Source organism: Labrus mixtus, chromosome 16, assembly GCF_963584025.1.
Source record: "Labrus mixtus chromosome 16, fLabMix1.1, whole genome shotgun sequence".
Lineage (NCBI taxonomy): Eukaryota > Metazoa > Chordata > Actinopteri > Labriformes > Labridae > Labrus > Labrus mixtus.
Genome location: NC_083627.1, coordinates 13,551,256 through 13,654,901, shown reverse-complemented (window position 1 = coordinate 13,654,901; position 103,646 = coordinate 13,551,256). Strand labels below are relative to the sequence as shown.

At 44.9% G+C, this 103,646-nt stretch overlaps 5 protein-coding genes and 1 non-coding gene across 9 annotated transcripts; all 6 read right to left on the bottom strand.

Annotated features, from left to right (window-relative positions):
* Positions 1–5,535: 5,535 nt before the first annotated feature.
* On the bottom strand, positions 5,536–7,429 carry LOC132991399 (uncharacterized). Its single transcript, XM_061060173.1, has 7 exons — positions 7,295–7,429; positions 7,163–7,206; positions 6,601–7,067; positions 6,439–6,555; positions 6,268–6,306; positions 5,622–5,892; positions 5,536–5,556 (listed from the first exon to the last, which is right to left on the bottom strand). Exons 1-6 carry the CDS (start codon positions 7,315–7,317, stop codon positions 5,632–5,634), a joined length of 951 nt encoding a protein of 316 aa, XP_060916156.1. The 5' UTR covers positions 7,318–7,429; the 3' UTR covers positions 5,536–5,556; positions 5,622–5,631.
* A 2,152-nt stretch (positions 7,430–9,581) lies between these two features.
* LOC132991403 (secretagogin-like) lies at positions 9,582–23,020 on the bottom strand. Its single transcript, XM_061060176.1, has 12 exons — positions 23,009–23,020; positions 13,406–15,320; positions 13,114–13,184; positions 12,731–12,826; positions 12,373–12,462; positions 12,142–12,198; positions 11,454–11,531; positions 11,307–11,362; positions 11,160–11,205; positions 10,965–11,024; positions 10,361–10,429; positions 9,582–10,092 (listed from the first exon to the last, which is right to left on the bottom strand). Exons 2-12 carry the CDS (start codon positions 13,473–13,475, stop codon positions 9,967–9,969), a joined length of 819 nt encoding a protein of 272 aa, XP_060916159.1. The 5' UTR covers positions 13,476–15,320; positions 23,009–23,020; the 3' UTR covers positions 9,582–9,966.
* LOC132991389 (F-actin-uncapping protein LRRC16A) lies at positions 15,327–41,477 on the bottom strand. Of its 3 annotated transcripts, XM_061060157.1 has the most exons (39): positions 41,046–41,477; positions 36,662–36,759; positions 31,576–31,626; positions 28,451–28,510; positions 28,061–28,182; positions 26,642–26,736; positions 26,368–26,438; positions 25,683–25,756; positions 25,474–25,549; positions 25,290–25,378; positions 24,981–25,075; positions 24,216–24,302; positions 24,019–24,122; positions 23,812–23,889; positions 23,560–23,636; positions 23,359–23,463; positions 23,118–23,187; positions 22,918–22,999; positions 22,739–22,838; positions 22,589–22,643; positions 22,304–22,476; positions 22,125–22,193; positions 21,944–22,037; positions 21,559–21,657; positions 21,292–21,420; positions 20,922–21,044; positions 20,663–20,838; positions 20,197–20,284; positions 19,942–20,109; positions 19,323–19,389; positions 18,944–19,185; positions 18,570–18,688; positions 18,218–18,349; positions 17,749–18,124; positions 17,186–17,228; positions 16,846–17,043; positions 16,581–16,718; positions 16,096–16,251; positions 15,327–15,660 (listed from the first exon to the last, which is right to left on the bottom strand). In XM_061060157.1, the coding sequence occupies exons 1-39, from the start codon at positions 41,083–41,085 to the stop codon at positions 15,536–15,538; spliced, it is 4,344 nt and encodes a 1,447-aa protein (XP_060916140.1). In that variant the 5' UTR covers positions 41,086–41,477; the 3' UTR covers positions 15,327–15,535. The 3 variants fall into 3 exon arrangements, with proteins under 3 accessions (XP_060916140.1, XP_060916138.1, XP_060916139.1); XM_061060155.1 differs by having other exon boundaries at positions 17,749–18,349; XM_061060156.1 differs by having other exon boundaries at positions 17,749–18,349; positions 18,944–19,182; positions 41,046–41,476.
* A 21,359-nt stretch (positions 41,478–62,836) lies between these two features.
* Positions 62,837–63,033, bottom strand: LOC132991743 (U2 spliceosomal RNA). The gene has a single exon (XR_009676256.1). It is a non-coding gene; the product is annotated as a U2 spliceosomal RNA (small nuclear RNA).
* A 2,258-nt stretch (positions 63,034–65,291) lies between these two features.
* LOC132991398 (tumor necrosis factor receptor superfamily member 6B-like) lies at positions 65,292–69,222 on the bottom strand. 2 transcript variants are annotated; one of them, XM_061060172.1, is made up of 4 exons: positions 69,139–69,222; positions 68,229–68,628; positions 66,168–66,350; positions 65,292–65,847 (listed from the first exon to the last, which is right to left on the bottom strand). In XM_061060172.1, the coding sequence occupies exons 2-4, from the start codon at positions 68,626–68,628 to the stop codon at positions 65,507–65,509; spliced, it is 924 nt and encodes a 307-aa protein (XP_060916155.1). In that variant the 5' UTR covers positions 69,139–69,222; the 3' UTR covers positions 65,292–65,506. The 2 variants fall into 2 exon arrangements, with proteins under 2 accessions (XP_060916155.1, XP_060916154.1); XM_061060171.1 differs by lacking the exon at positions 69,139–69,222 and adding an exon at positions 68,797–69,132.
* An 8,722-nt stretch (positions 69,223–77,944) lies between these two features.
* Positions 77,945–101,657, bottom strand: LOC132991392 (ectonucleotide pyrophosphatase/phosphodiesterase family member 3). Its single transcript, XM_061060161.1, has 25 exons — positions 101,388–101,657; positions 99,978–100,065; positions 97,490–97,624; positions 96,914–97,039; positions 96,490–96,550; positions 96,004–96,101; positions 95,330–95,409; positions 94,200–94,319; positions 93,940–94,049; positions 93,585–93,650; positions 93,420–93,492; positions 87,211–87,319; positions 86,256–86,378; positions 84,991–85,022; positions 84,681–84,808; positions 83,878–83,947; positions 83,644–83,731; positions 82,705–82,877; positions 82,555–82,600; positions 82,222–82,376; positions 81,255–81,387; positions 80,305–80,382; positions 80,098–80,230; positions 79,689–79,845; positions 77,945–78,483 (listed from the first exon to the last, which is right to left on the bottom strand). The coding sequence occupies exons 1-25, from the start codon at positions 101,421–101,423 to the stop codon at positions 78,310–78,312; spliced, it is 2,592 nt and encodes an 863-aa protein (XP_060916144.1). The 5' UTR covers positions 101,424–101,657; the 3' UTR covers positions 77,945–78,309.
* Positions 101,658–103,646: the final 1,989 nt, after the last annotated feature.

The following is a 103,646-nucleotide window of genomic DNA, read 5'->3' as shown; positions in this document are numbered from 1 at the left end:
CCGGTAGCTTGGCTGCAGGGTTTGGTAGCTTGGCTGCTGGGGCTGCTAGCTGGGCTGGTAGGGCCGGTAGCTTGGCTGCAGGGTTTGGTAGCTTGGCTGCTGGGGCTTGGAAGGGTAGCTGATTGCACGACCTGCCTCAGGTTGGCTACCCAAATTCCTCGACTTAAAGCGACAGCCTTCACAACAACATTCTCATTTTGTTGCAAAGCAATATCCCACCTGTTGTCTTTGGACTGGTCAACACCTTGTGTTGGCTGCTGTGGGTTTTGTCGTATTATTGGAGGAGGCTTGGAAGTAGAAACACTTCCCTCTGGACTGTATCCATCTACTCCATTGTAAGGTGTAGCAGCAGACTTCGTGTTCTCAGATGATCCACTGTCAATGTAACTTTGTACATAACTGCTCAGAGAACTTCCTTGTTGTGCAGAGGGCTCACTGCTTCTCGGAAAACTCCCCGCCTGTTGTAAGTATGGCGTGATGGATCTGGAGCCCACAGTGCTGTAGCTGAGCTCTGGTCAAATCAAACATATTTAAAGTTCAGTGAGAAGAAGTTTGTTAAGAAGAAACACCAGAGAAATCTGCAGATTGTGTGTTCTGTATCCTTACCGTTAGCATGCTGCCCAACAGCTAACAGAGAGAGCAAAAGCACCCTGAAAACAGAGAAAACATAAAAAACATTAGCTAAACAAGCAGGTCATAAAAATCACTGAAGTGCCAGATGGTAAAATTCAGCTTACCTCAGACCAAATCCAGAAGCCATTGTGTCTCTAAAGAAATGAAACCAAAGAGCCTGCAGAACTTGTACTGCAGGCAAACTACAATGGTAGAACTGTTGCAGCTTCGTGAGTGCTTCACACACACTGGTCCTTTTTAAATGTTGGTGCCCGAGTCTCACTGATTAGGTTATTGGAAACAGGTTGGAGGTTTCAGCAGAGTCCCATCCCGCCCCTCGGTTTGCCAGAAATGAGACCACTGATCAGCTCAAACCAACAGGTGTTGCAGCAATGGAAATGAGCAAGAGAACTGGTTCAGGTAGAAGTGATTGTACCCGACCTAAAAAGCCTCTGAATGTTTCTAATAATAATAGTGTCACAATAAGATGGTGTATTTTACACATGTGACCTTTAATTATTAACAGTGAGTGTATTTGTGTTGTAGTTGTTGAAAAAAGCAGCTAATGAGATGTTAAATTAAACTTCTTTTGCTTCTTAGGGCTGCTCTGGCTCAGTTGGTAGAGTCGTCACCTTTCAACCAGAAGGTCAAGGGTTCAATTCCCAACTGGGCGTCATGTCCAATGTGGCACGACACTTAACCTGAATTGCTCCCACTGCTGGCACCTCTCCAGCACCCAGACCAACTGCCGTATTTTGGTCAGCCCCGGTATTTGAACTGGTGACGTTCAAGGTTCACAACCCATGTTCATTGGGGTGCTGGTGGCACAGTGGTTAGTGCACACGCCCCATGCATGGAGGCTGCAGTCTTCCAAGCAGGCAGCCCAGGTTCAAATCCAACCTGTGGTTCCTTTTCCGCATGTCATTCCCTATTCTCTCTCCCTGGTTTCCGACTCTATCCAATCTCTCAATTAAAGGCCCCAAAAGCCCAGAAATAAAGCTTAAACAAAAAGAACAAGTTTGTACAGACTGAGCTACTGCCACCCCTATGATTGGCTATTTACCTTGTCAGAGGCGGAACTTAAGTTAAAACCAACCAACCAACCAACTAATCTGGAGGAAGGAGGGGAGGGAGGGAGCGGAGGAAGCGAGTGGCTTACAGGGAGGTCAGTGTGTTCATGTTCATTACTCCGTTGGAAGAGCCTCATTTGTCAACACAGCTGTCAATCATCAGGGTTACATCTCATTTTGAAGCATAAAATAACTCAAACACACAGAAAACTTGAGCTTGGAGGAGGACATCCCCCAGAGAATGAGAAACTTACACAAAGAGCACACAGCCATGGAAACTTGATTAAGGATGCATATGCTCGTCACAACGTCAGCATCTGTATTTTCGAACTGTGAATCATGCAAGGTGGTCTGGGACAGTGTATGTAAACCTAAAGGTATTTTTGGTGGTCACCTTAATATTAGAAGCTTACTGCCCAAAACAGACCAAATACAGAACCTGCTTGTGGACTCAACTTGGACTTTTTATGTCTCACTGAGAGCTGGCTTCGAAGTGACATACCATCCAACCTCGTAAACAACCAGGATACACTTGCTTTAGGAAAGACAGACTATCGGGGAGAGGGGGGGGGGGGGGGGGGTTTCTGATATACATTCGAGATCATTTTAGATGTACAGAAATACAGCTGGACTGTAATCTTGAATGCCTGGGGGTGAATATAATTCTCTCACCAAAAATGAATTTTAATGTAATTGTTTTGTATAACCCACCTTCACATGATGTAAGTTTTTATGGTGAACTGAAAAAACTGCTCATAATATCGAATTGCTCGTCTGAATCAATTCTGCTTGGGGACTACAATATAAACTGGATGGATAAAGTTGCTAAACGAAAACTGAAAGCACTGGCTACAAAATTTAATTATAACCAAATAATTGATAAACCTACTAGAATAACGAAGACAAGTAAACTCTAATTGACCTTGTTTTCACAAACAGGACAGAAAGAATAACTAGAATTTACAATCTGATCACAGGCCTATCAGATCATAATATGACACTAGTGGTTAGGAAGCTGACTAAGAAAAGAATGGTTCATCATACAAAAAAGGACACTAAATCCATTAAATCAGGCATTCCAAAACAGAAAAGGGCAGAATTTGAAAGGGACTTGATGCAAATGGACTGGTCCACAGTAACAGAAACACATAACGTGGACAAATGCTGTGATAATTTTACAACAGGTATCACTGGATTAATTGACAAACACACTAAAACATGGAAGAGCAGACCAAGAAGCAACTCGCTCCCATGGTTTAGTCAAGACCTTTGGCAATTAATGAAAAGATGTGACTTTGCCCTTAAAAAAATTCTTATCTCTAAAACTAACACTGATCATTTAATTTATACTGGCTTAAGAAACAAAGTTGTAGCTGAACTACGGCAGGGCTAAAATGAATTATTTTTCAAAGCTTATTGAAGAGTCCAAAGGCAATAGCTCTGCACTGTGGAAGCACATTAACACGTTAACCAACTCCAATGCCTCAAAACAGAGTTTAATGCTTTCTTTATAGAATCAGTTCAGGAACTATCCAAAAACTTCAAACCTGTCGAGTTAAGACCAGACACACTCAGTCAGAAAACTCAAAATGGATTTTACATCAAAGAAGTAACTTTGGAAAAAGTCAGTAAGATCATGAATAACCTGAACAACTCAAAGACTAGGGATATTCATGATTTGGACAGTGAACTGATAAAATATCATAGAACTCAATTACTTAAGCCAATAACACATCTGGTGAATATGTCAATTCAAACAAAAACTTTCCGAGAGCTGGAAAAAAGCCATTATCAGTCCAATTTACAAAAGTGGTGAGCCAGACTTGACATGTAATTATAGACCCATTGCCATTCTCCCAGTTGTGTCCAAGATATTAGAAAAAGTTGTTGCAGAGCAACTCATACTACATCTTGAGACAAACCACTTGCTGCATCAACAACAATTCGGGTTTAGACCCAAACATTCTACTGAGACTGCAAACTTTTATCTTATTGAGAAAATAAAATGCTTTCTGGATAAGAGACATGTTGTGGGAGCAGTTTTCCTAGACTTGAAAAAAGCCTTTGACACTGTTAACCACAATGTGTTGCTATCCAAACTTTCTAAATTTCAATTCTCTGATCAGGCTGGTGGTTTGACTCATACCTAAGTGGAAGAGTGCAATGTGTCAGAGTCAACAGGCAAAAGTCCATCTTCCGTAACAACAGCATGGGGATACCCCAGGGGTCAATTCTAGGTCCGCTGCTATTCAGCATGTACATCAATGACCTACCTGAGATCTGTCCTGCAGTTGGCTGGGTGCGAAGGCTTTGTGTACGGATTTCACACCTTCAATTTACTAAATATAGTTATGAATTATTAATAATATTAGTAATGAAATAACTAATTTGAGACTGATTTGAGTGATATTTTGGTTATTTTCCCTGAGTACAGGGTGGTGCCCCAAAATGAGATTAAACATAGTTTAATGATATTTTATTTATATTATTAATAATTAAATATAATTATTAAAGAATATAACGAAAGTTGACTTGATACAACCCCAACAGTACTTAGGGATCATTCTAGACTCACACCTACGATTTGAAAAACACAGATTACACCTGCAAAAAAAGCTAGATCTAATCTAAACTGCTTCAGAATCATTAAAAAATACCTCTCACTTAGTACAGCTCAGCTATATATGCATGGTATGATATTATCACATCTAGCATACTGCATCAGTTCTTGGTCTCAAGCCTCAAACAACTTTAAAGCCAATCATGTCTCTATATAACCAATCATTAAAAATCATGGACAAAAGAAACTATAAGATGGCACCATTGTCGCGTATTAGCGGTACACAATATGTTTAGCTTTGAAAGCTTCATTAGCTACTGCAACCTCAAATTAATGTTTAAATGTCTGCATGGTCTGGCACCTTCTGTTTGATGAATTTGTAACGAGTCAGGATTCAAGTCGAATCAACACGCGCTTCAGTAAACGGCAACTGTTGCATTCCATTGCAAAAAACCTCATTTGGACAATCCGCCTTCTCTGTTATTGGAGCTAATCTGTGGAATTGTCTACCCACTGAACTGAAAATGCTACACAGTTTAAGTGTTTTTAACAAAAGTATTAAATCATGGCTGAAGGAGAAACAACATTGTTCTCACACCTAAACGCACATGAGCATGTATATTTTTCTCTCTGTAACTGTATTGTATCCCTGTTGCATTCATATCTGAATTGTTTTCTTACCCTTTTTTTCCTCTGTTTCTAAAAGCCTCCCGTGGACAGGTGTTGCAAATTAGCATTTTGCTATAAACACTAAGAGCAGTGCATCTGAAACTTGTGCATGGTTAAATGTTACTGTATGTCCATGTTAAATAAACAATGGACACCCATGCCAATTAAATATAACAACCAGCAGCTGTTTGAATGTGGCAGACATTAAGCACACTCTTTGAGGTTGGTGGTCTCTAATTTTAGGGTTAGATATTGACCATCTGCTTGGTGAACGGCATCCAGTTGGTTTTAGACAGTTTAACTTTTTCTGCAGCCGGCTAGAAGTTTAGTATTTTCTTCCAGGGTGACAATGTGACTTTTTGGAACATTAATAAAAACACAGCACAGAAACAAGATCATGACAGGATGCCAAACTTATTCTTTGGGTTAGTTGATTTACCACCGAGATAAAGTAACAACTCAGTATGAACAGAAAAGCCATTATAGATACTCTTCCAGAATGTCATTATGTTGGTCCAGAGAGAGTGTGAAATAAATCAGTTAAAGTTATTTAAAAATGATCTCCAGAGACAGATTACATTTCCAGGTACTTTATTCATTCTGAAATAATCCCAAGATCTGATCTTTCTAAGAGACGACAGCAACATTTAGAAAGTTGTTAACTTTAGTTGCAACAAGTTTGATTAAATTTCAAATTATGAACGTTTTACCGGAGTGTTTCTAGAGCCGGTGGTTTCTGTTGAACACAGGAACCAGCGGCTGTTTCCACCCGGGATAGTCCCTGGATGCGATTGGAATGGGTCTCGAACGCCTAGGAGAGCCACTTTCTGGGTAAAAATCCAAGTCCCACATTACATCTTTGCTCTGTTGAACACCCTGCTGGGGCTTGGGCTGTCGAGGCTGGAACTGAGGCTCCTGTGGCTTGGACTGGTAGCTTAGCTGCTGGGGCTTGAGGTAGCTCGGCTGCTGGGGCTTGGAAGGGTAGCTCGGCTGCTGGGGCTGCAGGGGCTTGGACTGGTAGCCCGGCTGCTGGGGCCGCAGGGGCTTGGACTGGTAGCCCGGCTGCTGGGGCCGCAGGGGCTTGGACTGGTAGCCCGGCTGCTGGGGCCGCAGGGGCTTGGACTGGTAGCCCGGCTGCTGGGGCCGCAGGGGCTTGGACTGGTAGCCCGGCTGCTGGGGCCGCAGGGGCTTGGACTGGTAGACCGGCTGCTGGGGCTGCAGGGGCTTGGACTGGTAGCTCGGCTGCTGGGGCTGCAGGGGCTTGGACTGGTAGCTCGGCTGCTGGGGCTGCAGGGGCTTGGACTGGTAGCTCGGCTGCAGGGGCTTGGACTGGTAGCTCGGCTGCTGGGGCTGCAGGGGCTTGGACTGGTAGCTCGGCTGCTGGGGCTTGGACTGGTAGCCCGGCTGCTGGGGCTGCAGGGGCTTGGACTGGTAGCTCGGCTGCTGGGGCTGCAGGGGCTTGGACTGGTAGCTCGGCTGCTGGGGCTGCAGGGGCTTGGACTGGTAGCCTGGCTGCTGGGGCTGCAGGGGCTTGGACTGGTAGCCCGGCTGCTGGGGCTTGGACTGGTAGCCCGGCTGCTGGGGCTTGGACTGGTAGCCCGGCTGCTGCGGCTGCTGGGGCTTGGACTGGTAGCCCGGCTGCTGCGGCTGCTGGGGCTTGGACTGGTAGCCCGGCTGCTGCGGCTGCTGGGGCTTGGACTGGTAGCCCGGCTGCTGGGGCTTGGAAGGGTAGCCGTTTGCACGACCTGCCTCAGGTTGGCTACCCAAATATATCTCAATTCCTCGACTTGAAGCAACAGCCGTCTCAACAACATTCTCATTTTGTTGCAAAGCAATATCCCACATGTTGTCTTTGGACTGGTAAACACCTTGTGTTGGCTGCTGTGGGTTTTGTCGTATTATTGGAGGCTTGTGAGTAGAAACACTTCGCTCTGGACTGTATCCATCTACTCCACTGCCATATGAACCACTGTAAGGTGCAGCAGCAGGCTTCCTGTTCCCAGATGATCCACTGTCAGTGTAACTTTGTCCATAACTGCTCAGAGAACTTCCTTGTTGTGCAGAGGGCTCATAAGGTTTAGGTCTTCTCTGGAAACTCTCCGCCTGTTCAAAGTATGGTGTGACGGTTTTGGAGCCCCCACTCCTGTAGCTGAGCTCTGGTCAAATCAAACATATTTGAAGTTCAGTGAGAAGAAGTTCATTAAGAAGAAACACCAGAGAAATCTGCAGATTGTGTGTTCTGTATCCTTACCGTTAGCATGCTGCCCAACAGCTAACAGAGAGAGCAAAAGCACCCTGAAAACAGAGAAATCATAAAAAAACATTAGCTAAACAAGCAGGTCATAAAAATTACTGAAGTGCCAGATGGTAAAATTCAGCTTACCTCAGACCAAATCCAGAAGCCATTGTGTCGCTAAAGAAATTAAACCAAACAACCTGCAGAACTTGTGCTGCAGGCAAACTACAATGGTAGAACTGTTGCAGCTTCGTGAGTGCTTCACACACACTGGTCCTTTTTAAATGTTGGTGCCCAAGTCTCACTGATTAGGTTATTGGAAACAGGTTGGAGGTTTCAGCAGCGTCCCCTCCTGCAGCCAGAGCAGGTGTCAGCACTTCAGCTAATAGGCCACACCTCAGGTCTGTCCGCTGCGACACCAGTTTGTTCTGCTGCTATTTCAACTATGAAAAATTTGATTTTCTTACCTGCCTCATGTGTGAGGCCATCTTTTGGACCATTTATATTTCAAACATATATGGTCACACACAAATCAAACCGATCTTTTCTGATGGATTTTCCCTCATTAAAGGTATCAGTAAGATGTGTAGTGACAGAAATGATAAAGGCATGCACACAAACAGGACCTGTTGTCGTGGAGAGATGTCAGAGTGGGGCTGCTACACAGAGAGTGCACCAGAGCTGTCAGCGGTCTGGTGCCTTTCTCAAGGGTACCTCGGCAGTACTCAGGAAGTGACCTGGCATCTTTCCAGCTACCAGACTGACTTCTGTATTTTGGTCCGCACTGGGATTTGAACTGGCGACGTTCAGTTTCTGAACCTAAGGCCCTTTTTCAAACCAACCCCTACACCGTCCCCCTCCGTGACAGAGTGCACTCCGTTAGAAGTCACACTCGCAGCTGAATGAGGCCCCCTTATCAAGGTGTAGGGTAGAAATACTTAGAAATAAGTCAAAACTAACTAGTCTAGCTGCTTAGTTCTCTGAGTTGTAAATGAAAACTGAGCACATCTAATGAGACAGGTTCTCAGGAAATGAGTCCATAAAGGTTTGCAAGCGAACTCTTGCCGGTGTCTCACTTGAAAAACATCTAAGAGCAATGTTTGCCAACAAATGTATTTCTGAAAAAGTAGACAGTGTGCAAGAGTTTGCCTTCAATTTCCTCAGTCTTTAAAGTTGGGACTTTGTTCTTCTTTTTGAGTCATTGAAGGATTAAGTTAAGAAGATTTAGATGTTGCAAAATTGTTTTACTTACAAGTACAGATCATTAACGGTTAAAGAAAGGGTTAATGAGTGCACAAACTTCAGGCCACCCCTACATAAGTCAGAGCCCAGGGCCGTATCCGAATTGCCAAGTACATACTCAATCTTTCAGTAGGCAGTAGACAGTATCTACTATCCGTGCTGCATACTGTTAGTATCTACTATTCAGTATGCACACACAGTAGACAGATATTTGTGCCTACTTCGTCTGATTCATTCAGTATGGAAGTGACGTCATTTACGTTTCCCGAACCGGCCGCATCCACCCGTTTTTTTTTTGTTTAGCTTTATTCAAGAGTAATGCGCATATACAGTCAGGTAAACACAAAACAATATTACAATGTAAATAAAGTAAAAGGCAGATTAAATAACTAAATCACATACAGTACATAAAGGAAAGTACAAACGAAAGACAGTAATATACGGAATATAAATAGGATAGGATAGGATAGGATAGGATAATACTTTATTGATCCCCAGAGGGGAAATTCGGGCGTTACAGCAGCACAGACAAGAAGCTCGAAAATACAAAATACACATTAAGCAGAATAAATAAAAATAAAATAAAATAAAAATAAAAATAAGAATAAAATATTTTAAAAAAAAAAAAGAAAAAAAAAAAAAAAGTAAAAAAAACAAATAAAGACACATTTAAATAGTGAAATCATTATTTAAATAGAGGGGGAAATGTTTTATAATAATGCAGATATTTGTTATATTTTCTGTTGTTAATTAAAAGTAGTGATTTCAGTCGGGACTTTAACTCTAGATTAAAAATTGATTAAATGAATCCACGCTCGTTTGTTTTGATTTGGAGGCACACGTGACGTGCCGATTTACGTTTAATTTCGCACAGCATTGTGGGTGGTAAAATACAATTCATTTCCTGAAAGCACGCATCTGATCCATACTGCATGAAACCCGTCAACCATACTGAAATGTTCAGTATACTGCGCGGACCCAAAAAATGCATACTGAATGACCACGAAAGTTCAGTATACTGAAACTCCCTACTGAATAGTATGTACTGCATACTGAACTGTGACAATTCGGAAAGGGCCCGGGTGGGCCACCCCAGTCAGAGAGGTCTTGACACGGCCTTTATCCCAAACAACCAATCACGCTGTTTTGTGATTCATTCTTAGATCGTCTGAGAAAAGAACAACACAGCTGACAAAGATGAAATAACTTTTATTAAACATCATTTATCATTTTGACATTCATGTTTTCATGCAAACATTTTCATATCATCACAGGATAAAGAAGAAGCACGGCATACATTAATAAAACCCCAACTATAACCTGTGGATTCATCATGGCTGCATTTAAATCCACATTTATCGGATGTCTGACGGACATTTACTGTGCTCATAATAAAAATAATATCATGTAATTTAATGTGGTATCCATCCAACACCAAACTGAGGGGCAGAAAGATGAAGATGGGGAAGAGACAGACGGGTGGGCAGAATAAATATTGTGTGTTAAAAGGTAAAGAAGTGGAGGTTAAAGGGGAACACTGATGGAGAATGAAACTGTTAGCTGTGTTTGAGACTCTATTAGCTGTGTTTGAGGCCCAGACACAGAGCCAGCTCGTTCTTCTGGATCTTTCCGTCTCCATTGATGTCGCAGTGATGCATCAGAGCTTTCCTGAACCGGTCCAGGTCAGTGCTGCTGATGCTGGGCTGCAGGAGGGATGAGGGGACGGAGGAGGAGGAGGGAGGGGAGGGGGGTAGGGTTGAGGGGTTTACAGAAGTCAGTGTGTGTGTGTTCATTATTCCACTGAAAGAGCCTTATGCAACAAACAGAGCTGTCAATCATCAGTATTACACCTCATTTTGAAGCATCAAATAACTCACACACACACAGACAACAGAGAGTTTTGTTTGGTGTTAAAGGTGCTACAATCTTAATGTCAGGTAAAGTTTAAAACAACAACAGAACAAGTTTTACCTTCACCAGCTCCATCATGTCCTTCACGAAGCCATCAACCTCAGGACCCTCCAACTCACCTGTCTTACTCTACACACACACACACACACACACACACACACACACACACACACACACACACACACACACACACACACACACACACACACACACACACACACACACACACACACACACACACACACACACACACACACACACACACACACACACACACACACACACACACACACACACACACACACACACACACACACACACACACACACACATTGGAGGAAACACACCAGCTCCGCCCAGAAATGTCCCGACTCAACCAGAACAAACCAAAACAGTAAAATCCAGTCAGAGGACAGAGTCTCTGTCACAGTCACCACCACACATGTACGGAGGCCCAGAAGGGACAATGGCGCAGCTTTACTTTAGGAGAAGTCTGTATTTTATTTGAAGGAGTAAACTGCTGACTCTGTCTTTAATGGCCAGTCACAATCAGCCTGCACAGGTGGAACAACTCATCTTTTTATGTGTTATTTTATAGATTTCATGTTTTATGAGGAGGAGCTTCTTGGTTAATTGACAAACAAAATTCTACAATCAAACTCACAACATCATAGTGAGCGAATATCTTCTCGAAGTCTCTCTTCCGGTCCTCTTGACTGCAAGCCTGAAAACAAAAACAGCAGGTTACCAATTCATGTAAGGCATCATGTTCATAAATGAGGAGAGTTGTTAAATGTGTTTTTGTAACACAGAAATTAATTAAAACACTGAACATGAACTCAAATAATCTTCTGCTTACGTCCATCTTGAACTTGAGTAAGAAGTTCTCCTTCAGGGATAAAATCCTTCAAAACCAGGAGACACATAAAGCTTAAGGTAAGAGTTACAGTCAGAGGCACAGAGGACTCAGTTTAAATGATATCAGAACACAAACAGGTATAAACACCTGGCCAGGTCGTTCAGGTCCAGTCGGCCATCTTTGTTTTTGTCAAACATCTTCATCTTCACGAGAGAAAAAAGAAAAAGACTTTAGAGTGAACGAGGAGAGAAAGGTGTTTAGAGGTGTAACGTCTGAGCCGTCTCTGCCTGTTACCATGGTGACGGTGTACTCCTCCAGTTTGTCGGGTGTGATGGACCGCCGATGTTCGAGGAAAAGGTCCTGAAGGAAGCCCTGAAGGGACAAAAAGACCGAACATCAATCCATCCATCCATCTATTCGTTCGTCAAATTATCTATCCATTTGTCTGTCAATCCATTCATCCATCCAATTATCCATCCATCCGTCTGTCTGTCTGTATGTCCGTCCATCCATCCATCTTTCATCCATCCATCCAATTATACATCCATCTGTCCGTCAGTCTGTCTATCCGTCTCTCCATCCGTCCATCCATCCAATTATCCATCCATCTATCATCCCACTATCCATCCGTCCTTTCATTCATCCGTCCATCCATCCATCCATCCGTATATCCAATTATCCATCTATTTGTCTGTATGTCCATCCATCCATCCATCCATCGTCCAACCATCCCACTATCCAACCAGACATCCGTCTGTCCGAAGCATGTTGACCTCTCTCCTCAGTGTCCAGAAGAATACATTTCTAATAAATGGTCGTTGATGTCACTTTTTTCTTAAATCTTAAACGATGCAGGTCAGTTGAAGCCCCAGGTCCTGAAAACACCTCAGTTCTGATTTTTTACGTTTCTGACTCGATGACCTCAGAAAGAAAGAACCTGTTCTCTGCTCTGCTGCGGTAAGACTTGACCCTCAGCCATTACCTTGAGCTGATTGGCTGAGATGAAGCCGCTGCTGTCTGTGTCGTAGTTTCTCCAAATCTACAGGAAGCAGAGAAAAACACTGATGATACGATAAGTTTTACTCTGATTAAATACAAAAATGAATCCATCTTTAATATACAGAATGGATCAGGAATAAAAGGATTCTCTTAAAAGTGCAATGTTTGTCCTTCATCATCATTATGAAGTCCAAAGTTTGGAATAAATCCTCACCCTCATGAACTCCACACTGTTGTCGAGCGTCGTCTCACGGCGAAAAAGGAGCAGGAAGTTCTCCTCCTCTGGAAGAATCATGGCGGCCAGCTGGGAAAACAATAATAAGGCCAAACCAGCATACATCATCTCCCTCCACTGGCTCCCAGTTACTGCTCACATCAAATTTAAAACTCTCCTTACCTAAACTCTCTCATCCAGGTTTACACTCCAGCCCGCCCGCCCACTACGCTCTGCCAATGAATCCCTTCACAACAGGACTCTGAGTCTTAACTAGACTCTTAGGTTCCAACAGTTCCTAGAACTATGAAAAAGTTCCTGTGGTCTGAAAATGCCTTTTACCTCCATGAGTTTGTACCTCGTGTATGTGCAGACCTCTGTTGTCTGTGTCGCCCGGTGAAGACAGGTGACTCTCCCTCAGTCGTCGGATTCTGTCCGCGGTCATCTCCTCCATCTGAAAACAACACAAACATCAGCAGGAGATTCAATGTGACAATCACTGTTTAAATACAAACAACTACAGTACACAAAGTTATCTTTTTAAAGACCCTGTCTGTGTTCTGCTGCCCCCTGGTGGCAGTATAAGACAAAGACACTCGACAAACAGAAAGCCTTTAGAATAATTTTCTTTGAGGTCAAAAAATGACCCTAACCCCCAAAGCGCAGAAAAAAATATTTTTACATTTTGGAATACAAAAAAAAACAGACGTCAAACTCAACTTCATTATTTTATCTCTTTACCTTCATCTCAGATTTTCCCAGAATGCTTTGGAAGAAGGCGTCCAGCTGCTTCTCTTCTATGAACCCGTTATCTAAAAACACAAACAGGACAGTATTTAGTAAAAGTGCAGCTCAACTGGACTATCTGTGCAACGCTCCAGAAACACAAGTTGGGAATTTATATTTCAGATTTGTTTCTTATTTCTTGACATTTACCGTGTTGTGTCTTCTGTAAGAGGATCTCCATAAATATATGAGGTGACCTCTCGTTATTGTCTTCAAATGAAACAGTAATTATGTATTCTTCTCTCACCCTTGATGTCAAACTGTTGCCAGGTCTGTAAGAATCCTGCAGCGTCCAGCCTCTCCGCGGTGCTGTCCATGGTGCTGAAGACGAGTCCAGAGGAGGAGATGGGGACGACCAAACAGGAAGGAAAATAAAAACAAAGGGGAAAAATGTTCTGTGTGAGGTACGGTGAGGTCTCAGATATCCCCGGAATCAAACCGGATTCCGCAGCTCGAATATAAAGGAGGGAGGCGAGAGAGAGGCAAAGAGTGGGGGGATAGAGAGTGTGTGTGTAAAGGAAATAGAGAGAGAGAGAGAGAGAGAGTGTGTGTGGGGTAGAGAGAGAAAGGGGGTGGGATGTGTGTGTGCGTGTGTGTGTGTGCGCGTGTGTGTGTGCGTTAGAGAGTGTACAGTGTAAACAGTGAAATAGGATTTATTGATATAAACAAACAAATACAGAAATATCAACAATAAAATGTATTATTCATTCATTAAAAAGTCCAATTTTCCCATCAACATAAAAAACCCCACATGTTTAAAATCATAATCCAATATTACACTTATATGATAATAATTATAAACCAATAAGAACAGTCTATGATAAAACCTCTTTAAGACACGATATTTATTTACATATGTACAGATGATCCACCAGTGACAGAAGAACAGGAAGTTAAAGCTGAGTGACATGTCCAACAGGAAGTTAAAGCTGAGTGACATGTCCAACAGGAAGTTAAAGCTGAGTGACATGTCCAACAGGAAGTTAAAGCTGAGTGACATGTCCAACGGGAAGTTAAAGCTGAGTGACATGTCCAACGGGAAGTTAAAGCTGAGTGACATGTCCAACGGGAGGTTAAAGCTGAGTGACATGTCCAACGGGAGGTTAAAGCTGAGTGACATGTCCAACGGGAAGTTAAAGCTGAGTGACATGTCCAACGGGAGGTTAAAGCTGAGTGACATGTCCAACGGGAGGTTAAAGCTGAGTGACATGTCCAACGGGAAGTTAAAGCTGAGTGACATGTCCAACAGGAAGTTAAAGCTGAGTGACATGTCCAACGGGAAGTTAAAGCTGAGGACAGAGCTCGCTGCAAGCACGGGTCAAGCTGGACAGAGCAGACAGAAAGTCAGACGAGTAAACGCACAGAGCGTCCGGTCGACTTCTAAATAAAACACAACATGCAGACTGCTGAACGTATATTCTATCACTTCCTCAACATTATGCCAAAACAGGCGCTGAACACGCCTATCTGCTCATGGCTACGCTCCACTGCACTAACCCTCCACAAACGGGAGAGCCCATCCGGGAGAGCGCTTGCCGCCGGACAGAGAGAAACCACGGTGGAGACGGAGCAATGCACACACGGGTCCTGTGGAAAACTGCCAGTTAGAGAAGTCTGCAGAACTGAACCTACGTCGTGATGTTCAGCATGAAAACTGATTCTTAAATGTGGGAATAAAAGTTTAAAGTCAACGTGACGTGCAGAACTTTTGGACCAAATGTTCACCTGCAGAGGAAGTGTGATCAGGTGTGATCAGGTGTGTGGTCACATTAGGAGCGCTGAGACAAGTCAGCGTGCAGGAAAAGACGAGGACATCTCCGTCTATGAAATAAAGGACATCAACACACTTATGGCTTCCTATAATACACAGAATATTTCTGATTGTACAAAAGGCCTCTTAATGAATGCTGAAGGTCAACGTGTGCATGAGGATATTTAATTAGAGTTCAAAGTTCAGCAGTCAGAATCAGAAGGCAGGTTTGGTAAATATAGATCTATATTGTTTTTACTGCGGAAGTCTGAACTCTCTTTGGTTTAGTGAAACCAAAGTGTGGACAGTTATTCTGAGCAGTCAGATCTCCACACGGGTCTGATGTAGGCGCTTCAGTTAACCTGCAGAACAGAGATACCGTCACAGTCTGAGACGTGACCCTGCAGATGCTCTCTCGCTCTCTGGACAGTCCTGAGCTGCTTCAGCGTCCATCCACGGTCAGGAAACATCCACTACAGCACGACGAAGGTCACAGAGTCTCCGCTGCTCACATGTTCCTCATCAGGAGTGTAGAAATAAAAAAATAATTCAAAGTCTGTCGGTGCTTCTTTGACCTCCTGAACGTTCCTCTGGGGTAGAAGGTGAAGCAGCATCATGTCGTTGGTTTCACTCTGAGGGAGTGTCATCGGACTCGTCCTCGGACTTGTGGTCAGACTTGAGGTCGTTGGCTGAAGACGTCACCTCCTCCTCAGCTGGACTGACGTCTGTGTCTGTCAGAGAAGGAGGACTCGCTGAGAGATGGAGAGAGAGAACACAGGTAAGAACGAGAACGAGAGGTGGGACTATCAAACATGTCTGTATTTTTTTATTTTAATTTTTTTAAGGAGGGTAGAAACAGTTTGAAATGGTTTCAGATGGACATTTCCACCACATTCACTGCGCTCGCTGCCACCGTGACACGACCTCGGACACGCTGAAGAAAATGGATGACTGTAGATCGGGGAATTGAACCCTTTAAAAACATGGGATACTCTGAATGTTGTCAGACATTTATCAGCTTATATGTGGTCTGTCTGGAGTATCATCAGACACATGAAGTCTTATTCAACACGGAGCGACTGTCTCTCTAGAAATGACCCTCTGCCTTCAAACATGGCGTCCAGTCAGGAAATGGAAAGACAGAGATGAAGGGACGTAAACAGAGCAGATGTTCTGATTGGACGCACCGTAGGCGGGGAGGGACTTTGCTCGCTCATGGTTGTCCTCGCTCTCAGCAGGAGGACTAGCTGAAGTCTTCAGAGACGACCACTGTCTGCCTCCGACTCCGGATTCAACCGCAGCATCGGGGGCCTCGAACGCATCGCCGTCTACGGGAGACTCAACTGAAGACAGAGAAATTTGAAAATTCAAACGTCTGCATATGTGTGTGTGTGTGTGTGTGTTTGTGTGGTGTATTTGTTTGTGTGGTGTGTGTGCGCTTGTCAGTGTGCGTTTGTGTGTGTGTGTGTGTGTGTGTGTGTGTGTGTGTGTGTGTGTGTGTGTGGTGGATGTGTGTGTGTGTGTGTGTTTTTGTATGTGTACAGAGGCGTCAAACATGTCTCTGAAGGCGTTATTAACCACCATGTCACCTCTTTAATTGAGCGTTTTATTTTCAGCATTTGTCCCGGCCACTCTGAGTCATCATCGCTCATCATGAAAAAGAAGAACTCACCCTCCAGCGGAGACAGAGTTCCTGCAGGCTCGCTGCTCGTGCTCTCTCTCTCCTGCTCTGACGGCACCCTCTTCAGGCGAGGAGCAGGAAGTGGTCCTTTGGGAGACGAGCAGCCTGCTGGATCCTCAGAGGACTCATCTGGTGACCAGAGATCAGTCAAACTGTGAGATAACTCACAGACAACAAACATGTTCTGTATATAATGAGAAGATGATATTTAAAACAATCAAAGATTCAGTTACAACAAAGGTCTGAGAGATCCTACCCATGACGATGCTGCTCGGTCCAGGAATGGTGGGACTGGTGGGACTGGTTGGCCCAGATATCCGGGGCCCTAGTGGGGGTTTGATGGCCTGAGGTGGGTGAGGTTTGGGGGTGACGCTGGGAGGTTTTGAACGGGGAGCCGGCTCTGGTTTGGACTCCTCTGAGTCGGCTGTAACAACAGGTTGGACGTCTGACTTGTCTGAAGGAAAATGACGGAGTTCATTTAAGTTCAGAAGTTCAGTTTACCTTGTGACGGCCACTGCATGGCGCTCTTAACGTTGAACACAGATGGTGAAGCTGCGTAAGTCTGCAGATTGTTATAAAGTTTTGAAGAAACTCACCCGTGTCACCGTCGACTTTGTCCATCAGACACAGAGACTCCGACTGAAAACAGACACACAGAGCCTTTAATACAAGAACATCTTAAACAAAGAGACTTTATTCATTCCAAAGTCCAGACAGAAACCTCTTTGGGACAAACGGCAGCATAAAGTGCGTTTCTCGTGCTCGTGTCTGACTACATTTTGCTAATCACGCCACTCAATATCTGAGTGCTAAGTGAGGTGCAGGGCACCAAGAGGTTGGATTAAGGTGCCTGATTATACATCGGCCTGACCACAACTCGTTTAAGACTAAAACTTCCCTGGGACTAACTTGGGCACTTGTAAATTTGATATTTACACAATGTGAGTGCTGAGAGTAAAGACCACAGCTGCGTTGGCTGGAAAACAGGAATGGCACCTGTACTGCACACCAAGACACTTTATACGATAGAGCCCTTTGTTTTGAAACTCTTATTCGTTTGTTAGCAACAGAAGAAAATAAATGTATACTTAGATGACAGACACAGTCGCTCAAATGATTATTAAAAAGGATCTAAAAGTCGAGCCATGGCTCCACCCACCTTCTTTGCAGCCATCCTCTCCTGCCTCGCCTTCATCTCAGCCATCAGGTCCATCCCCATCATAGGAACACCGACATGTCGGGGGATGTGTGGGTTCTCTTTCTTCTGCATGTTCTCCTCCTCACTGTTCTCCTTCTCCAGTTTATTGCCCTCAACGCTCTCCTCCTTCTCCTCCTCAGCAGCGTCAGAATCATTCTTAGGAGCCTCCATTTCAGAGTCCGGGTGGTCCGAGGATTGAGCCCTGAGGAGCTCCTGACGAGGCTCCACCACAGGGCCAGCAGGGGGCGACATAGGTGGAGTCTCCTCACTCACTGGGCTGATGGAGGAGGTGTGTGGGGAAGATGAAGGGGAGGTGAGGTGATGGGGAGTGATGGAGGTAGCTCCGTGGCTTTTTTCCTCACTCACTGGGCTGATGGAGGAGGTGTGTGGGGAAGAAGAAGGGGAGGTGAGGTGATGGGGAGTGAGGGAGGTAGCTCCGTGGCTTTTTTCAGAGCGTGATGTCCGGTTTTTTAGGAGGTTAAAGAAACCTGATTTTCTGGATTCACGTTTCTTGTCTGCTAGGTCCTGAGCGCCGGAGGACAGACCCCTCATACTGGAGAGTCTGCAGAAGATAAAGTAAGAACATAATATGCTCTCATTCAGACTTAGCAGCTAATTCAGTATCAGAGGTTTGCCAATGTTTAAAAAGTACTGGATGACTCTTCATGCCGACGATACACCGATCTATTTACCAGATTTAAAAATAAGCGCCATGAAAAGGATGAAAACTGACACAACTTTTCTTATTTTCTTCACCTAAACATCTTACACATGGCTCTTACTTTAAGCTCAGTTTGGTGACTTTCTTGGAGAAGAAGTCATCCAGGCCCTCGTCCAGCTTTCCCATGATGCTGTTCTGCTCGGCCTCATGTGGTGTTGTGCTGCCGGTGGCGGCCTTCCGCTAGAAGAGAGGCGGCAGGAATGAAAGAGAAATGAAAGGCAAACTAAGAGAGAAAAAAGTCAGTTCCATTTAAGTATTTGGTTGTTACAAACTCAACAGCAGGATCAGCTGCAGCGTCTTTAATATTTGTATAAAGAGGCAAAAGGCCTTGATTGTTTTTAACAGGTTTATGTGGTAAATCAATGATGAATCTTTGTGGTTACAAAGGGTGAGTATAAGTGATGCTTTGAGGATTTCTCTCAGATGAAGACATACGTGGGGTCGGCTGGGTCTCGTCCTCTTCTTGGGTTTTGGTCGCAGTTTGGTGTGATGCTCGAGCATCTTGTGCTCGACGGGCAGCAGCTCGCCCAAACAGACAGCTGATGAACCCACGGGAGTGGGAGGAGGGGGGAAGTCTGTTGGCTTTGAAGAAGCAGGAGGGGGAGGAGGAGGAGTGGGGTCCTCCACGTGGATAGGAACCTCTTCCAGAGCCTTGTCCAGGTCGAACTCCATCTCTGCTGGGCGAGACATGAAGCAACAGAGTCACACCACATCTGGACTAAAAAAAAAACTCTGAAGAAGACTTTTAGCCAGGAACAAACCGAAACAACAGTCATCTAAATTAAAGCTGAGCCAAAGGAACTGTTTGACTCACCAAACGCCACGGATACGGGCCGCAGCATCCGGACCAGAATGCTCTTCCTCTTGGATTTCGGAGTCATCTAAAAAAGAGACAAACAGAGTTCTGTCACAAGTTGAGTCCTTCAGGAGGTGGTGTGTGCGTTTACAGCTGTTTACTCATACAACATCCACACGTGCTTTACACTGCAAAACTGCGAACAAATGTTTGTCTGAACTTTTCTTGAGGAGATGCACCGATTGTGAAAATCAGTGCCGATACCAGTGCCAATGTTTAAAATGAAAGATTTAGCCGGTTGGCCGATACTGCTGTTTGTGTCAGGACTTCTTTGCTGACATTTTCTTTCATGTCTGAACATGAACAGATCGGAGTTCCTCCAACAGGTGACTTCCTTTGCTGAGTGAAAAACATCTTCTCTGAATCTGTGATGTCAGAGATATCGGTAGCGGTGTTAAACGGACACATCAGTGCATCCCTTACTATTTCAGTTTCAAAAACCTCCAGCACACTGTCTCATTAACTTTCATCACAACTTTCATCAAGATAAACGGTTTTAAGCATCTCTGTATGTCTAAAGAAAAGATGTCTCAGGTACATGCACAGATCTAAATCAGCTTGTGATGTGTTTTCATACCGTGCACGTGTCCATGTCCTCCAGCCTGTGCTTCTTGTGCCGGTCCTGACTCCGTCTCTGCTCCTGGTCATGGTCCACCGGCTGCAGAACCTCCTCGTCCAGAACTTCTGTCTCCAGCCGAGGGTCCTGATGCAGCAGAGGCTGAGCCTTCCTGACCAGGTGATCCGTCTGAGGAGGAGAGAAAGAAGTGAGAGACGGACAAAGGGACAGAAACAGAGACGTGAAGACAGACAGACAGACGGAGAAGTCACTGACCAGAGTGTGCTGAGATCTGGACAGAGACTCCAGGATCTCGTCCACGATGTGATCAGACAGAAAGGACGCTATGCTCAGCTTCACCTCGCTGTGTCACACGGGAGAGACAGAGAACACAAAAGTGAAACACAGGAGAGGAAATCCCTTTTGGTGTTCAAAATCCTCGTCTGACCCAGAAAACATGTTACAAAAGGACTCTCTGTCAACTGCAGATTTATCAGTGTTAAAAACAGACTTAAGAAGGATCCCTGCAGACCCTGAGCTGGACTTAACACGTTTCAGATCCAGTTGAAACCTGGCTCACACACAAACAGGAAACTACAGCAGAGACTTACAGGAGCAGGAAAAAAAACAAGGGTAAGCGCTGCTGTTTATAAAATAAAAAAACTGCAGTTCCTCAAGTGTCCACTAGAGGAGCCCATTAACACCCGTCTAACACCCCCCTCCCACAGACACACACACAGACCTGATCTTATTGATGATGTCGACCCCGCTCTGCTCCAGCAGCGTGGTGGTGATGAAGCTGCGGGGGACGCTCATCCTCCCCGCTCCGGCGTTCAGCAGCTCCTGACGAAGGCCGCTCCTCTTCATCACGTGAGGACACAGACTGTCGGCCGCGTCCACCATCGACGCCAGCATCGTCTGAGGAGGACCAGGTTCAAGTTGGTACACAATCACATCACAGTAGACTCAACATGTTCTCGAAGAAATCTGCAGCGCTATACCTGCAGCTGCTCGTCCATCACACTTGCCACCTCTCCAGCCATCGACTCCAGTTTGTTCTGGATGGCCCCCATGCATGCCCCGCTCGAGCCGCCGCTCTTCAGGTGGTACAGGTTCGGAAGCAGCTGGAGGTAAACAAGACGACGGGGAAAGGTTGTTATTGTTCACGTGTTCACAGAACTCGATTCTCCAGTGAACACATTCGTCAACACGTTGGACTCTAAATCTTCTTTGAGGTGGAACGATTCCCTTTAACTCTAAATGTGTGATGTCTGGAGACGGCTGCACACAGAGCGGCAGGACACGTTGAAATGTCCCGTTCCTGCTCAGTGTGTGAGATCTCTGAAGGTTTGAAAAGAGGCGTATTCTTACCGTCTTGGAGTTTCGGGCGTCTTTCATCAGGTTCTCGGCTGCCTTCATGTCGTCCTGCACGGAGCCGGTCTCTGTGAACCTCAGAGAGTTCAGGTGGTCCTGAACCTTCACGCACATTGTGTCCATCATCTGTGACACACACACAGACACACACACACACACAAATACACACACAGAGTAGAGAGGAGAGGAGCGAGCAGTCACACAACAACCATCAGGTAGATCAGTTATGACAGTAATATCGTCATCAGGTTTTCGTCCTCCTGCCTGCTGTGTGGTCGTCGTGACGATCCCCTGATGCAGCCTGTATGCCTGCCCCTGCAGGTACTTCCTGGTCTCGTGGTTCCTCAGCAGGTACTGCTCCATCTGCAGGAACACAACACACAGAATACTCAGGTGTGTGCAGAACTCAGCTGCCAGGGCTCCTGCATCATGAACAAAACCCTCCTCCTCACCTACAAACCCACCCCCACCCCAGTACATTCCTGACCTCCTCCACCCCTACACTCTGACCCAGAACCTCAGACACTGATTTGCTCTCCATGTTCATGCACCAACCTGCGGACTTTGGGGGCAGAGCCTTGAACAGAATCCAGTGGACTTGATGTTTTTACAGAACTGTAATATTAAATAAACTTTAAAGGGAACTAACCTTCAGCAAGGCGTCCTCCGTCTTCTCCGGACTCGCCTTCAGAGCCTGAGCAGCGTCCATGATGGGGATGGGCATGAAACGGATGGTGTAGTTCCTGAGAGCGGAGAAGAGGTCATGAGGACAATTTAAATCTTAAATAAATACACCTCAACATCTTCTCACAGAGAGGCGACTAACGTACTTCTCCAGAGCAGCAGCCACGTCCTGCAGACCCTGAGGGCTCACGTTGTTTCTGTCCCACACTATCGTCCTGCAGAGAGAAACAGAGAAACAAGAACAGTTGCAGATTAATTGAAATCGTCCAAACATCGTGACAGTGAATCTATGGTCAACGGTGGTATGGTATGGTTCTCTGCTCACCTGAGCTTGGTGTTGATCTGCAGAGCTTTAGCCAGCATCTTGGCACCCATGTCCCCCATGGAGTTCCCGCTGATGTCCAGTGTAGTCAGAGAAGCGTTGCTGCCCAGAGCGTTGAGGATGATGGAGAGGTCTGCCTTCAGCTTGGCGTCGGCCAGAGACAGAGAGGTCAGCGGCTGAAACAACAGAAGGTATCACAGGCGAGGTGTTTAAAGAAGTGTTCAGAGCTTCAGGGTCAAACAATGAAGAACCCTAACCCTAACCCTCTGAATTTAAAGTTTGACTCACTGAATCCTCCTCTTGGATCATATGAACCAGGTTGTCCAGGACCGGAGCCACGTTTCTGCAGAGAGATGATAACACCATTAAGACTTGTTAAACAGACATAATACAGACTTAAGTGTTTATGACAGAGTTGGCTGTGACTGTGGGACCCACTTGGACTTGATGTTGTTGAAGTTCTTGCCCAGTGAGAGGTGTCGGATCGAACGGTTCTTCGCCAGCCAGACCAGCAGGGTGGTCAGATCCATGTCCAGACCTGAAAACGACAACACGACAGCATGAACATCCAAGTGACATCAACAATGTCTCCAATCTAAAAAAAAAAAAGTCCTCACTGTTGTCAGAAAGGTCCAGACTGGTGATGTTGGGAATCTCAGCGATGCAGCCCTCCAGGATCTGAGAGCCCGCCGACCGCAGCTGAGAGACAAACACGGTCAGATCCAAACATCTTCACATTCATTGACGGCTGTTTTATTTGACATCTTTGTAAGAATTTAAACAGTGCAGCAGTGTGTTTGAATCAAGAGGCTTTTACCTCACAGCAGCTGAGATCCAGAGACACATCGCTCAGGTTGGGGTTACAGCCGAGACCCAACAACAATCCTCTGTGGAGAGAAAGTGAATCATCAACCTGATCGTTGTTCAATAACAGCAGAAAAGACTAATTCTGATCCTGTTTAAACGTCCAGATTTCTTATGTCACTCGCTCTTCAAGACTTGGCATGTATAAACTCACTGTTTCTCTAAAATCCAAAGTTGGGGGTTTGTGTTCTTACTTAAGAGCCTCCAGAGGCAGCCTGGTCCCCGACAGACTGACGGAGCTCAGAGCCTGAGCGCTGCTGAAGAACTGCTTAAAGGACGGAGGGATCTCTTTGCACTTCCTGTGTGAACCAGAAACGTGTGAAAATACAGAAACAGAATCATTCAGACTCACACTGTTTTGTGACGGAGGTGTGTGTGTGGGTCAAGTCTCTGACCTGTGGGAGAAGACACTCTTTGACATGTTGAGGACGGAAAGATGCTTCAAAGATCCTCGCAGCAGAGAGGCACACACCTGAAAAAAAACCACACCAAACAAAAAAAAAAGTTAAAAAAAGACACTCAAAGTCACATACAGGGCTTAAGCACAAAACCCCTGCAGTGTGTGTGTATATGTGTGTGTGTGTGTGTGTGTGTGTGTGTGTGTGTGTGTGTGTGTGTGTGTGTGTGTGTGTGTGTGTGTGTGTTACCTGCTCCAGAGAGCAGTCACTGTTGGACAGATCCAGAGTCTGCAGGACGTTTGAGTGACTCAGGAAGTTACTCAGGTTCTGTTCAAAACAACAAATCAGTGCCTTCATTCAAACACATTAGAGGTCTATAAACTCTCTAAGAACTTAAAAACAGCCTCGACTTCGACTTCATCTCCGTTCATCTGTCTCATGATCGGCCTTGCATACCTGCAGGTCGTCTCCTCTGAGCGAGTTTCCCGACAGGTCCAGGTGAGTGAGGGCGGAGGACACGGCCGGGTTGTTACAGAGAGCCTGACAGAGACTGTTCACACCTGAAACACATGAAAACCTCAGTGTTCAAACAGATAAGATCAGGACGATGTCGAAGCTTTAAGACATCTGAGTTTGTTTTTCTGCACCGTCACCTTTGTGAGACATGGAGGTCCGGGACAGGTGCAGCTGTTTCAGACCCAGGGGCAGTTTGGAGAGCTGAGCGCTCAGAGCAGAAACACCTGCAGAGACGAACACACGATGTCATTACAGGCGTCAGTCTCACACACGGCCACCAGAGGGCGCACGACTTCAGCTGCAGTATTTAATCAAGGCTTATTTTGTCTCTCTCTTTTTGTCTCTAGTTGACAAATGTGTTAAAGAGTTGGTTTAGACACTGACACGGTCTGACTCCGGTGTTTGTAAATATTTGAGTAACACAAACAAACAAACAAAGAGATTAAGGCAGCAATAAACAACCAGCTGTTTGTGGTTCAACAGAAGATCTCAGTCTCTGACTTAAAGGTCTTAAAACACAAGAGTCTGTTAGTCGCTGTAGTTTGATCAGCTGCCTTCACTTTGAAACATCATGTTAGTGTTCAGTTAGCAGCCACAGCTGAAGGGATCAAAAGGAGTGAAGCATTTAAGAGCCCAACGTGTCTAATAGGAAAAACATTCACAGCTGCATATTACGGAAAATCTTTAAATATGGAGTCAGTAGAAATGTTTGTAAACATTCAAACTGGGCACCTCCTCCTGGGCTCATCGCCCCCTGAAGCCCCGCCCCCTGCAGGATGTAGTGTGTACGTTTACTGCTTGTAGCTACACTGCAAGCTAACGCACGCTAGCACAAGCTAACCGCCGGTGTTTGTCACCTGCCTGTCCAACAGGAAGCAGACCAACTGTGTGTGTGTGTTTACCTTTGTCCTCCAGGGAGTTGTTGCTCAGATCGATCGTGTGTAGCGTGGACGCCGGGTTGTGTGACAGAGCGCTCGCCAGTTTCTGAGCAAAATCGCTGAAAACAGAAACAAACCATCATATTCAGTTATCGATGGAGACATGTTCATGATGTCATTAAAGTCATAACCTCAAGTCGTTGGGTACAATCAGCCGGCTCACAAACAAATAAACTAAATGTTCTTTTGAGTTTATTCTCATGACACTTGGAACCAGGGTCATATTCATTTCTGGACAGTTTGTCTTTACACGACTGACATTTGACCTCTGACCTTTTCAGTCCAGCGTTGTCGAGCAGCAGCTCCTCCAACCGACTGGATCGAGCCACGACTCGGAGGATCTGATCGCACACATCTGTGGACTACACACACACACACACACACACACACAGTAACCTGGTTATATCTGATGTTCGTCTTGTAAGTTGAAAGTGTAACTGGGAGGTTTCAGAGTTACCAGTTTGTAATCTTTGGTGGAGACTTTAGTGAACCACTGGTTGAACTCCAGAGCTGCGATGATCGCCACCAGATCTCTGCAGGAAACACACAGACACGCACAGACACACACACGGCTCTGATCTGTGTTGGATCTGATCTAATCTGTCGGTGCATCAAAACAACACAAACCCCTGAGTCAGCAGACCAGCAGGAGTCAGCAGCCCGTACCTGTTCTCCAGGTGAACAAAGTCCTGCAGGTTGAGCTCTCTGGTGTCCTGGGTCAGATAGATGGTGTCCACATCCTGGAGGGGTGGGGGGGGGTGGGGGGGTGAGAGTGGGGGGGGGGGATGAAAACAGGTGAGACAACAGAGAGGAGAACATCCGCTCCATGGCGGTGTATTCAGGTGCAAAACGACTACTCAGTCACACATCTGAAAGCTACCCTGCTGCAGTGGTTTACGGTCTTGTTCCCCTTTAAAGCTCATAACGAGGCACCAACATTCATTCATCTAGAGACTCCTAACATCTCATGTTGTCTGTCAGTTGACCGGGCCAGGTGTCTGCATCATTTAGTGCTGCAGGTAAACACACTCTGCCCAGTGGGAAATATAAAGAGATACAGTATGGCTAATTTATTACAATAATAATGGAATATATATCATACAGGTTAAGAAACAAAAAAACAAAACACAGCAGTGAAGGAAATCTGACACCAAAATCTGAGAACTACAGGAGACAGGAAGAGTCAAAAATGAAAAAAAAAAACAAACAAGAAAATTAATCGAATAAGGAAGAAACCGAAGAAACATGGATTGAAACATTAAGCCGGTAGACAAAGAGAGAAGCCCTGAAATGTATAAACAATCAAAGATGTTTGAGGAGGAAGTAGAAGAGGATTGGCGTGGACACTGACCCATTGGACCTCCTCTCTGAACGGCAGACCCAGATAATCACACACACACCTGTACTGATGAGAAAATCCACCTGAAACAGAGCCAGGAGGTTTCGGATGTCACTTCACTCTGAACATATCAACATCAACAAAACATATTCAATATTCATCTTTAGATGTATTTAGATGCTTAGTGAGGGAGTGTGATCACGGTGTTCTTTGTTGTACTGCACATCAGCAGAATAAAAGTTTAGCTTTAATTTGTTTTATGTTCAGATTTCAGAGTCTGGTGTACCGCAGGGTCCCAGATCAGCCGCGCTGTGCTCGTCCCAGACGGCCTGCAGGGCTGTCGTCCTCTCTGCGGGCTTCAGACTCAACTTCATCACCTTTCTTCCTTACAGACAGGAGGAGGAGGAGGGGGAGGAGATAATGACAGGTGAGGGGGGAAACAAAAACATTCACTCTTTTCCGCGACAACAGAAAAATAAAGGCTGAAGCTCTGCCTGCTGTAAAACTGAACTAGTCTCTAAATAAACCACTAACTCTCCTCTCTGAGTGTCCCTGAATGCTCCTCCCTGAATGCTCTCCCTGATTGCTCCTCCCTTATTCCTCCTCCCTGTATCCTCCCTGAATGCTCTCCCTGAATGCTCCTCCCTGATTGCTCCTCCCTGGTCCCTCCTCCATGAATGCTCCTCCCTGATTGCTCCTCCCTGAATGCTCCTCCCTGATTGCTACTCCCTTATTCCTCCTCCCTGTATCCTCCCTGAATGCTCTCCCTGAATGCTCCTCCCTGATTGCTCCTCCCTGGTCCCTCCTCCATGAATGCTCCTCCCTGATTGCTACTCCCTGGTCCCTCCTCCCTGAATGCTCCTCCCTGATTGCTCTTCCCTGATTGCTACTCCCTGATTGCTCTTCCCTGATCCCTCCTCCCTGAATGCTCCTCCCTGTATCCTCTTCCCTGAATGCTCCCTCCTGATTGCTCCTCCCTGAATGCTCCTCCCTGATTGCTCCTCCCTGATTGCTCCTCCCTGATTGCTCTTCCCTGATTGCTCCTCCCTGATCCCTCCTCCCTGAATGCTCCTCCCTGTATCCTCTTCCCTGAATGCTCCTCCCTGAATGCTCTCCCTGATTGCTCCTCCCTTATTCCTCCTCCCTGTATCCTCCCTGAATGCTCTCCCTGAATGCTCCTCCCTGATTGCTCCTCCCTGGTCCCTCCTCCATGAATGCTCCTCCCTGATTGCTCCTCCCTGAATGCTCCTCCCTGATTGCTACTCCCTTATTCCTCCTCCCTGTATCCTCCCTGAATGCTCTCCCTGAATGCTCCTCCCTGATTGCTCCTCCCTGGTCCCTCCTCCATGAATGCTCCTCCCTGATTGCTACTCCCTGGTCCCTCCTCCCTGAATGCTCCTCCCTGATTGCTCTTCCCTGATTGCTACTCCCTGATTGCTCTTCCCTGATCCCTCCTCCCTGAATGCTCCTCCCTGTATCCTCTTCCCTGAATGCTCCCTCCTGATTGCTCCTCCCTGAATGCTCCTCCCTGATTGCTCCTCCCTGATTGCTCCTCCCTGATTGCTCTTCCCTGATTGCTCCTCCCTGATCCCTCCTCCCTGAATGCTCCTCCCTGTATCCTCTTCCCTGAATGCTCCCTCCTGATTGCTCCTCCCTGAACGCCCCCTGTGTCCCTCCTCCCTTCTGAGCTCTGGTTGGTACATACACAGGTGATGCTGCGGGACAGATCTGTTGCAGACAGCTGCCGATGTGAGCGATCACCTCGTCCACCTCCTCCATAGAGCCCAGCCACAGGCTCCATGGACCGCGCTCGGACTCCAACACCAACTACAGGGGGCGACACACACACGGTGACATGAGGAGGCGTTAAAAAGCATCCATGCTGACTTCATTAATCTGAGCAGCTGAGCGGAGAAGTTTGGCTGTTTTTAAGGAACAACATGAAGCTAACAGAGTCCAGAGTTTCCAACTGACACCGAACTGTGTGTGAGAGTGTGTGTGTGTGTGTGTGTGTGTGTGTGTGTGTGTGAGTGAGTGAGTGTGTGTGTATGTGCGTGTGTGTGTACATGTGTGTGCATGCGCAGTATGTGTTTACCTGAGTGGGCTTGTTGCTGCTGATTCCCTGGATATCCAGGTAGCTGAAGGAGTGTTCGACCTTTAAGCAGAGACAGAAGACAGATTGTTAAATTTCCCAAATCATAAAGAGTTCTCTGACCACGCCCCCACTGTGGAAGGGCTTGGGTGTCTCTGGCTTTCTCGCTCCATGTCCTATTGTTTACAGTGAGAAGACAGACTCAGAGGGCAGAACAAACACCTAGCTGTGGGAGTGTCACCCACCTGGGGGAGGGGTTACTGCCCTTTGTGATGTCATGAAAGGAAAATCTCCAAACGGCCTGTTTGAGCACACATTTTCTAAAAAGTGGAGCAGGCAAAAGACGGAGAGGATGGACTTTTCTCATCATTGGGGGGATTGTAGACAGACTAGAGACACATATTAGTGTTAGAGAAACATGGTGAAGTGGATTTTAGAGAATATGTAACCTTTAAGAAGAACTCAAACAAAGTTTGGCGATAGGAAATAAATCAGAGACACACAAGGAACATAATGTGATCAGTGGAGCACAGACACAAACACACACATTTCCCTCATAGTCCAGAGGGAGGAGGAATATACCGAAAATAAAAACGGACTGTGACACAGCTTCCAAGATGGAAAGAGAGAGAATAAAGAGAGAGAGGGAGAGAGAGAGGGAGGGAGAGAGAGGGAGGGAGAGATAGAGAGAGGGGGAGGGAATCAGGAGTGACTAAAAAAGAAAGTGAAAATAAAAGAAGGGGACTTTAACCTTCTGCATCGTCAACACAGAGAGAGGAAGATAATAAAAAGAAGAGAAATAAGAAATAAATCATAAAGGTAGAGACAGGCGAAAGAGAGAGAGAGAGGACGAGGGGCGTACGAGTGCCCCCTCCCGTCTTTGTCCTCGCCAGCTGTCTTTGTCTTTTTTTTTCTGCCTCTCTCTGCCGGGACAGTACACACCAAGAACAAACCACCCTCTGTTCGTTCTCTCTCTCTCTCTCTCTCTCTCTGGATAAACAGATCAGAGGTCAGCTGGCAGAGTGGATTCTTGGTTTTGTCTGAGTTACATTTCTGAGTGTTTTTGTTTTTTAAGCTGACTCGTGACGTGACAGAATGGTCTCAGATTTAACTTTCCTTTTCACTCCCAGCCATAAATTGTAAATAGCAATGTTTAAAGCACCACCCGTCTGTTCCTGCAGGGGGCTGTTGAGTCCCATCAATGGCGGTCTCCATGCTGGAAATGCTGTCTCAGTCTAACTTTCAGTCACCCTAACGACAGGCTGAGAGCTGGAGCTGAGGCGGGTTTTAAGCCTCCTGACAAACCGTTACACCGGTCAGCTACACGCCTTATTGTGAATAACTCTTATCCTTCATCAAATCAAAATGGATGAGTCATCAAAACATTCACCCCCCGTACAGTGTACGCCGATCGAGACATGAGCTAATCAGACCTATTTGTGTTTTTTTTTTCAGGCTGTAAACATGTTACTCTCTGCTGTAAAAACAGGCTTTTTAGAATGGGTGTGTATGTGACTTCCTGTGCTTCTGCAGCCAGCCTCTAGTGGACACTCCAGGAACTGCAGGTTTTTAACTTCAGCATCAAGACTGGAGGTTGCTGCTTGCTCCCAACCCAACCTTGGTGTGCAGAGCGTGTGTGATAACTGACACATCCGGCAGGATTCAGAGATCTGGTGTAAGCTGTAAATATTTTAAATATTGTAAATATAAATCTGCTGTCCTCATAGGGGAGAGTCGTTAAAAGAGTTTGAGGAACGAGCAGTTTTCGATCCGTGTTTAAGCGTTTAAACTCTGATGACACGTAGAAGCAGGAAGTTCACGTGTTCAGACTGAATGTGAAACACAGTTGATGAGTTATAATCAGATTTATCTTTATTAGATTTATCTCAAGCTTCCTTTCTCTGAGTCCATCATCTTCAGAGTCTCGTCTGGTTCTTATCGTCAGGACTCTAAAAGTTTGAGCTCTTCTGAAAGTTTAGAAGTAAAATCAGGTTTACAAGTTTTCGATGAGCTCAGTGGAAAATATCCAGCCTCTCTCTCTCTCTTTTTAAACTTTCAGTTTGTTTATGTCTCCGTCTGTCGCTCGCCCTCCAGGTTAAACTTTTCTTCCTCTCTCTGTTTTCCTTTCCCACAGGCTGTGTTTTTTCTCACAGATGCATTGTGGGTAAAAGTATTGGATGTCAGCATACGGAGAGGAGAGAGAGAGAGAGAGAGAGAGAGAGTGATAGAGCGAGGCCTAAAAGAAGAAGAAGTGCAAGTTCACACAGACACTGCTCCCTCAGGGTTCAGAACAGAGACTTCTGACCTCTGTGACTCCTGATCCGTTGTTTCTGCGATCTTTAAATCCATTTGCTGAAACTGAATCAGAGTGAGACCTGTCACTCCTCACCGCCGTGAAGTGAAGCTGGCATAAAGTTTTACGAGCACTGAGATAAACGAACGACGGCTCTCTGATGTCTGAACACAGCTCAGATTAAGATGATTATTTGTTACAAACTTCATGTCGCGTCATGTCAACACAAGAAAAAGAAGAAGTCATCAGATCTGTGAAACCAGCAGGATTCATCTTCAGGGAACAAATCTTAGAGCCGAAGTGTAGGACACAAACCCCTCACCTGATTCTACCTGTGTGTGTGTGTGTGTGTGTGTGTGTGTGTGTGTGTTTTCAGGGATGTGCAGGGACTTGTTGTGTCTTCTGTCAGAGCAGAATCCAAAACAAGAGAAAAAGAGTAAAGTTCACATCGGAGGAACAAGCAGCAGCACGTCTGAGATGACCAAAAACTAAACATTCCCGAAGGGGAGGCGAAGGAGGGGGAGGAGGAAGAAGAGGGGGAGGAAGCGGGAAGGAGGAAAAGGAGGAAGAAGAGGGGGAGGAAGCGAGGAGGATGAAAGGGAGGAGGAGTGATAAGGAAGAAGGAGAGAAAGGTAAACTGAAGACTAGAGAAACAGGATGATGAATCGAACCAGATAAACTTTTCTCCTGGTTCAGTCGGGGGAGGAGGAGGAGCAGATGAAGAGAGGGAAGAGACTGAAGAGGAAATATTTGTGAGGGATGTAAACACAGCGCAGGACAGAAATAAGAGCGAGATTGAGAAGAAGAAGAAAACTTATAACAGAGACTGACTCACCTTTGAAGGGACCCGAGCTGTCAGCAGGTAGGCTCGATGTGACGCCAAAGCCTGAGGACACACACACAGAGACATTTGAAGTTGCAGAGCGGAGAGTGTTTCAGAGTGTCGCGTCCACGACTTCAAAGGCACAATCACGTTTGGATTTTCATTCTGACCCGAGGGACAAGAAGAAGTAAAGTCTGCTCAGAAACCAGAGCGATCTGCTGGTGATGTCGGACGGAGCGGGTCGGACATAGACTCAGGTGCCTGATCAATAAGATGGTCACTTCCTGTCAGCACCTCTGGTCACTTCTCGTTAGCAGCTGTGCTCTGCCTCTGGTCACTTCCTGTCAGTACCTGTGCTCTGCCTCTGGTCACTTCATGTCAGCACCTGTACTCTGCTTCTAGTCACTTCCTGTCAGCACCTGTGCTCTGCCTCTGGTCACTTCCTGTCAGCACCTGTGTGTCCAATCAGACTTAAAGCTGATTGTTTACACTTCCTGATGTTGTTTCCTGCTCTGGAGATCCTCGCTTGTGTTGTTCTTACTCTCTGATATTCGTCACTTTGGATAAAAGCTGCTGATAAATGAATTGTAGAAAATAAAGAGAAGATAAAGAAGGCCCAGGACGCATCCTTGAGGCACACCACAGAACATTCAGACATGTAAGGGCCAAATGACGCAGAGAAACAGTCTCAGATAACACAAACCACTGTGGTCGTTATGTCTCCTCTAAAATATTTGGCAGTTTTTAAATCAGTCATGTATAAAAGTATTCCTGCGAGCGGCCATTAAAGACACAAACTGTCCCAAAACCACAAAAATGTCTACTCATCAGTGTCGACAACACAGGCAGAGCACCACCTGAATAATTTTTAATCACATTTTTATGTTGAGTGCTGTCAGAGAATCTCACATGCAATCTTCCCTGTCACATTTCGGCCTTTTAAGAGACTTGCTGACTTGTATGACACTATGTCTTATTTTTTGTCCATGTGTTGAACTCCTGACACTGAGAGCACCTTGTGAAGCTTTCTCAGAAGACGCAAAAGAAAATCATTAATCTCCCAAACGTGAAAGCTTCTGCTGAGTTATGGTTTGAAAAGTTGCATGCTTAAAGTTCAAGTTCCTTGTCAGCGGATTTAACTGTAAAGAGATTTTAAAAAGAGGAAGAGAGAGAGAGAGCAAGAGAGAGAGGGTGGTCTGTCGGTAACCCTAAAAAAACAAACAGAGGTCACTTCAGGTCACATTTTCCAGCTGTCAGTGACTCGAAGCTCTCTCTGCCTGACCCTGCGAGAGAGAGAGAGAGAGAGAGAGATATGGAGGGAGAGAGAGAGTATATTAAAGATCTGACAGACTGAGCAGCCATGGGTTTGGAAACATCTGGATCAGGTGTTTCACAGATGTGTCTGATTCGCATGAGCGCGCAGATGAAGTGATGAAATCCACATGTGCAAACTTCAAAGATAGAGCACAGATGAAAATCTGTGAGGAACGTGGACAAGGACGCGCGGCTTGCTCTGATACTCCGCACACAGTTAAAGAGAGCTGGTCAGACTGGAGGCTGCTCGATTGACGCCTGCACGACAACTAAAGTATACAACCTGAGATAACCACATGAAATATAACGACTGTCACGACCTCCTTAAAATGACAATAAATGAAACCCAGAGGCTCAGGAGAACGGAGACCAGAACATTTAAGATTTTACACCTCTGGGCTTTATTTGACGTGAAAATCAAACGTGGAGGCAGTTAAACTCAGCCTGGGTTACTCCTCCTCACCCAGCCCCCCATTGGGCTCACACCAGGTCACTCTCCGCTCACTCCTCCACCTTCTCTGCCCTCTTCAGACAAACTGAGATGCTGTTATGGCGTGATAGAGTCAAAAGCTCCAGCTGAGTTCTGCAGAATCAGCCTGTCTCTGTGTTGTCATGAAGAGAGAGAGCTGCATCGTATCCGAGGATGTTTCACAGATGGTAAACGGACCTGAATGTGAAGAGTTAACTTCTAGTCTTCTGACCCCTCAAAGCACTTTCACACCGCAGATCACATATACACATTCACACTCTGATGGTAGAGGCTGATGAGTAAAGAGTCCATCAGTATTAACTCATCCATTTATACACATTCACACACTGATGGTAGAGGCTGCCACCGCCAAAAAAGCAGAGGGAGCAACTTGGGGATAAGTGTCTTGCCGAAGGACACATCGGACATTTGTCTGCAGGAGCTGGGGATCCAACCCCGGACCTTCTGGTTGAGAGACGACCGACTCTACCACTGAACCACAACCGCCCAAAGATCAACATCATCAGTGCTGATCTCCGACATAGATCGTCAGATGAAGCTGATGAAGTGTCAGCTGAGTTTGAGCTCGTGTTCAGAGAAGAGAGAAACTTTCCCCTTCAGACGCACTCGCTGGTTTGCTTTTTCTTCTGACGACTTTCCTGAAACAATCTGACTAACACGCGTGATACGACGCCAAGAGTGTGTTTGTGCCGCATTTCACAAAATTACAACACGAGTCTTTAATCTGCCGGTCTACAGCTGTGGAATGTGGTGTGTCTCTCTGTATGTGTGTGTGTGTGTGTGTGTGTGTGTATGTGTGTATGTGTGTGTGTGTGTGTGTGTGTGTGTGTGTGTGTGTGTGTTGCTTGGTCATGTCCTGACAGGAGCTGCAGTCTCAGATGTGGTATGTGGTCAGAAGGAGGCGATGAGAATGCGAAGCATTTCTTGCGTCGATGTCGACACGGCGCTCGGAGCTTCGTGTTCAGACTGTGATTGGATATGTTTGACTCACAGGTAACGCACACATCTGCAGAAACATCTAGATGTGTCTCCACCGTGTGTCTGTAATAAGAGTCTGACAGCAACTTTTACAACCTTTGAGCCCTCTCATCGAACAGCAACGTTTGATTGGACCGACCTCTGCACTTGTGTGTTTGGCTAAAAACGAGGATAAAAGAGTTTTAGATCAGGGTCGACGATTCCTTAATGAGCGACAGCATGTCTTAGAGATCAAATAAATAAGCTTAAATAAAGACTGAAATGTTCCAGACAACGCTGTTCTTTCCTCTTTCCTGTTCAAACATGACGGTGTCCTCGTGCGAGCAGCCTGATCCATGAAGGGGATTTTCCCAGCGTGGCATGGAAGATTTAACAGGTCTGCTCCACAGACTGTATATAAAGATGGACGCCGCGTCTCCACCTCCTCCTGTTGGACCTTCCTCTAACCAAAACACCCATTTAACCTCCTGATAAAAAGGTCAAAGGTCGCTCAGGTGGGTCCAGTCACATCAGGACAGATTCTGGTGTCGGCTTGAAGCAAAAGCTCACGGTGATGGAAAGTTTAACGACTCCTCTGTTCGTTGCGTTTCCTCTCCTACTCTGATTATCCGCTACACGCAGCAACGCAGGAGCCTCATTGGTCAACACAGCTGTCAATCATTCAATAACTAACTAAAGATAATCTTCTCAGAGGCATGAACACTAAGTCATGAATCAGTGTGATAAGAACTAACTATGAAGACGTGTATTTACATTTAATAGTTTGTCCCATCTGTAAACATGGAGGAGGTGGAGCTTATCAGAAATGCTGCAGCCAGTCAGCAGGGGGAGCTCTAAAACATTTGGCTTCACTTTTGGAGAGCTGTCATGTTGTCCATCTTTTTATACAGTTTATAGTCTGCACACAGAGTCCTGATATGAACTCATCTGGGAAGAACCTTAGAATACTGACACCGAATTCACCAAACGAGCAGAATTTACCGTGCACTTTGAAACATGAGATCACCCGCGTTACTTTTCAGCCTTCAGTTTGTATCTGCTGAGAGAATAAGGAAGCTTGGGTCTGACATGCAGACAGACTTTGACCATCATGACTCACAGACGCCGCTCCTCTCAGACTGAGCTGCTGCAGCCGCAGTCATCCCAAACATTTCACAACCACATGTAGGTTGACTAAATCCTCCATGCTCAGCTCGAGCTGATTCTGTTAACACACTAAATCAAGATTTAAAAACAAATGTCTGCTGCGAATAATAAAAGAACTACACTCTTCTCTTTCATGTCGTACCTTCTGATCAACCTTCACTTCCTGGTTCAGGTCTTACCTGCTCGTGTGTCTGCACCAAAGCAACCTCGTGGATTTAAAAAAAACAACAGCACACCATCTTTAAAAGCTGTGCAGCCTGCGTTTGTTCCTTAGTGAGCTCTTTAAACACGAGTGTCAGCCTGAACGAGAGGTTTAACTTCAATCTGTGCTGATTAACACAACTACTAAATCCAAGTAAAGACCTCATTCAGACATTTAAAGGTGGAGTCAGTAGAAATGTTTGTAAACGTTCAAACTGAGCCCGTCCTCCTGGGTTCATCGTCCCCAGAAGCCCCGCCCCCTGCAGGACGTATTGTGTACGTTTACTGCTTGTAGCTACACTGCAAGCTAACGCACGCTAGCACAAGCTAACCGGCGGTGTTTGTCACCTGCCTGTCCAACAGGAAGCAGACCAACTCCACGTCCACGGGTGAAAACACAAGGTTCACCCTCGTTTTAGAACGAACTTTATCCGCTTGGTGTTTCTCCTCACTGTGATCATATTTTCTCTTCTTTGCTGCTATGTCCACGTCCTTCATATTCTCCGGTTTGAATGGCGTCCAATCACTGAGTTGTATCCACTCCTAAACTCACCTGCTGCGCTGTCATTGGCTGGAGGAAACACACCAGCTCTGCCCAGAAACGTCCCGAGTCAACCAGAACAAACCAGAACAGTGAAATCCAGTCAGAGGACAGAGTCAGACACAGTCACCCACCACACATGTACGGAGGCCCAGAAGGGACGATGGAGCAGCTTTAATTTAGGAGAAGTCTGTATTTTATTTTGAAGAAACATGAGACTGACTCTATGTTTAAAGTCTGGAGCTAATTCCTGCACACGTTCTGACTTAAAAACACATTTTATTGGCGATGTATCGGTCCCACAATGTTTCCTCTAAATATGTTTTTGAAGTCAGTGCCCGTGGTGACAGATTCATGAGATAAAAGTGCAAAATAACAAAACCACACAGGTTTATTTAGAAATCTGAGACTGAGCATCGGCCACTTACCAGCACTCTGTTCTCCACTTTGTCAGCTTTGACCTCCAGCTGGACTTTCCGCCTCAGGGTCAGCTTCACCCTCCGACCCACCGCCTCCCGCACACTCTCTGAAACAGAGCCGGGAACACAACACCTGACGGTTAGCAGCACCACAGCTGGATCACATTACACACAAATACACACAAATACACACAATGACTACAGGAGTTTAAAGGAGAGGTTACATCGCCTGAAGCAGCACTTTAGTTTGTCTGAAGAACTCAGAGAGCTGGACCTGAAGGGGACCAGGTCACTCAGACAGCTGGATCTGAAGGGGACCAGGTCTCTTAGAAAGCTGGACCTGAAGGGGACCAGTTTACTCAGAGAGCTGGATCTGAAGGGGACCAGGTCTCTCAGAAATCTGGACCTGAAGAGGACCAGTTCACTCAGAGAGCTGGATCTGAAGGGGACCAGATCTCTCAGAAATCTGGACCTGAAGGGGACCAGTTTACTCAGAGAGCTGGATCTGAAGGGGACCAGGTCTCTCAGAAAGCTGGACCTGAAGGGGACCAGTTCACTCAGAGAGCTGGATCTGAAGGGGACCAGGTCTCTCAGAAAGCTGGACCTGAAGGGGACCAGTTTACTCAGAGAGCTGGATCTGAAGGGGACCAGGTCTCTCAGAAATCTGGATCTGAAGGGGACCAGTTCACTCAGAAAGCTGGACCTGACTGGGACCAGATCAGCAGAACTCAGAAAGTTGGACCTGAATATCAAAACAAAGCGTAACATTTCATGTCTGTTTGAATCGACCTGCTCTATTGGTCTCTGTCTCGTACTGAGCTAATGGTCCGGGGGAGGGTTGCTGAACCTATTTTCTTTTAAGCAGTGGAGGGAAAATCCAGAGAGTGACGGAGGGAGAGGAGGAGGAGGAGGGCGAAGACTTCATGAGGATTAAATAACAGACGAGAGAACGAGAGGGTGAGGAGGTAGAAGAAGAGACGTGTGAGGATAAAGGAGGTGGTGAAGCGGAGGGGAGAGTGTGAGATCATGACATCATGGCGTCCACTGTGTGCCTGGACACACGATGAGGTCATGAGGACGTTGAAAACATTAGCACATGCAGCAGCAGCAGCAGCGTGCAGTGCTGATCAGAAACACATGGCCCTCTCCTCCTCCATCAGACCGGCTCACAGACAAACAAGTCGTTTCTGCACAGGTTTGAAATATGAGACAGCACCATTTCTCTTCTACCGCCGTCTGCGCCAACACCTTCACGCTACAGCTGAGAGAAATATTCAGAGTCCATACACGTTTTTACAGCAAAAAGCAAATCAAACTGCTGCTCATATCCTAAATGTATTTCCATGATGAACTTTCAAATTCTGAACGTTTGTCGCTAAAATGCTAAACGTGCTTTTTATATTCATTTAACCAAAGATGTAACGACACCTCACAAATCAATCGAAGTACAAAACAAAGATGGACGATTTCAATCATCCTTACCACTGCAACCGCATTTAAATCAATCTGACCTAAATATCAATTGCAATGCTCTTTAAAACCAGCAGAGGAGAGTTAAAGATGCTCGTTTTAAGCCATATCTGCTGGTGACAGAGAACTGCTAGTGTAATCCAACGATACTGAAAGGCTTTTTGACTGGTGAATAATGTGCCGATACAGATAGTCACTTGATATGCTGATATCGGCCGGCTGATTAATCGGTCGATCTTTAAATCTTTTTTAAGCTCCCGTCAGGACCTTTCAGTTGGTGTTGATTTTGCCGCCCCCTGTGGACAAAGAGCTCCTCTTATAAAATCTCTGCTCGTCTTTGTCTTTGGTTTCAGTTCCTGAACCTGAAGTCAAACGAAATAAGAGTTTTTTTTTTGTTTTTTTTGTTTTTTTTTTAAATTGAGAGATAGGACAGTGGATAGAGTCGCAAATCAGGGAGAGAGAGTGGGGAATGACACAGCCACAGGCCGGATTCGAACCCGGGCGCCCGCCCGGAAGACCACAGCCCCCACACATGGGGCGCGCGAAATAAGAGTTTATATTTGAGCGTAGACCTTCATGTTCGTCACTTTGTGATGTTTCACAATGATTCATGCATAATAACTATCAGTTGGTCTGTTGACTGAAGGTCGTTTGGATTTAACTTCTTTCTCTGCAAGGACTCATCTTTCACTGTTGAGGCTTCACTTGTCTTCATGTTGCTGAACTTGGTTACCCCCCCTCTCTTAACCTGACGTCACCACGCCGGCTCTCAAGCTCCGTGCACGCAGAGAACAGTCGTGATCATCTCTACGTTTAGTCTCTGGATGATGAGCAGCGTCAGTTTGTCCCGCTAAAACCAACAGCAGCAGCTGGAAACAAAAAGCTCCATTCATCCCTGAGAGTAGCGGTACGCGACGAGAGCGAGGGAGAGAGAGAGAGCGCGGGCTGCAGACGGCGTGTTAACAGAGAGCATGGGTTGTGAGGCAGACTGACCCCCCTCCCCCCTCAGGAGTGAACCACAGACTGTAAATATTAATTATTGAAGCCTGAGTGCCATCACCTGTCTGTTCCTGCAGGGGGCGCTGGAGACCCATCGATGGAGGTCTCCATGCTGGAAATGCTGTCTCAGCCTAACTTTCAGTCAACCTAACAACAGGCTGAGAGCTGGAGCTGAGGCGGGTTTTAAGCCTCCTGACAAACCGTTAAACCGTGCCCGCCTGTCAGTCAGGTCAGCTACACGCCTTATTGTGAATAACTCTTATCCTTCATCAAATCAAAACTGATGAGTCATCAAAACATTCACCTCCCGTACAGTGTGTGCTGATCGAGACATGAGCTAATCAGACCTATTTGTTTTTTTGAACCAGGCTGTAAACATGTTAATCTCTGTTGTAAAAACAGGCTTTTTAGAATAGGTGTGTATGTGACTTCCTGTGCTTCTGCAGCCAGCCTCTAGTGGACACTCGAAGAACTGCAGGACGGAGAGAGCAGCTTAAACATCGTTACAGTAAACATACAAACAGATAATCACAACTAACAAAGGAGAAGGAAACTCTCGCGCTTCAGCCGCTCCACAAACGAAGGTCAGTGCTCTCAAACCACGGTCCTGCTGCATCGCTCCGGATTTGGGGCACAGAGAACCTCTCCCTCCCAAAGAGGGGGGGACCTTGTTTACAACCTGCTGAGAAGAGAGGCCTTTTGGACCCTCGACACAGCTGAACCTGATGGACTAAATGAAGAAATAAGCCTCTCCTGTTTTCTGTTATGTTGTTGATATCGTCTTTGTGTCTAGAGAGAGTCGGTTGCATATTATAAATATGATATAATATAAATATGATCACTCTTGGGATGGGTTGTTCTATGATTGGGCTACACATGAGTGCTGTCACAGTTCTGGGTCACTTCCTGCTTTCCTCCCACGTTTATTAACCAATGAGGGATGACTTGCTGTGAGGAGAAGTGTATTTAGATTTTTTTCTGTTAAACATATTTCTATGTTTGTCTTTGCTTTAATAACTCTGAGGATACGAGATGAAGAAGTCGAGATCAGCCGGGGGAAACAGAGTAAATACAATGTTTGTATGTTTGTCCACTTAGGGCTTCCGTAGGTGTTAGTACCAGTTAAAAAAACATCACTTTTCATTGCTGGTAAAAGTCCTGAGTCGTCATTATTTCACCGAAAGTCAACAGCAGAATTTTCTCTCTCAAAGAGGACTGCAGTGATTTATAGGTTTTTACTCTCTCTGACACTCAGTCATCCAATCAGGGTGTGTTGATCATATCTCAGGATCCAAAGGAATTTCACAGGACACGCCCCTCTCCCAGAGTTCCCCCCCCCCCCTCTCCACACTTCAGATAAGGAAGTGACAGAGAAAACCTCTCAGGTAGCCAACCAACCGAGCCCTGCAGGCATGAAAACAACTTTTCCCACTTTGATGGTAAAAGATGGTAAAAACAGTGAAAGTTCAGAGAAGTTTGTCTCTGCTGCTTTAAAGTCACAAACATGGTCGTCACATTGAATCCACTTTAAGGTACATTCCCCCCTCTATGTTAGCTCTCTTCTATGTTCAGTGATCTCTGATGACTTTTATGTCAGTCTGTTTGTTTCCAACTTTTCAGCCTCTCTGTGTCCGTGGATCTAAACTTTAACAGATTCCTTTTCTTCCTCAGGTGGATTCTAGAGTTAAAAGTCAGATTTTAAAAACTTTACGAGACTTTAAATGTTCGTGAATAGGTCTGCTGAGTGTCTACATGTATCGAGAATGTGACTCGTGTTGACTTTTTATCGAGTTTTCAGGGATTTGAACGTAAAGTAGAAGTAGTCAACTTCACCTGAGATTTAAAAAAGAAGTCTAAAAACGTAAACTTGTGAACATAACATGAGTCGGTTTCCCGTTACTCAGAGTCTCTGACGGTTTCTTACCGGACAGCTCATTGGGAATGTCCGTTTTTCCTTCCGACATTTCTTCCACCGAGGAAGAGTCCGGCGGTGGAGGCAGCAGAAGCGGGTAAAACTCGAGAGGAAAGGCTGCTGGAGGGGCGGGGAGGTTTCAACAGGAGGAACCGAACCAAACCCGGACCGAGAACCGTTACGGTGTACGCACGTAGTCCCGTCTCTTTCCGTTAGCGTCAGTCACCTGTCCACACCCAGTTTACCTAACTGTTACTCTCCGCATCCATTCCTCACGACATGTCTGTACACACACACGCGCGCGCACACACGCACACACACGCCGTCTTTGCTTTACTTTGCTTAGAAATGTCTTTAAGGACTTAAACTTCGATTTAAAGTTGTTTCAAAGTTACACACGAACAGTGCAGAGTCCGTGTGTGTGTGTGTGTGTGTGTGTGTGTGTGTGTGTGTGTGTGTGTGTGTGTGTGTGCGTGTGTGTGTGTGTGTGTGTGCGTGCTTGCGTGCGTGACAACAAATCTCACAGACATTTCTCCACTCACACTCCTCAGTGGTCCCTCCTCTGATTTGTACGCTGGGAAAATAAACGTTTGTTCATTCTGCTCAAAGTGGACCAACGGGGACCCCTGGTGGTCAGTTGTAGACCATGCAGCGGTGTAGCGGAGCCTGAAGAAGTGGATTTCATTTAATTTCATTTCACTAAGCCCTCAGGCCCTGGCAGCTTTGAAGAGGTGTGCTTTGGCAAGGTACAGTTCATGCACGAGCACGAGCACAAGCAGGGGTACACAACATGGACAGCCTTCATTCATGTTATTGGCTGGGAGCATTTACTAAAAACAACGTCATTGTGAGAAAGCTGTAGCTTTCCTGCTTATGCTGGATCTTATTGTGTAGAACTCGCTGCAGGTGATCGGTAAGAACCACACGTATTTAATTTCCACTTTGTTTATTCGTTTCCACCACCACCACAGCCGCATAAATCCTGTTCTCTGATGAATCAGTGGTTCTGCATAAAGTATACACAAAACAGGTAAGTATAAACAGACTTATTCACTAACAGATACAGTTCACAGCAAAGACATTGTATGACAGGCTTCTGAGCATATCAAAATAGCTTATTCATTTACATCAGTAAGGCAGCACTGCCCTCTACTGGACACAATTCACAGTGACTACCTATCTTAATGCCATGAGCATGTCCTGCTAATAAACGAACAGATATGGCTACAATGCCGCCATTCAGCATATCTCCTTATCAAAAACGTCACCTAATAATCAGTACAGTTAGCTGCTAATATATAACCAGTGAGCCAAAACAAACCTGTGCTCCATTAGCTTAACAGGCAAAATATATATAAAGTATTGACAAATACTCTAGCAAAAGATAAAACATATATTCTCAACCCTTTAACTCACTTGCGCTAGACGCACTTCAGATGACAATTGGGAAGGATTAACCTCCAAGAGAACATGTTGAGACGTCTTGAGTGTCTGGCCAGGGTCCAAGCAAAAGTGAAAGTGAAAGCTAAAGAGGCAAAACACTGGCAAAGACGTCCACCAGAGCGCGCCTTTTTCACAGCCGCCCCCTGATTTCAAGGGGAAATCAGAACTATATAAAAGAAAAGGCCCTATGGTTTCTTAGGAACTAAACTACTGAAGTCGATGGCAGCTAACAGACCAAAGGCAACCATAAATCCAGGATTCTGACGATTAATCCAGCAGGGCAGGGAGCTGAATAATCCGAGCCACTGGGCGCGTGTAGATTCTGTTGCCCACTGTCACGTCAGCAGACCTCACTCGACCATCAAGTCGGGGAAGATGTTGGTGATCTTTCCTACTGGCCACAGTGAGCGAGGGGAATGTGGATCCATGATCATCACAGCCTTGCCAATATGTAGGTTTGGTGCATCTGCATGCCATTTTTGTCGTGCCTGGAGATTAGGAAGGTAGAATTTAATGAAATTCCTCCAAAAATGGTCAGCGAGAACCTGACTATGACGCCAGCGTCTCCTGCCCAGAAGCTCCGATTCAGGATATATAACCTGTGGGAGAGATGGATCTGCTGGGGTGTGAGCTGATCTTGAATGTCTGGTTGAAGGGCTGCAAACGCTTCCCGCAGTTCCCGATCACCTCCTTTAAAATTGGTACCCTGATCTGAGAGCAAATCGAATGGCTTTCCCCTCCTGGCTATGAATCGCCGTAAAGCCATGAGAAAAGCGTCGGTATCAAGACTTGAGAGGATATCAAGATGTACGTCTCGAGTGGTCATGCATTTGAATATTATCCCCCAACGCTTTTCACTTCTTCGCCCTATCTTGATGGAGTAGGGACCAAAGCAGTCGACACCTGTGGAGAAGAAGACTGGCTTATAAAGGCGTAACCTCGCAGGAGGCAGATCAGCCTCTTAGGGATGTTAGGTTTGCTGCGCCATCTCTGACACTCAGTACAGCTTCGCTGATGACGACGAACGGCCTCTCACCCACGCAGAATCCAGTATTTGCGTCGAATCTCAGCAAAGACTCTTTCAGGACCTGGGTGATGTAGCTTCTCATCAAAGTCTTTAATAATCAGCTGTGTGACTGGGTGTTTGGCGTCAAGCACGACTGGATGGATTGTTTCTGGATCAAGCTGGCTGCTGTGGCGTAGGCGGCCGCCTACTCGGATGAGCTCATCTTGTCCATCAAATTCTGGAGCTAGAGTGAGGAGGTGGCTGCTCCTAAGCACAGGCTTGCTTGACTTCAACTGGGCAAAGTCTGTGGGGAAGCAGTCTAATTGCACTCGTTGAAGGAGAGCAGTTTGGGCCTTGCGATAATCTTCAGCTGTGAGTTCATCTTTGGCCGCCCCATGTAGGGAGTGTGCTGTAGCAGTTATGAGGTCACTGAAGGTAATGAACTGCATGGCATCAGGTATCGGGGATGCAGGTGGTGTAGAGGTGAGTCCACAGAAGATGGGCTTTTTCAGATCCTCAGCGGGAACTGAAGAGGTTTGAAGCTGTGGGGTCTCTGGCCACTGATCTGGGCTGTAGAGTAGGAACAGTGGTCCACGGCTCCAGCGGGTGTCGGTTGTTAGATCAGAGAGTGGCTTCCCTCTTGTGATGTCATCTGCAGGGTTAGTGGCAGAATCTACATAACGCCAGGTGTCACCAGCAGTAAGGTCCTGGATCTCTGACACTTGGGTGCCCACAATAACTTTAAATCGGCATGAGTCCGATGTCAGCCAGGTGAGTACGGTTGTAGAGTCAGTCCACAATACAACCTGCTGAATAGGGAGTGTTAGCTCAGTCCTAAGCAGCTTTGCTACCTGAGTTCCTGTCAAGGCACCGCATAGCTCCAGACGTGGAATGGATTGCTTCTTTTTAGGAGCCACTCTTGACCTTGCAGTGAGTCAAGCTCAGGGGTGGTATAGCATCTCGGCAGGGTTATGCTTGGAAGATAAGACAGCTCATCCTCCCACTCCTTCAAGGGCTCCGGTAAGGCTGGGTCATCCCAATCTCGTTTCGTATCCCACAGGTGTTGGACAACAATTTTGGCTCTTGTGGTGTACGGTACGAGAAACCCGAGAGGGTTGTACTGACTGGCGAGCACCTTATAGATTGATCGCATCGTGGTCTTATCTCCTCCAACAGTTCTGGACTTGTAAGACAGGGTGTCCATTTGGCAATGCCACTGGAGGCCTAGGGCTGATTCCTGCTAGTCAGGTTGGCCCTGAGAAATCCATTTATCAGCACTTTCTGATCGTATTTCTGCAGGGAGGTGGCAGATTGTGTCCGTTCGGTTGCTGGCCCACTGCCGCAGCTCAAAGCCTCCTTGGGCTAAGAGTGACTGTAACCGGTCCACCAGGGCTGTGGAATCCTTTTCGGAAGAAACACTCTGTAGACAGTTATCTACGTAGAAGTACTTTAAGACTGATTCCCTGACAGCATCACCAGGCTGAGTGTGGTCCAAAACATGCTTTTGGAGTGCATATGTTGCACTGCAGGTGGTGCCGAAGGGGAGCACTCTCCATTCGTAGACTGTGGGCTATTTTTCATGCTTGAGGTCTCGCCAAAGGAAGCGGAGGAGTGCTTGATTGTCTGGGAGGAGCCTGACCTGGTGGAACATACCACGTATATCGCTGGTCACAGCAACCGCATGTTCCCTGAAGCGCAAGAGGACAGTGAGCAGAGAGGGTCCCAGCGTTGGCCCAGGGAGCAAGAGCTTATTCAGGTTGACACCTTTGAACGGAAAGGAGCAATTGAAAACTACACGGTGCTTACCATTGTGTACCACCATGTGATGGGGAATGTACCAACTGGTAGGCGAGTCTTCTGCTGCAGGATCCATTTTAACGATGTAGCCAGCTTGTTCTAGCCTCGTCATCTCCTTGACATAGGCTGTGGCGGCCTCTGGGTTTTTAGAAAGCCTCCTCTCTGTGCTTCTGAGCTGCGGGAGCACAGCCTCCTTGGGTGCACATAGTTGGGGGAAGTTCTGTACCCGGAGAAGAGGAGTGGCATAGCGGAAGGTCCCTTCTACTGCCACACGCTGGGTCTTTGGATCCAAGCAGTTAATGGCTTCTTGATCCTGGCGTGACCTTGTACTAGCCTTTTCCCTCCGCCAGGGAAGTATGTCCATCTGCCACAACTTTTCCACTTGTTGATAAAGATCTGCAGTTGGGGACCCATAGGATGTAAATAGGCATTGTTGCTCTGTGAGGTATTGTTTGAGCCCATGGGTTGGGCCCTGAAGGGTCCATCCAAGGCAGGTTCTGACTGCCACTGGTGCCCCAGGTGGCCCACCACGCACTGGCTCCACAGGTGTTAGTAGGTGGGGATTGTCCGAACCTATGAGCCAGAGAGGATGAATGCTCTCAAACTGTTGAATAGGCAGGTCCCTCAGGTGCCTAAATTTCCTCCGAAGTGTTTTAACCAGGTAGGTGTGCTCTCCTAAACCAAGTTTTGGTGCAGTGAAGGCTCCCGTTATGTTGAAAACATGTTTAGGGGAACTCGATGGTGAGATGGTGAAGGAGACAGCCGCCCCATGAAGAGTCTGAAGCTCCTGTCTCACTGTCCGAAGAGGCAGATTCTCAGGTTGACCATGAAGACCCAGCTGCTTAGCTGCCAAGTGTAGCAGCAGGGTGCGCTCTGAACCATCATCCAGTATGGCGTATGTCTCTAGAGTTTGGTCTCCATTCCTGAGCTCCACTTTACTAACCTTGAGGAGGACGCGGAGTCCCTGAGGAGGTTTACCAATGTACAAGACCTCCTCTACTTCGCTTGGGGAAGTGGGCTTGACTGGGCCTGATATAGCTGTATAGCAGAGATTTGTTGCTGCTATCAGCTTTCCTAGGGTTCTTCACACTGATCTCGTGCAGAGCGAGAAGGTGTCGATTGTTACAGGTTTTGCAACACATCTTTAAGTCACACTCAGCTGCGCGATGGTTTCTACCACAACGCCAACAGCAGTTATTGGTTTGGACCCACGTACGTTTCTGGGTGCTGTTGAGCAGTTTGAAATTGGCACAGTTATTCAGTGAGTGCTTGTCGTTATCACAGAAAGGGCAAAACTTCTTGGTGACTTGACTGGTAACTGCTACTTTGGTTGGTTCTCCAAAGGATTTGGTTTCTCTTTCAAAGGTATTTTTATTGAAAGATAATAACAGAAAATAGCTTTTATTGTACAGGGAAATATTTTTATTTTCTTCCCCCCACCCACCCTTAACAAAAACACTCATACATGTCGCAAAACATCCAAACATGAGACAAGCCTAATCCAGACGACAAACAACCACAGCTGTACCTAGAAGTCACATTCTGAATAATAAAAGGTCAAGGTCAACAATAAACACATCTGTACAGATAAGGGCAGTCCTTCCTGCGAACTCTAAAGGAAGCCGAGTTGCATTTAAGAGTTATGTTGGTATATAGGATGCAGTAACACACCCCAAACTAGCCCTAAATTACGCTACACCTTTATTGTGCCAAATCTTGAATACACCATCAGAAGTCGAAGGGACAAAGAGGTGATTAGCTGCAATCAGGCTTTGCAATGAAAAGGTCTGCAGTCCGAAATGTTTTCGAAATTGGGTCCAGATGTGCAGAGACTGTTTTACTAAGGGATTACTTTTAGGAAAATCAGAGGCTAGTGGAAGTGCAGCACCCAAAAGGGCGGGCAAGGATATTGGAGCAGTAGCATAGACTTCCATCATTACCCAGACAGGACATGACGGTTCCAGATGAAAGTGCACCCAATACATCATACAGCGAATATTAGCTGCCCAGTAATAATACTGGAAATTAGGCAGAGCCATTCCACCAGTCTGCTTTGGTTGTTAAAGAAAAACTTTACGTAATCGAGGGCGCGTGCCATTCCAGATGTAGGACGTGATTAAAGAATCAAGAGATTTGAAAAAAGTCTTTGGGACAAGAATCAGGAGGCATTGGAAAAGATACAAAAAGTTTGGAAGAAGCGTCATTTTAATTGAATTTATTCTACGAATGAGAGACAGGGATAAAGGGGACCATTTGGACAAAATCTGTTTAGCTTGGTCAAATAAACATTTATTGTGAAATTATGTTTAAACAATTGTCTCAATTGTCTTGTGACACAAATTCCAAGATAGTTGAAATTATCTGTCACCACCTTAAGAGAGATGCAGGCCTGGTTAAATGAAGGAGGGAGTTCGCCTGAGTCAAGTGAGTCAGAAAACACTAAACACAAAAAAGGAGTAAGCTCAGCAGAAAACTTCTTGAAAAAATCTGATGGGAGACTGTCAGGGCCAGGATATTTGCCCGATTGCATGGATAATATTGCAGCAGTGATTTCGCCTTGGGTGATAGGTGCTTCTAGATTGTTCCTCACTTCTTGAGAAATGGATGGTGCATCCAAATTACTAAAGAAGTTATCCATAATATCTTTATCTGCTGTACAATCTGAATTATATAAACTGGAGTAAAAAACTTGAAACATTTCATTGATTGCTTTCTGATCAGATGTTACACACCCATTGTCTGTCCGTACCCCGGCAATAAGCTGCTTCGCCCTCAGACCCCGCAGTTGATTGGCTAACAATTTGCCTGATTTCTCACCATGCTCATAAAAGTTGCTTCTAGTAATTAAAAGTAATTGGCTCTCAACCAGATGAGATGTAAGAACATTAACACTTTCTTTTATATGCTGCAAATGATATAATCACGCCTCTCAGATACGCTTTCATGGCCTCCCAAATTGTTTTATTGGACATTCCCGGTGTTTTATTGGTGCTTAGAAATGTTTTGATGTGGTTGGATATGTGTGTCAAAAAACTCTCATCCGTAAGCAGCAGCGGGTCCAGCCTCCAGTGCTTCCTTGCTATATCAAAGTCTTGGAAGGCCAGGGTAAGAACAATGGGTGCATGATCAGAAATAATAATGCTCTCATAGCTACAGGATTTGAGATTTGAAATTAAAGAATTATCTAGGAAAAAATAATCAATCCGGGTGTAAGTATGGTGACCGTGGGAAAAGAAAGAATATTCTCTTCCAGTGGGGTACAAAAACTGCCAGGGGTCAGAAAAGCTAAAGTCAGAAAGAAAAGATTTAATACAACTGGCAGATTTGCTAAGCGCAGTAAGCTTTGGAGAGGAACAGTCTAGCACTGCATCCAGGAAACAATTAAAATCCCCTCCAAGGATTAACGAATGAGTATTTAGATCAGGGAGTTGGGAAAAACGTGCATCATCAATATTTGGAGCATACACATTAGCCAGTGCCACTGACTTATTACAGAGTTTGCCTGAGACAATAATGAAGCGTCCGTTTTGTCTGATATAATATTTGTGGGCTCAAAAGGAATATTTTTATCAATAAGGATAGCCGCGCCCCTTGCCTTCCCCTTAAAGTTTGAATGGAAAAACTGCCCCGTCCAGCCCCTCCCTAAATGCCACTGGTCAGAATCATGTAAGTGAGTTTCTTGGAGAAACACTACCCCAGCTCTGAGCTGTTTTAGGTGAGTAAAGACTTTGGACCTCTTCACTGGACGGTTTAACCCCTTAACGTTCCAGCTAATGAAATTGAGATTACCCTTCATTTAGGGCCAATTTAGAATGAGTGACTGAGATGAGTAGCTTAGAAAGAAAACGAAAATAAATGCAAAAGTAAAAAATATCTGAGAAGCAGAGACGAGAAAACGAAAATAAAACAAACAAAAAATGACCTACCACAAACCCCTTTCCCACACCTTTTCCCCACATATAGCTCTGAACACCGAATGTCAGAGACCTCACCAGGTCCTAAAACAACCATACCAAAAAAGTACTTCCTAACTTAACTATTTCCCACTAATACATTAGACAGTTAACCCTATAACATCAGAATACCATTGGATAAACGCCTGAATAAGCTAAGTAAGCAACATCAATAAAGCACAGGTTAACCTAAATTTGAACCAGAACATTACCTGTTTACTTCGATTATAACACCAGAAAAGCGTAGTTCAGGACTGGTCATCTGTATTAATTAGCTACCCATGCACTTTACTTTGACAAGTGTTGATCAAGATAAAATGTGTGGCAGGAAACCGAACGTGCAGCCAGCTATATTGATTGCCGTATAAACCAGAGTAGATCGCGGAAAAAGAGAAAAGGACAGCTCAAATGTCCAATTATGTACTAACAGATGTCCGTTTATTTCTCTAGTCTCTTACATGTTAATCATGGCGGAGTAGAGGAGCTCTGTTCCAAATTCTGTATGTAGCGGGCGGCTTCAGACACAGACGATAACCACTTTTTCTCACCATTCGGAGAGTAATGCGCAGCTTCGCTGGGAAGAGCAGAGATGGTCGGAGTCCTCTTTTAAAAAGTTCGGCCATAACATCCTTATATTCAGCCCGTTGCTTCAAAACATCTGCCGTGTAGTCCTCGTAAAAGCGGACTTTGTGGCCATCATACTCCAGGTCACCTCGTTTGCGTGCCTCCCTCATTACCAAGTCTTTCACCTGAAAGCGATGGAAGCGAATGATGACGGGACGGGGTCTCTCCTGAGGTCCAGGTTTAGGTGCGAGGCTGCGGTGGGCTCTGTCGAGCTCCGGGGCAGAAGTGAGCACCTTGTTGCCAAAAAAAAAAAGTTTCGTGTCCAAGTTAGCAAACAATGTTTTGAAGTCCAAGGCTAGCGCTGCTCGGTGCTGCTCGAGTAGGTCTGCTATATGAGCTGCTGTTAAGCTAGCGTCACCATTAGCACTAGCCACGGAGCTCTCTGCAGCTGGGTCTTTCCTTGTTTGTTTCCCGGACCTAGACATATTTGTGCCGTATTTTTCCGTTGCTTTAAGTTATATTTCGGATACAAGATGTTTCAGTACGAGAAATAAGGTTTATGGTAAGAAATGAAAGGTTAAAAGTGGGAGCTAGAAAACCACGCGCCTACTCCATCCTCCGCAAAACTGGAAGTCAAGATTTGGTTTCTGTACCAAGCAGGAGAACTGAAGCCTTTGCAGATCTGGCCTCCCGCTTCATATCCTTGCGTTTTGGATTGGTATCCTTCCTTGAGCTGCTGCTGTACTGTGACATATCTTCCTGTACCTGGAGTTCGTATTCTAACCAGTCCGCTAAATCCAGGAGAGTGGGGATTGGTATCCTAAGCGGGTGGATGAATCATCGAAAACTTGATCTAAAGTCATGTGGTAGCTTCCCTAGTAGGCGAGAAACATGCGACCCGCAGTCCAGTTCCACTCTTCCTTTCCTACCCAGCTGTTCTAACATGCTTACCAGAGATCTGATGCGCAGTGCAAACATCCTGAATGACTGGATGTCACCACTTGTGATGTTAGAGCCATCCATGAGCTCGGCAATGCGCTGAAGAGCCAGTTGATGGGGTTGCCCATATTGCTGGTTCAAGGCTGCCATGGTGTCTGTGAAGGGGTAATGAGAATTGCTATAGGAGTCAGCAATGAGCAGTGCTTCTTCCAGTTTCAGATGATCCACTAGTATCTGGAATTTGAAGCATTCTGTCGCGTCTCGAGGCAGGATGTTATCTAGAGCAAGTCGCAGTCTGGCAAACAGTCTTGGGTTAGGGTGGATGAAGTCCAGGATTGTAGGCGTGGGACCCCGATACGTCCGTTCCTGACCCCCAGGTGGACTCAATGCTCTGTGTCTGGAGTGATGATGCTCAGGTGAGTACCTATACCTCTCAGGAGAATAATAAGAATCCCTTTCGTTAGGATAATCTAGATGACGTGAAACGTGTCTGCTCTTGTGAGGGGGTTGAGGCCATTCTGAAGAATAGCGCTCTCTGGAACTGACATGGCGCCTTGGAGAATGACGACGCTCTGTCCGATTCCTGCTTGGCTCTGGACTGCTTGGTCGTCTCCAAATGAATGGTGGCGATGTCTATCTGGAGGCTGTTCACGTTCCAGGTCGTAGTCAGGATGCCTGGCCAATGGACTGGAATGACGTGTCTCTCTTTCCTGATGGAAGGTAGGTCGTTGGAGTGGTGGCTTGGGGCCACCTAAGTGCTGGACCTCTATTTGAGGTTGCACTGCTTCAGCAGTGTTCCATTGCTGGCGCTGCTCCAACCTGGAATCACTGTGCCCACTCTGGGCTCTGAGCTGCTCATTCTGTAGTCTGAGCTGCTGCATGAATACTTGAAGACTCTCTTGTTCCCTTTGAAGCCTCTGACACTCTTTCTCCCACGTTGCACCTGAAGAATCCCATTTCTCAGTTATCGTCCACAGCGGGGGGCTGTGGCGCTCCTTACTGACTGGAGATGCAGAGCGTGAGACAGCTATACTGTCTAGCTCCTCTTCCTCTAGTACTGGTGCAGATGAAACAAGTGGTATTGTGGGTGGTAACAATGATCTGCATGGAACATCAGATAGGATGTAATCATTGAGATACACGGGGAGGGAAGTCTGCCTCCTGACACGTGTGTCATGTTCCTTATCTGCATGGGGAGACATTTTTCTGCAGTGGGCTCCAGGCTCCGGCTCGAAGGACCACTTGTGAGAAAGCTGTAGCTTTCCTGCTTAACTATGCTGGATCTTATTGTGTAGAACTCGCTGCAGGTGATCAGTAAGAATCACGCGGCTTTAATTCCACTTTGTTTATTCGTTACCACCACCACCACAGCCGCATAAATCCTGTTCTTTGATGAATCAGTGGCTCTGCATAAAGTATACACAAAACAGGTAAGTATAAACAGACTTCTTCACTAACAGATACAGTTCACAGCAAAGACATTGTATGACAGGCTTCTGAGCATATCAAAATAGCTTATTCATTTACATCAGTAAGGCAGCACTGCCCTCTACTGGACATAATTCACAGTGACTACCTATCTTAATGCCATGTGCATGTCCTGCTAATAAACGAACAGATATGGCTACAATGCCGCCATTCAGCATATCTCCTTATCAAAAACGTCACCTAATAATCAATAACTGAACTACAGTATATTGCCACAGTCACACAGATCACATGTATTCTTATCTTTGACGAAGATTATACAGTTAGCTGCTAATATAAACTCCTCAAAAAAAGTTTGGAAACGTTATTTCGGTCACTTATTTCGCCCCTTTAATAATACTAATTGGTGTTGTATTTTATATCGTTGGAAAGCCTGATTAGTCACCTTTACAACGAGGTATAACTTGTAAGGATCGTGCATTCGTGGAATGTGCAACACAGCTAAACGTGTGGGTAGCGCCCTAAATTTTTTTTGCCAAAATCCCCTGCTGGATCCCCTCATAGTGTCCGTTTACAAAACCTTGTTCAGCTCCTAGGCCCAGGTCTACAGTAGTGCAGAGCAATGTGTGTGTGTGTGTGAGTGAATGAGTGAGTGTGTGTGTGTGTCTGTGTGTGTGTGAGTGAGTGAGTGAGTGAGTGAGTGAGTGTGTGTGTGTGTGTGTGTGTGTGTGTGTGTGTGTGTGTGTGTGTGTGTGTGTGTGTGTGAGTGAGTGAGTGAGTGAGTGTGTGTGTGTGTGCGGACAGGATCAGTGTGTGTGTGTGTGTGTGTGTGTGTGTGTGTGTGTGTGTGTGAGAGTGAGTGAGTAAGTGTGTGTGTGTGTGTGTGTGTGTGTGTGTGTGTGTGTGTGTGTGTGTGTGTGTGTGAGTGAGTGAGTGAGTGAGTGTGTGTGTGTGTGCGGACAGGATCAGTGTGTGTGTTTGTGTCAGCATGTTTCCCTCCAAATTTCTTCTCTCTCTCTCTCTTTCTCTCTCTGTGTTTGTGCTCTAGGAACTACGCGGTGCCAGAGCGGAAAACTCTCGAAAAATTAAGCCAATGCCGAAATACAAGAAACTGCAATTCGTCGAGTGTCCACTAGAGGCTGGCTGTAGAAGCACAGAGCCAAAAAAGCAATTTTTACAACAGGAATTAACATGTTTACAGCCTGGTTCAAAGAGACAAACAGATCTGATTAGTTAATGGCCTCATGGGCACACACTGTACAGGGGTGACTTTTTTTTATAACTCATCTGATTTTATTTTATCTAGGAAAACGGTTATGCCCATATAACGGTTGTTGCAGATTTGATTGACAGCTGTGCACGCTGCATCTGTGTGTCAGGTCAGGAGCTCTGTATTTACAGTCTACACTAGCTTAATTCGGTTTCATATTTTCAGTCTATGGTTTTTTCCCTAACTAATTCGACTACCTAATTTGGGCACATTGGAGCCCACCAGCCGAGGGATCATCACCCAAACTGCCAGTAAAACAAACTGCAGATTTATTGTTGAAGAAAAAGTGGATAACGGTTAGCATCGAGAAGAAGGCGCTATGTTTTCCATTTCTGCTATTCTGCTAAGATGGTACCTGGTCGAGGACAGGTTTCAAAAATCTTAAACCTCTTTCTGAGAGGATCACAAAACCCGAGAGCAGAGGGATTCCTCTGGACAGCGCGGTGAAACTGAGCTAACTTGGAAAAGTAAATGTAGCTGCGCAAACTGACAGCGCTTACAGGCGATTGTTTGAGCAGCATAACAGACAGGTGGAGGAAAACCAGTACGTGCTCAATCGGATCATAATGTGAATTGAACTGTGTGGAAAATGTGAAACGGCACTATGGGGGCCACGACGAGTCGGAGGACTCTCTTAACCCTGGAATATTCAGGTGCATTTTTTAATAGATAGGAACTTTTCCATCCTGAAGAGGATAAAAATGTTCACCCGCAACACCATGGGACAGCCACGGCTCAACGCTTTGGCCATGCTCTCTATAGACAGCCAGCTGATTCAGCAGCTACAGGATTTCATCCCTAATGTCAGCGACAAGTTCACACAGAGGAAGAACTGCCGTGCAGCTTTTCTCTTCTAGTGAGCCCGCAGCTTTGATAAGTAAGAAGATATTTTATCATACTGCCTTTTAGAGCTTGTATGTGAATTGTTCATTTTTGATGGACTGATTGATGTAGAGAGGGTGACGTGTCTGGGCTTATTTTAGGATTGTTGTCATAGAAAGGATCTGTATCCCTAAAAAAATGTCTGCATGCTCCCTTGTGGCCTTTGGTGGTTTTGCACTCTGTTGCTGTTGGCTTTTATGGTCCTATTAGTTTATTTGTCCTCAGCTCAGTTGTATTGGTTTATGAGGATGGGATATTTCATGTTTAATTTAGGCTTGTGACAGTAGGAGGAACACTAACTCTCTCTCTCTCTCTCTCTCTCTGTGTGTGTGTGTGTGTGTGTGTGTGTGTGTGTGTGTGCGCGTGTGTGTGCATGTGTGATTGTGCGTTTAAGAAGCCACTCTGCATAGTATTTTGTTAAACCAAGAATGACCCCTTGACATGTAAAAAAAAAAAATAAATCACATCAGTAGCTAGAGTACTGTAGTTTTCCTCATATAGCATATCATAAAGAGGTTGTGCTCCACCAATTTGTCACACCTAGAAACGCCACTGTTTAGGACATGAGCTGAACCAGAATAAATCATGATTCTAGAGAGAGGAGGAAACTATGGCTGTGTCCGAAATCGCTCACTCATTCCCTACTCCCTATTCACTATATAGTGCACTATATAGTGGATAGGGAGTGATTTCGGACACAGCCTATATCTGTCTTTAAAAGATGCAATGTACAATATGTCCACAAGATGGCGATAGAGTGTATAAGATCCTGGGACATGAGGCTGTGGTGAATCCTCTTTGACAGCTTCTTCTCTGCATGTCGGGTTCAAGCAGGAAATTCGTTTTTTTATTATTTGGCCTTTATTTCTTTATTTAACCAGGAAAGAAAACTAATTGAGATTAAAAATCTGATTTTCAAGAGCCCTGGCCGAGACAGGCAGCAGCACGATTAACAGAGTTTCACACAAACAACACGTTTGACACGTGGATCACATCTTCTGTGTTGACGAGGATCGAAGAGTCCAGCTTTATCTCCGGGTCTGGATTTACATCCTGACAGAGGGATGTTTGGAGTTTTGAATCCTTCAGGTGCTTAACGCTGACGCACAGAGTGAGGTGCGGACTAAAAGGAGTGGTAATCATTTAATTTATGACACGTGGCAACAGCTCTGTGTTGTTTAATGTGCAGAGCAAACAGGAGTTTCAGTGTGTGCTCATACTGAAGAGGTTTAAAGCACCACTATCTGCCTGACAGATACCTGGGTGTTAGCCTATCATGCTGCTGCTGTCTTCTTTTAAAATGTCTCTCTTCCACTCGTTCATTCATGACATCGAGACGTGTGACCCTCCACCTCCCCGTCACCGCCAAGCCTTCACAGTTTCACCACATTCTTCACCCCATCAGCCTCAGACTAGAATAACCTGAAGAGACAAACTAGGAGAGAAAGCGGCCTTTGGGTCTGGTTGATCGTCATCAAGTGACCTAAATAAAGAAGTCGACATTGACTGTTAGTTCCTTAGGAGAGTTGAACTCTTCTCTCTCTAACGACGGTCCCAGAAGTGTTTAAACGATCATCACAAAAACACGACTTTCTGCTGGCTGTGGAAACATCAGCTGACATCAGGGTGATGCTGCAGCTGCTCAAGAGGAAGCTGGACTGAGAGCAGACTCTGTGATCAGACAGGAGAGCTTTCAGACACTGATTAGACGGTTTTCTTCCATGAGGTCACACATCTTATACTTTTACTAAAGCCCCGAGGTCCACAGAAATTGCAGATGTGGATCCAACTGTTGGAAAATGTTCATGTGCGCAGATACAGAGAAATGATCTCATCGCATCTCCAGCTAATCAGACCTGTTTGTTTTTTTGACCCATTAAACATGTTAATCTCTGCTGTAAAAACAGGCTTTTTAGAATGGGTGTGACTTCCTGTGCTTCTGCAGCCGGCCTCTAGTGGACACTCGAGGAACACTCAAACTGTCCTTGGTCGTGTCTCATGACGAGACGCAGAGTAAGGGGGCTGCCCCTGAAAGCGGTTCGGAGGGGTTTGGTGCTCCGCTGCAGGGCTCAGGAAGAGGCCTCGATGACATGAAAACACGGACTGAAAACGGAATCGTTTTTCGTGCTGCCGTACACACAGATCTGCCAAAATGGCAAAAAACTTTCAGCGTGTTTCAGTCGTTGTATTTGTTTTGAACTTTTTCATGAGTTTTTTGGGATTTGTGTCGTTTCTGAATTCGCTGCCCGTTTTCCCTGATGTAAGTCGTTTCTGTCGTTGCAGGTCGGTTACTTCTGGCTCCTATAAACCAACATGGCGGCGCCTTTAAACTCAACTTCATTCATGTAGTCATGAAAACAACGGGTGACGTCCTGGTGGTTACATCGATTTCTTACCAATAACAAAGAATGAATCTATTTAGTGCATCGCTCATTAAAGAGACGGTTAAAGACCATCTGGGACACGTACAGACAACCGACTCACGGCAGTAAACAGGTGTGTCTTTGGACACCTCTCAGGTCTTTCTCATGTTGGAGCGTGAAATCAAACGGCTCGCTCACCAACCATCTTCTTTTTGACCTTTGGGACACTCAGAAGACTGGTCCCCTGGGTTTGGTTAGCATGCACACGCGGGGTCACCAGGTCAGTCATTGATAGTCGGGACAGAGCAAATCAAGCCCTCACCTGGACCTCGACTTTACCTGTAGAGCGAGTGTGAGGGCTGCGTTCTTCTTCTCTTTTCGTTTTGATTTTGTGAAATGTGACATAACTCACCGGGAGTCTCAGCGGTTGGGTAAACAAACACCTGCTGTGTGAGTCACTGAACAGAAAGAAATGTGAAAGGGAAACTCTACGATACTTTCCCCTCTCCTCAGAGAAGAAGCTTAACTTCCATTTTCATTCTGAACGTCAACGAATATTTTCGTCATTTATTTCGTTGACGAGATTAACACTGCCTTTGTGGCTGACATAATAAAAGCTTTACAGCATGTTTTCCAGTCCCTCATTTTCCAGGAAATGCTCCCTCACCTGAACACTATCTATAACATCTATTTCTGCTGTAGGAAGTTTGCATGAAGCTGAAAGAAGGAATCTTTATTTGAATCTAACTTTGTTTAAACTAACCCGGCGAGCAAACCTCTCTGTTCGCTGTGCTTCTATTCGCATCTTGATTTGTTTGTATTTGCAACTCGGCATGCTTTGGAAATGAAGGTTCGCACAGTCGTCTTTTATTGCTGACCTTTTAACAAACATCATTTTGAGTTTCATCATAGTGACCGCCTGCAGGATTCAAACACGTTGATGGAGGTGTACAGAGCCAGGTGTTCAACGTGCAGCTTATGAAACACTAATCCTCTGATACTTCAGCTGAGTCTACAATCACAGATTTCAACTTTTTAAGCCAAACTCTGAAAGTTCTTCCTCCTTTTTGAGGAACTTTTTCAGCGTGCATGTCTGTCTTGTTTGGTCCCTTTATTCAAATGAAAGCAACCTACTTCCCCCTGTGGATTATGGGGGGTAATTTATCGATCCTTCTAGAAATGTTTTCCATGTTTGATTCAGTTTGTTTTCCTGCAGGATTTAAGGTTTTGTAAAACTCCAGACCCCTCTCGTGTATTATCTTGTAAACTGACTCAATCAAAAGTTTCATGTTCCTCCTTCCTTACCCAGTTTTTACGAGTTAATGAAATCCAAACAATGTGGCAGAATGACTGATGGTCATTTCTTTTTTGAGCCTTGTCATGCACACTAATGAGAACGCTCAGGGTCAGCTGCTGAACAACTCCTCATTCATGTGACTTTTAGTCAAGAAAGAGAAACTTAACACTCACTGAGAATGAGACATGACCAGCCTGTAGGTTTGACTCCTAATCTGACTGTTCACACATGCACCTCACAGCAGGAGACTATCCAGGGTCTCCTGAGGTAAGATGTGGAAGTGTCGGATGAAGCAACACAGTCCTCTATACGACGCTATCGCTACGGTCTTCACTGGGCCGAATCTCTGCAGGTTTGTGGCTGTTAATGGATTTGAGCAGGTTCTGCAGGTTCAGCAGCCCTCCCACGTTCCCACACCTGAAATGCCCGTCTTCCTGTAAGTGTCACTAAGGCATCAACAAGAAGTAATTCCTGCAGCAGCGCGGGAGCGATAAATCGACATTGAGTGGACAACACCCAGTGCATGAAGGAAAGAGGAGTAGCTCCCGTGTTACAAAGTGTATTCACAAGTTAAAAAAAGTTATTTATTAGGTGTTTCCAGACCGCAGGGACTATGAACTGTTTTAGTTCCTAGAACCTCTTTTAGAGGAACCTTTGCGGCTCCTGCTTCAGAGTACTCTCTCCCAGCATCGGGGCGGTGTGGATGCAGACAGAGAAAAGTCCCCGTGGTGTGACACTCTCAGGGAGCGGATGGTTTGGTCAGGAAACACCCATTATGCTCTAGGATTGTCCAAATAAACTAACAAACACAACTGCCAAGTGTCGCCTCATTGGAGTGTAAGAAAAGAAAAGGTTTTCAGCATTTCACAGCAAAGTGACTCCTGGAAGTGTTGCTGTGTGACACAGAGACCTGAGTCAGCACTTTACAACAGCTCCTTTAAACGCCAGCTCAAAGTTGGACTGAGTTTAGCCATGTGTTCTGTTCACAGATGTCTGAACACAGAGATCACTCATCGTGGTAAATCAAATCATCATGTCTGGGTATTCAGACGCCGCTGGGTGGTTCCTGAACTGACTGAAGTCACTCCGAGTGACTTCAGTCAGTGAGTTCGGTCATGAGACAGGTCCGTCGTTTATAACGAGACAGACAGAGAGACGACAAAACGCATTAGAAAAACTTTTGGGGCTTTTTTATTGTAGAGAGAGGACGGTGGAGAGAGTCAGAAATCAGAGAGAGAGGGAGAGAGAGAGAGAGAGAGAGTGAGAGAGACAGAGAGAGAGAGAGAGGTGATTTTGTGAGCAAACTTTGCTTGACCGAAAAGGACATTCAGCAGCCAACCTTTTTTCTTCTTTTTTTTACTGTAAGAGAAACCAAAAATTAACATGAGGTCAGTAAAATGTTCTCCATAAGACATAACGAGAGTATTCAGTATCCCAAAAAGAGACCTCAATCTAGAACACTGTAAAAAACAATGAAGAATTGTCTCTCGTTCAGCGCAAAAGGGGCAATTATCTGAGACAGCAGGATTCAACAAAGCATTAACAGCCACAATTCCAAGTAAAATACACCATTGTGAATCACCAGTACGTTTTGTTAACGGTGGTTTGTAAAGCATGCTCCATGCAGGATTGACCTCAGATTTTACTTTGAAATACTTTCTCCATGGTGTGTCTGCTCTATCTTTAAGTTTCTCTTTATTTAACCCCCTGACACATCCCTGATAAAGAGTTTTCCCATTCACAGAGTCCAAAGGCATCCAAACCTTACTGCTCTCTTCCACAGGGCCCAGTCCTTCAGACTTCCTGGGACACACATCCTGGGAAAACAGTCACAATCCTCAGGTTTTAGTTGTCCGTTAAACCATTTCTGTAGGAGAACTCTGTCCTCTTTTGACAGCGCCTTTCTGAATTTCTCCAGCATCAGCCCAACCACTCGAATCGATCTGACCTCCAGTCTCCTCGCCACGGTTACAGCATTATCCAAATTAGCTCCAGCCAGTTCTAACAGATGTTGGACTGTAGTTATTCCTTTATTTGTCAGAGTTCCAGATGTCATCAGCACCTCTTCCAATGAAGTGCCGAGAACCGAGAGCCCTTCAGTATAGGTTCCTTCAACAGCCAATGCAAGGATGTGTTTGAGCCCAGCCGGCCAGTTTCCAACAGCCCCAACATTTTAATGACACTCACATAAAATGATGGCAAACAACTCAGATTCAACTCTGCACAGTTCATAAGAAACATGTTTCTTCCAAATCCTAAATTACCAACAAGACCAAAGATAAACTCAGCCACATGTCTCCAGGGTAAATTTAGAGGTCCATAAAGAAAGCTTTGTAGGACCTGCAGTCTAAAAACTGCATTCCTACTTGCCAGATGAACCAATCCCTGTCCTCCTTCCTCTTTAGGCAAAAATAAAACACTCTGTGGTAACCAGTGTAATCTATCCCAAAAGAAGTTTACAATGATACTCTGGAGTTTCATTACCAGGTTTGCTGGAGATTCTAACACTGACAGGCGGTGCCACAGGGTGGAGGCCACTAGATTGTTAATAATAAGTGTGTGCCCCCTATAGGACATTTGTGGTAAAAGCCACTGCCATTTCTTTAGTTTGCCCTCCATTTTCTCAATTACACCCTCCCAGTTTTTCTGAACCTCAGACTGACATCCTAAAAAAACACCTAGATACTTGATGCCATGCATCACCCATTTAAAACCATCAGGTAACCTTGGTTCATTCCCTCGCCATTTTCCTACTAACAAGGCTGTACTTTTACCCCAGTTTACCTTCGAGGAGGAAATTTCCCCAAAGCACTCTGTGATGTGAATAAGCTTTTTGACATCACTATTATCTGTTACAGCAACCATGATGTCATCTGCATATGCTGACAGATGCATGGGTATAAGATTCTACTTTAATTTAAACCCTGTTAACTGTTTTCTTATCTGACACAACACGAGTTCAATGGCTATAGAATAAAGCATGCCAGACATTGCACAGCCCTGCCAAATCCCTCTATTGATATTAAAAGGAGCGCTTAAACCACCATTAACCTTCAATACACTTTCAATGTCACAATACAGAGTTTTCATCAAGGCAATGAAACTGGAGGAGAAACCAAAAGCCTCAAAGGTGTTCCACAGATACTTATGCTGCACCCGATCAAATGCATTCTCTTGGTCAAGAGAAATCAGACCAAACTTTACATCTAATGAGCTAGAGACTTCCAAATAATCTCTAATGAGGGATATATTGTCCCTAATTGATCTGCCAGGGATGCAGTATGACTGATCAACATGTATTACTTGCTCCATCACTTTTCCTAATCTACTGAGTCATGATGTCTGCAGCAGGAAGTCAGGATTAATTTCTCTTCGGTCTGCATCTTTCTTGAAGGTTAGCTAGAAGAATAAAACAGTTCGATGACTCGCCTGAGAAAACAGTTAAACATGCGCTGTCACTGTGAAATGCAAATAAAGCACCAGCAGCATCATCTCTCCTTGTTGTTTCTTGACTGCACAGTTTATAATTCAGTAACTAATTAATCATCCACGACGAGGAAACAGGACGTGTGCATGTTGTCAGGATAGAAACTTCACACTGGATTTTGGTTCAGGAACCTTGTGTTTAATTTTTCGGTGGAAATTCTCAGAGGAGTCGGTTCATTCCTGTTTCATGTTTCATGGTGTCAACAAAAAAATCAAGACCGTTTCACATCAGTCAGGCTCTTCATCCCACACAGTGTGGGGGTAAAACACCTCACAGTTAGAAATAGATTTGCAAAGTCAAGTTGACGATGTCAGCGTGTAACTGTCAACTCAAATATCGATATCCTTAATTTAAACGTTCCAGTCCCAAACCTGACGACTTAAAACAGAAGCCAAAGAAAAATGAAGGTAACAAACAATCAGGAGAGTTCAAATCTGCACACCGGAGCTCTGAGGGTCTGTAAATATGAATCTTAAGGCCGGATTAGACAGAAAGTGGAGGACTGTTCCAGAGCCAAGGAGCCGTCACAGAGAAAGCTAGATCGCCCTTTGACCTCCGGCACTGTGAGCAGGCCTGAGTCAGCTGATCTCAGAGGTCTCCTTAGGCAGGAAGGGGTTATAAGCTCACTTTGTGTTCAGGTGCAAAGACCATGTAGGTCTCCGCCTGATGAGTATCAGTAACCACTGATACTGCGGTTTCTTTTTTTCCACACTTCTCTGTGGCTTCTCTGTCACTTCACCGGTGACTCCTACAACACTCTCTCTGCAGTCATTGTGGCTCTCCGCTCTGACCCATTCATTTAAAGACTAGTGTTAAAGTCACGGCCGCAGCGGCGTGTTCTCAGTGTTGCTGAACACAGATAGAGGCTCAGATGTAGCAGAGCCATCCTGTGTGCACACTCACAGATGATTACTTCTGGTCCCCGAGGAGGAGAAGGACATCTGGGCTCACTTTAGAAAATTGCAACTTGTGTAACCAGGCTGGTGACAGGAGTCCTATCTGTTTGAGACGAAGGAGGAAGTTCACTTCTTACCCAAACAAAGTACCCACACACAACAGTCTGTCGTCTGACCGCAGGTTATACACGATTCTAGGAAGGTCAACAACGCCAAATACTCTCCTTAGTCATGGACACAATCCTGGGTCTTATACAGTATGTTGTGTTTAACTGTGTTTATCTGTTTCAAGGTACCCCTAGTGGCTATCTCAAGGAATAATCAGTGTGTGTTTCAACAGCAGAATAAGCTGTTTGGCATTGGCAGAGAAGATTTGGCAAGTTTTTCATGGGCGCAACCCACATACTCAGCTATGCTGCTTATCCCACAAATGCATGTTCCTTACAAATGTGGCACCATTTAAAAGGGTTTCAACAGTATAAGATTTATTGCCAAGAAGCATTGTTACAACAAAGAAATAATCTACCAAACACAAATTTCCTTACTTTTTGTGCCATGCTTAGTTTGTCTCCCAAGTCCATTGAATACTTGGTCCCCATACATGGGACGAATCAGATATCATACTGATAACAACAGAAGCTTCACTCCATCTTAGCCCGGAGGCAGAGGAGTGATACCCCAGATGGTATGCTGCTTGATGCCATCTTCTGCAAATGTTCTCTCACCTTGTTGTTCAGTGTTTCTAATTGGGCATCGCAGCGTCATTGCAAAACTAGCCAATCGCTCCTGGTTGGGGTTATTGTTTCCAAACTCATCCATAGATCTTTTTCAGAGATGCTTGAGTACGCTGCAAGTCTACGTTTATTAGCATGTTGGCTGTTTGATGTCCGGGACATTCTTTAAACTACCGTATTTGTGCAGATGTTTAAATGATGCTATGCCTCTCTGCTCAGTCATGGTATATTTTTTCTGCACCATTAATCGATCTTCTTCCATAATAATAACTCTACAAGGAAGTCCACTGACTTCTGCCATTTGAGCCAGAGAAAACAGGAAGTGACATTTAAGCTGGGGGTCATTAAATGTCACTTTAAATGTCACACCACACTGTCTGTTGACAGTATGATCACATGCTGCGTAACAAACTCACATGATGACACATGCCATACACCGCAGTGATCACAGACCTCTCCATCAAAACATCATTCAGAGCCAACAAAGCTCACTCACACACACACACACACACACACACACACACACACACACACACACACACACACACACACACACACACACACTCACACACACACACACACAGGTAAACTGTCTCTCCTCACAGCCTTCTCAGAAGTGACGCACATCAACCAGTCTGCTGATCTCACACACGTTAAATACATCTGTAAGCTGTCCTTTTTGGCCAATCAGAGAGGAGCTATGTAATCAGTGCCAGATGGACCAGGTGTGAGCTACCTCACCTCCCCTGGACTGAACGAGAGGATGAGGTAAGAGGGTCAGAGTTCCCCGTTGTAGACTGAACAGGTTTAAAAATCCATTGCTCCGTGTTTCTATAAAACGTTTAAATCAATCCTGATGTTATTTATAGACTTGTTTATGGCTTTATGTTTGATGTGAATGATGATTGTTGTCTTTTTTATGGCTGCGGCAAGGGTGAAGAGCCCAAGACAATTTTCTGACTTTGTGAGACAACAAAGTTCATGTAGCGCTCTTCACAACAACAGACACAGGGTGGTTCTTTGAAACGAACGCTTATTGCTGGAGCAATCTTGTGACGCATCTTCGTCTTTGTATCACATACCGACCACACCGACCACGGCATGAGAACTCGTTGCACCGTTGTCTTTCACAGTCTGCTTAAACTTCAGACATCAGTGGTAACAGTCTTCATGCATGTTTACATAAATTCGCGGGAGGTAACGTGTGCTCTACTGATGTGTAGTTCGTGAACGATTCGTTCAAAACGAACTGAACTGAATCACTTACTGAAAAGAGTCGTTAATTTCTCAACTTCAGTTGCGCTCTCCTCTCTCCCGTCTTTCACTCTCTGTGTGTGTGTGTGTGTGTGTGTGTGTGTGTGTGTGTGTGTGTGTGTGCTCTCATTCTCGTGTGTGAGCTCCGACGTTCGTTCAGTGAATCACGTTCTGAGAGGAAGGGCGGATCTCTCGTTCAGTGAACGAACTGAACGTACTGGACAGAACGGTCGGGGAAAATAAATGTGATTGTTTTAGCAGCTTTCAGTTTGCAAACTGTAACTTTATCCAACTAAATTCTCAGCTCATTGGTTTATTATTCACCACCGGCTGTTCTCAGTACGATCGCGAGCAGAACTAAACGTTCGGCCGTGTTTCAGCTTATTAAATTCTGATTCACAGACAGAGCTGCGGAGAAGTACTGAACGATTCGGTGAACAAATCTTTTGAACGAATCACTTTACTGAACTGATTCTACTAATTCAGTACACTGAAAAGAACTGCTTTTCACATCACTAGTGTGCTCACCGTACATGTCCGTCCCTTAATTCCGTTGTAGCGGAACCAAAAAACAAGGAACTTGACCTTCAGGTTGTGAGACAATCCACTCTACCACTGAGCCACAGCCGCCCCAGAGATCAGTCCATTGATATTTAAGCTGAAACTTGGCTCTATATTTCTTCTGTAGTAGTCTTTATCTACAGTCCTCGTGTGTGTTTTATTGTGACATTTTCAGGACGTCTTGAGGACGGAGCGAAACCACTTAAAGTTTGGGTAAGGATCTCAAAACGACGAATGATTCCTTCGTTAGTGAACGCCAAACCAATGACTGACATGATGTGTGTCAGTGTCTCTCTCATGTCTTCTGTGTCTACATAATGAATGTATAATAATGTATAACGTAAGAGTGTTTAAATGAGATGGACAAACAGCAGAATGCAGGGATCAGATTTATGATCTTTATTGAAGAAGCTGCACGTGATCAAAAACATTCTTTATGTACAAAAACACAACAAGCTCTGCCAAGTGGCTCCTAAATAAATTAAGACGTCAGCACACACACGAGGCCACACACCAACATACATGACTTTCTGAACAAGCAGGAGTGCACATGAGGTCGAGACTGGAGACGTAAGAAGAGGAAGATACACCGCTGTTTTCTACTCTGACCCCCGGGCTGCGTCCGCCCCGTCATTCAAACCGCACAGCTCGGCCACATGAGCGTCGATCCTGTGCAGCTTGTGCTGCAGACGCTCTCCGGCGCTGACCGCTCCTGTTTTGGTCAGGATCGCAGGAAGCTGCCGGATGTGCGGCGCCGTGGCAGCGGCGACCCAAGCATTAATCCGCTGGTGGAGTTCTGACGTGTGCATTCCGGAGACTCCTTCGTGTTTTCTGCCATCCTCAGATGGGAGCTTGCGCAGGATGTGGCGCAGCCTCCTGACCATCATTTTCTGGTGGATGAAGAAAGACGGGATGATTTCTTTGAGGTAGTCCGCTCCGTCTGCAGGAGATAAAGACGTTTTTTGATCTGTGCAGGTTGATGTCATGACAGAACAATCTCTGGACGTTTTCACCACCTTGCTGTTTTTAAGGAGCTCGAAATGTTTGTCCACACTGAGCCTCATACTGTGAAGCAGACTTCTTTACCCTAGGTCTTGATCAGTTATCAGAGTTTAATGTGATGCATTTGATGTAAAGTAGAAGTCCCAGCAAGCTTCTTTGGAAACTTTAATTCATTGAAGTTTTAGTCAACATAAAAACCCAAACCAGCACCGTGCCCCTCCCCTCTCTTCCCACTTACGTAACAATCTGTGATCTTACCTTTCGATGCCGACTGGTCGCAGGTCATACACACGCTGTCGTGCCACGTGGAGCCCCTCAGCACCACGTGCAGCCCCGGGGCGCTGCAGCTTTTGTGCGCCGTGCAGTTCTTGAGAGAAGAGACGGTGTCGGAGAACGTGCCGTTGGGACAAACTCGGCAAACCGTGTCCTCATCGGCTGTACCTGCAGGAGACAGAAGATGAGAGCAATTAAACATCTGCTGATCCGTGACCTCAGTGACCTCTGTGACCTCAGGTGGGTCATTCTTTGATTCTCAAACTGTTAAAGCAACCTTTTATCTCTCTCTTTTAAATACCTTTTCATACTAATACAGAAAAATCAGTTGTTGCCCAATCTCCAGACATCATCCTAAAGATTTTTGTTGCTTTGATTGTAAATACAGTTACCTCTGTGTGCCTCTGGGGGCAGTATTCTGCAGGCTAAAACTCATTGAGTGGCCTCTAGCTCTGGTTTCATTGATTTTCATCTGTCTGTCATTTGTCTCATTTTCAGGACTTTGTCAGCTGTTTGTAAAGCACTTGATATTTAAAGATATGATTATTAATATAATAAGTATGATGATGATGATGATGAGGAGGAGGAGGGTGTGTCAGACACTGCTCACATATCTCTGTGGTGCTTCAAACACAATTTGCTTTTTAAAATGAACTTATATTAAGTATTAAGCTGCTAGTTGCAAGCAGCCACTGGAGCCCCCTTAGGATATCATGAATAAACCAAATTCCTCCCACAAGGCATTTTGGGAAATATAGTCTTTGTTGTCATGCTGACTCCTGAGGATGTTGTTGTGATGTTCTGACGCGTCTACTTGCCTTAAACATGTTATTACCAGTTAATCATAACATGCTAAATGACCAGCTATCGTTTAATGAAACAGTAACGTGTTGGACTTCTTTTAACGTCCCTCCTGATGCAAAAGATAAAAGTAAGACAAATGTGAGAATCAGGTAGATATTGATCCTGTAGGGTGGGCCGGGGTTTGGAGCCTGACTGATTTATTTATCCAAAACAAATCCAAATGCATCACCGTGAAGTTTGTCCTTTACAGCTTGCTGTGACTCAGCGCTGCCTGCAGCAGAGAACCAAGAGCTGCATTGAGCTGGTGAGGAAGGCGGCCCTTTGAGAACCTCAACGCAGTGACATCAGGCCAACACGAAGGTGCACAGTCCGCTACGCAAAGGTCGGTTTTCCGTAAGGTTACATCTATTCTTAAAAATCTGGATCAGACTCAAATATCTCATATAAGCTGGGGCGTCAGGACCCTAGCGTTTAAAGAGACAGGGGTTACATTTAGAAACACGCTTTACTGAAGCATCAATCACTAAAACATGTTTCTGTTGCTTTAAGACGTTCTGTTGAGTGTTTAGGTTTCAGATAAAATGTTCTGATCATTGCTTTGATTTAGGATGGACCCTGTTTTTGAGGAGCTCCACAGGGGCCCCACATGCGGCTGGACCCCTGAAATCTTCCCAAGATGGCCCCCTCATGGGTGGCCATCTTGGGGGTGTGTCCAGACTTTGCTAAATATTTAGAGTCTTTGCTAAATATTTAGTTTATAATCTATATATTTAGCTTTGATTATAAATATTTACAATCTTAGCTAAATATATAGGATCAAAGCTAAATATTTAGAATGTAAACTAAATGTTTAGAAACGTAGCTAAATATTTAGAATCAGGACATGTATTTTTAACATTTATATATAACATTTAACATTTAGATAAAACATTCAACATTTAGATATAATATTTAACATTTATATTTGCCAATGAAATTATCTTACATTTTTATTCACAAAAGTAAATATGACAAAGTTCACAAATATTTCTCTAAATGTGAATAAAAAGTGATTTTTTTAGGGCTATTTTTTTAGTGGATAAATGTTGTTGTTATTTGTAGTGTGCGCAACTTTACAATCGGCGCCCCATACTCATGTGAACCTGCAGCAGATGAGGAATCTCTGACCCCTGGTTTTTAACTGGTTTAGCCAGATTCAGAATCTACTCGTGGGAACTTGTTGGCTCAGGATCAGCAGCCTACCTTGAGTCAGCACTTCATGCCCGGACGGACACTCGCTGTGGTGCAGGCACGCGTCGTACTTCCTCTTGTAGTAGTATCCCAGACTGCACTCACACTGACAGTCACTGTCCGCCATGCACTCCGTCTTCACCACCTGGTTGTGTCCGCACACCCCGCAGCGCAGACACTTCCCAATGTAGTTCCACAGCTCCGTGAACGAGCCTGTCGGACACGGTGAGCACTCGCTCTTGAGCGTCTCGGTGCAGCCAGCACGCAGGTAGGACCCCGGGGGGCACCGATCGCACTCCACCGACCTGCCAGTGATCGGGTCAGTGTCTCTGAAGGTCAGGAGAGACCCGGGCTCGCCTTGGACCAGACGCAGAAGCAGCACCGGTACAAATAGCGTTATCAACATCAACATCTGGGAGGAGGAAGGAGAAGGGAAATTAGTGGAGGAAGTCCGACACGCAGAGGCGCTTCTGATTAGGAAATACAGCCGTATAAAACAAGGAAACACGAGGGGAAAAAAACAATATGGAAATAAAAGAGACACGCGCGTTAGTCAGGAAGAATCATACTAAATGACCACCTGCTCCTGAACACCGAAGAAGACTCTGTGTATTTCTATCCTCTCGCTGCGCCAATTTAAACCACCTGTTATTCGACTCAAAATATCCATAAAAACCTCAACTGTAAAAACACATTTAAATCCTCAGTAAACCAGGAGAAAGGTCACACAGATTCGCATCTTCACGCCTGAAAAATAAAGAATATCCCGGATGTTTCTGTCCTCAAAGTTTCTTTGTACTTCAGCCTTTCCTCGAATCTGTCCTTTAAAAACAAAGAAACAGCCTGCGCAATGTAACCCTCAGACAGCTCGTCAGAAGAACACCTGAGCATGTCTGCGCTCTCCCCCCCTCTCTGCACCTACCTCTGGCAGTGTGTGGTAGTGTTGGTGTGTGTGTGATCGCTGCACAGAGGAGGACGGAGCTCTCACATCGTCCGCGGCTCTATTTATATCCACAGTCTCTCATACCAATTTAAGTGTGAAAGCTTCTCTGGAATGTGATGCATCACGCATATGACGTCATCACCGACAAATCAGCGTCATCCCAAATTGGAATTATTACTGTTCATAAGAGCAGTCGAACGTCAATTCCAGCTCGCCAGAATGACCACGACCCCGTTTCGGTGAAACGAATTTATGTCATGTCACATAAATATGTTGGTGAAAATGCCTCTAAACGAAGGAACACTACACCAAATCCTCTTACTGAAAAATAAATGTCAAAATAAAAAGTTCGCTAGCTCAATATAACACCTCGTCTCGCCCCACTCATCATTATTTACACTCACGTATGAATACAAAATGTTTTAATATCATCCAGGTGACTTTACATATGTTATTCTTTTCTAAATCTAAATCTTTCTTTTCATTTTTTAAGACTTTAACTCATGTTTGATGTTTGATGTTTTGCGGGTGATCTACTAAGAAAATTTGCGCGAATGACAACAGGTGCAAACCTTGTGGAGGCGGTACTATTTAAGTTAGGCTTTTGCGTGTTTTACTGGTTTACATCACGGAGAGTTTGGACAGAAAGCAAGATGACTGCAAGCGCAAAATAGGTATTAGTGGGAGAGGCAAATAAACGCACAATACTTTCAAGTTATAGGAGATAAATCTGAATATTACAAAGAAAAATTTTGAGAAAACCTCGGCATTAGACAGGGCCTCTCTTTTCTTCCCTTAAACTTAAGAATGAAGTGTCCTACATTGCGCAGGAGGTGCGAGCTGTGTCCTCTGTGGACCGGGCGCTCTACACTCAGGCCATTGTTGCGCCCCAGACAGCTGGCCAGCACTGTGTCTGATCGGACATAAATGCCCTGGAAAGAGGTATCGAAGACGGGGGTACAAACAGTGGTGAGGTCGCCCAATCCAAGCGCCCTACAGATTAGCAGCAGCGGGCTTTAAGAGAGGAGTGCAATGTTGGCGAAAAGAGGGAAATAGGAAGACATAAATGTCAATGTTGAAATTCTATACAATGCAAAGGCTGTGAATGTTCAGTTTTGTTTGGCTATATGGCAACAATAGCCAAACAATAATTCTCTTCCTTAACGATTAGAATATTGAATCAAATTAAAAAATAAATGCATGCCATTTATTTTTCTGTCATTTGAAACATGTAAACACATGTGGGGAAAAACGTGATCTTTATGCCTTCTTTTGTTGTGCTGTGTCTCCTCCTAACTAAAATAACAGCAGCCTGTTGTGCATAACGCTGTGCTCCTTGATTAGCACGTTCGTCACAATCACCGCAATTTTTGTCAGGCTTGGTAAATCGCAATGCGTGTACTAACTTAACTTGTTTGCATTTTCTCCTCTTTATACTTTAGGGCAGAAACGCCCCATATTGCATATTCATTAAGGCAAATGTACTAAATGGACAATGTGTGTTGTTTTACTCATTTGAAAGACGCAATCCTCACTGCGCGCCGTTAGTAGATCAGATAGCACTTTTTTTGCTGGTGGTATCAAGTTTGCACACGTTTTAAGACACGCAAACCTTTAGTAAATCTGGCCCTTGGCTTTATGAGCCTCATGTAACCTGACAGACGGCCCCTTCAGTTGAGGCAGAGGTACTGGCTGCCTCACCTCATGCTTTTTCAGTGCGGCTTTTTGTCAAATTAGAAAGACTAAATATGTTATAAACACACGTGAAATACATTACTTATTGTATGGAAAGTGAGGAAGTATAATAAAAGTGTCTACAAAAATTACATTGGTGACAAACAGTAAGAAAGCAAAAGGCATACGATCGACCCAGTTTGTGAGGGATTGCGCAATCTGGGATGAGGCACAACTCGTCGCTGCCTCACCTTGTATGGCGCCGGAAATATGCGAGTTCAGCGATTTTGATCATGAAAATGATTGAAATTTGGAAGTTCGTCTGGTAGCTGGAGAGGTGCCAGATCACTTCCTGAGCACTGAGCAAGGCAACAAACCCCCTCCCTACCATCAGCTCAGGAGTGCCCGCTGTGTGCAGCTCCGTCACTCATCTCTCCATTAGTGCATGTCCGTAAGATCCTGTTCGTGCATGTGCGTGTTGCATGACTTACAGAGTGTAAAAACACAGGATCAACGCTTAATCAAACGCTGACATCTGGTGGACAAAAGTGTTTGCGATAGCTTTCTCTTCTAAAAGGTTCAATCACTTCAGCTCATCCTGAAAGAGCTAAAAAGGTTTAATGTTCTTGTAGACAGTAGTGCTGTTATACTGTTGTGACCCTCAAGTGTTGCCATACTCTGTGTAAGTCTCATGAGACTTGGTAAGAACAAACGGGACTTAGAACGTTATTGTTATGATGGCCTGAGTATGTTTGTCTGGCACGCTGACATTCATGTGAATAAAAGCTACGTTGGGAACTCATTGTGACTCCTATGAAATCAAAATTATAATTCACCAGAAACAACAAACCAGGCGCCAAGCAGGAGCTCTGTCTGAAGTGAGCTCAGGGAAAATATCTGTTCCACTAAACTCTTAAAGACGCATGCAGGAAACAGTGAGCAGGTGTAGGGGAACATGAAAAGAGGGTCCTGGACAATCAAAACACAGAGCATTTTTCATCAGGAACCAAACCATGCTCCCTGAACGTCACCTTGAATCCCTCCAAGCACCAACTACTGAACTCACCGTAGCTCCTTCACACATTCACTCCTGAACATTTTAGCTTTGCGTCATTTAAAATTCATCGCCTGCTCGCAGGGGGAGTTTGCTTATTATTTCCTTTTGTGTTCTCACATCAGTGTTCTCACATCAAATGTTAAAACCTGCAGTTCCTTGAGTGTCCACTAGAGGCTGGCAGCAGAAGCACAGGAAGTCACATACACACCCAGCCTGGTTCAAAAAAACAAATAGGTGTGATTAGCTCATGTCTCGATCGGCACACACTGTACGGGAGGTGAACGTTTTGATGACTCATCCATTTTGATTTGATGAAGGATAAGAGTTATTCACAATAAGGCGTGTAGCTGACCTGATTGACAGGCGGGCGCGGTGTAACGGTTTGTCTGGAGGCTTAAAACCCGCCTCAGCTCCAGCTCTCAGCCTGTCGTTAGGTTGACTGAAAGTTAGGCTGAGACAGCATTTCCAGCATGGAGACGCCATCCATGGGACTCCAGCGCCCCCTGCAGGAACAGACGGGTGACGTCACTCAGGCTTCAAGCAATCATATTTACAATCTATGGATTAATGTAATGCAATGTTTCCTCTCTGATTTTAGCTTTATTTTGAAGCTCACTGAGTTTGTGTTGCTACTGAAGAACAAAAATGTGGGTGTTTGGTCAGACTTTCACTCTGAGCACACTGAACCGTGTCAATACCACACAAAGAGACCGAAAGTTAATTATAACACTTATGGGAAAATGGGGAGTGAATCATTGCCTCAGGGGAATGAATATCTCGGGGTCTTATTCACAGTGAGGGTAAGATGGACCGTGAGATTGGTTCAGTGTCGGCGGTAATGCTGGTGTTGTACCAAACCATCTGTGAAGATGTGAGCCTGAAGGCAAAGCTCTCGATTACCCGGGTGATCTTCGTTCCAACCCTCCCCTGTGGTCATGAGCTTTGGGTAGTGACCAAAAGAATATGAGTACAGATACAAGCGGCTGAAATGAGTTTCCTCTGAAGGGTGTCTGGACTTAACCTTAGAGAGAAGGGGAGGAGCTTAGACATTCAGGGGGAGCTCAGAGAAGAGCGGGTACTCGAGAGGAGATAGCTGAGGTGGTTCAAGTATCTGATCAGGATAAGCGGAAGAAAATGAATAGATGGATATTCGTCATGCTTGACAGTGTTATTCATGCTGTATTCATGCTCACTACAGAGTGCAGCATGGTGACAGAGTAATGTATAATCACGGTGCTCATGGAGTGGGGGGGGTAATGGAAAATATGAAAGTATGGATTCTTCAGCTTTAAAATATTCAACACAAGGTCCTCATTCTAAAGACTGTTTTACATTGCATCACTGCTTTGCTCTACTTGCATCACTGCTTCGATCTACTTTTCCTCAGAAGGCAACCATCATTGACTTTGTGGAAAACTAAACAATGATTGGATGAAATCCCAATGAGCTCAGGTTTTTTGTTATCCAGTGACTCAGTCTTATTATCTGCCGTTGTTTATCAAAGCGGGCAGATTTCCTTTTAGGCGGTCGAACAAGGGGAATGCTGTCCCCTCACCCTCAGCAGGAGTCAGACTCTGAGTCCACGGACAACCCCCAGCTGATGTGGTTTCAGTCTGATACGAACACAAAACTAGAATTCCTGTCACAAATGTTCCACAGAATTAGGATCTTGACTAACTGATACACACAGCAGCCTTCTGTTCATATAGTGTGATAAGAAGAGCAGAGCAGCTGTAGACACTGAGTCACATGAGATCAGCATGACATAAGCCAATATTTTCTCTTTCACCTCCAAAATAACCCTTAATGGAGAATGATTAAAAAATAAGAAGACTGACCAGTCGCCAGGCCTACAGGACCTGAGAAATATCTGCAACGTGCAACAACATTGTTCAGTATTATGACCACAACATAGAGTGTGATTAATAATGAAAACATTATGAGGGCACATTAGCTTCAACTCACAGCCCCTGTCACACATGCTCTGCTCTCCTGGATATGTCCCAAAGAGTTGTCGGTTTGAGCCACAGACTGTGATGGACGGGTGGGGGTAAGGGTTAGGGTTTTAAGCTTCCTGACAAACCGTTACACCGCGCCCGCCTGTCAATCAGGTCAGCTACACGCCTTATTGTGAATAACTCTTATCCTTCATCAAATCAAAACCTATGAGTCATCAAAACATTCACCCCCCGTACAGTGTGTGTCGATCGAGACATGAGCTAATCAGACCTATTTGTTTTTTTTTAACCAGGCTGTAAACATGTTAATCTCTGCTATAAAAACAGGCTTTTTTGAATGGGTGTGAATGTGACTTCCTGTGCTTCTGCAGCCAGCCTCTAGTGGACACTCAAGGAACTGCAGTCTTAACTGCAGTTTTAACACTTCAGTCTTCTGGTGCTGATGTGAGAACACAAAAGGAAATATTAAGGAAATTTCCCCGCGAGCAGGCGATGAATTTTAAATGACGCAAAGCTAAAATGTTCAGGAGTGAATGTGTGAAGGAGCTACGGTGAGTTCAGTAGTTGGTGCTTGGAGGGATCTTTTCATGTTCCCCTACACCTGCTCACTGTTTCCTGCATGCGTCTTTAAGAGTTTAGTGGAACAGATATTTTCCCTGACCTCACTTCAGACAGAGCTCCTGCTTGGCGCCTGGTTTGTTGTTGTATTTTAATTGTTTAATTATCCCGCCTCTCTTTTTCTGGGTGTTTCCCACCTGTCCAGACGAGCTTCTAGCACGTTCCTTCTTTCTTCTTCTTTTGAATTTGTGGGAAACACACAGCTGTTTCCTGTGTGGGAGTCTTTCACTGGACATTTGCTCATTCATGCAGCTAATCTGATTGACCTGTGAAAGCAGCAGGTTGCTTTGGAAAGCCCAAAACTACACCAGAATGTAATGCCTGGGATTACATGCACTCACTTCATAGTGAGTCAGTCTCATGTTCCTTCAAAATAAAATACAGACTTCTCCCAAATTAAAGCTGCTCCATCATCCCTTCTGGGCCTCTGTACATGTGTGGTGGTGACTGTGTCTGACTCTGTCCTCTGACTGGATTTTACTGTTCTGGTTTGTTCTGGTTGACTCTGATTTGACAACTGATTTTCAGTTGAACTGCTCTACCCTGGAATTTAAAAAAATGCATTTAGAATGTCAATGTATCAACTTCGAGAGGGAGGGGGGCGGGGCAGGGGGGTAAGACACGCCCACTCACTCCTTTGCACCGTTATTGGCCGCAACATGATACAATGTTTGCCCCACACACATTAATCGTGCAATTCTCTCAGTCTCAGTCTCAATCCACTACACTTGAATCCCCACATTTCAACGAGTTGGGTGACGAGGCTTTTATAGGTTTGGTAACGTAGGCATTCACTCCACACAGCCATTAGAATTTTTCAAACGGAAGGGCAGACACTATGTACATTTCTAATACAATATTTTGAATTTCAATACTTTGTACTCAAATGTCGAGATTTGGACTTGAATTGATCCATAACACTACTTAATACTCAAATACAGAGGTTTATAGTTGAAAAAAGTGGTTTTAGGGTTTAGTTACTCTTTAAGGACGGAAACCACAGACGCCTAAACAGCCTCTTACTCACCTTCACTCTGCTTAAAGGGGCCATATTATGCTTTTTCTGGTTTTATATGCTCTTTAGTGTGTTTTCCAAGTGTCCTGTGCATCCTGTAGGTACATCTATGTGCAAAAATTCAAAGTCTGCAGAAATGCGGCTTCTCCTACGTCCTCCTGTTAGCTGTAGCATTAGCTGCATGTAACGCTCGGTTCTAGCCCCCCTCGAAAAAAAATTGCCAGTGTGATGTCTTGTCAGTGTGAGATCACTGATCTAAGCCCATTGGCTCGTTGTGGCAAGCCCAGCAGCTCATGTTGCACGCCCATTAACTTCTGTAGCACGCCCACGATATGCCGTAGCCTGCTGGTAGCACAGTAGTGCTAAGGTGCTAATGTTTTTGCTCTCCTCGGAGCCAAAATGGCTGCATTCCCAATATGGTAAAAGGGGCGTGACATTTCCGAGAACCGTGCTGAGCGACTGACCATTTATGGCAGAGCCGACAGGCCGACCAATCAGACCAGACTTGGCACACGTGGGGACTCTGAACGTGGGCACTTCAGAGCCTTAGAGAGAGAGTCAGAAGCGAGCCGGTGCATGGAGCGGCAGTATATAAAAACATACACTTTTTTCAAACTTAGCTATTGTGAACATACTTTAGTAGGTACATAGATTAAATATACAAACCCCAAAAAGGGCATAATATGACCTCTTTAAAGGCCACATAACATGTTTCCTTTGGCATCAGATCAGATCCACCATAATTGCGCTGTTATTGAACTAAAGCCGGCTTCAAGTCACTGCAGGTTCCTTCTGTTGGATAAAACAGTGAGAAACCACTGATCCCTGCCTGCTGAGTGACTCAATTAAGGTTCAAAAAGTGTGACATAACTTCCCATCTGGAGCGTCTTTAAGTTCTTAATAGAACCAGTTAGCAGTAAAGATTGTTCAGACTCTCAGATGAACCCTTCAGTTATAAACACACAGTATGCAGAGAGGTTTACATGGATGTGTTAAATCTGAAGAACAAAGATCTCCTGCAGGAAGTTATTCTGCAGAAATTATTATCTTGTTGAGGGAAAGCAGTTAAAACAAGTCCAGACTTATCCGATCCTCCTGCAGAGTTCCTGCTCTAGCTGCATGATCGACCACAGGAGGGTTAATTGTGACAAAGGAACAGATCGTTTAAATTAAACTGTTGGAAAAGCATCGTTCATTAAAGCTTTCAAAATGTGCTCCATGCTTTTCAATACTACGTTTTAAAACGATACAATCATTAAAAAAACAGCACCGATCTGCAGAGGGCCCGTTCACGCTGCCTTTCAGGGGCCCAGACGTTAACCGTCACGTTATTGCGTCATGTCATGTTACTGCTCGTGGACATCTCTTTTCAATCTCAGACATCAAGATCAACATGTAGAATTCATCCAATCAACTGCAGGTATTATTGTCTGACCAATCTGTGCTGTTGAATAATGGTCATAGCAGAAAAAAGGCTTGCTCTAAAGTAAACTTAAAAACAAACATTTAAAAAGGTTCCTACTTACTGTGACACTCTCTAACCTCTGGGTCTAGAGTCTGGAGACGCGTGAAATGCATGCTGGGAAAGCATGCAAGAGAGCACCAAAGGAAGAGACTTGTTCAGAGTTTAAAAGAGCTCGAACACTAAGTCAGATAAACAGACGGTAAAGATTGTTACACGTGATTGGTTCTCAAAGCTTATATGAAATCAGTCACCGTTCTGTTCTCTTCTTTAACTTCCTTTTCCACTTAGGTTTGTCACCATGTTGGATTCCTTATCACGAATATGGTTAGACCAATCAGCAATTGATGGGACGGTGTTGGTGCAGGGTTCTTGGCGGTGTAGTTGAGTGTCGGTGCAGGGTTCTTGCAGGTGTAGTTGAGTATCAGTGGAGGGTTCTTGTGGGTGTAGTTGGTTGTCAGTGCAGGGTTCTTTTGCGGTGTCGTCGAGTGTCAGTGGAGGGTTCTTGTCGGTGTAGTTGAGTGTTGGTGCAGGGTTCTTGTAGGTGTAGTTGAGTGTTGGTGCAGGGTTCTTGTAGGTGTAGTTGAGTGTTGGTGCAGGGTTCTTGTAGGTGTAATTGAGTGTTGGTGCAGGGTTCTTGTAGGTGTAGTTGAGTGTTGGTGCAGGGTTCTTGTAGGTGATGTTGAGTGTAGGTGCAGGGTTCTTGTAGGTGTAGTTGAGTGTTGGTGCAGGGTTCTTGTAGGTGATGTTGAGTGTAGGTGCAGGGTTATTTTGGGTGTTGTTGAGTGTTGGTGCAAGGTTCTTGTAGGTGTAGTTGGGCGTTGGTGGAGGTTTCTTGTAGGTGTAGTTGAGTGTCGGTGCAGGGTTCTTGTTGGTGTGCATTAACCGTTGGCACCCCAAGCAGCCATCTTTTAAATAGGTATTAATAGTAAAGTGCTTCATGACCCCTACTTGTGCTCATCAGAGCTATGGTAAGTACACTTTGAAAGTATTCAGAGACATTTCTTAAAAGAAGAAACTCAATTTATTTGTGTAAAATATACAGCCTATAAAATATAAATCAGATATTTATCCAAACATGATCATTAAAAACTGTTCACAGTCACAGTTCACAGTCAGAGATATTGACCTGCAGCGTCACAAAGGTTTACACCTGTATACATCACCTGGTCTCGTCAGGCTCGCTGCGAAACAATGATCTTTATGTACAGATTCAAAATAAGACGCTAACAGGAAACTGTTCATGAGACATGATTCAAAAGCACGAGGTGAAAATTAACTGTCGATTAGAAAGTCAATAAATAAAGTCAGTGCGGATCAGAGTCCAGTGTTGACGAGGTGACTCCCTCCCCCCACCGTTACGGTTTCATTGTTTCCTTTGAATGGCAGCTGTGGGGCGGGTCTTCATCCTCAGCAGCTCTGCGATTGGTCGACTGCTGTCCTGATAGAAGTCCAATCCGGCAATCCACTCGACGTCTCTGACTCGTGATTGATGGAACCACATGAGATCTTCAACCCAAGCAGACTCTGCCTCCGCGCTCTGTCCATGCAAAATAAAAAGAGATATGTTCGTGGATCGCGTTGGCGCCTCGACTTTTTTATTATCAAGCGATGCACATAAGACTATATTCCTACACAGAGTTTTTAAATGTTACTGAGGCCTAGTCCACACGTAGGCGGGTATTCATTTATCCTGTCCACGCAAAAATGCAAAATGCACTGCTACGGCTGTCATGGGCACGCCAAATCAACAACGATTTCCTACACATGCAACACGTTCAAAGTCTGACCGGGTCTCGTCTAAAACTGCTGAAGTTGGTGGTGAGGTTTGTGTGGTCAGTGTTGTATGAAGCAGCAGTGACCTCCATCGTCCAATCAGGCGTCTCTGCTCGTCAACATAGTGGGAGAGTAACTGTGTGTGTGTGTGAGCTTGTAAAAAGTTGAATTAGCAACATTAGCACCAGCGCTAGTTTGGTTACGTCAGTTTGTGTTATTGTTTCCCTTCATCCTGGAGGGAGTTTTACTTCAGTGACCTCAAACACCATTTCCATACGAAAGGTCAAAACGCGCTTTCTACCTACGTGTGGACGAGGCCTCAGATATCTCCATCACATAAACTCAGGACACTCGTGTTCTCTTCCCTCCTCTCCACTGAAATCATTTCTTTGCACTTCATATTGCATCCCCACTCACTGCTGTCGTCTTGTTTATATGATTCCAGTATTTTTACAACCTTCTGGGAGCGTTAAAAACACTTCATGCTGCAACGAGTTTATGTTCCACTTTCACGCTTCTAAGGAAACAAACTGAATTGATTTTATCGCCCACTGACCTTTGGTTTCTGGCCTCTTAAGCTTGACATCCATAACTTACTTAAAGTAAAAGGCTTCAGTGTAAATGCAAGTGAAGTCACTTTACACAGACTTCTAAGAGTTTACTGAGACAAGAGTCACCAGTGTCTGGCTTTAAGGATTCTGCTCTTCTGATTTAGTATCACTTTGATCTGTCTTTACTCCTCCAGTCAATATGAATGAGCTCAGGACTTGACAGAAACAGAAATAAAAAGGAGGCTTTGTTTAAAACCAGTCGGCATGAAGGACATTGAGCGTCTCACAAAGAGTTTCCATGTTCACATCAGAGTCTACAAGGCAGTCAGTGGGAGGATTGTTAAACTTTAAAAGGAGTACGTCTGACTCAACACGGTGGCGTCATTCAAATGTGAAGCCCAGCTCGCTTAGCTCTTACCTTACAGCTTTCTGAGTTATCAGGTCTGTGAGGAAGTATGAAGGATACGGTCTGCAGCTCGCCAACGCAGGCGGACACGGGCACGGCCGAGTCTTTGCAGCTGGTCAACACCGTGAAGTAATGCGTGGGGATGGAGATGTTGGTACCAGACATGAAACTGGAACTGGAGGAAAAAAAAACATCAGAAAAGGTCATTTAAAGTTCAAACAAACCTGGACTCTCCAGCTGATTCTGATCAACTTGAGGAGCATCAGTGTATCCTGTTAGCTGTCATAGTGCAGCGAGGCTTCATCGTTGTTATGGTTGTGGAAGTCTTTTTATCACGATCAATCATGAAAGTCACAGAGACCGTGACGTTTTAAAACACCTGGTGTCAAGAAAAGGAGCGAGAAGTTTGACAAGGACTCACTTCTGAATCTGCTCTGGAGCGTCGAACTGTCCGTCATAGTTGAAATCAAAAACAGGACCGGTCACCACATTGAGGCCGTTGTAGAGAGAGGCGTATTTCTTTAGCAGAGCGCTGTGAAAGAAGTCCCAGATCTCTGGAAGAAGAGAGAACAAGCAGCAGATGAAAGGAGGGAACGTGAGCGGGACGCCGTATGAACACGCCACTTACTCTTAAACTCGGGGTACATCGGGACCACGTTACTCATCAGCAGAGCATCAAACTGCTCGTCCGCTGTGGCGTTCAGGACTGTAGAAACACAACAGGAGACGTGACTTAGCAGTAAACGTGACTTAGCAGTAAACGTGATTTAGCAGTAAACGTGACTTAGTAAAAAACGTGACTTAGCAGTAAACGTGACTTAGTAATAAACGTGATTTAGCAGTAAACGTGACTTAGTAATAAACGTGATTTAGCAGTAAACGTGACTTAGTAATAAACGTGACTTAGCAGTAAACGTGACTTAGCGGTAAACGTACACACTATGTCCTGCAGTGAGTGGGCGGGGCTTCTGGGGCCCAGGAGGAGGGGCTTAGTTTAAATGTTTACAAACATTTCTCCTGACTCCACCTTTAAATAAACAATTGTTTCCTCTTAATGAAGTCTCCTCTGACTGAACTACTTTCGGCTTACATCGTAAAAATGAAGATTGTATCCAGTCAAGAAAGTCAGTTTGATTTTGGAGAAATAGAAAAGGAATCAAAGCAGACGCCTCACTTGAAACGAGATGCATAAACGTCTGAAGCACACATGTCGTGGAAAATATTTTCTTGCAAAATAAATAACTTCTGTTGCAGCTGGTACTGTTGGTAAACATCAAGGAGACTCTGGACTCTGGGTTTTTTTCTTTTTCTTTTGGCCCTTCTGCGTCCTCCCTGACTCCAAGAACATGCAGAACATGGGAGTGAGCGTGTTCTTCTGAACAGTAATTAACCAGTTAACCACCAAGTTAAACAGTTAAACTGGTTATCCGTAAGAATAGGCGCGTTAGAAACACGGAGGGAGGAAGTGATACTTTCACATATTTACTTGAAGACAGATGAGCTCAGATTGGTAACAGGAGGAGAACGGATGGCAGAGATTCAGCAGAAGAGAGGGTGTGAGTGTCTGTGTGTACTAACCGGGTGGGTACAGGAAGGCGTGGGTCACGTTTACCGCTGCGTGATACTGAAGACAGCTGGGACTCTGGGACGCTGTGATCCTCACATCAGCCCTCAAACAGTCTGACGTCACCGGGGATGGTTCCAAGTTTGTCTACGAGAAGGGAAAAAAAAGTCTGTGAGTTTCCTGTGAAAGTCATTCATGGCGTGACGTCCCGAGCTCTTCGCATTAACGGGAGCCAGCTTGTGATCTGTTTTCAGGGGAACTACTTTCTGTCAAAGAAACCTGAACATTCAAAACCAACGAGGTCCCACACGGCGTCAGAGAGCTGTGGAATCAAATGACAAAACATTTATCAGGTTTGCATGACAATGGGCCCATCGACGTGACAACCATGATACACTTCACGGTCTCGATGACAACCCGGAGATGTGACTGGATGCACTAAGTATTATAAAGGCAGAGTAACCGCTCGTTTAGCCTCAGTTGATGATGTTTGATATGAATCTGCCTGCCACCTCCAACCTCACCATGACCTCCAGGCCTCATACTTTAGCGGTGACTGCATCCCCATCCACACCCTCAACCTATCCCATTTCTTTTTCTAATGAGCTCATTCTCCACCCAAAGCTGATGACCAAAGGTGAGGGGTGAATGGAGAGCTTTGCCTTCCGACTCAGCTCCCTCTTCACCAAAACGGTCCAGTCCAGTACCGGTCCTTCACTTGGCTCCCCTCCTATGACATAATTTGATCTGCATACGAAACCACATACAGATGACGCTGCGAAGGCCTACAGGATGAGGAAGAACATCTGGATGGTTTAACAGTGACCGCCCACTTTTCAGCGGCTCTGGTTCCAGAAGGCAATGTCTCAGTTCAAACATTTCACAAAATCTTTATACCAAGACATTAAAGCCTGTTACCATGACAACCAGCTACCCCAATACTCGTGTCTATAAAACATTCGACTTGATTCCGCTACGTACCGGCTTGTCGATGGTGAAGGAGCTCCACAGAGGCATCAGCGTTTTGTGGCTGTAGGCGCTGATGAATCCTTCGTGGTGGAGGACGCAGTAACTCTGCTCAGGCTGCAGCAGCCGAGGACGGCCAAACGGCGTGTGCTTCTTCTCTGCCGCCGACACTGAGACACAGAAGTGGATCAGATTCAAAGGCATCTTAACTCATGACAAACAAACGCTGTGGGGACATTGTCAGATCTTCGGACCATGAACTGTTGTCCTATCAGTGGAGTGTTTGCTATACAAATCAGCGTGTGCGTAGAGTGCGTTCAGCTGTGAAATTGAACGACAGCTCCTCACCTTCCTCTGCTGTCAGATTCAGACGGCTGTTGATCGAATTTCCACTCTGAAGAAAGACGAGAAAAACATGCTATCAACAAAAACAGAAAAAACAAACATGGAGGACGATGGGCGTTTTTCTGTTACTAAGTACGAGTTAAAAATACTCACCAGGGCAGGACAGGAGCACCCCAGGTCGTCTGCAGGATGGAGGCTAACCAACAGACACTGAGCCGGCCCGCTCTTCTCTGTAGGGGGCGCTGGCTTGAAGTAAGGCTGCCTCAGGATGTGGTTCATACTTCCGTGGGTCCCATTGTTTTCAACGGGCGAGATCTGCAGCAGGTCTGCAAGAAAGAAAAAGAAAGTGAAGTTCTGATTACCACCCACACACTTGTGTTTGTACACAGTCCGATACAGCAGGGGGCAGTATGCAACTAGTTTGCTTCCAAGAAGCAGAATGAAGTAGAAGTAACCATGGCAACCACTCATGGCCTGAGTCCATCCTGCTAGCTGTGGATGTTTTTGTCATTTCTGAGACGCCAACAACAAGACTCTTCCTGCGTCCACAGATACCGTTCAGCTCAGAGAATGAAACAGCCCGTGCTGCACGGATACAACGTTTTTTGAAGCGGCAGGACCCGTTTAGAATCACATCATATAGCGGTCCACTTCCTTGTTTGAGCACGGTTTAAGCACGGTTGCGTTCACATCTCCCATGGACCAAACTCGAGTACACATGAATCATGCCCGAGACCAACTCTTCAAGCGGACTCTGGCACAGTACCCGAGTACGGTACGTTTGTGTTCATACTGATCAAATGAACCGGACTCTGGGGTCAAGCGTACTCGGATCCGGGCCATCATATAGTCCTCTCCATCATTGCGGTGTCTGCAGCCTGTTCACGCTGATTTCCTGCTGACTAAACAAGGACGATAAAGAACGGAGACAAACTGTTCATGATGGTGTGTTCAGCAGCCTCAGGTCTCTGCAGGACGACTTTGAGATTAAATCAGTACAGAATGTCCTGTGCTCTGATTGGACGTCAGCCAGAACAATTCTCAACAGTCTGGAAACTTTCTGTTAGTGTGTAGAAACATCCGGCGACTCACCACACATCAGGTTGTAAAGCTCGATGTTGGAAAACGGCTCGATTTCTGTTTCAGAGTGAAACTTTGGTCCATGGCTGACAAACATGGCCTGCAGGAAGAGAGGGCGGAAAGACGTTCAGACGATTTAATTTACCCATAAAGTTTAAAACCTCACTGAAACAAAGCAAAATGCTCGGCAGCAGTGGAGAACTATCAGAGACGTTACTGCTACACTACAGGATCCTCTGTTCTCACCTGCATGCTCTCAGCATCGTTGTCGTAGCCGTGAGCGCCACCAGAGCAGAAGGTCACAGAGCCTGGATATCTGTGGAGAAAAGACAGGAAGATTTGTTAAAGCACAAAGATTTACTGCTGAGCATGCACTTTTTAAAGAACACGTATCTTTTTCTGAACGTTTTGACCTTTCGTACACAAACGCCGTTTTAGGTAACTGAAAACTCTCCTTCAGTAAAACTCCTTCCAGGGTGAAGATGTTCAGAAACTCTGTTTAAGGTGTTTCTGCGTAGACGAGGGAAAACAGAGTTCTGTTCTTGTAACGTCACGCTGTGCGCCGGTTTCTCCTCCGTGTGACGTCACCGTGCGACGCTGTCCCTTTTGTTTACATGAGATTAGTGCGATGGCAGACGTAACCAAACTAGCGCTGGTGCAAACGATGCTAACTGGACTTTTTACATGCTCACACATACACACAGTTACTCTCCCACTATGTTGACGAGCAGAGACGCCTGATTGGACGACGGAGGTCACTGCTGCTTCATACAACACTCTGACCGGCGTTTTGTGTTTTCATGTGGATGTTGTTGTTGAGAACTGAGCGTGTGTGGACGGAGCTGGAAAACCTCTGTTTTTAAAAATGGCCACCTACATGTGGACTAGGCCTCAGTGGTCAATGAATAAAACAGGAGAACAGGAGGTCAAACTTCCAACATCCAAACCGGACTAAGAAAATGTAAGAACCGTTGAGGTGTGAAAACCTTTACGTCATTAAGAGACAAAGAGATCAAAGTTCGACAAACTGAAGGAAGAAGAGGACCAACCTCTCAAACAGCCACTTCGGTTCCACCAGGACGTTCACGTCTTCGATGCGCCGGCTGTTAGCGAAGTGGAGCCGCTTTGGGAGGTCGGCCTTCAGGTACGGTTTGATCTTTTGATCTGGCTTCTTACACTGAGACACACACACACACACACACACACACACACACACACACACACACACACACACACACACACACACACACACACAATTAGTCAGTTTTAACTTTCATTTAAAATCATCTCATCTAATAAATGATAGCTGTCCCGTATCTGCTTTAATAAACATGTGTTTATGTGTCATTGCGTACTTACCGTCATGTTTGCAACGAGTCCAGCCGAGTCCACTGTGGAAGAAGAAAAGCAGAGGTCAAAATCTATGTCATAAAAACACTAAATGTTCGCTAGTGCCGGAAGATAACCTAAATAGTGTGAAGGAGCAATATGTAACTCTGACACCTAGTGTTTAAAATGGGTACTTCAGTATTTAGCCAGCTCTGCATTGGTCTGTAAACCTTTCTGTGTTCTAACCTCTCTCCATTTTTCAAAATCATCTCCAATATTGATCCTAGTTTGAGCACGTTTCTGCTCGTGGAGCTCATTAGAAACATGCAGAGGCTTTTTAGGTCGGGTACAATCACTTCTATCTGAACCACTTCTCTTGCCCGCTTCCATCGCTGCAACACCTGTTGGTTTGACCTGATAACTGGTCTCATGTCTGGCAAACCGAAACGTCCGTGTGGTGGTGTCTTAAAAGCGCCTACCTTCTCTGGTCCAAACAAATCCAGAGCATTCAGGACCATAATCTAAAGTTAGAAGGAGGACATACTGGCTGCTGCATTGTTGTCAGAGAAGCCAGCACTTCAACATAGCATGTTTCTTTAATGTCTGAGCATATAGTAAGGTCACTTTATCATTTCACTCACTACACGTCTCACTGATTGGACCTTTCATTTCTCTTTTTATGACGCACCTTTAGAAAAACAATGGTTTTAAAGTTGTGCTATAGAAATAAGTCTGTGTGCACAAATAAAAAGTCACATCTTAAGTTTCAAATGATGAGAGTTCGGTCTTCGAGGTTGGCGCTGACAGGGCAGAAAATCCCTTGCCATAAAGAGAGGCAGGATGTGCCGTGCTGACTGATATTCTGTTAATCCTCCGTCTGAAGGTCGATGACACGCTGAAGTTTTAAAGTTATAAGACTGTGAAGGAGAGCACATTTGAAACGGAGCATTTCTCTCTGTGTTGTAAGACTTATGCAGACCACAAACAAAGGACTGGATGGGTTTATTTCATATTTTGTGGGTCGGTAGACAGTCAGGTTACCCAAATATATGTTCAAAAACACTGTAAAACTGGATTTTTCATAATATGTCCCCTTTAAATAGAAGGAGACGGATGAAAGGGAAACCATCCAGAGACAGTTTGTGATCGAAAGAGTTGAGGTCATTCTTCAGATTCCTGACTCTCTTACAACTTTAAACCTGAAACATGTCTTTAGAACTACATTTCCCATCCTGACCATGACGTGGGAGGCAAATGGCGGCTGTAAATCAGGAAGTTAACCGAGGAATACTCACACTCTGTGTCGTTGTTTTTGGCTCTGATCCGTCCAAACGGTCCCTCAGTGACCCAGTAGCTCCTGGTGTCTCCCACCAGCTCCTGCAGCACCTCCTTCCTGTCGCAGCTTGTGTCCTCCATACCTGTGACGCACACATGCACATGCACGCGCACACACACACACACACACACACACACACACACACACACACACACACACACACACACATGCATGCACACACACACACACACACACACACACACACACACACACACTTTCTGTTTACGAGTTTTTACATTTCCAGGACACGACTGGATGGATTTGTCTGCAGGATGCTCATGGTTTCAACAAACGGAAAATATCCATTCGCAGAGATTTTGAAATCCATACAGGTGAATCACCAAATCTCTCGTCTTGATACACCAATCAGATGTCCAATTTAGAATGCTTCTGACCACGAAGGTGGTGAGGGGGTGAGGACAAAAAAACATGTGCACGTGTCATGAATCCGTTTTGCATATGCACTTTGATTATTAGCAGAGTAATAATAATACATTATATCAGTGAATGAGGCCCAATGTTCGTGCTTATGGCTTTCTTTTCAAATGCTTCAAACTTGCAGGTTGTGTGTCCAGAGCAGAGAATGACATACATTGATTTTTGGACGTTTTTTTTTGAGGCTGTAGTTGCTCAACTCTTAACACTGACTCAGCCAGCAGCCATGTTGAAATCAACAAAGCTGATTCAGAAAAACGTTTTGAAACAATATTGATAAGTACATCAAAACATGCCAGCTGGTTTTTGTCAGTTTCTTGCACCATATCCGCACCTCGATATTGCTCAGGCTTGATAAAAACAGAAGCATTCCTTCCTCAACACTCACACCACATTGTTCAATCCATGATGTCTGTGAGATTCATTCCTTAAAATGACCAGGTTTACTCATAGAAATTAATCAAATGAATCATCGTTACCATGATCTGCCACAACGATTATGTTGAGACAGCGGTGAAGGCCGATCTGTTTGAGGCCGTTCATGAGCTGCCCGATGATCTGGTCCACGCCCTGGATGGCTTCAATCAGCTGCAGGAAAGAAACAAGAACATTTAATGTTTCATCAAGCTCCCTTAGCCTGTAGAGACAATCAGAGTTTCAACTCTGGATCCTTTAAGTCGAATGTGCTATCACTCGATGGCCCTGATGGTGACGGAGCGCCAAAGCAGAGCTTGAGATTTTGAGCTTTTAGGTCTCTTTCACAGATGAAGTCCGGTGCACTTGGTGAGATTCAGCGCTAAAGTTTCAGCATTGTTACGTCTTTCATTTGGTTCGGTTTGCTTTCACACTTTGTCAAAGGCACCAAAGCCTGTCAAATGTTGTGCAGCCTAGCCTCCCGGCACTAGTTGGGGCTGTAGCTCGGGTCAGTGTCTGAACTATGACCCTAGATGACCCAATGTTCCCTTTATAAATCACGATCCACCTGGAAATGTGCGCACGTAGATTAGTCCCATGTTCCGCCCTCTACACACCCACAAACAACCATAAACGGTCAATGCAAAGCAGCTCGTGAATGAAAATGAAAGTTTAGACGAAGAAACAAAACTTTCTGACCCAGAAACGGAGGAGTTTGTGAATTAAGTGGACATATTGATAGTTTACTGCAGCAGGAGGATCACAAAGTTAACAAAAATCAGAGAATGACACCACGTCGCTGCTGCATTCACCCTGTCTTATGAAGACATGCTGAGTAACGAGAAGGCGAAATGTGTGTAGCCACCGCCGTGTCTCTGTGCGCTCTGTGCGTCTTGACGCAGTCATCTTTATGAGAGCCCATATTATGCCCTTTTTGGGGTTTGTATATTTAATCTATGTACCTACTTTTGTACGTTCACAATAGCTAAAGTTCGAAAAAAGTGTCTGTTTTCATGCACTGCTCCTCCTTGCTCCCCCTACGCTCTGAGTCCGTCAGCTGCACTCTGTTGAGCCCACACTGTTAGACCCCACGTGGGCCAAGTCTGCTCTGATTGGTCTGCCGATCCGCTCTGTCGTTATTGGTCAGTTGCTCAGCACGCTTCTCGGAAATTTCAACATGAGCTGCAGGGCTTGCCACAACGAGCCAATGGGCTTAGATCAGTGATCTCACACTGACAATGACGCCGCACTGACAAAGCGTTACATGCAGCTAATGCTATAGCTAACGGGAGGACGTAGGAGAAGCCGCGTTTCCGCGGACTTTGAATTTTTGCACATAGATGTGCCTAAACATGCACAGGACACTTGGAAAACACACTAAAGGGCATATAAAACCAGAAAAAGCATAATATGGGACCTTTAAAACTAAAAACCACACTTGATGATAAACGCACGATATTGAAAGATATTAATGAAAACTGGAGGCTCTATGGTCTTTGTTAGTCTAATGTTTAACTCTACATCAGTGATTACATTAGTGTACAAGTCCGGTCCTCTGAAGTCTGTCCGGGATAATGAAGGCGAGACAGCGCTAATGCAATATGTATGGGGCAGACTTTTATTTTTTGTTTTTCTTTGTTTATATCATAATGAAAGTGACTTATCGGAAACGGCTCACTACATGCACGGTTATAGCCTAAATAAAACCATCTGTTTGAATGATTATGATGACGTGGATCTGTCAGTAAATTTGGATATTTAGTGAAATAAATTGTTGACATATTGTTCAGTTCCAGTGCCTCCCTGGGGTCTGAGGTTTCCGTCACGCTTTGTAAGAACAAGCTGTAACAAAAGGTCAACAACTAAAAATCACAGTGTTTTGCAAATGTGAGTTTCATAATCGATCTTTGTTCTCTTTTTGTTTAGACCGTTTCTCGATAATCAAGAACCACCAGCTTCCACTTAGCGTTGAAGATGTCTGTGGTGAGTGGTTTATGGGTAACTGCAGAGCGTCTCGTTGACTAACCTCCTCTCAGATGAAACGCTGATTAAGTTCAACACAACTGACGTTGTTTTTATCGCAGACTGCTCTGTAGTTCCCCTGAATCCAGCAGTTAGTGATAAAAGACTTTCACATGTGAGCGCTGCTTTGTTTACAGTCCAATCAGCAATCTGAGAAGTGACCGTGTGATCAGATCCTCCACGCACCTCTGTAAAATAAGACCAGTCGTTGCTTTGTTCTTTAGAGGAGCGCCCATTCATCAGTTTCGCGTGAGTCTCCATTTAACCGTTAATAGTAAGTCACACAGAGGCTTCACTCTGGATCACGTCAGAGGTCTGACCCTGAAACATAAACTGATGTTTTTGTGTATTACTCTCATTAACGAGTCTGAAGTTGACTGAAATAACGACATCATGGAGATTAGTAAAAAGTTAAAAGACAAGCTTTGTCAGGTCCGTCCTCTAGAGGAGAAGAAAAGTACTTAAATGTACTGATAGATGTGTGATAAAACATCGGTGTGCCTTATGGGAGGGGGGCTGCCTCCCTCAGGGTTCTATTGCCCTCACAGCTTACCAAGATGAATTCATCTTTGTCAGATTGTCCCTGAACGCAGCAAAGATTTCCCGACAATGTCGTCATGTTTGGTTAAACTTCAAACATTATCTTAAACACTCCAATGAGGGTTGAGGTTTGGTATCTGCATGTTTTTTTAATTACAGAAGAACGTGGCCTCCCAGCCATATATACAAACAAAAAGAAGTTAGAGTGAAAGAATCTTTGCAGCACGTCAGAGTCACGTCAACAGAGAAAGGTCTGTTTATAACCCGACATCTCCAGAGGAGACGGTTCAGTGTATTTATCTGTGCAGGTCATCAGGCTGCAGAGGAGACGAGATCAGTTTCACCTCAGACGAGCTGCTCTTATCGCCAGCTGATGTTAACAGTTGTATTCATGATTCAGTTAAAGGTAGAGTCAGCAGCTTCCTCCTTCAAATAAAATACAGACTTCTCCTAAAGTAAAGTTGCTCCGTCTTCCCTTCTAGGCCTCCGTACATGTGTGGTGGTGACTGTGTCTGCAGAGACCCTGTCCTCTGACTGGATTTTACTGTTTCAGTTTGTTCTGGTTTGTTCTGGTTGAGGAGAAACACCAAGCGGATAAAACTCGTTCTAAAACGAGGGTGAACCTTGTGTTGGCTTTTACCCGTGAACGTGGAGTTGGTCTGCTTCCTGTTGGACAGGCAGGGGACAAACACCGACGGTTAGCTTGTAGTGTAGGTACAAGCAGTAAACATACACACTACTTCCTGCAGGGGCCAGGGCATCTGGGGGTGATGAGCTGAGGAGGAGGGGCTCAGTTTGAATGGTGTGTTTACTAACATTTCTACTGACTCCACCTTTAAATCTTTTGGAGGTCTTTCTTTAGTAGCCGCTCAGGGGACTTCAGACTTTTTCAGTCAAACCTTTAAGAACCGTCTCCATGTTCATTTGTGATAAACATGGAGGCTAATGGGTCTAACATGACAAGGACGATGATGGTGATGATGATGATGATGATGATGATGGTGATGATGATGATGATGATGATGATGGTGATAATGGTGGTGATGGTGATGGTGATGATGATGATGTTGATGTTGATAATGGTGATGATGATTATGATGGTGATGATGATGATGATGATGATGATGATGATGGTGATGATGATGGTGATGATGATGTTGATAATGGTGATGATGATGATAAATGGGGATGATGGTGGTGACGGTGATAATGGTGGTGACGGTAATGATGATGGTGATGATGGTGTTGATGATGGTGATGGTGATGATGGTGATGATGGTGATGTTGATGTTGATAATGGTGATGATGATTATGATGATGATGATGATGGTTATGGTGATGATGATGTTGATAATGGTGATGATGATGATGATGGTGATGATGATGATGATGATGATGATGGTTATGATGATGGTGATGATGATGTTGATGTTGATAATGGTGATGATGATTATGATGGTGATGATGATGATGATGATGATGATGGTTATGATGATGGTGATGATGATGTTGATAATGGTGATGATGATGATGGTGATGATGATGGTGATGATGATGTTGATGTTGATAATGGTGATGATGATTGTGATGGTTATGATGATGGTGATGATGGTGGTGATGATCATGGTGATGATGATGATGATGATGATGATGATGGTGATGATGATGGGGATGATGGTGGTGACGGTGATGATGATGGTTATTATGGTGTTGATGATGGTGATGGTGATGACGGTGATGTTGATAATGGTGATGATGGTGGTGATGATGATGATGGTGATGATGATGATGATGTTGATAATGGTGATGATGGTGGTGATGATGATGATGGTGATGATGGTGGTGATGATGATGTTTATAATGGTGATGATGATGTTTATAATGGTGATGATGATGATGATGACGGTGATAATGGTGATGATGATGGTGGTGATGATGATGATGGTGATGATGGTGGTGATGATCATGGTGATGATGATGATGATGGTGATGATGATGGGGATGATGGTGGTGACGGTGATGATGATGGTTATTATGGTGTTGATGATGGTGATGGTGATGATGGTGATGTTGATGTTGATAATGGTGATGATGGTGATGATGATGATGATGGTGATGATGATGATGATGGTGATGATGATGGTGATGATGATGATGATGATGATGATGGTGATGATGATGGTGGTGATGATGATGATGATGTTGATAATGGTGATGATGGTGGTGATGATGATGGGGATGATGGTGGTGATGGTGATGATGATGGTTATTATGGTGTTGATGATGGTGATGGTGATGATGGTGATGTTGATGTTGATAATGGTGATGATGGTGATGATGATGATGATGGTGATGGTGATGATGATGATGATGGTGATGATGATGATGATGATGATGATGGTGGTGATGATCATGGTGATGATGATGATGATGATGATGGTGATGATGATGGGGATGATGATGGGGATGATGGTGGTGACGGTGATGATGATGGTTATTATGGTGTTGATGATGGTGATGGTGATGATGGTGATGTTGATGTTGATAATGGTGATGATGGTGATGATGATGATGATGGTGATGATGATGATGATGGTGATGATGATGGTGATGATGATGATGATGATGATGGTGATGATGATGGTGGTGATGATGATGATGATGTTGATGATGGTGATGATGGTGGTGATGATGATGTTTATAATGGTGATGATGATGTTTATAATGGTGATGATGATGATGGTGACGGTGATAATGGTGATGATGATGGTGGTGATGATGATGATGGTGATGATGGTGGTGATGATCATGGTGATGATGATGATGATGATGATGGTGATGATGGTTATGATGGTGGTGATGATGATGATGGTGATGATGGTGGTGATGATGGTGGTGATGATGATGATGGTTATGATGATGGTGATGATGGTGGTGATGATGATGATGGTGATGATGGTGGTGATGATGGTGGTGATGATGGTTATGATGGTTATGATGATGGTGATGATGATGATGATGATGATGGTGATTATGATGATGATGGTGATGATGATGATGGGGATGATGGTGGTGACGGTGATGATGATGGTTATTATGGTGTTGATGATGGTGATGATGGTGATGATGATGTTGATGTTGATAATGATGATGATGATTACAATGGTGATGATGATGATGATGATGATGATGGTTATGATGATGGTGATGGTGATGATGATGTTGATAATGGTGATGATGAGGGTGATGATGATGATGATGTTGATAATGGTGATGTTGATGTTGATAATGGTGATGATGATGTTGATAATGGTGATGATGATGGTTATGATGATGGTGATGGTGATGATGATGTTGATAATGGTGATGATGATGGTGATGATGGTGATGATGGTGAGGGTGATGATGGTGGTGGTGATGATGATGATGATGGTGATGATGATGGTGATGATCATGGTGGTGATGATGATGGTGATGATGGTAATGATGATGATGATGATGACGATGATGGTGATAATGATGATGATGGTGGTGATGATGAGGAGAGCTGGTGTGATTTCATGAACTAGGTTAGACTGAGCTCATCTTTGTCTCTCTTCAGACGGATTTATGAAAACAACAAGGAGAAGAGTTCTGGTCACACTTTCTCTGCTTTGTTATCTTTTGGTACTCCTCCTGTCGTTCACTCGTTGGGCGATTCAGGTGAACTTACCCCTCCACTCACTGGACCGTAGCTGTGTCCAGATTTATCCGGCTCCTCCAGATACAACGTGTAGAAATCTGGTCTGGAGGAAAAGAAAGTTCAAGTCTCTGTTTAGCACAGCACTGTTTTTTACAGATGCTAAATAATCATATATTTGTTCCAGGGACGACCAACCTTTGTTCTTCAGGCAGCTGCAGCCACTGGAGCACGGTGAAAACTCGCTCTTCAAATGGCACTTTGCTACACAGAGACGGAGACGGCAGGAGTAAACATGGTGGTCAACAGACGTGTCAAGACATGATTTCTTTTGTTTTTCATGCTAAAAGTCTGATTTACAAAAGAGGAAAAATGTCCTCTGACTCAGGTGTGCATGTTTGGCCACTTTTCCGAGAGCTCCGCCTTTTTCTGCGACGTTTTCAGACCATCAGCTCTTTTCAACCATCCAATGATATTGCAGATCATAAAGGGAGTAACTTCAGCACAACGTGAAACTTAAACTCTTATATTTGACTTTTAACGGACACCTCACCCGTCGTAAGGTTGGTAGATGTTGGGGTAGCTTCCGTTGATTTTGACATCTGACCCGGGCCAAAAGAAAGTCCCGGACTTCAGCCCCTGGTACTTTGCTGTGTGCCAAATCTGCAACGACAAGAACGCTGGATGATCCTCACTGAGACCCAGCACACTCACATTCTGCTCTTGTAGCATTAACACTCATGGTCACCAGAGGGTCTGGTCCTCGCCACATTTATGATATGAATCTTTAAAGGTACATGATCAAGGACTCACAGGCTGCCCATAGTACCAGGCAGGGTTATCTTTCTCCGGACTGGACAGACTGAAGCTGGCATCAAACACGGGGTCATACATGCTGTTATCGATCAAACCGTTAGACTCTGGATACAGACCCTGAGAGGGAAGGACAAGGAGGACGAGACAGGAAAGGAAACAATTGGAAAGAAGGAGGAGAGCAAAGGAGAGGAAGAAGCAAGGAGGCGAGAAAGAATTAACAAGGAAAGGAAGGGAAGGAGGAAAGAAGCACGCCAAGGTGGAGGAGAAAGGAAATAATGATACAGTAGAGGAGACAGGAGCAGGAGTAAGGAAACATGTAAGGAAGAGAGGAGGAAAGAAAGAGAGAGGAGAGGACACGAGAGGAGAGGAAAGGAGAGGAGAGGAGAGGACACAAAAGGAGAGGACACAAGAGGAGAGGACACAAGAGAAGAGGACACGAGAGGAGAGGAGAGGACACAAGAGGAGAGAAGAGGACACGAGACGAGAGAGGAGGACACAAGAAGAGATTAGAGGAGAGAAGAGGATACAAGAGGAGAGTAGAGGAGAGAAGAGGACACGAGACGAGAGCAGAGGACACAAGAAGAGATTAGAGGAGAGAAGAAGACACAAGAGGAGAGGACACAAGAGGAGAGGACACGAGAGGAGAGGAGAGGGAGGAGAGAAGAGGATACAAGAGGAGAGTAGAGGAGAGAAGAGGACACGAGACGAGAGCAGAGGACACAAGAAGAGATTAGAGGAGAGAAGAAGACACAAGAGGAGAGGACACAAGAGGAGAGGACACGAGAGGAGAGGAGAGGGAGGAGAGAAGAGGATACGAAAGGAGAGGAGAGAACACGAGAGGAGAGGAGAGGACACAAGATGAGAGGAGAGGAGAGGAGAGGAGAGGAGGTTTTGATAGAACTGATTTCTTTCAACAGTATAAGTATACTGCATGGTTTCACATGCAGTGTGTGTGTGTGTGTATGTCTGTGTGTGTGTGTATGTTCATGTCTGTGTGTGTGTGTATGTCTGTGTGTGTGTGTATGTCTGTGTGTGTGCGTGTGTGTGTGTGTGTGTGTGTGTGTGTATGTCTGTGTGTGTGCGTGTGTGTGTGTGTGTGTGTGTGTGTGTGTGCGTGCGTGGTTTACCGTCACAATGGTGTAGTGGTTTGGGAAAGTCTTGCTTGGAAAGGCAGCCTGCATGTACGGAGCAGAAGCCCCACACCTCTCTGAGACACAGAACACATGAAGATGTGATCACTGACGTCACAGCTGACGGACAAAATCAACTCAAAGTCAAACACAAATCTGCAGAACAGAAAACTACAAGGTCATCTCAGAGCTGCATGAAACACGAGCGATGGAAGCAGAACGCTCTGTAGTTTGAACTCTTCTCAAACGTTTAAATGAAAGATTTGAGACATTTTTTAAGGACATTTCAACTGTTGATTCTCTTGTTGTTGCCTTTAAGTTCAGCAGTGAATCAGACGCTTCTTCAGCAGTGAAATATCTCAAACTCATCCCCTGAACTAAAAGAATCCTTTAGTCTGAATCGCTGAGCATCCAAACGCAGACTGAGGATCCAAGCAGAGCAGGTCGATGTGCTCGATGAGGAAACACTTCACGCCGACTTTGTTGCTGCTTTACATGAATGACTGTGAGGTATGTTCTATGTTTCCACTTAACACTGAAAGGTCCTGAAACCAGCCAGGAGCTGAATCAGAATCAGTAATACTTTATTAAGAGGTCGATAAGAGATCTTATGTTTCTGTTTGTCTCCGTCAGGACTCGAGTGTAAGAGGCACGGCATGTTTGACACGTACTCAGTTTGTCCAGCACGGGGATCAGGCGGCTCCACGTCTGCAGATACTCTGCCCGCAGTCCGTCCAGAGAGACGAGGAGCAGAGGCTGCTGCTTGAAGCTAGGACAGAGGAGAATGGATAAAGAAGAGGAAATGAAATGAATGAAGAAGAGTGCAGCTGCTGCCACAGGATACAGATGTGAGGAAATCATGACTCAGTGCAGATTACATTATGGAGAAATTAATGATGAAAACAGTTTGTCGAAGCTTTACTTTAACTTGATTAAGGGTCAAAAGATGCAGACAGTTCAACATATGGGTCTGTTTATCGTTCATTTGGATTCCTATGAAATAAACTGGAAATAAACACATCTTCAGTTTCAGCCTTTAAAAACAAAGAACTTCATTACAACTCCGTCGACTTTTGAAAAAGTCACTGAAGCTTCAGTGACCACCACATGGCAACCTGCGTGAGCATCCACTCTGTCATATAAACAGATATTCTCACCCTGCTGGACACTTTGGGGATGACAGGTCCTCACACTTGTCCTCCACCCACTCCATCTCTCCTGCATGAAAATAAAGAAGATCTTTAAGACTCGGATCTAAACCATAAATAATAAAGTTAACATATTTATTAGGAAGTTTAAACATTAAAGTCAAACATTTTGAACATCTCTCTTCCAAAGATTTTAATTATTTCTAACAAATCAAACACCAAATGCATTCCCCCCTCCCCTAAATACCTCCATGTGACATTCAGATATTATAGTAGCATTCCTCATTAAGAGTTGTTTTCAGTCAAACAGCTGTAGATGTGTCTTTTCTTTATCAACGTTCTAATCGTCCTGTCTCATGTTGTCTTTGTAAATCCCCCTGTATCTTATCTCCTCTGGTATCTTATCTGTGCCGTCCTGGCCTCACATTCTCACCGTGGCAGACATGTTTGTAGTTCGTGCAGCAGTCTCCTGCAGACAGACAGTCGTCGGAGCAGTGACATTTGCTCTGCGTTAGCCTCGTCTCTCCACAGCGCAGCCTCGTGCACTCCCACTGCTGGGCTGAATGAACAAATCAAGAGTGAGGAAACTTCTCTGCAATCCAACCACAAACAGAGTGGGGAAATAAAAAAGATAACTTTTGGATTCAATGGAAGCTGAGTTAAAGTGAAATATTTGGTCTTAAATCTGAGGGCATTGCTACACTGCACGTTATGTCTGTGGGTGGAAACTCAGATTGTAGCATCAGAACTTTTGTCCTAAGAAATGTGCAACATACGGAGCCCCATAAGACTCGGGTAAGAAAACAAAAAAAAGCCCTTTGCAAATCTGTACCAACTTTACAAATCTGAGTGCACAGAGTTCCAATCCATGGGAACGGTTTCATAAATTGTACACACAGATTTGTAGATTGTAGTGCTTGTAAACAGCTTTTTATTTTCCTTACCTGAGCCTTGCGAGGCTCCATAGCATTGTTCCACAACAAAGTAAGCGAGAAAAAGAGAATCTTACTGGGTACGGTGCAGATGTCGTGGTAGTCATAGCAGCAGCTGTCAGTGTGGACACAGCCCATGTCACATCTGCAGCTGGGGACGTCCCCATCGTACGGCTCATAGCATCGATTCCTGCAGGACGTGTGCGTGGTGACTGGTCATGAAAAAAAGAGAAAACAACTTGTTTGTGTTTTCTGTTTTATTTTGCAGCTCTCCTAAAGATAATGAGCATGTGAGTGATGTGGGTTCAGAATAAGAGAGAAGTATAACTTTAACTCCAGAGTGTTTTCAGAAAGGTGAAGAATATTAGTAGTTTAGATATTGTGAGAGTGACCTGAATGAATTTTTTTCTCTGAACACAAGCTGGTATGATTTAAGGCCTTAAAGTTGGGCTGTCAAACGATTACAAATGTGAATCGCGATTAATCGCTACATTTCTGTAGTTAATCGTGATTAATCACATTTTTATCACGTGTGTGAACTTCCATTATTTTGCATTTTAAAAATAATAAAACTTGTGAGGCTTTTATTTTGAATGCTTGTCCTGTCTTAAGCTGAGAGTACTTTACTTGCTGTGTGTTTTTATTTTGAAATAAAGTAAGTCCCTTCTGGTAGAGTGAAGGTTAGGACAGGAAGTTAAGCACAGAAACAGGAAGTGGTTAGGGATCCCAAAATGAGGTCAAGCAGCTCAATGGAACGGTAACAAAGGTCAATGTGTGATGTCATAAGGTGGATATTACTTTGGACTCATCAGCTGAGCTGTCTGAGAGTTTGTTAAAGTGAAATGAGACGTTCAAAGATGCAGCAGTGTCCTTCTTTTACATCACTGAGACTACTACACTGAGACAGTGAGGACGACTATCTACGGTGAGCCTGAAGGGACAAAATACCATGAGATTAATCAGATTAACTCGTTAATGCTGACAGCTCTACTTTAAAGAGTTAATCTTCATAAAAATGAAGGTGACGTTTTAGACGACAGGTGATCTTCATGTCTGCACATCTTTGACGATCTTTGTGTTTGTAAACTGAGATTGGTTAAAACAGAAAGTATGCTGATGCTGTTTTTAATGTTTGTTTTTGCCTATATATATTTTATTATTTTTTATTTAAAAACACATCTGTCTCCATCTGTGTGTCAGACTCACAGCTTGGCATCACACGAGACCTTTTCGAGGAAACGTGTGACACACAACTATCACCTCCTCATGATGACACATCAGGTTATGAGTCTGATGATTTACGACTACAGGAGAAAACGCTTTTTGAGAGAATAAACACGAGCATGTGACAGGAAACGGTGTGAGCAAAACTGCAATAAACTGTTTAAAGACTGAACAGCAAGAAACATTTCCAGAGGAAAGAGAGGACTGGTGTTTTTCTCTCAGGAGTTTACGATCCATCTTATGCATGCACTCAAAGACACCTACATAACGGAGTCACTCACAACAGGATGTTTTTGAGGTTTTTGTGTGGGCAACTCATCTCAAGTCTCACAGAGAAGCAGACTCTAACAAAACAAACTTCTGACTTCTGACTCAATCGACTGATATCAGTGCTGATATAAAAGAAAAACTTGACTCTATATTCAACAGTCTTTATCTTTCAGTCCTCGTATGCTTTTACCTTTGACCGTTGCATTGGACTTGAGCTGGTAGAGTTTTTTTTATTTTGGCTACTAGCTCAGGATCCTTCTGACATGAAATACCTGCTTCTCTGTGACTCCTTTTTCCAGCTAACCTTTAAAACAAATTGAAAACACGCTACTGTGTGTGTGTGTGTGTGTGTGTGTGTGTGTGCAGCATACACACAGAATGAGCCTGCAGCTGCAGCTCTGTAGGAAACTCAGGTAATGGTGCAGCTAGCACAGCTGGCACGCGTGCTGTGTAAACAGGAGCGTTTACTGAGTGGGAGCAAACAGCCCCGTGGAATGCTGCGCGCAAAGACTATGTGGAAATTGCGGATAAGTCTGTCGTTAGGTTGACTGAAAGTTAGCGTGAGACAGCATTTCCAGCATGGAGACCACAATCGATGGGACTTCAGGAACAGACAGGTGACGTCACTCAGGCTTCAAACAATCATATTTATTATGAGGGGTTCACGAGAAAGTATGTGTGCACGTGAAACTCTTTGAGATATCAGCGGCTCATAGAGAAGGTAAAACGCCATTAAGCAACCCTTTGTGTGGATAGAGAGAAACTGTCTCATGGGTGCCCGCTATTTTCTCAGTGAGAACCAGAAACTAAGTCTGGTGCACATCATACCTTCTGCTAAGCACAGAAACTTTCCTGACTCACTTCAGTTTTTCAGTTATTTCTAAACTTAATTATCTCTTCCAGCATCATTTCAAAAGAGGCTCTGTATGAGAGATTCCTTTCCACATCTGCCCTCAGGTCAGTGAGTATGTGTGTGTGTGTGTGTGTGTGTGTGTGTGTGTGTGTGTGTGTGTGTGTGTGTGTGTGTCTGTGTGTGTGTGTGTGTCTGTGTTTGTGTGTCTCTGTCGGCACCTTCACTTCGACACTTCTGCAAGTCAAGTCCAAGACCGAGTCCCAGGCCGAGGATGAGGGTCACAATCGACGCAGCCAACACCCCGATCTGTGAACACAAACAAACTTAAATGTCAGATAAACCTAGGACTGTTGTTCTGGATGTTAAATGTCAGCCAACGAAGAGAAGCAAACAGTTTGCCAACAGCAACATTCAGGTTTAATTACATACACACCTGTGCAGAGCTACCTGGGACATGCCCTCAAATTCCTGTTCAGTTACAGCATGTCAGTCCTGCTGTATATGTTCGCTCTGTGCTCTGCTCACTGTGTCTGATCCAGGTAATGTAATGTTCCAGTGTTTCCCACAGAGTGAAGTGATATCTGGGCAGTGGAGTTCAAGGGGGTGGGATATTGCGTTTGTATTTATATCAAAAATGGTTTTCCCCGCTACATTATTTTAGCAGGCTGTGAGAGCTGCAGCTACATCTAATGCGCTTCATACTCATAGCGCGCCTGCACTCTCTCGCGTGCTCCCTCTTCCCCACTCTCTCTCTCTCTTTGGAGAGAGACATGACAGCTGTCAAGTTCAGCATCAATGTGAGGCGAGTTCACTGCTGAACCGGACGGGGTTACAAAAGATGTTTAACTTTAGCTTCTCTTCAGCCGTAGAGAGATATTTGACTGTTCAAAGGCCCAAATCAACAGACTCACACAGACAGCCATGACATCATGGGTGTCCTTCATCATCAACATCTCAGCCTGCAGGGTCTTTTTCAACAAACCAAAATCAGACAGGCTCAACAAATCCCCTCGGCAGGCAGGTGACAAACACCGGCGGTTAGCTTGTGCTAGTGTGCGTTAGCTTGCAGTGTAGCTACAATTAGTAACATCCTGCAGGGGGCGTGAGCTTCTGGGGGCGATGAACCCAGGAGGAGGGGCCCAGTTTGAATGTTGGGTTTACAAACATTTCTACTGACATTAAACTAATTGGTTAAAAAATAGGAATAAGAAACCATATTGTAATGTAACTTGTTTTAGTATAATTGCTTTAGGAATCATGCAGAGCTCTCTGAAGTGCTGCTGATGGTTTTAGACTTTTAGAGATCCGTTATAGATCGTGTTGATCCGATGTGAATCCATAGTGTGGTATATTGACATCACGTCGCCCAGGTGTGGAGTCCCTTACACGCTCATGATCACTTCTCTCATGATCAAAGTATTCGGCCTCCTGCAAACTTTAACTGTTCTGCACAGATTTGAAAAGCACATCTTTAAGACTCCTGAACTTGTCTTGATTTGAAAAAGCTGAACGATGCACCAGGCCCGGGACCTGGTGGTGTGGACCTTTTTACTTTGCAACAGCATGCATGTCCTCATTACTGACATGTCCTCATTACTGTCAATTCAGAACATAAAAGTCATACTCACAAGGATCTTCTTCTGTGATTGCTTTGTAAAACCCATGTCCACAGTCAGACACTCGCACAGCACGGAGACAGACGACACCCACACATACACAGTGAAACACTTTCTGCAACCGTGGCGCTGACCTCCGGACTAGGTGTGAGCTGTAAATGAGTAACTGATTTACCAAAAGAGGGAGATAACCTCACGTTTCTGTGTTTGCATTCTCCAAAGCCCCCCAGAGGACAACGCTTTTAACACCTTCTACCTGCTCACACTCACCTGATGCACAGGGGGATGCTGATGGGGGTAATTGTTAACTTAAAGTCGGCGTACACTTAAAGGGAGGCCCCCTTTTAAGAGCTTTAAACTGCTGACAGATGGGCAGGCAATAAGAGCTGATAACTGGACATATTTATGACCTTATTGGACAGGTGCCTGAATAAGCATATTCCATAAAGGGTGTCTTCAAATTTAACTGCCTGTAAACTTCACAGCATCAAAGTAGAGACATTGGATTTATGACAAACTCAGATACAGATAAACTGTGACTATATTTTAATTATCAAAAACCTGGACCTTTGCCCCAGACGACTGCTTTGATCGTCTCGGTCAGCAACAAAACCAGCAGTGGACAAAATACAAGACTTCCTTATTAGAGTCAAAGTTGACAGTGCTGATCAGCAGAAAAGTCTTTGTGCTTTTTCACCTCTCAATGCCATATTCACCATTTTCAAGATGGGTTTTTTGTGCTGAATCTGATATTTTATAGTCACGAGTATTCAGGTAACCTGTTGGCTTTGTTCCCAGGCTAAAAATGTTGAAATAAAGATTTTCTAAAATGTCAATGGAGGATTTGTTTCAGAGCTTCACTTTCTTGAAATCAGACACTGTTTGGTTGTGAAATATTTTAATAACTGCTAGTGCAGGCAGACCGCATGTAGTTAATTCGCCTAATGACTCTTTCTGAGGTCTGGCTTCTTTCAATTCTGGCTAATGGTTTCAGCTCTTTCTCTCCGTCCATCCATCCATCCATCATCCATCCATCCACCCTTCCATCCATCCATTCACCCTTCCATCCATCCATCCATCCACCCATCCATCCATCATCCATCCACCCTTCCATCCATCCATTCACCCTTCCATCCATCCATCCATCCATCATCCATCCACCCTTCCATCCATCCATTCACCCTTCCATCCATCCATCCATCCACCCATCCATCCATCATCCACCCATCCATCCATCATCCATCCATCCATCCTTCCATCCATCATCCATCCATCCATCATCCATCCATCTATCCATCCATCCATCCATCCACCCTTCCATCCATCCATCCACCCATCCATTTTCTTCAGCTTATCTGGGGTCAGGTGGCTGTGGGAGCAAGCTGATCAAGTTGACCCAGACGTCTCTCTCCCAGCAGCCTTTTCCAGCTCGTCCTGGGAGATTCCAGGTGTTCCCAGGCCAGATAGGACATAGATATACTTTATAATCCCTCCAGCATGCTTTGGGTCTTCCAAGAAGTCTCCTCTCCGTTGAACATACCAAGAAATGTAACTTTTTTTAAAAAGCGAACGGTTAACTGATGTGAAAAAGTAGATGTTCACTGTCTATCTGTGTTGCCTGTAAAAATTTTCCCCAGGTCGTATTTTCCACGAAGGCTCCAGGAAGTGACATTTTATGCACGTTCTCAATGTCCCCCTCACTCCGCTCCACTTACAGAGATCAACAGTACAAACTCATCACACACTCCCGATACAGCCAGAGGCCGCCTTCCACACACTTCTATTCGCCCTAAGAGCTCTCAAAGGCGGACAAACTCATCACACACTCCCGCTCTCTGCCAGTGCCTGCAGAGACTGTCGTTTGTAGGATGGAGAATGAATCTAATACGGAATCTGTTAGTACAAATAAACGACCGGCCTCCAGCACAACACAGACTCCTTCACAGACTTTCACATGTGTATGAACACTTACCTCCTCTGTAAACATTATGCCGGTAAATATCCAGTGTTTCGCGGCCGATGATGATGCTCGTTTGTGTACGTAAGTCAAGTTGAAATGTTTATATAAAGAAGAAATCAGAACCAGTCTTTCAAGTTTTCCATTTCTCTACACTTTTTATTGGAAAGACTACAGGAGAAAAAAAACATAGCGTACAGTTTGGCAAGCTCTCAGATCTTGTTTTACTGATTATCTTGATCGCTAGCTATGTTATAAAAGTAAACACACAAACAAACAGGTTCTGAATGCTTTGTCTGCATTCTGATAAAACG

Excerpts from the sequence above, each read along its gene's own strand:
- LOC132991399 (XM_061060173.1), bottom strand. The coding sequence starts at position 7,317 with ATGGCTTCTGGATTTGGTCTGAG. Across the intron at positions 7,207-7,294 it reads GCTTCTGGATTTGGTCTGAG|GGTGCTTTTGCTCTCTCTGT; the intron begins GTAAGCTGAATT and ends CTCTGTTTTCAG. Across the intron at positions 5,893-6,267 it reads CGAGCTACCAGTCCAAGCCC|CCTTCCAAGCCCCAGCAGCC; the intron begins CTGCAGCCCCAG and ends CAGCCGAGCTAC.
- LOC132991398 (XM_061060171.1), bottom strand. The coding sequence starts at position 68,886 with ATGGATATTTTGAGTCGAATAACAGGTGGTTTAAATTGGCGCAGCGAG. Across the intron at positions 66,351-68,228 it reads GCATGAAGTGCTGACTCAAG|GTACAGCCGATGAGGACACG; the intron begins GTAGGCTGCTGA and ends TGTCTCCTGCAG. Across the intron at positions 65,848-66,167 it reads CGACCAGTCGGCATCGAAAG|ACGGAGCGGACTACCTCAAA; the intron begins GTAAGATCACAG and ends TATCTCCTGCAG.
- LOC132991389 (XM_061060155.1), bottom strand. The coding sequence starts at position 41,085 with ATGTCGGAAGGAAAAACGGACATTCCCAATGAGCTGTCCG. Across the intron at positions 23,464-23,559 it reads AAGAGTGTCTTCTCCCACAG|GAAGTGCAAAGAGATCCCTC; the intron begins GTCAGAGACTTG and ends TGGTTCACACAG. Across the intron at positions 22,477-22,588 it reads TGATCCAAGAGGAGGATTCA|CCGCTGACCTCTCTGTCTCT; the intron begins GTGAGTCAAACT and ends CTGTTGTTTCAG.
- LOC132991403 (XM_061060176.1), bottom strand. The coding sequence starts at position 13,475 with ATGGACAGCACCGCGGAGAGGCTGGACGCTGCAGGATTCTTACAGACC. Across the intron at positions 12,199-12,372 it reads ACAGTGTGGAGTTCATGAGG|ATTTGGAGAAACTACGACAC; the intron begins GTGAGGATTTAT and ends TGCTTCCTGTAG. Across the intron at positions 11,206-11,306 it reads GACCTGAACGACCTGGCCAG|GATTTTATCCCTGAAGGAGA; the intron begins GTGTTTATACCT and ends CTGGTTTTGAAG.
- LOC132991392 (XM_061060161.1), bottom strand. The coding sequence starts at position 101,423 with ATGGGTTTTACAAAGCAATCACAGAAGAAGATCCTT. Across the intron at positions 93,651-93,939 it reads ATCTACCAACCTTACGACGG|CAAAGTGCCATTTGAAGAGC; the intron begins GTGAGGTGTCCG and ends GTCTCTGTGTAG. Across the intron at positions 82,377-82,554 it reads GAATCTGACAGCAGAGGAAG|TGTCGGCGGCAGAGAAGAAG; the intron begins GTGAGGAGCTGT and ends TCTGTGTCTCAG.